Source organism: Psittacula echo (assembly GCF_963264785.1).
Source record: "Psittacula echo genome assembly, chromosome: 8".
Taxonomy (NCBI): domain Eukaryota; kingdom Metazoa; phylum Chordata; class Aves; order Psittaciformes; family Psittacidae; genus Psittacula; species Psittacula echo.
Genome location: NC_137744.1, coordinates 798,993 through 934,035, shown reverse-complemented (window position 1 = coordinate 934,035; position 135,043 = coordinate 798,993). Strand labels below are relative to the sequence as shown.

General features: G+C 52.9%; 10 protein-coding genes across 32 annotated transcripts in view; 8 read left to right on the top strand and 2 right to left on the bottom strand.

The window, feature by feature from the left end:
• Positions 1 to 15,019, bottom strand: part of AIFM1 (apoptosis inducing factor mitochondria associated 1) — a 17,793-nt gene extending 2,774 nt beyond the window's left edge. The window contains exons 1-14 of one of the 6 annotated variants that reach the window (XM_080625037.1): positions 14,619 to 15,019; positions 12,949 to 13,091; positions 9,884 to 9,977; positions 8,909 to 8,938; positions 7,714 to 7,826; positions 7,458 to 7,588; positions 6,685 to 6,787; positions 5,889 to 5,973; positions 5,257 to 5,333; positions 3,969 to 4,077; positions 3,200 to 3,307; positions 2,076 to 2,164; positions 1,855 to 1,995; positions 1,174 to 1,316 (exon numbers count right to left, since the gene is read on the bottom strand). In XM_080625037.1, coding sequence (XP_080481163.1) covers positions 1,174 to 1,316; positions 1,855 to 1,995; positions 2,076 to 2,164; positions 3,200 to 3,307; positions 3,969 to 4,077; positions 5,257 to 5,333; positions 5,889 to 5,973; positions 6,685 to 6,787; positions 7,458 to 7,588; positions 7,714 to 7,826; positions 8,909 to 8,938; positions 9,884 to 9,977; positions 12,949 to 13,091; positions 14,619 to 14,988 — 1,736 coding nt within the window. In that variant the 5' untranslated portion in view covers positions 14,989 to 15,019. Of the gene's footprint in view, positions 1 to 1,173; positions 1,317 to 1,854; positions 1,996 to 2,075; positions 2,165 to 3,199; positions 3,308 to 3,968; positions 4,078 to 5,256; positions 5,334 to 5,888; positions 5,974 to 6,684; positions 6,788 to 7,457; positions 7,589 to 7,713; positions 7,827 to 8,908; positions 8,939 to 9,883; positions 9,978 to 11,958; positions 12,087 to 12,948; positions 13,092 to 14,618 lie in introns of all 6 variants that reach the window. The other 5 variants (XM_080625038.1, XM_080625039.1, XM_080625040.1 and 2 more) reach the window with 5 other exon arrangements.
• A 710-nt stretch (positions 15,020 to 15,729) lies between these two features.
• Positions 15,730 to 18,196, top strand: MARS2 (methionyl-tRNA synthetase 2, mitochondrial). Its single transcript, XM_080625044.1, has 2 exons — positions 15,730 to 15,782; positions 16,867 to 18,196. Exon 2 carries the CDS (start codon positions 16,894 to 16,896, stop codon positions 18,043 to 18,045), a length of 1,152 nt encoding a protein of 383 aa, XP_080481170.1. The 5' UTR covers positions 15,730 to 15,782; positions 16,867 to 16,893; the 3' UTR covers positions 18,046 to 18,196.
• Positions 18,197 to 18,446: 250 nt separating this feature from the next.
• Positions 18,447 to 21,154, top strand: RAB33A (RAB33A, member RAS oncogene family). The gene is made up of 2 exons (XM_080624674.1): positions 18,447 to 18,834; positions 20,622 to 21,154. Exons 1-2 carry the CDS (start codon positions 18,613 to 18,615, stop codon positions 21,075 to 21,077), a joined length of 678 nt encoding a protein of 225 aa, XP_080480800.1. The 5' UTR covers positions 18,447 to 18,612; the 3' UTR covers positions 21,078 to 21,154.
• A 172-nt stretch (positions 21,155 to 21,326) lies between these two features.
• Positions 21,327 to 25,024, top strand: RBMX2 (RNA binding motif protein X-linked 2). The gene is made up of 6 exons (XM_080624569.1): positions 21,327 to 21,366; positions 21,459 to 21,574; positions 21,685 to 21,736; positions 21,806 to 21,935; positions 22,244 to 22,424; positions 23,317 to 25,024. Exons 1-6 carry the CDS (start codon positions 21,362 to 21,364, stop codon positions 23,739 to 23,741), a joined length of 909 nt encoding a protein of 302 aa, XP_080480695.1. The 5' UTR covers positions 21,327 to 21,361; the 3' UTR covers positions 23,742 to 25,024.
• Positions 25,025 to 25,628: 604 nt separating this feature from the next.
• SLC25A14 (solute carrier family 25 member 14) lies at positions 25,629 to 34,587 on the top strand. 2 transcript variants are annotated; one of them, XM_080625083.1, is made up of 9 exons: positions 25,629 to 25,729; positions 25,812 to 25,959; positions 26,477 to 26,571; positions 29,478 to 29,563; positions 29,803 to 29,898; positions 31,390 to 31,514; positions 32,564 to 32,699; positions 33,071 to 33,151; positions 33,852 to 34,587. In XM_080625083.1, exons 1-9 carry the CDS (start codon positions 25,666 to 25,668, stop codon positions 33,891 to 33,893), a joined length of 873 nt encoding a protein of 290 aa, XP_080481209.1. In that variant the 5' UTR covers positions 25,629 to 25,665; the 3' UTR covers positions 33,894 to 34,587. The 2 variants fall into 2 exon arrangements, with proteins under 2 accessions (XP_080481209.1, XP_080481210.1); XM_080625084.1 differs by having other exon boundaries at positions 29,803 to 29,968; positions 31,358 to 31,514.
• Positions 34,588 to 37,806: 3,219 nt separating this feature from the next.
• Positions 37,807 to 38,842, top strand: GPR119 (G protein-coupled receptor 119; the record flags this gene model as incomplete). The annotated part of the gene is made up of 1 exon (XM_080624873.1): positions 37,807 to 38,842. Exon 1 carries the CDS (start codon positions 37,859 to 37,861, stop codon positions 38,840 to 38,842), a length of 984 nt encoding a protein of 327 aa, XP_080480999.1. The 5' UTR covers positions 37,807 to 37,858.
• A 2,389-nt stretch (positions 38,843 to 41,231) lies between these two features.
• On the top strand, positions 41,232 to 65,906 carry ENOX2 (ecto-NOX disulfide-thiol exchanger 2). Of its 7 annotated transcripts, none has more exons than XR_013957519.1 (15): positions 41,232 to 41,353; positions 48,431 to 48,574; positions 49,179 to 49,310; positions 50,242 to 50,397; positions 51,831 to 52,037; positions 53,451 to 53,684; positions 54,499 to 54,711; positions 56,262 to 56,368; positions 58,662 to 58,776; positions 59,805 to 59,986; positions 60,810 to 60,917; positions 61,753 to 61,809; positions 63,001 to 63,128; positions 63,878 to 63,963; positions 65,771 to 65,824. XR_013957519.1 is itself a non-coding variant. In XM_080624649.1 (15 exons), the coding sequence occupies exons 1-15, from the start codon at positions 41,296 to 41,298 to the stop codon at positions 65,900 to 65,902; spliced, it is 2,037 nt and encodes a 678-aa protein (XP_080480775.1). In that variant the 5' UTR covers positions 41,232 to 41,295; the 3' UTR covers positions 65,903 to 65,906. The 7 variants fall into 7 exon arrangements, 5 of the variants coding, with proteins under 5 accessions (XP_080480775.1, XP_080480774.1, XP_080480776.1 ...); XM_080624649.1 differs by having other exon boundaries at positions 49,182 to 49,310; positions 63,020 to 63,128; positions 65,771 to 65,906; XM_080624648.1 differs by having other exon boundaries at positions 63,020 to 63,128; positions 65,771 to 65,906.
• Positions 65,907 to 69,820: 3,914 nt separating this feature from the next.
• Positions 69,821 to 124,583, top strand: LOC308224565 (H(+)/Cl(-) exchange transporter 5). Of its 11 annotated transcripts, XM_080624637.1 has the most exons (19): positions 69,821 to 69,910; positions 71,305 to 71,460; positions 73,774 to 73,836; positions 74,904 to 75,148; positions 75,742 to 75,937; positions 76,411 to 76,466; positions 76,919 to 77,069; positions 100,442 to 100,591; positions 108,632 to 108,783; positions 110,717 to 110,816; positions 112,694 to 112,878; positions 113,425 to 113,547; positions 114,010 to 114,216; positions 115,113 to 115,193; positions 118,401 to 118,943; positions 119,515 to 119,701; positions 120,756 to 121,154; positions 122,970 to 123,186; positions 124,222 to 124,583. In XM_080624637.1, exons 2-19 carry the CDS (start codon positions 71,346 to 71,348, stop codon positions 124,310 to 124,312), a joined length of 3,261 nt encoding a protein of 1,086 aa, XP_080480763.1. In that variant the 5' UTR covers positions 69,821 to 69,910; positions 71,305 to 71,345; the 3' UTR covers positions 124,313 to 124,583. The 11 variants fall into 11 exon arrangements, with proteins under 11 accessions (XP_080480763.1, XP_080480768.1, XP_080480766.1 ...); XM_080624642.1 differs by lacking the exons at positions 69,821 to 69,910; positions 74,904 to 75,148 and having other exon boundaries at positions 71,442 to 71,460; XM_080624640.1 differs by lacking the exons at positions 69,821 to 69,910; positions 71,305 to 71,460; positions 73,774 to 73,836; positions 115,113 to 115,193 and having other exon boundaries at positions 74,891 to 75,148.
• ARHGAP36 (Rho GTPase activating protein 36) lies at positions 78,086 to 81,168 on the top strand. The gene is made up of 4 exons (XM_080624654.1): positions 78,086 to 78,363; positions 78,905 to 79,075; positions 79,929 to 80,026; positions 81,019 to 81,168. Exons 1-4 carry the CDS (start codon positions 78,217 to 78,219, stop codon positions 81,155 to 81,157), a joined length of 555 nt encoding a protein of 184 aa, XP_080480780.1. The 5' UTR covers positions 78,086 to 78,216; the 3' UTR covers positions 81,158 to 81,168.
• Positions 124,584 to 133,386: 8,803 nt separating the features above from the next.
• LOC308224850 (tumor necrosis factor ligand superfamily member 10-like) overlaps positions 133,387 to 135,043 on the bottom strand; it is a gene marked incomplete at its 3' end in the record, with an annotated part of 4,709 nt that continues 3,052 nt past the window's right edge. The window contains exons 2-5 of the mRNA XM_080625151.1: positions 134,861 to 135,007; positions 134,553 to 134,589; positions 134,084 to 134,191; positions 133,387 to 133,829 (exon numbers count right to left, since the gene is read on the bottom strand). Coding sequence (XP_080481277.1) covers positions 133,387 to 133,829; positions 134,084 to 134,191; positions 134,553 to 134,589; positions 134,861 to 135,007 — 735 coding nt within the window. The remainder of the gene's footprint in view (positions 133,830 to 134,083; positions 134,192 to 134,552; positions 134,590 to 134,860; positions 135,008 to 135,043) is intronic.

Genomic DNA, 135,043 nt, shown 5'->3' with positions numbered 1-135,043 from the left:
TTGCAGGAGTCAAAGCAGCTCTGGTTTGGGGCCCAGTAAGTACACTTACTGTGTAAGTGTCAAAAGTGTTCCCAACTATGCTGAGGAAATAGATGCATTACACAGAACAACAGGGGTCTCTTCCACGTGCATCATGAACTTCCTGGCCAGAGTCCTCCAGCACAGATTGGGCTTACAGAAAGGAATCCCAGTAATGAGCCAGCTACCTGGCTCCCAGCAGTGAGTCACAGCTCAAAAAGGATCCTGAACATCCTGAACAAATGTACAAGGAGCTCCTGCCACATGCCACGTTTTGAGCCCAGGAGCAGGAAGCATCACTTGGTAAGGGCTGGCAAGCCCCCAGGGTAACCCCTGCCAACAGAACACACTAGTGCAACTCACGATCCCCCATCACCTGCATCTGTGTCATGGGCAAGAGTGTCCTGAAGAAAACCACCCAGCTGAAACAGATGCTTCTGTGGCTGTGGTTAAAAGAGAAGTGGGAAACTCCTCCAGAGTCCCTGCAGGACTCTGGAACCAAGTGTTCAGGTAAATGGTGGCAAGTCATAAATAACTACTTTTGAGGGGATTTCTCCAAGTAAAGTAAAACTTTTCCCCATATTTAAACTCCTGCTAACCTTACATTTCTGATCTTCAGCTTTGGGATTCTTTTTGTGTGCGGTTTTGTGTCTGTTTGTTTTAAAAAGAATGCGTGTTCCAAAACATACAGCAGAACAGCCTATTTTCTCCATACCTCTGGAAAACAATAAACACACAAACGCTCCTGGATGCAGCTGCGCATCGCTACTAAAGCATCAGTTCAGGTAATCAGCAGAGGTGCAAAACAGCCAACATCAACAGACTGTGCTGAGGAACTTGAGATCATTGTAACAGAAAAGCTGCTACTAAGTTCAACCTGCAAATCAGCCTGCTCTGCAGGAGGAGGCTGCTCTTTATGGCTGCTGGGAGAAATGGGGATCTGCAGGAAGGAAAACCATTCTGGAGAGGTCAGGGCAGAGCAGCAAATGTTCAATCCCTTCCCACTCCCTCTGCTTCTGGGAACAATCAGCTGTACAAGCTATTTGCTGAAGTAGCTTCGCTGCATTCAAGAAGCAGAAACCTTTACAAGGTGTATCTTGTCACAACTCCTCAATGTGACCAAATATGAAATACCAAAAGAAGAAATCACATTACCAGAACATGGACTGATGCCAATAGGGCTTTGCAGCTCCTGTCATGTTTTCTCCAGCCAGTCTTCCACTCACAACAGCGTGATCATGGTGCTCTACACGTCTCCTACCTAGTTTGATATCATAGAAGCAGGCAGCATCCCCTGCCTTAAAAAGAATCATTCAATGAGGGCTGAACATTGACATTGAAAGCTTAAACTAATCACAACCAAAAATGGCACTGGGAAGAGAACAAAGTGGAAATATGAACCAAAAGTCTCTAACAAATCCCAACCACCACTGCTGCTGTATCCCACTCCCCAAGCCACACAAGTCCTGGTTTTTCAGCATTTTTCATCAGTCTTTCAAAAAATAAAGACTTTATGAGGTACATTTTTCCAGAAGAACTGAAGTCTTAACTCCCACCCCCTTACACAGTAGAATAACCCATGCTACCTTTAGGTTACCCCAACTCCTCTTACACAGCATAACTTAGAACACTCACACAGTTGTTCCCACAGCACAAAGCATGCTGTGGTGCACAAACAGCCTCTGTGGCTGCTGGCAGGGTCTGTGGTATAAGTGGTCTCAATACTTGTGATTTTTTGCCCCAGTCACCTAACCTGGGTACACCAACCCCCGTAACTCTGTGTGTTCCAACCGCATCAGCAGGACCAGCAGACAAATCTCCTCTGCATGTACTCACCACCCAGATATTGGAGCGTGCCTGCAGCTCCGCATTCACCCTGAACCCCCCGAAGTCAGAGTCCACCTCCAGCCCAGCTGACTTGGCCAGCTCCACATTAGGCTCCAGCCCTACTGCAGCCACAATGTGATCTGTCTCCACCTGTTTGGGGATTCGTAATTAGAATCTCAATTCTCTCAGTGCTCCTGCAAACTTGGCCCTCTCCCTGCTTTCAAATTTACCTTTCGTCCATCTTTCAGTTTAATCACCAGCCGCTTCCCAGAGACAGAGACAGACTTGACCACAGCATTAGGCATGACATTAACACCCTCTGGAAGCAAACACAGGGAATGTGACTGCTCACTCAGGGGGAGACTGGTTTCAGCTGAAGGAGGGTCCTTGGTGCAAACACAGGCAGAACAGGGGCTGGGCTAGGCACCAAGAGAGGCCACCTTATCCCTGTGGCCTGTGCCACTACAGTTTGGAGCAAAGCATGATGAGAAAGAAAGCCAGCTGAAAAGTTTGAAAGAGCTACTTAAATGGCAATCAAAAGTACATATCTCATACGATGACAAGGTAACAGCCAAAAGAACTCCCCAAGACAGCCTTTCAGGCACTAAGGACATTCAATTACCTATTGCTCTGCCACAGGCCAGACCAAGGGGTCTGACAAGGCAGCTTCCACAAACAAAGTAACTCAGACCTGTGGGTTACCGGGGCCTGCAATCCACAGCCCAGCTACATCCCTTCCCCTTGATCTCCACTCCACGTACCAACGCACAGGAATATTTTCTGCATCTCATAGAGCAAATGGGGAAAAGGTATCCCAGATCTCAGTGGCGTTCTGAGCTAACACCAGAGCAGCTGGCCTTAACAAAGCTGTATGCATGGGGCTACACAATCCTGCTCTCAAAGTGATTCTAAGATGACTGCACTAGGCTGTATGAAGTGAAACGATTCGAGGCTAAAGCAACTCAGAAGAGAACAAGGCAGTTATGGTAAGACAACTTTGGTTCCAGATCATAGAAGCTGTTAAAGTAACTCACAAGTTTGTAGTAGGGATCATTCTGTGCAGGAACAGCCAGAGGGAAAACCTCACCAGCATCAGCACACATATGTGCTTGGTGTTCCCAGAGGGACATCTAAGAGGCCAGAGATTCATGGCAGCTCTGCATTACCCAAGCTGCCTGAACTGCAGCTTGTTACGTTCTGCACCTGAGCCACCTCAGAGACCTGGTCTTCCTGAGGCTGCACCAGCAGACAAGCAGAAAGCTGTATCTCAGAGGGAACAGCTAAACAACACCCACTGGCCTAAACACCACAGCTCTGCCACTCTCTGAGGAGGAACCCTGAAGTACAGCTTCACCTCTTCTGACTTTCTCTGTGGTCCAGTTGCTCAGGTATTCTGGCAGGACTTTGCCCATGTTGCCGTTCTCTGGAAACAGCTGAATCACCTCCAGGCCTCTGCTTCGTGCTGAAAGGAATGCAAACAGCTTTACAACCTATGGCTAAAGAACAGCAGTACAGACTTCAGGACTTGACTTGACTTTATGCAAAGAGCTTGACAGAAGTTTCTGAAACGGGGAGTTCTGGCTCCCAGATTTCCCACAGTAGTCACAAAGTGACTGACCACTGTTTCTCATACACCGCAAACTCCACAGTAACAGGCAGAGGACTTCTAAGCCAAATGCATATTGTGCTGGAGAAAACTTCCCTTATCGGAAAACTGCCATAAAGACACTACTCAAAGCTGCACATGCTTGACAGTGAGAATCCAGTTGCTTGCAGCCTCTCTGAAATGCCAGTTTTAAGGTGGCTTTTAGCATTGAGAGAACAAATATAACTTTTTACAGGGTGGAATGACTTTGGAGCATGTGCAGAGCTTATAGGGAGCCCTTTGTGGCCGGAGGCTGCTTGACAGCTAATGGGAGAGAAAACGGAAAACTAGGTCAGGCCATATAGCCAACACCACACATGTGCAACAGGGTTGTTTCAAGCAGACCACGAGTCTGTGGAAAAAATCAGCAGTTGGAGAATGAAGAATGAGTTTATAACATTAGGCTGCTTACATGCAGTGTCTGTCACTTCTGTCAAGGTGCAAGCTGAAGCCACACTGCCCACAGCAGCACACTTACCTCTTCTTCCCAGCGCACAGGCCAGCTCACTGCCAAGAAAGCCACCACCAACGATTGTGATGGACTTGACCTCTCTTGAAATCTTTTCCAGCTTTTTGTAGTCCTCAATCTGAAAGAAGACATTTCAAATATCCTCAAACAGGAATGGCAGCAGAAGATATTTTTCTCCAATTTCTCTTTCTGCAATAAGAGCAACTCACTCCCCAAATTAGAAACGGAGATGTGCTTCTCCTTCATCTTCTTTGTCTACTGCACGTAAAAAAAACCTTTCTGGCTTCCTAATGTTTGTGCTACCTTTTCCCTGTCCAGGTAATCTCAGATTCCTGCATTTTCCCCTAACTTCCAACAGCAATTACAATTAAATTTCTAGATGCAAATGTACTACAGCACAAACAGTACTACAAGGATGCTACAGCTCACATCATACGTCTTTCCCTTCCCACGCTGAGCAGATCAGACCCTAAGGTAAGTCCAGCAAAGAGCAGAAAGCTCCCAGATGGCTTCTTATTCCCAATTCATTCCCTTAACTAGACCAAGGAGAAGGCTGCATACCTGTCCCCAGTACCATGTTTTCAAGAAAAGCAGAGTTTGTCAGCAAAAAGCAACTCTACAACAAAAACCAGGAGACTACTGACTAAATTCCATGTCTTTTATTCACTTTGTCCCAGGGCATGGGATGAAGGTGAAGAAATACCACAAAGCAGGCAGGGATATTGGTTTATCAGCTCATTGGAAAACCATCTAACTCAGTTCAAGAGCTAAGACAGATGCTCAGCTTCACACTCAGCTCAACTGCAAAGCGTGAGAGCAGCCTCTGTCATGTTTCAGGCCAAAGGCCAACCTCTTGCCTCCGTGCTGCAGAATCGTGGCATGCACTTATTCCCGAGGGGTGGCAGGCTGAGCACTGAGCCAGCTTCCCGTGTCTCCCCACAGTCCTGAAGGCACTTGCTGCTCACAGGCCAGACTGCCCTGCAGAGCGTACATTGCTCGTGGTTTCAAAAGGCCTGCAAGGTGCAAAGTCATACAGGAGGGGAACTAAAAACAAAAAACCAAAACCCAGCCACCAGACAAAAAAAGCAACCACATCATTGCAGCTCTCAGGCCTGAGGCAAGCAGAGGAGTGCTCAGGTATAGACTCTACCCATTTACCTGCCTTGGGAAAAGAAATAAATAGCAAACAGACTCCTGGTTACCAGCGCAGGGAAGCAGCGGCCAAGGACCCTGAGCAGGAGCATCCATGGCTCTGTTGTTTCAACCCCACCCCAGGACAGCAGCTGCTGGACATTACCTTTCGGAACAGCGTCAGCCTTTGCTGTACATCTTTTCCTGCTCTTTCAATGGCAGGAAGGTTCCTTGGGGAACCACCTGAGGACAAGGAGAAAGAGACTAATGACACCATGGCCATGTCCTTGGCTATCCAGACAATGCAGAGCTATCTTTAATCATGACAGTGCTTTCCAAACTGCTACAACATGCTCTGTTCCCTGTTGCCATCTCGGTTTTTAACATGAAAGACCTTCTGTGTGAGCAGTAGGTGACTCAGTAGTCACCCACAGAAAAAGATGGGATGCTGTACACCTTGCTCTGCTGACTGGAGACAGCCAGTGCCACTTGAATCACACAAGACCATAGGCAGGACTTGAAGCTGGCCTGTACAGGGGTTCCTTTACGGAGCCACTATGGAAGTCACCTTTTCCTCCTTCCCTGCTGCTTTCCACAGGGCAAAGCTTTGAACATCCCGGAGAAACTGGCTTTTGTGAGGCAGGTGAAAAGCATGGCTGTCTGTAAGACTGTCCTTCACATGACTGCTCTGCCAAATGTTTGACATACTGCAGAAATTTCCTTGTCAGATAAATGCCACTGAACTAAAAAGCCTGGCACAAGGCAAAGAACAAAAAGTGAAAAACCCCAACAACTTACCAGTAGCAATTAGACATTTGTCATAGGATATCTGGGTACCATCACTGAGTTTCACTGTGTTGCCTCTAACATCCATATGTACAACCTGCAAAATTAAACACCCGTGTACTGTAGGGAGTTAAACTGCACAGACTATTGATTAGAAAAGCAAACTTGGAAGTTACATTCTCACACCTTTAGGTTTAGGGCAGGGGGGAGGAGGGAAGGGAGAAGACCAGAAGTAGGAATTCTTTGACAGCCATCATAGATCAAGCTGATCTTCCCAGGCTCTAAGAAATGGACTTGGACACCTGAGGTAACAGTAACAGGACTCACTGAAGCCTTATTTTAGCAAGATATAAAAACCTGAGGGCACAAATATATTAGAAGCCTCACCATAAACTCTTCCACCTTCCTACTGCTTTTGTACAATGTCCTTGCCCACATTATAACCCAGTGCTCTGATCACTCTGCTCTCCTTACCTCACCCCTGACTGATATACAGCCTAGCTCACATTTTGTTACACCCTGCTCTAGACTCTACATGTTGTCCCATGCTCAAACCTTAGACTTATCCTTCCCTCTTCCTCATCTTCCCTCAGCCCATTATTCCTCCTCACAGCTTATCCTGCTTTCAAACCATGTCCTTAAGATTAACACAGTCCCTGCTTCATCACGTACACTTCCCCCAAACTTGTACGCTTTCTCCTCCTCAGCCAACCCTCCACACCACCACCTACACTTGTTTAGCTTCAAGCAGAGGTTCTGCTTGGGAAGAGCTGCATGATGCTGGAACAGCAGCTCGTGCTGTACCCACCTTCTTGCCACAGAGAACTGCTACTCCACCATTTTCTACATAAGGCAGGTCACGGACGGGCACATAGAATGATGGCGGCTGGAAATAGATACTGAAACAAGCTCTGTTATCAAATGGGTTCCACTTTGTGATACCAGCAATTACCAATAATACCAACACACCTCTGAGCATCTGTAACAAGCACCAGAATTCTTTTTTATCTACTTTTAAGAATTAGGGTCTTCACATTGTTGAAGTTCAAGGGTTTCATCAGGAAGGCTTTATCACAAAAATCAAATGCAATCCAGGGTCCCTGGAGCTCTGCTCTGAACTGTGAGCCTATACCCTCACTTTATTAACTTATTTCACAGGATTTCTGCCATGGGTGGTGTGTGTCTCAGGGAATCTCAGCAAGATTCAAGAAGTGCTAAGTTCTGAGCTAACTCTCATGTGCAGCAGCACTGGCTGCACCTTTCAGTCTGCTCCCGACTTGTCTGTAATACCTCAGCATCACTGGGAAGCCACATGGCATCTCAAGGGCTCTCCAAGGTAGTCAGCCAGCTACTCCAGTGCAAAATAACACACACGCTCTACACACAGGATGCAGTGCCCTGTCTCCTCTTTGATCAGCCTAGTGACAATGTAGAGAGCAGACAAACACAGAAATCTATCCAGTGATTTGTCCACACAGCATTCTGGGGCCTGTCATGGCTCTCTCACAAAACCAGCTTGATCATTGTCAGCTTTTCCTTAAGCACTTTCCCTCGTCCTTGCTACCCATCAGTGACACATACCTCCTCTCCTTGCCATTCCACTGTCTGAATCGTAGAGTCTCTGTCACATTTGGATCATCTGAAAACCACAGTTCTTTGGAGAGAGGAGGGCGCATATAGGGCAGGGCAGGATCTTCAGACACAATCAGCACCTTTAATTGGCCATTAAACACAGCAGTTGTACAGATGCCAGGCAAATAGCAAAACACACGACAGAAGCTCTGAAGCAAGCACAGTATTCAGTCATCCACACAAGTCTGCTCTGGGCATCTCTTACCCGGGCACCAGGGTCACGAGCCCGAATGGATCTGGCAGCAGCAAAAGCAGCAGTTCCTCCACCAATCAGCAGGAAAGGAACGTGAGATGGGACCTCAGGCTGAGCCCCAGGAGCTGCAGGTGACAAATTGGACACCTTACTGCAAGTTCAGCAGGGAAAACGGCCCAGCCCAGCCCTAAAGAACAGTATGCCACCAGATGCCTCTCCCATACAGCCTTCCTTTGGCAAATTGTCCCCCAATACCTCCCACTCCAAATACTTCCCAAGAACCATGCTGCTGCTTCAAAGCTGGCTCCCTGCACAAATCAAAATGTCAGCTTTCAACAAACTACCTTTTCTAAGCCAGATCTGCACAGCTCAGCGGCAGTCACGGAGTTTTGGAACAGGCTTGTAGCACAGCTTTCATCGTATGGCTTTAGCTCCTCTCTTACAGATCTACGTTTCTCTGGTTTAGGATGTTGAGAACAAGAATGATCTATGTAACAGCTTGAAACACCACTATTTGGAGAGCCTGTTAACAGGTTTGAAGCCTCACTGCGAACCTGTACTACTTGTTCAGCAGATTCTCGGAGAGCTTCCTGTTATGAATGGATCAGTTTAAGAATGCTGCTTACGTGTGCAGAGCTAGGAGAAGTGGTAGCAAAGTCAAAGACCCACAAAGTCTTCATGAATTTCCAGCATTCAATACACAATTTCAGAAGCTTCATGTAAGATCAGGACATTCTCTGTACAGTAGATCCAGGACAGCAAAAACATGCTTGGCCTCTATTCTGGCCAAACAACGTGCTAGACAGCCAACAGTACATGGTGCCTTGTTGAGCTAGCAAGAGGGACAAAGCTCAAAAATGAGTCAAAATACCAGGAGAGGAGACATGGCCTGGGTGTAATTCAAACCAGAAAACAATTTTTGAAGTTCTTTGGAAAACAGGAGCTGAAAAGTCTCTGATTGAGCTGCATGTCTTCCTTAACCACAAACCAACTGTGAGCAAGAACAAAACTCTGCACTGGCCATTCAGGGAACAGTTTGTAAGAAAGGAAAGTTCCCTAAAACACCATGTGAATTCTGAAAGGAGACCAGGTTTTAAGTTCCTACCGAGATGCATTTCCTTCCACACGCAGGTCCTGTCTCTAAGCAACACTCAGTTAAACCGTAAGCAGGAATAAAAGTTAGTTAAATATTACCATCAAGACTCACCTGCTCTGCCCTGAGCAGCAGCATCTGTATCTGAAAGACAAGACAGCAGCTGAATTCAGCAAAGCACAGGGACACTGCAGGGAAGAAGCTGCAGGTCAGGGCTGACCCAAGGAGGCCAGAGGATTCACCAGCTCTCCACTACAAAGGGACAGAGCCTCCACAAACATAGACCTACCAAGACCTCTGCTTCAGCATTTAGGCTCTCTGTGTCTGCCTCCCAGCCTCAATCCTAATAAACATGTTCCACTCTTCAAACCAAAGCAATCAGTTTTCTGTCCTGTCTGCAGGATATTCTTTGTGTGGGTTTCCTAGTAAAGTGATATACCACGCTCTCTGCTCTATGGCCTAAAGCCACTGTTATTACTAAATATACAATCCTCTGGCTCAATGGTTCAGACAGATCTCATAAATTAAGAGAGAACCTCCATGAGCAACCTGTGCTCCACATAGAACCTGCAAAGCATCAAGAGCCTCACTAACTGCCCCAATTCCTCCCTCTACATGCGGCCCAAGCAGGCTGCTTCTCACATGCCCAGCCCACTTTACATGTAACAGGAATGTAACACAGCACAGAAGACTTTGTGCTAGCAGACCACATTATCCCTGTGGAATCACAATGTCTTTGCCAGGCTGTGTAAGTGTAGAAGCCAAAAGCAAGGATAACTCTTTCCTCCTTTTATCACAGAAGGCACAAACAGCAGGAAGCAGCCCTGAGAGACAACCTACTTTAACCTCATGATTAACTGTACAGCAAAGCCTTTTTCTGGGCCATGGAAAGCTAGCACCATCTTCTATGCTGGGAAAACATGGGAATCACAAACAGCAGTGTACACTGAGAATGACAATGCTGTGAAGGCATGCAGCTTACATTAATCTGTGTTTTCAGAAGGGATCTGTTCCATTTGTTTTAGAGGTCTCAAGTTAGCAGCTTATGACAAACGGACCCAAACCCAGAACCATCAGGCTCATACCCACCAGGAGGAGACGATTCCTTTTCCCGAGACCGAGTAGTTATCGTTGTCACCCGGCTGGTGAATCGCTCTTTGTTTTCTTGCAAAGTTTTATATACCTGGAGACAGACAAGGAGATATTTACCTTATGCACCTTACAGCAACAAAGCACCATGCTGCTTCTGCCCCGCCCCCCCCGGCCCCCAACAGGCTTTTGTCCATCCTGCCTGGTCAGAAAAGGCATCCACTTTCTATTAAAGCATACGGACCAAAATATACCTCACTGAAAGGAGTGCCCATAAAGGTATGTGTGTACAGCTGCAAGAGGAATGTGCTCAGCAGATAATTTGTTCTACATATGGTGTGATGAATCTCAATTGTATGGTTGTTTTCCATAAGCACTCGACCTTGCTGCAGACCTGTTTCAAAAGGGACCAGATACCACAATGGCAGTGCAGTCAAACCAACTCCAAGGCTATTTGCAAGCCAGGCCATGGCACAACAGGAAGACAAATTCAAGGCAAAAAGCAGCCCCCAGCTTCAAAAGCCTGGAGCAGATGGGCAAAACAAGCAAACAACCTCACTGGCTTTCTTTAGGCCAGATGTTACAGCAGTAACATCACCGGAGTTGGCAGTGCCCTTCAGACACAGAGCGTGGCTGCTCTAGGCAACAGCCTCTGGCTGGAAATGCTTCCCAGGTCTGCTGACCTGCTGCCTGTGTGTCTGCTGAACCAGGACACAGTGTGAGCATCACCTGCATGCCTGGGGACACAGTTTAGTGGCACAGTCAAGGAAGGAATGTCCTTTTTTTGCTGACTTCCAAAAAACACTGCTAATCTAGAAGAGCAAAGGACAATGAGACTGCTGGAAGCAGGTCAAAGCATATTTGCCCCCAGAGTTAACAATTTAGAAGGAAGCAAACAATTTTAAGGCAAATATTGCTAATAATGCATAAGTGCAGGATGTTAATTTTCATTTTACAGCGTTCATAAAAGAGAAAAATACCTTATCAAGACAGTCTGAAACACAACCACCTATCCACTTACTGTATTCTGAACTGTGACAGAACATCAAAACTGGAACATTTCCAGCAGCAATAAAAGCCTCCTAAATGTGAAGGCACGACTGGTAATGCTGCAGCTTATGCCATTGACTTAGTGCTTGCTAAGCCAGGGTCCTGACATCCAAACTGCATTTGAGCAAAAGTTAATTCTTTCGGGGAACTGAAATCTTTGACTCCCTAGACATTTTGCATCTTACCGATCTCCACAATTAAGTGTTCTATACCACGCCAAAGAGTCTCAAACAGGGTGAGGAATCTAATGCCAGGCACAAAAAAGATCACAGGCAGACAAAAGCATATCCAGGGAATGGAAACATGGTCAAAAACATCAGAAAACAGGAAGTCGGTGTTGGCAGAATCAAGATATTTTAAAGCCTTTTTCTTAAGCAGATAAAATTCAATGTTAACAAAACTACCTCTGCCTCTGCAAGCAGAACCATGAAGTTCTAAGCAAGGTGAAGGGCAGCACACAACAAATGAAGTCTGATCCCTTTGAAAAACCTGACTATTGTACCTATGCAAAATGTCACATCAGGTCTTCAGGATACCCATTTCCAAAGAGACAATGCCAAGCTCCTTCTAGCCAGAAACACAGCTGTGTGCTATAACAGAGCAATAGTTCCATGCTCTGCTCTGAAGACATCACCCAGTTGGATAAGTTTTGCTTCCTTTCCTCCAGCATGCTCATATTTAAGTGATTGTTTCCTTTTTTGTAGGCCAACGTTACTGGTATCAGTATAGATGTGTTAATTTGTGCCTTTCTGATGGTTACAAATCAAAGGCAGCAGGTTTGGGGTTCAGATTTATTCGATAGGGAAAAGTTAATTCTAAGGCAATTTCTCCTACTAAGAACTACAATTTTGACTATCAAGTTTGCAAACTTAAGTTACTTGACAATGTCCCTTGAAATTAAGTATCTGAGGCCACGGAGCACACAGTAAAAGGCTAAGTTGGAATGACACACAGAAAGGTGCCCTCCCTCCCTCCCTCCCTCCACCCTCTCATCCCATTAAACCACATTTATTTCAGTGTCTTACATAAGCTCCTGTCCCAGTGACTGTTCCTCCTACAATTAAGTATAACAAAAGGTTGCTGCCAGCTTTGCCAGGAACACCTGAAGACATCAGTGATCTAGAAGGGCATCTTAGATGATGACATTGCAAAACTGTAGGCAAAGACAGGCAACAAGAGAGAAGAGAGGGAAAGAGCTGAGTATTAAGGACTCTTGATTAAACAGAACTTGGGAAGAGCAGAATGTGGTTTGTAATTTCAGTTACCTCGTTTGTCAAACAGGGCAGCAAGGCACAGCAAGGAAGACTGAAAAGGAACAGGAAAAGACCTTTCCTGCATGCAGTGCAGTGCTGTGAATTGTTTTATTTCCCAGAAGCCTTTTGCATGTGAAGATTTTCATTAGAAGAAATGAGGACTCGGGACTTTTACCAAATATGATCCTCTATGAGAAGGAATTTTGAAACAAAGATTTGAATGACATGAACTTTTGGACCATCCACCCCTTGGTAAGGCTGCTAGGCTTCAGCTGCCTGGGAATGTGATTTACTCTCCAAGTAAAGTTTTACCCTTCTGAATCTTTTAATCAGGACACAAGTGTGTGGCCACCAATCTGCGGTTGATTTGGTGCACTTTCACAAACTAAACACTGATGTTCTGAATTGAAATTTCGCAAAGAATGGTTTACTTTGATATTAAAAACATCTACCATCCAACTCTCCCTGAACTACATGCTATGAGCACATACAACAGGGAGAGCTTTGGTTTGTCATAGTATGTAAAAAAAAAAAAAAGTGCCTTCATAGCAAAGAAACCTAAAAGGTAACTGAAATTACAGTTAAAAACCAATTCTCATCAGAAGTTAATCTCCAGCCAGCTTAGTTGGCTCTCCTTGATGTTTTCTGAAGGAAGATATAGCTGCAGAGATAAAAAGCTAAGTGAAGGTATCTGAAATAAAGCAAATGCTTGACAGGAGAGATGTATGGCAGCTTCTTTCCATGAACTACCTTTCTACTTACATAGGCACCCGCTCCTAATGTTGACAAGCCCACAATAAGGGCAAAACCCGAACTAGTGGCGCTGCCCTCAGGTGCGCTGGAGCCAGCCCCACGTGTGCTCCGCTGCCGCTCCACCGGAGCGCTCCAGCGCTGCAGCAACTTGCCTGAGGAAAACAGTTCATTAGAGAAAACCACAAACAGACCATCAATACAAGAGCATGGGTTGAAACTGAGAGACCAAGTCATTTCTGAAGCCAAAGCAAACAAGCTGCTGCTTTAAAAAGTCCAGCACCACATCTGCGTGACTGCACTCAGTTATTCCCTGCCACAACAAATGGCTCCAGGCAGCCGTGGATGCCAAAACCACCTGCAAGATCAAAGAGTCACTGAGCAAATTAATAGCAGGAACATCTACTAGGAAGCTAGAAGGAGTATATCCAGCTGAAGGAGCCTTCAGGCTACGCATTAGTGGGAGAAGACATCAGAGATACGCAGGTACTGCACATTTGCTGCTCTCACACGCTCCTCCAGGCCCCAGATTCAAGATGCACTTAGAGTCATACAGAACCATAGAACAGTTCGGGTTGGAAAGGGCCTTAAGACCATCCAGTTCCAACCACCTGACATAGGCAGGGGCACCTCATACTAGATCATGCCACCCAAGCCCTGTCCAACCTGGCCTTGAACACTGCCAGGGATGGGGCAGCCACAGCTTCTCTGGGCACCCTGTGCCAGCGCCTCAACACCCTCACAGGGAAGAGCTCCTGCCTTGTATCTCACCTGAACTTCCCGTTTAAGTTTGCTCCACCACATGCGAGCAGAGACGAACATAACCTCACCAGAACAAGCCGTAGCCACAGTTATCCCAGCAAAAAAATCCCTTTGCCAGCACAGCTCATTCCCCTGAGATGAACCTCCAGCAGAGAGGGGCTTCTGCTGAGAAAAGGGCCTTCCAAACAAAAAGAAGGAGCAAGGCTTGAGCGTCCAGGTGAAGGCAGCCACCAGCACTCACGACACAGCATGTGCCTGCACAGCTCTGACTTTGGATTTCACTGTAACTCAAGTCACAGATTCGCCTGTCCCAATGAAATCTTTAAGACGAGCCATCACGGGGGTTGCTGGGAGCACCGTGCTGCAGAGCAGCTGAAGCTGGCCTAAGTGGCCGGGCTCTTCTGCAGAACGTGCTGCTGCCTCATGCAGAAAACAACTTTCTCCTGCTCCTGCTCTGCCGCCAGCTCCTCGCCCAAACGCACAGTAACCCTGTAACCCCGCAGCGAAACCACAGGCGCTCGAACAGCTCCACCGGGCTCAGGGTTCCCCTTCCCGCTCCTGGTGCACCGCAACGCACCAGCCGCTGCCGCAACCGAAGCGGAGCGAGGCCCCGCCGCTAACGGCGCTGCTGAGAAACCCGCTCCACATCAGCGGTGCCGGGTGTCCTCTGCCCGGGTAACAAGCGCCGAGTCCCCTGGGCAAGCTGCGGCCCTGGAAACAGCGGTTCTACCGCGTGCGGTCCCCGGGCAGAGCGGGAGGGAGCTCTGTGCCGAATGGGCCGCGCCGCCGCGGGAAGGGGAGCCCCGAGCCGCGTGGAGGCGGAAGCCAGCGGCAGGGCCTCCCGCCTGCGCCGCTCACAGAACCCCGCCGAAGGCCGCGCCCCGGGCAGGGTCCCCCAAGCCCGCCCGGTCCCGGCTCACCTGCGGCGGCGCGGCCCCGTGGCGCAGGACTGAGGGACCGCAGGGCTCGCGCCAGCCCGCCCGCGCCGCAGCGGAACATATCTCCAGTGGCCTCGCACCGCCCCACCGCGCGCGTGCGCCACCGCCCACTCGCTATTGGCGGCAGCCGCCGCGCCTCCGCCGGCCCTTCCGCGTGGTCCCTCTGCGCCGCCGTCTCGCTGGTAGCGCCGCCATGCTGCGCTCGGGCTGCTGCTGCCTCCCGCGGCCGCCCCGCCGCGCCGCCTGCACCGGGCCCAGTCGCCGCCTCCTGCTCTCCACACCCATCTTCTACGCTAACGGGCCGCCGCACATCGGGCACCTCTACTCCGCATTGCTCGCCGACGCACTGCATCGACACCGCGGCCTCCGCGGCGCCGGCCCGGGCCGCTTCTCCACGGGTGAGTGTGCGCCCGCCGGGCGCCGCGGCTGCCCCGCGCCCTCTGCCCATGCCCGGCGCTGACCCGCCTCCCACGGGGCTGTTCCCGTTCCCCGTGTCCCGAGGCCCATTGATTCCGCTCCCGCTCTGCAGCACCCTGCTCTCTGCCGTTGCAGGGACCGACGAGCACGGACTGAAAATCCAGCAGGCTGCGGCCGCCGCAGGAACGTCACCCCCGGAGCTCTGCGAGCGCGTCTCGGGCCTTTTCCGCCAGGCCTTGGCCCAGGCCGGCGTCTCCTTCACTGACTTCACCCGCACCAGCCAGCCCCGGCACCAGCGAGCTGTGCAGCGCTTCTGGGAAGCCCTCCGGGACGGCGGCGCCCTCTACAAAGGGTCCTACGAGGGTTGGTACTGCACCCCCGAGGAGTGCTTCCTGCCCGAGAGCCAGCTGGCCGAGAGCAGGGACGCGGAGGGGCGCCCCTGCAAGGTGTCGCTGGAGAGTGGCCACCAGGTACCGGCGCTGTCCCGCTCCCACGGACACAGCGCTCGGTGCTTTGCTGTGGCCAAATCTGGGGGTGTTTAATGCTTCCTGCGGCCTTTTGTGCTTCACGTCAGCCGAGGCTTGCCCGTATCTCACGGAATGTCTCCTTTGTGTCTGTAGTGGTGTGTGGTGAGCAGGAGAGCACTGCCAAAGCCCCACATTTCAGCCATGGGAAGGATTCAGCTGGGGCTGGCTCTGCGGTCTGCTGGCCTGGAAACGGGGCTTGAAGGTGGTGATGGGAGAAGTTTGCTGTGCGGAAGGGTGAAGGTGTTTGTAACCGAGGTCTTCATTGGGTGGGGGGAGTTTCACACCTGTTTTGTGAGGCGATTCCATTTGGCTTCTGGACACCTTCTATCAGTGTTGTTATGTGGGTTTCAGCCCTCTATAAACCATTGTAACACTACAGGCGTGTGCTCTGGCCTGATGATTGCACAGTGATGCAGCCAGGAGTGCGGTGCCTGACCTAGAGTCTCTGCCACTGCATTTTCTGGGGTGTCAGGACTTACGTGGTTTAATCCAGCAGTTGCGGATAATTGCGTTTCAGAGGTAGGCAGAGGTTATTCTCCTGTGATATTTGTACGAGGCTGGGGCACAGGAGTATTGGTTCACACAGAAAGGGGTGTGTAGCACCTAATGTAGTTAGGAAAGGGATAAGTTTTCAGCCCAAGAAATCATTCTTTAGATCTAAAGTAGAGTCAGCAGGCTTCCGAGGCAAACTGAGGACAATTACCTGCCTTAGCTGCCTGGCAAACTGTCCAAGAGAAACAGTGTGGATGGGGGAGAGAAGGTCTTGCAAGGTGGTGTGAGAGGAGTGCTGTCAGTGCTGTAACACGGTGACAGGCTAAGGAAGGTGGCAGCTGAGATGCACAAATGCTTAAACTGGAGGAAAGGAGGAAAGTAGCACCCAGGAGAAAGGCAAAGCATGTGCCAGGGGTGTTCCTGAGCAGTAATTAACAATGTTGTATTGCCTTCTCATGATTTTTATTGCATAACTATGCTTGTAATTCTTGCCTGATGAAGGCAGAATACCTTCCTGGCAGGCAGGAAGGTATTCAGGTATTCCTTCCCTGGGGGCACGAGCACCTTCAAAAGTTGCTGTTGAGCCATCCCAAGTGCCTGAGGCCTCAGTGGGTGTCTGTGGAGAGCAGGTTCCTGCTGGTCATAGAAAGCTGCCGGGGGTTCACGTGTATTGGGGAGCACACCCGAAGGCAGAGGGAACGTGGGACAGCCGCTTGCTGAGAACGCTGCCTGCAAATTGGGAAGCTGTTTGCAGCACATTTCCACTGTCATTCTTTCTGCTCCTGCCTTCCCAGGTGCACTGGACCAAAGAGGAGAATTACATGTTCAGGCTGTCAGCGTTCCGGGATCCTCTGTGGAAGTGGCTCCGGGAAAACCCACACGCCATCTGCCCTGACCCTTTCTACCAGCGTGCACTGCGCTGGCTGGAAGAGGACTTGCCAGACCTGTCGGTCTCTCGGGAGAGCAGCCGGCTGCAGTGGGGAATCCCTGTCCCTGGTGACCCAACACAAACTATTTACGTGTGGGTAGATGCCCTGGTGAACTACCTGAGCGTGGTGGGCTACCCCGCAGCACACAGGGAGTGGTGGCCAGCTGCGCACCACGTTGTGGGCAAGGACATTCTCAAGTTCCACGCTGTTTACTGGCCAGCTCTGCTGATGGCAGTGGGGCTGCAGCCCCCTGAGCAGATCCTTGTGCACTCCCACTGGACTGTCCATGGGCAGAAGATGTCCAAAAGCCTGGGCAATGTGGTTGACCCCTTCTCCTGTATGGAACAGTACACTGTGGATGGGTTTCGGTACTTCCTGCTAAGGCAGGGTGTGCCTGAGCGGGACTGTGACTACTACCATGAGAAGGTACTTAAGGTGGTGAATTCAGAACTGGCAGATGCACTTGGGGGGCTTCTGAATCGGTCCACAGCCCTCAGCATTAACCCCAGCAACACCTACCCTTGTTTCTCGGAGTCTTGTTTTCCAAAGGTCTCAGATTCCAGGGCAACAACAGGCACGGGCAGAGCTTCTGCTGAAGACTACGAGCTCCTGGCATCCGTGGCTTCTCTGCCTGTGCAGGTGGCTGGTTACTTTGATGGTTTCCAGATCTACAAGGCTTTAGAATGTATCACCCTGTGTGTAAGGCAGACTAACAGTTTCTTCCAGAGGCACAGGCCATGGAAACTTGACCGGAAAGACCCTGCGGAGCAGCTCTGGCTTGACACCATCATCCACGTCACTCTGGAATGCCTGCGCATCTTTGGGACCCTGCTGCAGCCTGTGATCCCACACACTGCGGACAAGCTGCTGTCCAGACTGGCTGTCGAGCCACAAGAGAGAGCTCTCTCCAGTTTGACGTTTCTACCTCGCTACAGTGGGAAGCCATGTCCCTTTGAGGGGAGGCAGCTTGGACCTGATACCGGCATCTTATTTCACAGACTAGAGAAGTCAAGGGAGCATCAGAGAGAAACCAAGAAGCCGTAGTCCCTGGCACAGAGCTCCTACAAATAAAAGCCTCCGGGAATTCCGGAGAATGTTGTCTGTCTTAAAATCACATTCCTCCCATCTCTTGCAGGGGTATGAAGTGGATGAGGGGAAACCAGGACGGTGCAGGGCTGTGCTGCGCTGCCCTAGCGAGCGGCTCAGGCCTCTGCCCGCCACGGGAGGGCGAGTGGTAGGTAGTGTAAGCAGCTCAGGGGTAGCGGAGGACCGCCCGGGAGCGAACACCGACCCGACCCCGGGCCTGGCGGGGTTGTGGTGTGCCAGATATGGCATGGGGGGTGGGGTCCTGCCGTATACGGTGCAAGGGGGCAGGACAGCGGTATGCCGTACATGGTGTGGGGCGGGGCCGTGCTGTGGTGTATCCGGTGCGTGGGGCGGGGCCTTGCCGGTGCCGTAGCTGGTGCGTGGGGTCGCGCCGTGCCGTGCCGTAGCCGTTGCGTGGGGCGGGGCAGCGCAGCGCTGTGCTGTGCCGGTGCGTGGGGCCGAGCTGTGCCGCAGCCGGTGCGTGAGGCGGCGCGGCCCCATGAGACGGTGAAGCGGGGGCACGGGATGGCGGCGGGGGTCGGCGGGCGGCCGCCGGGCCCCAACTCCTCGCTGGAGCCGTACGTGCAGACCCGCATCTTCAAGATCATTGTGATCGGAGACTCGAACGTGGGCAAGACGTGCCTGACCTTCCGGTTCTGCGGGGGCACCTTCCCCGGGCAGACCGAGGCCACCATCGGTGTGGACTTCCGCGAGAAGACAGTGGAGATCGAGGGGGAGCGCATCAAGGTGGGCACGGCAGCGCCAGCCGGTCCCTACCCCATCCCCTGCCCCATCACTTGCCCCATCCCCTGTCCTGGTCCCTGCCCCAGGTTCTGAACTCCTCCCGGGGGCTTTTCCAGCCCCAGCCCAGGTCGAGGGAGTGGAGCAGGGATGGTTTCTCCTCTCCGTGCTGCAGAGATGCTTTCTGAGCCCATTTTTGTTGCCTTGTCACTGCCTGTGGGGTTTGCTTGAGCTGGCAGCCCAAGATGATGGCTCAGGGTGCACCGCGGCCGTCTTGCCCTCCGACCCCAGAGTGCCCTGAGAGCTCTTGTGCCACGGGAGAGGTGGAGCCGAGGATGAGCTGTGCAGAAACCAGCGTGGTTTCAGGAGCAGATGGCTGTGGGCTGCCAGGCCAGGAGCATGCAGGAGCTGGGTGCAGCGGGCTCCGCAGCTGCGGTATTAATGCTGAAGGCGGCTCTTGGCAAGCACAGGGAGGGTGTCATCTCAGCAGCATTAGAATAGGCTGAATTCATAGAATCCCAGCCTGGTTTGATTGGCAGGGACCTTAAAGCTCATCCAGCTCCAGCCACAGGCAGGGACACCTTCCACTAGAGCAGCTTGCTCCAAGCCCCATCCAACCTGGAAGTGCATCCTTCACCTGCTGGTGATACTTTGTGTAGTTCAGCCACTCACTGCCTTCATTGCTAGGGCATGCTGCTGGCTCACATCCAACCTGGTGTCCATCAGGACCCCCAAGTCCTGTCCTGCAAATCCACTTCCAAGCTGGGTGCTCCCCAGCATGTCCTGGTGCCCGGTGTTGTTCTTCCCCAGGACAGGACTTGGCACTTCTCTGTTGAACTTCATGAGGGTGCTGTTAGTGCATTTCTCCAGGCTGTTGAGGTCCCTCGAGACAGCAGCATGACCATCTCTCAGCCACGCAGAGCTCCATACCCTCCTGCTGGTCTCACACAACAGGTGGTCCCCCATCCTCGTCTTTGTCCAACTCCTCTGTACAGACCTCTGTGTAATTGTTGGGGTTCTCTTTAATGGCATAGGATTAGGTGGAAGAATGTCCTGATCTGGCACAAGAATGTTTGTGAGGTGAGAAGTACTTTGTGCAATTTTTCTGTGGTGGGAATGGTGGCCAAGTGTATCGGGAAAAGGATGAGAAGCAGGGTGCAGTGCTTCCTCAATCACAGAATCCCAGACTGGTTTGGGCTGGGAGGGACTTAAAGCTCATCCAGTTCCAACCCCCTGGCAACGGGCAGGGACACCTCCCACTAGAGCAGCTTGCTCCAAGCCCCTGAGTCCAACCTGGCCTTGAACACTGCCAGGGATGGGGCAGCCACAGCTTCTCTGGGCACCCTGTGCCAGCACCTCAGCACCCTCACAGGGAAGAGCTTCTGCCTCAGAGCTCATCTCAGTCTCTCCTCTGGCAGGTTAAAGCCATTCCCCTTGGCCTGTCCCTACAGGCCTTTGTAAATGCAAGTGCTGAGGGATCTCTCTCTTACTAGATGAGCTGTGGTTGCTTGGTGGAATTACGTAAGCATGTTCCCTGTTACATGCAGCCTTGGGCACTGTCAGTGTAGGACAAAAGCTTGTGTAACTCATCCACTGATCCTGGTTCATGTAGTAAGACACTGCCTCTCCCTGCAAGGCTCATTGCCTGCGCTTCCTCAGGCTGAGGTGCTGTGGTTGGAAGGGCAGGTGGGAAGAAATCCCACATCTTCCTGCAGGGAGCTTGGCGAGCAGCCTGCCTCAGGGTGACACGCAGCGCTCCCGCAGCCTTCCTTCTCCTCTGCTTTGCTTCCCAGGTGCAAGTGTGGGACACAGCTGGCCAGGAGAGGTTTCGGAAGAGCATGGTGGAGCACTACTACCGCAACGTCCATGCTGTCGTCTTTGTTTATGATGTCACGAAGATGTCATCCTTCACCAACCTCAAGATGTGGATTGAGGAGTGCAATGGGCATGCGGTGTCCCCCACTGTCCCTAGGGTGCTCGTTGGCAACAAGTGTGACTTGAAAGACCTGATCCAAGTGCCATCCAGCATGGCCCTCAAGTTTGCCGACGCTCACAATATGCTTTTGTTTGAGACCTCGGCCAAGGACCCTAAGGAGAGCCAAAACGTGGATGCGATCTTCATGTGCCTGGCCTGCCGGCTGAAGGCGCAGCGCTCGCCGCCCTGCCGGGACCTGGAGGGCTGGTCGGGCCAGGCCCGCAGGCTGGAGCCAGTGCACACCACCAGCAGTAAAACCTCCTGCCCGTGCTGAGCGGGACCGGCGGCACGGCCCCCGTCCCGGCCCCGTTCATCCCAATAAAGTCTCTGCGGCTCCAGACAGCTCTGGGTTTTGCTTTGCGCGGCTCGGCTCGGCTGCGCTCGGCTCGGCTGCGCTCGGCTCGGCTGCGCTCGGCTCGGCTGCGCTCGGCTCGGCTGCGCTCGGCTCGGCTGCGCTCGGCTCGGCTGCGCTCGGCTCGGCTGCGCTCGGCTCGGCTGCGCTCGGCTCGGCTGCGCTCGGCTCGGCTGCGCGCATGCGCAGTGTGTGGCGCTGCCGCCATGAAGTAGGTGTACGGGGCGCGGGGGGGGGGGGGGGAACGTTGCGTGGCTGGGTCTCTGTTCCTGTGTTGGAGCTGAATGTGCTCCCCTCCTTCAGCCCCCTGACGAAGGTGAAGCTGATCAACGAGCTAAACGCGCGGGAGGCGGAGCTGGGCGTGCAGGAGGCCGTCTCGTGGCACGCGGAGTACAAGGACAGCGCCTGGATCTTCATCGGTACGGCCGGGGAGGGCCGGGGCTGGGGGGGTCAGGGCCAGGGCCTACGCGGTGCCAGTGCTCGTGCCCGTGCCCCTGCCCCGTTCCTCCCTGCCTCTCTCTCCCCGCAGGCGGGCTGCACTACTTGCTGACAGAGGGCGATGTCATCTGCGTGTTCTCGCAGTAAGTGTCGCAGCCCCCACGCCCGCCGCGCCCCTGCCGCTGCCTCTTGTGCTCAGAAGTGTGTTGCAGGTACGGGGAGGTCGTCAACATCAACCTGGTGAGGGACAAGAAGACGGGAAAGTCCAAAGGCTTCTGCTTTCTGTGCTATGAGGACCAGAGGAGCACCATCCTCGCTGTTGATAACTTCAATGGGATCAAGGTGAGAGAGCAGCCTGGGAGGCAGGTGTGTCTGTCTGTCACCCTCATGTGGCTCCTGTAATGCTGCCTCACATCAGCCGAGAGCCCTGGCCACCCACAGCGTGTGGGGAGCTGGGCTGTTGATACAGGGGGCTTGATATAAGAAATGCTAGTGCCTGGAAAATACAGAGTTAAAGTACTTTTTAGCTTAACTTAAGTTGTAGAAAGAAAACAATGTTATAAGTCTGTGGAATTTAGGGGCCCCACTAAACATGAGTTAATGTGGGGAGCTGGGCTGTGCACTTGCTAACAGCAGGACTCCCCTCATAGATCAAAGGAAGGACAATTCGAGTGGATCATGTGGCCAACTATCGGCCTCCCCAGGACTCTGATGACTTGGATGATGTTACAAAAACCCTCCATGCAAAGGGTTGTGGAGTTAAAACGCCACCTTATACATCATCTGATTCCCTGTCAGAAGATGATGATGTGCCTGTAAAAAAGCCAAAAGGTGAGGTGTGTTTCTGCAGTCCTGACCCCCGTTGGGAGCCTCTGCACAGAGCCCTTGGCCTTGAGAGGGCCCTTTCCTCAGGGAAGCACCGAGGGTGGGTGGACTCTTGAAAAGAGCGGGACGGGGGGTAGCTGTGCTTTGGAAGCATGGAGAGGGAAGGCTTAAGAAGAGCAACACTTAACACCTGAATGCTGCTGCTGTGTGACTGGGGTGCTGCAGGTCTATGGGATGGCCATTGTGGCTTGTGTGAAACCGAATTGAACAGAACATAAAGCAGCAGATCTAGAGAAGCTTTTGTGGCTGAAAGCTGAAGTCAAAGAAGGCAGGGGGAATGTGGACTGGGTGGACTTTAAAGATTCTTTCTAGCCCCGTATACACCTGAAAATACAGCACAAGGTAAACCCAGCTGAGCACCTGAATACCTCCTGTTCTCAGGGGCTGCAGCAGGATTTGTTGTGAGATGTAGAGTACATACACAGTGACTTGAACGAATGTAAAGGACCAGCCCATGCAGCTGCAGTGATGGATTTTTAGTGGCTGTTGGGTTTTTATTTGATCCATGCAGCAAAGATCTTGGAAAAGTTACCCTAGCTGGGCAAGTGGGGTGCCAGAAGCAGGGGCTTGTAGTAGGAGCTGCATAATGTGGCCTGCTAATGACTGTTGGGTAGCATGCACCTGAGATTACAGCAAGAACACGACCTGGTGAGCACTAAAGAAGGAATTGGGATGGCTCAGGCTGGAGGAGGGAAGCATCAAGGTTGGAAGTGGAATGGGATTACTAAGGGGGATGCAGGCTGCGTAGCTTGAAGGGGGAGAACTTAAATGGGAGGGAGCTGGAGAGTCAGGCTGGTACTTCTGGGACTGTCCATCCCAGACACAAACTGTATTGCAGAGAGGAGCAGAGAGGAGCGGCTGCAGGTGAGCTCCCAGCCTGGGAAGAGAGCGGTATCCGTGGATGAGGCGCATCCCAGGATCAAGATTAAGAAGGAGAAAGAGGACCCGGCCTACGAGCGCTACGCCAGCGGGAGCCAGCAGCCCGGGAGGGGCTCCGAGAGGAAGCCTGCAAGCAGGACACAGCGGGAAGAGGAGGAGCGGAGGCACCAGAGGCCCCTGGAGAGGAGAGAGGAGAGGAGCTGCCAGGAGCAGCGGGGCCAAGGCGGGTTGCGGGAAGGCAGGCGGGAGGAGGCTGGCAGGAGGGGTGACATCCATGGCAGCCGCCGGGGAGAGTGTCCCGAGGGTGGCCGGGCCCGGGAGCACAGCCCCCGTGAGCCCTGGCACCGGGAGCGTGGCTCCACCAGGGGCTCCAGCCGCTGCTGACACCCCAGAACCTGCCTGGAGCCTCCCCAGGGACCTCCAGCTGCTTCCCCTTGGGTCCCTGTTCCCTGCTGGGCCAGGGCTGTCCTCACCACTGTGGTGTGGACCAGGACATTCCTTAGCTGCTGTCCTTGGCCCTTCCTGCAGCCAGGGATTCTCATCAGAATGCTGCACTGCATTGTGGAGGTGGTCACTGGGAGCAGCAGGATCCTCCCGTTCCCAAACTACCTGGGTCCGTAGGGATGTACCCCTTGTGCGCTGTTGGGAGAGACTGGCTGATACCTTGTTGGTTCATATTGTTATAAAAATTCAGGCTTAGCCACGACTGATTCCAAATGTTTTATTCAGATTGTTTAAGGGTAAGAGGCAATAAGCAAGCAGCACTGGGTGCGCAGGGGAGCCTCCGCTCCACCAAAGACGCACACCTCAGTGTCGTTTCCTGCTACATTTATCCTCTAAAGTTACACGCCTATACATATTCATGATCCCCGCTTTGTATTATAATGAGCCAAAAGGTCCTTTGCGCATGCGCAGTGCCTCCCCGTGGTCATGGGTGAGGGTCTCAAGATGAAGTAAATGAGTCTTCCTCTTGTGAGTAGGGGTCTTCAAGATGAAGTAAACGAGTCTTCCTCTTAAACTTTTCACCTTTGGCACAGTTGGACGCCCCAGTGGTTACACAATTAGCTGAAACCAGCCATATCTATAATTCTGTTAACTAGCAAAGATTTAGAACAGGGTGACCTTTCTGCAAAATTTATTGCAGGATGGGCAGGCAAGGAGTATCTCAAGCTAGCAGATGTTTGGGAGGCTCTGTCTTTGAACTAACAGATAAGTAGAAGGATGGTGTGCAATGTTACACTTTAGAAGGCTAGTGTGAAACAATTAACTCGTGTTTAGTGGGGCCCCTAAATTTCACAGACTTATAACATAGTTTTCTTTCTACAACTTAAGTTAAGGAAAAAGTACTTCAACTCTATATTTCCCAGGCACTAGCATTTCTTATATCAAGCCCCCTCTATCAGTTTGACACTTACACAAAACTTAAATTCATTCACTCAATATCAACATTACAAAACCTATAGCCATATAATACACAAACTTTACTTGATCAGCAAATTAAACATTTAAGTTTATTACAATATGCTGGGACTGGGTCCAGCATTGCCCAGCACCATGCCTGGATCCTGTGCTGTGTCCCCAGGGCTGCACTGTTGCAGTGGGATTGTTTACTGTTGGTTTGCATTTTGGTTTAAATGACTTCTATTAAAATGTTACCTGTTAACTCAGCAGTCACCTTGGGAGCAGCGTTTGTCTCCTGGTGTCATGGGTGGGAGATGTTGACATGGTGTGCAGTGATGGGGGGATGTTCATAAAATCACAATGTGGTTTGGATTAAAGGGACCTTAAAGCTCCAGTTCCAAGGCCCTGCCACAGGCAGGGAAACCTTCCACTAGAGCAGCTTGCTCCAAGCCCCTGTGTCCAACCTGGCCTTGAACACTGCCAGGGATGGGGCAGCCACAGCTTCTCTGGGCACCCTGTGCCAGCGCCTCAGCACCCTCACAGGGAAGAGCTTCTGCCTAAGAGCTCATCTCAGTCTCCCCTCTGGCAGGTTCAAGCCATTCCCCTTGGCCTGTCCCTACAGGCCCTTGTCCCAAGCCCCTCTCCAGGTTTCCTGGAGCCCCTTTAGGCACCGGAGCTGCTCTCAGGTCTCCCCTTAAGGAGCCTTCTCCAGACTGAACTAGCCCAGCTCTCTCAACCTGGCTTCGGAGCGGGGGGGATTGTACCCGCAATTCGTTGGTACCAGAAATAACCGCTCCGACCGCATGGCTCCGCTCCGGGGGAGCGGGGCGGATGAAGCTTAGCGCCGCCTGCGCTTCCGGATCCGATGGTCCCGGGCTCCGCCCGCGCCGCCGCGTTCCGCCATGCCATGTCCGCGCTGAGCTGGAAGCCCTTCGTGTACGGCGGGCTCGCCTCTATCGTGGCCGAGTTCGGTGAGGTGGCGGTGGGGGCCGGGCCGGGGAGGGCCGGGCCGGGCGGGCAGGCCGCGGCCGCTGACAGGCGCTGTCCCCGCAGGCACGTTCCCTGTGGACCTCACCAAGACGCGCCTGCAGGTGCAGGGCCAGAGCGCCGATGCTCGGTTCCGCGAGGTCCGGTACCGCGGCATGTTCCACGCCCTCTTCCGCATCTGCCGGGAGGAGGGCGGCCGCGCTCTCTACTCGGGGTAAGCACCGGCGGACAGGACCCACCGGACCGGGAACTCCTCACCCGCCCGGGGAGCGGCCTTCCGGACCCGGGAATCGCGCCCGGTCCGGGTCCATCCCGGCCCAGCCCTGCGCCTGTTCTGCCTCTCCAGCTCCGGGACCCCGGCCTGCCCCACCTGCCCCATCCCACTTCGGGAATCCCCTTTCGTCCCGGTTTAGGGTCCCTCTGCCCGTCCCGGGCCAGTCAGCGGTGCTGCTGTGCATCCTGGAGACTCCCGGTCTTCCCGAGATACAGAGCAGGGAATTGTATGCCAAGGCTCCCGTGGGTGCTGGGCTCTCGTGCTGTAGGATGTGGGGGGATGCATCTGAGATGCTTCCAGGTCAGCCGGAGTTATCCTGTGTTCCCTGTGCTGCTGGGGGAGGGGGGCTGTGTCTGGCCTAGGCTGTGCCCCTTGGTGGTGATGGGCAGTGCTCCAGTCTGGGCCCGCAAGGAGAACCAGCCCATGGCAGGGCTCACTGTGTTGTCTGTCCCCCCAGGATCGCCCCTGCCCTGCTAAGACAGGCATCCTACGGCACCATAAAGATCGGCATCTACCAGAGCTTGAAGCGGCTCTTTGTGGATCGCATGGAAGGTTGGTGTGGGTGAGCGTGGCACCTCCGGCCTCGCCAAGGTGCCCTGCGAGGTCTTGTACTCTCTGGGCAGTCCAGTTTTCCTCATTCCTTTCTCTGTCCTTCCCAGCTATGATTCCCACAGCAACAGGGTTGTTGCTACTGTGTTGTTACTCTGTGCTGTGATTCTGTTTGTGGGGTAGTAGCCAGGATGGGCTTCCACACAGGTGGGAATCTGGGCATGCTTGGTGCAGCCCGCAGCCCCAGCCAGGACCCCACCCGCCGCCTCCCTCCAGCCAGCTCTTTCCTTTTGCCAGGCTGTATTTCTGCTTTGCAGAGCCAAACCCAAAGGTATTGTGGCCCCAGGCTTATCTCTTTTAGAATTAGTCTCGGGGAAGGCATCCAGCCATCTGTACATCAGGTTGTTACGTGGGTTGACAGCTCCAGCAGCGTGTCCCTCCGATTTTCCTGCTGGAGCCTTTGAGCTCATGTTCCTGAAAGCGGCACATCCAGATAGAAGTTGTACTGTCTGGCTCTGTAGCCGTGGCTCCAGCTGGGATACAAGCAGTGCTCCTGACCTGTGCACCTCTGGGAATGGGTCCTTGGCTCCCACCAAGAGCAGAGTGGCAAGAGCCTGGTACATGTTCACTGAAGGAGCACCACGATGTGCATGTGCAGTTTTAATCCCTGGTGTGACACAGGTGAATCCTGTCATAGAATCATAGAATAGTTAGGGTTGGAAAGGACCTTAAGATCGTCCAGTTCCAACCCCCCTGCCATGGGCAGGGACACCCCACACTAAACCATGCCACCCAAGGCCTCATCCAGCCTGGCCTTGAACACCGCCAGGGATGGAGCATTCACAACCTCCCTGGGCAACCCATTCCAGTGCCTCACCACCCTCACAGTAAAGAATTTCTTCCTTAGATCCAATCTAAACTTCCCCTCTTTAAGTTTGAACCCGTTACCCCTTGTCCTGTCACTACAGTCCCTGATGAAGAGTCCCGCCCCAGCATCCTTGTAGGCCCCCTTCAGATACTGGAAGCTGCTCTGAGGTCTCCACGCAGCCTTCTCTTCTCCAGGCTGAACAGCCCCAAATTTCTCAGCCTACCTCCATACAGGAGGTGCTCCAGTCCCCTGATCATCCTCGTGGCCTCCTCTGGACTTGTTCCAACAGTTCCATGTCCTTTTTATGTCGAGGACACCAGAACTGCACACAATGCTCCAAGTGAGGTCTCACAAGAGCAGAGCAGAGGGGCAGGATCACCTCCTTCGACCTGCTGGTCACGCTCCTCTTGATGCAGCCCAGGATACGGTTGCTTTCTGGGCTGCGAGCGCACACTGCAGCCGGCTCATGTTCATTTTCTCATCGACCAACACCCCCAAGTCCTTCTCCTTGGGCTGCTCTGAATCTCTTCTCTGCCCAACCTGTAGCTGTGCCTGGGATTGCTGCGACCCAGGTGTAGGACCTTGCACTTGGCATGGTTAAACTCCATAAGGTTGGCATCAGCCCACCTCACAAGCATGTCGAGGTCCCTCTGGATGGCATCCCTTGCCTCCGGCGTATCAACCGAACCACACAGCTTGGTGTCATCGGCAAACTTGCTGAGGGCGCACTCAATCCCACTTTGTCAGCGACAAAGATGTTGAGCAAGACCGATCCCAACACCCATCCCTGAGGGACACCACTCGTTACTGGTCTCCAGCCGGACATTGAGCCATTGACCACAACTCTTTGCGTGCGGCCATCCAGCCAGTTCTTTATCCACCGAGTGGTCCACCCATCAAATTGATGTCTCTCCAATTTAGAGACAAGGATGTCGTGTGGGACAGTGTTGAATGCTTTGCACAAGTCCAGGTAGATGACATCAACTGCTCTACCCCTGTCCCTCAGTTCTGTAGCCCCATCATAGAAGGCCACCAAATTGGTCAGGCAGGATTTCCCCTTAGTGAAGCCATGCTGGCTGTCACCAAGCACCTTGTTGTTTTTCATGTGCCTTAGCATGCCTTCCAGGAGGATCTGCTCCAAGAGTTTGCCAGGCACAGAGGTGAGACTGACTGGTCTGTAATTTCCCTGTCACACCATTCCAGCCCAGGAAGGGGTGGCTGGGCTGGTCAGCAGCACAGTGAGGACCAGGGGCACGTGGGAGCCTCTTTCCAGGGCTGCTCTGCTCTCCAGTGCTGCCTCCCCTGTGCATGGTGCTGTGCCTGTGCAGCACCACGTGCCTCCTCGCTGCCTGTGGCAGCAGCTCCACCTGTGAGTACCCTTCTCTGAATGTCTGTCTCCCTGCAGGCCTGGGGCAGACAGTGGCCTGGTCTTCTCTGAGAAGTGCAGTGGTCAGTACCAGCAAAGGGTTGTGGCTTTTCTCAACATAACCAACACCCTAATACTGGGCCTGGAAGTCTTGGATTATTCCCCCTGGAACTAATCACATCTAACTCTCTGCCTGGGCACCTGCTCTCGGTTCTTTTGGGGCGGCTGCATAGTCTGAGCGTGGCCAACAAGGGCTCCAGGTCAAACCAATTGGCATCAGGTTGCCTTGAGAAGCATTGGGCTGCCCCTCTCTGTCTCCCTCTGCCTTGGCTTAAATCCATCATGATGCCATCGCTGGACACTGAAATCTCAGATAATTGTCCAAAATGTCCATGTCCCTCAGACTGTTCCTTGTCTGATGAGCTGGATCCACCAGTAAGACCCGCTTCTCTCTGAGCGTGTTGCTGAGTGTTCCAGCTGCTCTTTCCAGCTCTGCCAGGCGTGGGGACAGATCTACTGTGAGGTGGTGGCACTGGCCAGCCTCTGCTCGTGCACCTTCACCATGTGATTTGTAAGCTGAGCTCCTCTGCTGTTCCCAGTTTCTTGCTTGCTCAATGCAATCCATGCACCTTCCCTTCAGCTCTTTAGGATCTGACTTTCTTTTCTTGGTTGCAGATGAAACGTTGCTGATCAATGTCATCTGTGGGGTGGTTTCAGGGGTGATCTCCTCTGCGCTTGCCAACCCGACAGATGTGCTAAAGGTAGGAGCGTGTCTGGAGAGAGCACCCTCCGGTGCAGGGAGGTGCTGTCTGCTGCCAGCAGCTCTGCTCATCTGGGGCCTTACTGATGGAGGCAGAAGCAATAAACAGACTTAAGAATGGTGATGGTGTGGAGGCTGTTGCTGTCCCTGTGCCCTGCAGGGAAGGGACATGTGGAGAGTGGTGTCTGCTCCTAACTGTTCTTTCCATCACTGAGCTGGTGTATCTCATGTCTCTTTCAGATCCGAATGCAGGCTCAAGGCAGTTTATTCCAGGGGGGCATGATTGGCAGCTTCATTGACATCTACCAGCAGGAGGGTACCCGAGGCCTCTGGAGGGTGAGCGCTGGCTGTGGAGCCCCCTCCGCTAGTAGCAGAACTAGCGGCTTCCTCAGCTCACTACTCTCAGGTGCAGCTGTCGAGGAGAACTATGAACCAAGGGGAGTAGCAGAGTTACAAGCAGAAGCACAGCTGTGGTGGGGATGGGGACTGTGCCACAGCAGCCTCAGTGCTGGACCAGGCAGACCTGGTTTCTGGGGCTGAAATCTGTGAAGATTCAGGTACAGGCAGCAGTCGAATTTCTCCCTCTTAGGATCCGTGAAGTCCTTTACAGAAGGTACCTGTGTGGGAAGGGGGGGAGGAATCAGTCAACTGCCAGTGTTGATTCAATATTTACTTTGAGATTATTTCTCCTCTCTAGACACCGACACTGGAGAGGGGAAGAGAGACTAGAAAAGATATGAGACACTTGGTGTTGCTGATGTGTGCTGCAGACAGGACACCTTGCAGGGACAGATCAGTCTTGAGGTGGATTCCAGTGATCAAGCTAGTCATGCTGCTCTCTGGTGTGGGACAACCACTGTCTCCTCTCTCCAGTCTCCCCTCACGCTGAGGCAGAGATGTTTGTGCTCACCAGCTCTGGCATTACCATGTGGGGAGTTTTGAGCTGGCTGTGCCAGGCCTGGGTTAGGCAGGAGCCCAGGAGGAGACTGTCAGGTGCTGCATTAGCACAGCAGGAGCCAGACACCTGAGAAATACTTTTAGTTCTTGCAGCAGCTTTGGGGTTGTGTAGTGAGAAAGCTGCCTGTCCCGATGGCTCATACACAGCTCAGCCACATGGGAGGGTTTCTGCAGTCCCAGTGACCAGGAGCATTCTCATGGGTCTCTGGATTACTTGGATGGCATTAGTCCCTGTGAAATGGCCCAACTCCACACTGGTGCCATGTTCTCCGTGTTCTGAAAGTTCATAAGCATTTGCACATCTCATTCCTGGTGAGGGGTTGCTGGGCTGCCTCTCAGATAGAAGGTGGCTGGTTCCTCTTGCATAAGCTCGTAGTTGTTGCAGTAATTGTCTTGCCAGTTCCAGATCAATGTCCTGCTGGCAGCAACTCTTCATACGTGAAAATCTCCTAAGTCAGAAGCTTTCACAAAGCTGTTCTGTAGCAAGGAGAAGCTGGAGCCCCACCTGCCTTCTTAAAGAGCTACTCCTCTTGGGGTGCAGAATGTTTCATGTTGTTGAAATGGGTGGGTGCTGTTCGGTGGGAAAAGATGAGTGGATTTTAGCCCGATTCCTGCATGCTGGTGGCTGGGAGGAGGGTACCAGCGAGTAGTTCATCTGGCTGGAGTAACGCTGCCAGGGGCAAGGAGTCCCCCTGAGCTCTGGCGTAAAGCTGGGAGACGGCGAGCTTGACCTCAGAGCTCCAGCTGTGAGGCAGGGCAGGGAGATATGGAGCAGATTGTCAGCAAAAGGCCCCTGAGAGGAAGGAGGGGGATTTGTTAGAGTAGCTGCAGCCCCCAGCTCTGTCTGTGACTGGTGCTTGTGCTCTGCAGGGTGTTGTCCCAACAGCTCAGAGAGCTGCCATTGTGGTCGGTGTGGAGCTGCCAGTCTACGACATCACCAAGAAGCACTTAATCCTGTCGGGCCTGATGGGTGACACCATCTTTGCCCACTTCGTGTGAGTATTTCCTGCTTCACTCTCCAGGCTTGGCAGGGGTGTGGGAAGCAGAGGAGCAAGGTGGGATTAGGGCTGAGACCTGTTCCCAGAGCCGGTGCTCTGAGCCACGGAGAACACGCTTAGTGCTTCAGAGGGATTGGCTGTGTTGACTGGAGCAGCTCAGTGAGTACCAGCAGGTATTCCCAGGGAGACCTCCCTGGAGAAGGAGCCAGGCAGGAATCGTGGAATGTCAGGGTGATGTCAGCTCACTGATGTCAGCCACAAACGCTGTTGCTCCATGTGTGTGCCCTGGTATGAGCAAGGCAGGAGTTGCAGATGTGTGACTGTGTGTAGCATTCCCCTGGAACAACTGCTTTAGTCTGAGGTCCTCGCCTGAACCAGGGCTATCAGCTTGCAACGAGGTAAAGAGAGACTTGCAAAGCTGATGAGGCCCTGAGCTTGAGCCAGGTTTGCCGTCAGCCTGCTCTGATCAGGGGGTGGGTTAGAGACCTCCCAGAGGCTTTTTTCCACCTACATTTTCCTGTTCTTCTCACAGACGCTTTAGTTGAGGTGCTGCAGTGCTCCTGTCGGGTTTGCCTCCTGTGGGCTGAAGGTAATGAGCACTGCACCATATGTGGAGGGAGGGGATTTGCAGCTGCATGCTCCCTCTTGCTGCTGCCTTTGGCCTTCCTCCCTCCTTCCTCACCCTGAAGAAGTGTTTGCTGTGGTGAGCAGGATGTGTGCTTCTGAGAGGCTGCCTTCTGGTCTGTGTTGCCTTGATGGCACCCGGAGGCACTTGCTGGGCTGCAGTCTGCCCTCTGGAGACCAGCAATGGGCTCTGGCAAGGGTCTACATAAGACAAAGCTGAGCCTTTCCCTTCCCCTGGAGTGTCTCTGCGCTCCTGAGGTTCTCTCCCTGCTTCCTGGGTGCGAACAGGTAGTGCAACTAATGTCTATTGCAAAGTGCCTGTCAGAAAATGCAGTGAAAGGTGTTCTCTTGTGCTGCTATCCTGCGTGAGCCGGAGCAGTGTGCTCAGAGCTGTTCCTATCTCTGTTCTGCTGTGTGTACAGTTCCAGTTTCACCTGTGGGCTGGCTGGCGCCATCGCCTCCAACCCTGTGGACGTGGTGCGGACACGGATGATGAACCAGCGGGCGATCGTGGGCAACATGGAGCTCTATAAGGGCACCCTGGATGGGCTGGTGAAGGTACGGAGGTGCACGAGGTGGGCAGATCCTGTCCTCAGGAGCCTGGGCAGCTCCCAGTGCCACACATGCTGGTGGGAGCAGTTAGATTCGGCAGGGACAGGACATGCTCAGCAGTGAGCGCTTTGGACAAACCAGGCCCAGAGTCACCTCCCGGAGGTCACTTGAGCCTCCTCCCAACCTCCTGGGACAGAACTCTGTCAGTGGTGCGGTTTGGTTAGGTTCATATGCTGACACAACAGCATCCCCACTGTTGTCTGCTTACTGCAGCATTTGTAATGGTCCATTGTATGTATGCCACGTGGCATTAGGGAGATGGGCAGAGCATGGATCTGGTGTGTCTTGTAACTCATCTGTCTCTTTTCTCCTCCTAGACATGGAAGAGCGAGGGCTTCTTTGCACTCTATAAAGGTTTCTGGCCCAACTGGCTTCGGCTTGGTCCCTGGAACATCATTGTATCCTTCAGAATGCTGCTGGGAGGTTGTAGTATGGACAGGGAAGGGAGAACTGAGCTGTCAAGGGGAATGTAGAGTGAACACCCGAATGGGGCACTTTATTGTCTTCCCTGTAGCAGCCCGGAGTGGCCTCCCTGTCCCCTTTGACAGACATAGCTGTGATGTGGCTGCTGCTGGTTCAAGTGCCAGAGTGGTGTGACTGTGGATGCTGTGGGCAGTGCAGGGACTTGGGGGCAGCAGCACAGTGGTTCCTTCTGAACTGGGTGCTCATGAGTGTGCGGCTCAAGACTCCCTCTGCCTGAGCTCCTGAAGATGCTGTGGCTGCTGGATCAGCTTCCGTTCATGAGAAAAGCTTGGGAATGTTCTGCTGCTCCCAGACGGGTGCTGCCCTGCTGCAGAACCAGCATGAGCTCCTCTTGCCCTCTGAAATTGTGTGTGTCATTTAAAGAAGCCTGGGGTTAGAGCCTTCTCCCTTTCTCCGTGATCTGGGCAAGCCTGGCCCAGTTTGCTTCTGGGGCGGTTTTCTCTCTCCCGATAGCTCCTATTCCTCAGCTTTCTCCCACCTTTGCAGATGAGTTCATGGTGTCTGGAAGAGGCCTCCCCACGCTGTGCTGATGCTCTGCCATCAGCCTGGTCATGCCAGGAGGCTCTGGGGCTGCTGCCTTGTGCATCTGCCTGAATTCCTTGACATTCCCTTCAGTTTTTTATCACGTACGAGCAGCTGAAGCGGCTTCCATTCTGACAGCTGGCTTCACCCCCCGAGTCCTCTCCACTACATGCAGCAGAACTTCGCTGCAGCCTTCCTTCATCTCACCATCCCGTGTCTTGCTGTGTTGGTAATTGTGGGTCTGGGCCCTTCCCTCCCCAAGCGCACGGTCCCTGGAGCATGCTCTGGCTGAGGAGTACCTGAGAGGCTGGAGGCAGGTGCTGTGTGAGTCTTCGTGTCAGGGCAAGTGTTAAGGGTGTCTGAGCGGGCTTGAGCGGTATCTTCTGTGAAGATCTGGGTGCTCCCATGGCCTTTGGGTGCTGCCGTGGGGGGCGGTTTGGCTCGTGTGTGCTGCTCGGCCGTGGCGGAGGCTGGGCCGGGCGGGTACTGGCGTGTGTCCTACCTGGAACCTCATTAAATTATTTATTGACTGGTGGCTGAGCCTGTGTTTGGGTGGGTTTGCTGCAGGGACCCAGAGCACCTGCTCCAGCTGCCCCGGGAGGGAGCAGCAGCTATTCCTAATGTTCAGCACTCTCCATGGATCTTTCTTCTCCAAATTGATGTATGTAAAAGCAGTCTTGGGGGTTCATTACAATAGAGATGTTTTCTGAACCAAAGTAATCGTTAGCGATGAAACCAAGTTGCAAAACCTCAGTCTCTTACTGCTTATCTTGGGTTTGCTTTTATCATTTTTAAATCAGGTTAAATGTGATTTCAAGCTGAATTCAGACATCCCACTACTTTAAGATGGTGGCTCTAATGTTGCTAGTGATGAGCAGAACATCAAGCAAGATATTTTGGTCTCTTATTTAATGTGTATAGTTGTGAAAGCCAACAGCTCTTGTGGTCCTACTCCCTGTCCTTGGTGTGGGGTGGCTTCAGGTTGGATGAAGGTCCATGGTGAGTTTCCTCCATGCAAACTGCACAAGGGACGTTCAGACAAAGCCATCCTGGACAATGAGAACTGTGCTGTGAAGGTGTCGCTGCCTTGTGTCAGCACGTGCATGAGGCAGGGTACTCCAGGAAGCTCCTGGCCTTGAGTCATGCCCTGAACAGAGGTGGTACCCCAGGGCTATGGCTCAGCAGGCTGTGAGGACTCTCCTCATGGTTAAACTGCACTTGCAAGCTGTCAGAAATGGGGAGCAGTGGATTCGGAGTGGACAAGATCCATATGCCTCGCTCATGGAGAGGGTTTCTAAACCTGACAAAGTAAATCAATACTGATGTGATGGATGAATATGAGTCTACTTAGAGTTAAACTGCAGTTCATGACATTCTTTGGGTGTTCTTTTGTGTTTGTGTACCTTCAGTCCTGGGGCCATTTCTTCTGTGCATCCTTCCCATGGAATGTCGCTGTTGATTGTTGGACCGAACCCCCAACAGCTCTTTGGCATGTGCAGTTTCTGTCCTGGTCATGTTTTTCAGGCATTGCTGAGGGGCTCCTTGTAGCAGGCTCAAGTGTGTCCCCACGGCCACTTTGCTGTTTGCATTTCTCAACTGCAAGGTGCTGGTGAGAGGCACTTCCTTCCCCTCTTCTTCCTCACATTGGATCAGCTCCTCAGGATGGCTTTGGAGATTTCCTTCTGCCTTGCCTGAGTGGTCCCAGCCCCTGGAGATAGCCTTTATCAGAGCTGTGATTGCGCTGGCTGTCATAAATGCTGCCCCATGTCCCTCTGCCTCACTCTGTCAATAGTAACAGAGGTAAACGTGTGGTGGTGATCCCTGTGGCTGTGGGCACACCTCAGCCCTTTGCCAGGTGCTCCCGGAAGGTGGTCAGAGAGCCCTTCATCCCCAAAGCATCCCACCTTGGCTGCCAGCAGGGAGGGAAAGCTGAGTCCCCCCAAGAATTGTTCATTGGTAGCTCAGTGTGCTGCTGAGTGGTTTGAAAACCAACATCCCAGCCTCTACATGGCTGGTAACCTCTGCTCTGAGGGGCAGAGCTGTTGAAGTCTGGCATTTTCTAAGGAGGTTCTTTGCTTCAGGACGTTGTAGTCACAGAATTTCAAACTCTGGGGTTTGGGCTGGAGCTCATCCAGTTCCAACCCCTGCCACAGGCAGGGACCCCTTCCACCAGAGCAGCTTGCTCCAAGCCCCTGTGTCCAGCCTGGCCTTGAACACTGCCAGGGATGGGGCAGCCACAGCTTCTCTGGGCACCCTGTGCCAGCGCCTCAGCACCCTCACAGGGAAGAGCTTCTGCCTCAGAGCTCATCTCAGTCTCCCCTCTGGCAGGTTCAAGCCATTCCCCTTGTCCTGTCCCTACAGGCTCTTGTCCAAAACCCCTCTCCAGGTTTCCTGTAGCCCCTTTAGGCACTGGAGCTGCTCTAAGGTCTCCCCTTCAGGAGCCTTCTCTTCTCCAGGCTGACCCAGCCCAGCTCTCTCAGCCTGGCTCCAGAGCAGAGCTGCTCCAGCCCTCGCAGCATCTCTGTGACTTCCTCTGGACTCATCCCTGATGTCTCCCTGGGCAAATACAAGAGGAGGTTTAGGGGTGTGAGGCCACCAAAGCCCTTCCCGTGCCCACCTGAAGAGCAGACCCAGGGTGTTCCCTGCTCTGCAGCTCCATCCACAGCGGTCACAGTTCATGTTTCTGCAGCATCTCCCCATTGCAGTGCCAGGTCCTACCCTGTGCCTTGATCCCAGCCTCTCCCCAGCCTCTGGTTACTGTTTGACAGAGGAAGGTTTGAACCTGCCCGTTTCCTGGCAGCTCTAAATTTTTCCGGCTCATGAGACAGGAGAAGTGACTTCTTGCACTTGGTTTAAAGGGATGGAGCAGTCGCAGTCCTGACCTGTGTGGGTCACCCACCCTGTGGGAATGTGAGGGACGTGCACTGGGTTCCTAGGACTCTGATACCAAGGACACAGAACCTTTATTTCCGTTAATCTCTTTGTTACAAGTTTGTTGTAAGGTAAATACACTTGTAATTAGTAAAGTGAGTGTGTGAGGTGTCCCTGCCCATGCAGGGGGTTAGAATTAGATGATCTTTAAAGTCCCTCCCAACCCAAACCATGAAACAGAATATATAATTTTATTTTTGTACTGTTAGTAGCAAGTCTGTGTATTCCATTCCAAAGTATTGTATTATTATGGTGCTCTCGGGGTGAGGTCGATGATGAGTGAAGTCTCTCTTTGGAGATTATCTGTGTCCCGGAGCCTGGAGTCACCCCGAGCATCCCCAGAGTCTGAAGGATGATATGGAGAAGTTCACATGCTTGGAGAGAGGGGAACTTGGTTTGGGTGGGAAGCCAGTTACTTTTACATGGATTCATAAGTGGGCAGAGGACACCAGCTCCTGACTTCTGCTTGTTAGGAGGCCCCTTTGAAGGTTATGGCAGGTTCCTGCTCTGCAGGTTATGGCAAGTTCTTTGTTGTGGGCTTACCAAAGGCACTGTAGTGTCCCAGCTGCACCTGCTGAGGACATGCCATGTTCCCAGGTTCATGAACAACTTTACCTGTGCTTTAGCTGACATCTCTTGTCAGTTCTTTTCCCTTCTACAACCACATCACCTTTACAGTTGCTGTGCCAAGGGATCAGTGGTGTTCCCTTGGACCCTGCAGGAAGAGGCTGCCCTGGCTCTGGCAGGGACCCCACGAGCTGTGTGACCCACATGGACCAGTGAGGCTGGGTGCTGGGACATCCCTCTGCTTGTTTGCTGATGCCAGCACCATCTCTGCTCAGGTCCTTGGTGCTTGGCGGGGGGACAGGCACCCCCCCCCTTGCCATCGTGGCAGCTTCCTGCCCAGGCGCTCACAGCTCACCTCCTGCTCCAGGGTTGTCTGGAAACGTGGCTGGAGGGAGGGACCTCTGTGGGCACAGCAGGTGCTGGGAGTGCTCCAGTCCCTTCCGCAGGCAGTGGCTCAGCAGAGCTCTGCTCCAGCCCAGAGACGCCACTGGCTGCTGCAGCACTGCCGGAGCAAGGAGCTACTCTCGGAAGCCCGCAGTGAGGGATGCCCTAGAACTGTGTTGGGGACGAACCGTCCTGGGGCTGTGCCCGTGGGGAGAGCCATGGCTGGCTCAGCCCTTGGAGCTGTCCTCGCTGTGCTGTCCTCGCTCATCATCACTGCCAATGTGCTGATGGTCATTGCTCTCCTCTGCCTCATCCAGAAGAGCGGCTCCAAGGGGCTCTATTTTGTCCTCAATCTCGCCATTGCGGATGCCATGGTTGGCTTCACGGTCACAGGGCTGGTCATGGATGAGTTTTCCCAGCCGTTTTATCCTCCTCAGCTCTTCTGCGTCCTGAGAATGTCTTTTGTGACCTCCTTTTCTGCTGCCTCTATCCTGTCCCTGACCCTGATCGCGTGTGATAGGCACCTGGCTATCAGGAAGCCTTTCCACTACTTCCAGCTGATGACAGGCCTGCGGGTTGGGGTGCACTTGGCGGGGCTCTGGCTGGTGGCTGCCATCATCGGCTTCCTCCCAGTCCTCACCCCGGGCTTTCAGAAGGTCACCCATCATGAGAAGTGCTCCATCTTCGGGATCTTCCACCCCACCTACATGCTCACCGTCTTCTGCGTCAGCTTCTTCCCAGCGCTCTTCCTCTTTATTTATCTCTACTGCGACATGCTGAAAATCGCCTCTATACATGTGCAGCACATCCAGGAGGTGGAGCAGGCAGGGCTGGCGGGCGCTGCCTGCCCCCCGGCCCGCACCACCAGCGACATGAAGGCCATGCGCACTGTGGCCGTGCTCATTGGGTGCTTCACGCTGTCCTGGCTGCCGTTCTTCGTTGCCAGCATCGTGCAGACTGTCTGTTCCGAGTGCTTCCCCACCAGGATCATCGAGAACTACCTCTGGCTGCTGGGGCTGTGCAACTCCCTCCTCAACCCACTGCTCTACTGTTTCTGGCAGAGGGATGTGCGGCTGCAGCTCTCCCAGCTGGCTGCGGGTGTGAAGAGGAGGATCCTCCTTCACTCGGGTGATGGCCGCCGCTTCTCCAGCAGAGGCACCAAGTCTGTCCCCACCGTGTCCTGCCTGCAGCTCCAGCACTAACATGGTAAGGAGCAGCTGTCACCAGCTTTCCAGCTCACCTCCTGCATCGTGACCATGAACTTGGAGCCTGCTGGCTCTGGAGGAGGTCATGGACCAGGGTGGGACCAATCTGGATGCTAATTCCACATCGGCATAGCCAAATTCCAGCGTTCCACAGCACGGCCTGGTCGGCACCAGCCCCAGGCACCCCGCATGTTAGGTTTTGCCTGGAGAGCTCAGCAAGAGCAGCCTGGTGTCTCCCAGGTCCAAGCCCTCAGCGCTCATTCTGCAAGCCAACATCCTTTGCTCCTTGCTGCCCAGACCTGGCTCCTCCTGCCCTGCCCTCTGCCTGCAGCACCAGCTCTCTGGCAGCAGTCTAGGAGGTGTGTTCGTGGCCTTGAGTCTGTCCTGAACCACAAGCACTGCCAGTCGCTGCCCATCCTAAACCAGACTCGGGATCCTACAGCTGCAGCCTGGGCCATTCCCCAGCCCTGTTCCCTGCAGCGGTGAGGGATGTGAGTCTGGGCTCTGCCGTGGCACTGGGACCCCGAGGAGGCTCCTGCTGTTCCCCAGCAGCAGCGGTATCCATATGGAAGCTGTCAGGGTGAGCAGGGCAGCACAGATGCGGGGCAGCATGGGCTGTGCCATCGCTGTTTGGCCTGTGCTCTTAAGGGAGTTAATGAGTAACTGGCTGAAGGAGCAGGAGGAACAGCTGCCTCCAAACCTGGGAAGCCCCAGGCAGGAGCAGTGTTCTGTCCCACCAGGGCTGTGGGCTGGATTTGGGACTGCAAGGGTCCCTATGCACTGGCTCATCCCATGGGAGTGTTTCCACGTGCCCTGCCATGCTGCAGTGCTGGCCAGCCTGTTGGCCCTGCCAGAGACTATAACCAGATTTCATTGATTCTTATTAAATCATGCCTGTTTAATCCATACAGCATGAAAATTTCCAGCAGAAGAGGTTTCTTAGCTCAGAACGTTCCCTGATCTGAAATGAGGGTGCTGTACTCACAAGAGCAGTTTTTCCACCTCTGCCATCTGCCCCATTCATGGGCATGACTGTTCAAGGCTATATCCAGTCCTCATCCAGAAGCTGCCTTGGTCCCGAGGCCTCCCCACCCTAGCATGAGCAGCAAAAATAAAAGTGCCATTAAAAAAAAAACAAATACAAGGTGATCTGTGGCATTCACCTTGCACGGGAAAGGCCTGAGACTGGCCACCACTCGGCTAATGTTGTTCCTAAGCTGTGCAACATTGAATAAGCCCAAGGGAAGGTGTCTGTGGAGCAGTCCTGGTGCTGCGGGTGGGCTGGTGTCTCGTAGGTGGATCCAGCCTCAATCAGGGCTGGGACCGCCCTATCATCTGCCTGCAGGGTGTTTGCTGCCTGTTCTCATGGAGCCTGAGCTCTGCCGGCTGTAGCTTTGCAAAGCCGCCCACCCACCTTCACCGGTACCGCAGGAGCCGTCCCCGCAGCGGCCGGCCGTGGGTGTCCTGTGGGAATGAACACAGTTTACACGTGGTCTCTTGCTGCTTCCCCAGGTCGCCCGCTGCTGCTTCTGCGGCTCTGTGCTGCCCACAAGCGCGGAGCAGGGCCAGAAAAGCTCCTGTGCCCGGGCATGGAACCAGGCACGACGGCAGAGCCGGAGCTGCACGACCACGGCTGCTGCACCCGCAGCGGGGATCCCGCTCCGCAGCGCCCTCAGTGCCAGAAATAGGGGGCAGTGGCTGGGGGGAAGGAGCCGCTGCTGCTGGGCTCTGGTGCTGGCGGGGACACGGCACGGCGGAGGCAGAGCATCCTCTGCGGCAGAGGGAGCTGATCTGTGCCTCCTCTCTCCCAGCCTTGTGCTGGACGGGGCGCTCCACTCCTGGAGACACCTCCAGATCACGCCGGGAGCAAAAGGACCATTGGACAAGGGCTTGCAGGGGCAGGACAAAGGCAATGGCTTTAACCTGCCAGAGGGGAGACTTGAGATGAGCTCTTAGGCAGAAGCTCTTCCCTGTGAGGGTGCTGAGGCGCTGGCACAGGGTGCCCAGAGAAGCTGTGGCTGCCCCATCCCTGGCAGTGTTCAAGGCCAGGTTGGACACAGGGGCTTGGAGCAAGCTGCTCTAGTGGAAGGGGTCCCTGCCCGTGGCAGGGGGTTGGGACTGGATGGGATTCAAGGCCTCTTCAACCTAACCAAACCCCAGTCTGGGATTCTGTGGGAGCGGGTGGGTGCATCGGGATAACGGGGCAGGAGGGATGGGTCGGTCCTGCCCCAGGAGAGGGACAGAGCTGCTCCCACCGCTGTGCTCCAGCCCAATAAACCGCGCTGCTGCCGCCTGCTCTCAGTTTCTGTTAACGGGAGTCTCCCCGCCTAGCAGCCGCACAGGCGCAGTCCGCCACTGTCCCGGCGTGCTCTGCGCGCAGCGCCCCGGCTCTGAGCGGCGTCACAGCCAATAGGCTGCTGCGGCGGGGGCGCGCGGAGAGGCCGGTGCGGATGTTCGCGGAGGGCGGACGAGGAGGCCCTGGGTGCGGGTCGGGAGCGGGACCCGGCGGTGAGTGTGGGGCCGGGACCCGACCCCGGGCGGTGAGTGCGGGGCTAGGACTGGGTGAGCCGGGCTGGGAGGTCTCGGTGTCCGGGCGCCAGGGCTCAGCCCCGCCTCGGGAGACCTCCAGGAGGAGCGGCCGCCTGGGCCTGTTCCGCCCGCGGCTCGGTGCTGCTCGCCGGGGAAGGCGGTAGCGTGGGCCTCGAGCGCTCGGGCCTGCTGTGCGCTCCGCTTCCGTGGGTGCTGTTGTCCCTCAGGCCGAGCCCGGCTCGCTGGGCCGAACCTGCGCCGCGCCATGTCCGGAGGCGGCCGACGGTTGGCTTCCGGCCGGTGCAGGCGGCTCGGTGGGGCTCCCGCCGGATCTTGCCATTACTGGGGTCCCGAGAGCGCAGGGGACCGCTGCTGGTGGTGACACCTCGAGAGCTCCTGTGTCGCTCGGCTGGCTGAGGGGCTGCTCCGAGGGGTTTAGTTGGGGTGGCAGAGACTCTAGGCTGCCTTTTGTTGGTTATCAAACCGCCACCGGGTGGTAGGTTTGAGGGGTCGACGAAGTGAGGTGTGCTTAAAGAAGTGATTGCTGAGCTGATGGACTGCCACACGGGGCACTTCTAGTCCTGCCGGAGGGTTGGGTTGCAAAGAAGGGGGGGAAAGTGGGAGTAGCTTCTTACCAGCTGGGTGTAGCTGTCACGGTGTTAATGGTTGGGTGTAGCTGGCTGGGTTCTCAGAGCAGTGGCAGGCTCGGCCATGCCCAGCTCAGCTTGTGCTGGATCCACTCACGACAGCCAGACTGTACGTAGGAAGCACTGTCAGGTTCCGGCACGCTCATACCGGTAACCACAGCTACCGATGGGCTATAGCTCTCCCACAGCCCTGCTCCATAAATATCCTTTGCCTACCATCCATATGTATGTACATGCATGCGTTTATTTGCTTCCTTAAGCATTACCCTCAGGCTTCTTTATGTGTTTCTTACTGTCTCAATTATTTTGCCCTTATTTTGGCTGTGTGTGCAAAGTCCAGCTGTTAACACCAATGTAGTTTCACATCTTGCTGCATAGAAGCGCTTTTGTTTTCAGTGCCAGATGTGTTAGTCCTTGGATGGGTTACCCGTTAATCCACACATTTTCTAGCTCCCCTGTACTTCACTTGCACAGCTACAATAATCATTGGACAGTTTTTCCAGCCTGCAGAACGTGGCAGTGGAGTGGTGAGACAATGGTAAATGCTGAGGGAGCCTGGGCAGGAGTTTGTCTAGCAGACTTGCATCCTTCTCACTCCAGCCTGTTGCATCATTCCCACTCTGGAAGCTGACTGGTTGGCTTTTATCTCTCGGTGTTTTGTGGATGGATTTGATAACGTCTCATTAAGAAGCCCTCTGTCTGAAGCTGTTGAAAGCTCTGCCTGAGCTGCCGCAGGGTCAGGTTTCTTCGTTTAAGGTCATGTTTTTGGTACGGGTGACTCGAGCCCCTAGAAGGGGTGAAGTTCTATCTCCGGGTAATTTCAGAGATAAGGTGTTGCTGGAGAGGCATTCTGTTTGCCTTCCGAAGATGGTGTGAGATTTCTGCCCTAATCCTCAACTTTTCTGCTGACATTCCTCCAGTGTCATGCTGCATCCTGCTGCTCTGATCCCATCCAGGTCCTCGTGCTAGAGCTGCCCCTCTGAGGCTTCTGGCTACGCAGCAGCACTCACCCCCTGGTCCAGGACTTTTCCAATGATCCTGATTGCTGCCTCTGCTGGAGTTCTCTTTGGGACTTCCCTCTTTTTTCCTCTCCTTTTCATTTCTCCTATCCCCCTGCTGTAGGTGTGTGCAGTTAGTCCTGCCTGCTGCCTCGCTTTGCCTGACACATTTTTGCTCCTCACCTTTCAAAATGTATTTCTGGAAAGGTGAGCTTTTGAGCATTTGTTAGGAAGTGGTGGGTGTTGGCGTGGAATGTGCTGGGAGTAGAGCTAGCAGGACGGGGAGGATCGGACTGCAGAGCTGTCCCGGACCAGGCACGTGGGATGAAGGATGAGCTGCTCGCTCCCCAGAAATCCCAGTGCTACCACAAAGGATTTCCTAGATGCTGTGTCGAGAGGGAAGGTGATTTGACAGAGCATTCAAAAACTCTCCATGGTGCCATGGTGTGAGGGCTGTGCATATGCACCTATATGTGTGCAGCAGGCATAGCATGCATATGTGCATATGCATACTGGTAAAGAATGTTTCCCTTTGTTTTGGGTTACAACAGGAAGTAAAGGGCACAGCTCAGCGATTTGGTAACTCTGTGATTTTGCTGCTGTGGCTATGTATTTGGTTTTAGGGCTCAAGAAGAAAGGAACTCTGTGTCTAAGTGCATTGCTGGACCAATTAACTTGTCCGACGTTAATATTTCTTGAGTTCAAGCTTCCCGATCCAAGGGGGATGAGCAGTGTGCCTCTTGCCACTGGGGATTACCAGAACATTGCCCTGTGCAGCGCAGCTAATCTCAGGCATGCAAACAGGGTTTATTTAACTGCATGCTGGCACTTGAAGGCACTGCTGTGTGAAACCCCTTCCACGGTGAGACAGACACGCAGCACTCTTCCACCTGCTTTCCACCTCCCCCCCCGCCCAGCCCAGAGTGCGTTACTGATGATCAGCCCTGGAGACTGATGGTGACACATGGAGCTGCCATGTGCCAGCTCCAGTCTCAACCTGTGCTCTTGGCGCCCAGGGGAGTGCAGGGTCAGTTCATCTCTCATTAGGACCTGAGCTCCCCTCTGCGTTTGGAGGCTTGTGTGGGAGCTCAATATTGGGCTCCATCCTTTCCACAGATAAGCAAGCTGGAAGCAGCAGAACTGACTGAAATCCTGGAATATGACCAGCATCTTGCCATGTTTCTTGTGCAGTTCACAGGTGAAGTTGTGCTTTGTGTGCTTGTCCTGACAGTGTGCTGCCCTTAGTGTCTAGTCAGTGTTGGTAGCACACAGAAGTGTATGGAGTGGACAGAAGTAACTTTCGGAAGTTTGCTGGCCTCCCCAGTGTGCCTAGCCAGCTTTGGGATCAAACTGATGATTACAGAGCTCTAGCCATGGCACTTAAGCTGAGACTACAGTAGGAAAGAGCGCACAAGTCCAGCAGCGGGTTTTGAACCTGGGAAGGCAGATGTTTGGTGTCAAAATGTAACTTCAGAGCCTTGGCATCTCCTTTCCCTTCCTTGTTTTCTTTCCTCTGTATTTTCTGATTGCTGCAGATGTTGTGTGCTTTGGTTTCTTCTAATGTGCATTTCTGTAGCACTTACAAGTGCTGTGTCATCAGGTGGCAGATTTTATTCTGGGATCCGCTTTTTTCTGTGCAGACAAGGGACCTCTCTTCAGGCTGAGTAACACTTATGTTGTATATTTACCAGTGTTGGCAAAGGTAAATCCGTATTTATAGTAAAGCTTGTGTCAGCCCATTTCTGAAGTTCCTCGTGATGGTGGGTAAGAGCAGTTTGATGGGTGCAGTCTGCACTGGCTTTTTAAGTGTACCATTAAAATGCTTTTGGGTATGTGACAGTGTCAGAGTACCTGTTACTAAGCTTTTTCTTTGAGTTGCAGGGCAGAGGTTTGTATATCTGGCTCTTACTAGCTGAAGGTCAGGAAAGCCACTGGAGCATGAGCGGCAGCCGTGGGAGGTTGCTGTCAGCATGTGGTGTCTTCAGGGTGAGGTGCTCTGCATCCTACATAGCAGCACGAGGCTTATGCTCCTGTTCGCTTCAACATTAGTAAACCCAGGAGGGAAGATTTGCGAAGGTCCTGTGGGATTCCCCCATCCCTGTGGGGAGCTGTTGTCCTGTACGACCACGGGCGCCCTGCTCGGTCAGCTTATTGTCAGCTCCCGGTGAAGGGTTGACCTGTTAACCAGTTAGCCGGTGCTTGCCACTTCATGTTGACCATTTCTGATGTCGCTGTCACTGGTCATAAAGACAAATGGCCAAGCTCTGTTAGCAGGAACTAGTAGTTGGAAAAGTCCTGCCCAGGGTCTGGCACAGGACCTGGTGAGGGTAGATACTTCCTTTGATTTATGCCTGGAACATTTTGATCTTTCCTGTCTCTCTCAAGGCCCTTTCTAAACGTGTGCTGTGAAAGCTGGAGCTGTATATAGCAGCAGCCCAGCCCAGGATCGATGTCCACCGGGGCCAGGCAGGGCTAGGTGGTGGCAGTGCTCTTTAGGACAGTAGGAAGATGCTGCCTTTCCTCCCATCAGAAACAACTCGGCATCTGCTTCCAGAGGTGAAGACCACCTACAGCAATGTGCTGCTGCCATGTGAGAGGACTCGCTGACAGTCATCTTGTGCTCATCTTTAAGCAGCCTTACTTGTTCCTCCTGATCTGTTTTGCTAGGGAGGAATCTTCCAGTACAAACAGATTTTATCTCTTTTTAAATTGATTTTAAAATTTTTCAGTCGCTGCATTATGGCAGCACCTGATCTTGGGCTCCTCAAAATTCACTCTTCAGAAAATCTCTAGAGATACACACTGAGTGTGCTTGGACATGCCAGTGCTCCTGCCATGTATTGCTCTAGAAGTGCTGACACTGATCACACACTGAAACCACTAATTTTTCTCCTCCTCTCTGCTTACCTTCCACATAGCACTTCACTGCAAACAGAAATCTGCTGCTTTCTGCCTTTCCTGGCCAGCTCTGCAGAGCCTCAGTAAACCTCGGTAAAACCTTGAGGCTTGCTCCTGTGCTGGTCCCTTCCTTCCTGTGCTGACAAGCCCAGCACAGCCAAGGATGCTTTGCTAAGGTCAGCATGAAGGGAAAGTGCTTGTGCTGGTGCCTCAGAGTCACACTGGCTGATTCTGTTAGCTTTTATCCTGCTCTGTGCCCAGGAGAGATGCTTTTCTGCAGCTTCAGCTTTGTTCTGTGCATGTTCTTTGTATCCAGCAGGATGTGGTTGGAGCTGCAGCTGAACAACAGTTTGCTGAAATGGTAGAAGAGGCAGTTGGGTCTGAAGGTGGCTGCTATCATGGCATGTACCAATTGTAGGGTAGAAAACCTGACTCAGTGACTAGCAGCAGCTCCTGGCTTTCTTTGCTCACCCAGCCTGGAGCAAAACAAGGCAAAGTGGCTGTGGAAGTCGATCTTGGGCTCCTAGAAGTCCTCATTGGTCTCATGCTGGACTTCACCTGACTTTCCCCAAAGCCCATTCCACAAAACTTGTACTTATGTTACTGTCACCTTTAGGCAGTTCCTATGATGTTAATCCCCCACCTGGGGGAGGAATGACCATCTGCATCAGTACATGCTGGGACAAGCTCCTGGAAAACAGCTTTGTGGAAAAGGTCTTAAGTGACTTGGCCTGTTCTGGGTCTCCTCTCGTTGATCTGCATGCTGGAAGCAGGACACACATCACTGGGCTGTAGCAAGCTGCACTGACATATGGTGATTAACACCAGGCAGCTCCGTGTGTGTCACCTACAACCGGAGCAGGGTGTCTGTCCATTTCAGCCTGGTAGCACGACTGCCCGGCTGTATCCCTGCACAGCTGCATCGTTCCCCACACCCAAGCACAGGAAAACACACTTCCAAGCTTCATGTTGCCTGTCCCATCAGCTGGATAACAACAGAGGTAAATCTTACAGCAGCTCCTTTTCAGTTGTCCTGTTCCTGTGCTGTGGCCTGTCTATTTTTAACCTGCAGCACTGGAGATTTGTTCCCCTGGTCCTCATGACCTCGGTGACATTCTGCCTTTGGGGTGTTGCAGAAGCAGCATTGTGGGCATCTTCCAGAGCCGAGCATGACTATTGTTGTTGCCAGCAGAATGTAACTTCTTTTTTGGCGGCAGCTTGCGTTCTCCCCTTTCAGTGGCCGAGAGAGGAGGCCCTTCAGGCTCCCTGTGTCCACTCCCTTGTCTATTTACAGCCGTACAAGTTCTTGGAAGTTGAATCCACTGGAATAGAAATCCCAATGCTGCAGTGTCTGGAGGAAGGTTTGGGACAAATACCGCGGGCCGTCAGTGCAATGAGATGTTGCCTTTGGTCCTCTGTAGTTCTGCTGTTCCTCCCAGAACACAGGCACACATTAGCAGAGATGTAGCTGGGTTATCGCTTCATAGAGGATTTGGTTGGTGTTTTTTCCGTTGACTGTTCAGAGGGAATTTGCAGACAAAAAGATAAATCCAACTGGATATTTTATTGTCCCTTCAGTCTCGCATCCCTGTGAGTGCCGAGCATGGCAGCAGGTGGAATAATGAACACAGTGCTCAGTTAAGGGCAGTAAGTTTAGTGCAGAATTGACCTGCAGTGGATGAAATTCCTTGAATTAAGAAATATACTGGAAGCTACAGAATGATTTTTCTTCATTCCTCTTTGGTTCAAGTCTACATGATTGGCTTTTCTTACTCTATACAGTAGTTGGTTGTTTAAGGATGCATTTGCCTTTGCTCTGTTTCGTTATACCCCTTGGAGATCCTCAGTTTTGCTCAGTTTTGTGAATTGTTCATCAAAGCCTCTTGAGCCCCATGTGATTGAGTGGGAGAAGACCTAAAGTTGTGATGGATGCAGTGGGCAGGTTTTGCTCTGGTTTTGTTGGGCCTTACAGTTGGGCTTCTATACTACCAGTTTTATTTCCCCTTAGAAATGCTCTCCTGTGGGAGAGAGCTGCATGCCAGACTCCTTGAATAAAAACCGTAATAGCATCTTATGTCTTTGAAGATCATCCAAGATGTGCCTTGGGTTTTGCTAGTAAATAATTCCAAGTGACTTCCTAACTGGTGACAAATGAGGTGGAAATTTTAAGTAACTATTAAAAACGTATTCCTGGAAGAACTAGAAAAATCATCTGGCCTCTGAGTTTCCAGACCTGACATCCTGCACAGTGCAGGGGAGATGCACCCCAGGTTTATGCTGTAAACAGTTTGACTTGTGTAGGTGCTGGGATTAATGGTTGTGAGCAATGTTTTAAAGTGGTGTCAGTGTGACATTAGATGAGGTGTAGTTTGGGACAGTAAACAGGAGGTGCAGCTGCCCCTGGGACCTGCAGGGCTGCTTGTGCCCGGGACTGGCACTTCTCTCCTTACTGTGATCCCGAGGCATCGCAAACCCATGTAAAAAATGTGTCTGAGTGTACTTTTCTCTTTCAGGCTTAAACCCTCTGTCCTTTGATGCTGCCAGCGGCAGCAAGGCTCTGCAGCTCGGCAGCGCTGTGCCACCACTGGGGTTGGAAAGCTCATCTGAGAATGGAAGTGATCCGGGCAAGAAGAGGAAGAGAGCAAATGTTCCTGCGGGTGAGCAGGGGAGTGGGCATGGGGAGGTGGCCATGGAAGCTGAAATTGAGCAGCCACACATCTGTGTAATGTCTGTGGCTCCACCTGGGTTGCCAGATCACTCTGCCAGATTCTAAGCAGGTAGCACTGGTGCTGCTGCTGTTTCTGCTTCATCTCCGCTTCCAGCACTGAGAAGAAACACCTTCAGATGGCAGTGGGAGTGCTCTGTGCTGGAACAGACTGCCCTCGCTGACAAATCCAGTGCAGTTATGACAGTTTGTGCTGAATATTTGTCCTTTGGTCAGAAATCTCTTGTGAGGAATCAAAGCACACCCCTTGCCTTTAATCAGTGTTCCTTTAAAGCACCTTAGAGCTATTGATTCTAATGGATAAACTGTAATTCAGATGCACTTGGCAGTGTTTTCACAGACACTGCCTCTGAACAATGTCCTCTGCTCGAGAGGGACAGCGCTGGTTTTAGTTTATTCTTTCATTTAGCTCTTTCCTATGTATCAGGTTCAAATCTGGTTTTGGATGCTGCTACTGCAGCGCCCGGCTGGGCAGCACATGCCCTGCAGAGGAGTTAAGAATGCACTAAGCTCTTAATCACTTTCCCTGCTCTCAGCAGATGGTGGCAGAAATCTAAACCTCGACATTCCGATGGGATTGCCAATGTCAGACCCGACCGCCTGGGCCACTGCCATGAACAACCTGGGGATGGCTCCACTGGGGATGACAGGACAGCCCCTGCTGCCAGGTACGAGGCTCACCTGGGCTGTGCCCGCCTCTCCTTTCAGACATGGCTTTGGGAAGAGCCTATTTCAGTTATTAGGTAAATTCCTACCATGGACTATCCCCATGAATAGGCAGCAAGCAGCTCTTGCTGAGATCTCCCCTGACTGCACCAGCAGGCCCTCCTGGTAGTGGCTGTCCTTACAGCTCAGCTCCTGACGTTCTCAGACTCATGAGCCATCTCCACAAGACATCCAGGTGCACTGCTTCCGCTGTGGCTGCCCACAGGTATTGCTTCCCCAGGGTTCGCAACTGCTGAACAAATAAAATACCCTCCTCCGACAGCTCTGTTTAGTTTTATATGGCATTGGAGGCAAATGTAAGAGCAAAATCAAGGTAAAATGCTATTTAGGTGTAGTCAGAGGGCTGACTGAAGCCTAGAAACAAGTCAAGTAGGTTAAGGAAATCAATGAGGTGTTTCCTTAAATGCTTCTGTGTATTTTACCCAGAATTACTGCACCTTCTTACCTGCTGGAGCTGGTACACTTCTCTGGCTTGCCAGGTGATGCCTTAACTCCATGTCACAAGTTCTCCACGTTGCTAAACCACTTAATGAAACTGAGCTGGGTTAAGTTTTACACTGTTTCTGGATTTCTTTATGTGGATAAACCTTACTGGGGAAGGTTTTGGCAGTAGGAGATGGTGTCTGTGGAGTGGAAAAGGAAGTAGTTTATTTGAACAGAGAAAATTTATTTGGCTGAGGCAATCAACAAGGAAATTGTGCTAAAAAATTGTTTTAAGGGCACAAATCTAAAGTTCTTATGTTTTGATGCTCTCTCTGGGTTGTTTATTCAGTTCATTTTCACTGGGGAGACTTCTCCAATTGCTGTCTGAGGAAACAGTGGCTGCACGAGTCCAAACCATGACCTGACTCCCTTATTCTCTCCCTCATTTAGACTTTGATCCTGCTCTTGGGATGATGACTGGAATCCCTCCCATCAACCCGATGATGCCAGGCTTGGGGATAGTGCCACCTCCCATCCCTCCAGACATGCCTGCTGTGAAGGAAATAATTCACTGCAAAGGCTGCACTCTCTTCCCACCTAACCCACGTAATTGTCTGTTTTGTCCTGTTTCTGTCTGTCTATATAGGAATATGTGTATATATGTTACAAAGCGTGTGTGAGAGAACAGCTGTGACACTGCTTGGACATAGCTGCTCAGGGTGAGTGGCTGTGACTAGGTGCTGGCAGGCAGCTGATGGAGCAATGGGAAAAGCCTGTTCTTGTCCCACCCCAGAAAGCAGTAACAATAAATTCTCAAGTATAGAGGAGGCAGAGGTTCCAAACCATGGAAGGCAGGTGTAGGACAGGCTTCTCCCTGCAGGACTTGCACAGCCCAGCTATGCCTCTGCAGGAGTCTGTGGGGCTGTGCCAGCTCAGGACAGGCTTGACACATTACCAATAGAAACCAAGGACTTGACAGTTTTTTCAGCAGCAGTGCTCTCCATGGGAACTAAGATATTTTCCTTACACAGAGAAGCTGTGAGAGGGGTTTGTAGCTGTGTGTCTGTGTCTAGTTCCTGAGCAGGTGCCAGCAGATGGCACCCGAGCCCGATGGGCTCCCAGCACTGGGGATCTGGGCTCCTGGGCCCAGTAATTTAAATAAAGCTCCGTCAGTGCCCAGCCTGATGACTTACCTCTTTGTTCGCCATCCCCAGACGCAAACCTGTCTCGCTGTCCCGGAAACAGTTGACAAGCTAGTTCATATGCTGAGCTGGGGTGGGGGGGTCTTCCTGCACTTGCCAGGTGGGCACCTGAGCATAGAAATGGGTTTGGTGCTGGAAAACCACTTCTCCAAGTCTCTGCAGTCTTGTGCAGTGTCTTATGTGTGCTGCAGCAATGCAGGTGAATTAGTAAGTGTGCTTGGCAGGCTGCTTCTGGCAAACTCGACCTGACTGTCAGCCTGCTTTTATGTTCTGTGGTTCATTTTAACCGTAAAAATAAAAACCGCCAACATTAATTCCTGCTGCACCTCTTGGCTGTACTCATTTCCTTCATCTCTTCCTTTCATAATATCTTTTTAGTCTCAATTTGGTTCATGACCTTCCCTTAACGTTAATACTTTTGTCCTTTAGGATCCTCTGTCTACATTTTCTATGTATTCTTTCTGTTAGAACAGTCCTTTAAGCTGTACTTTCATAGCACCTCCCATGATGAAGTTTTGAGGTCCTGGTGCTGCTTGTGTTCTATGACTGGAGCTCAGGGAGCCTTTGCTTGTGCCAGGGAGAGTGTTTGGAGAGCTGCAATCTCCTGAGCTCTTTGGAAGCATGCTGGTAAAGGTACTTATTGTCAGGAAGCACCTCAGCAGTACTATAGATCTGCTTGCTAAGGTTGTGTGCAGTGGAGCTGGGTGTGTGTTTGAAGGAAGCCAGGAAGGTGTGGTTGTGTCTCAGCCATACCTGTGGAGATGGCCATGGGAAAGGCATGTGTGCTGACAACCCCACAACTAACCTGCTCTGCTTTCTGTCTCTTGCTGTCCTCAGATCTTCCCCCTCCAGCAACAAGGGAGAGGCCCCCGGGGTGTAAGACTGTGTTTGTTGGAGGGCTTCCAGAGAACAGCACCGAGCAGATCATCATGGAAGTGTTTGAGCAGTGCGGGGAAGTCATTGCCATTCGGAAGAGCAAGAAGAACTTCTGCCACATCCGTTTTGCTGAGGAATTCATGGTGGACAAGGCTCTTTATCTCTCTGGTAGGTGCATTTCTGTCCTGGATGGCAGGTTACAGTTCTGGGACAGCAATGTAGTGACCTCTTTCTCATGACAGGCTGTGTTGCAGTTGCAAGGTTTGTCTTATGTGTCAGTTCACCTCTTTTCTGCTGCTCTTGTGTTTCTGCTTAAACACATGAAAGGAGCTGCTAATAGGAAAGCTGGCAATACTTTTTTACCTTGGGCACTGCAAACCCTTGCAAAATACTGGGGGGTACAGTCTGAGGCCATCCCCATCTTTCCTGGATAAATGTCCAGCTAATGCTAAGACAGTATTATTTTCCCTGAAACACATGGGCTCCTTTTGCCAGGATTTTTTTTTTCATGAAGGCAGAGGCCTCGTGGTTGGTGTTCACAGACTGTGGCAGCAGATTTTTGCCTTTCCAGCCAAGCCTGCATCTGCTTTGTTGGTCGCATCAGCCCTGGGCAGCCCATGCTCCCCACCTGACCCTTCACCATGCTAGAAAAATACACCAATACTTTGTTCCCATGCTGAAATCCCTTCCAAGTGGATTATTTCAGTGTATTAACAAACCCAGGTTCTGTCTCCAAAGCCACACTTTCCAGAGAGATGAGATTGTCAAGATAAGGCAGGGGAATGCTCTTCGCTGCTTAAAATAGTAGAAACTTCCCTGTAGCCTGTTTAAGCTGGCTGTAAGTGTTAAGTCTCATTCCAGAGACTGTTGAATCGAGTTAGACTTGCAGTGCCCTGTTAGTAAGAGCTGTGTGTCTGCGGTTACGGCTTCTATGTAGCTAATACAGCCTCTTTAGCCTCTGCTTATAGTTCCTCCTGCTGAAAGCCATGGTCATGTGCACAGTCATCAGTGTCCTCCACACGCAAGTGTTGTTTTTGGGTTTGTTTTTTTTCCAAAGTCTCTCAGGAGCTCAGATTTTCTTCCATAGATCCCATGTGTCCTTTTCTTAACCATAGAGCAAAGTCTTCTGGCATGTCTGATGTGAAACTCCAGAACAGGAGTCCTGCAAACCATGCTGGCCCTCTTTGCTGTGTCTCACCTCTCAGTCTCCCCTTCCCACCTCCAACTTCAGGAGTTTGTGAAAGTGTGGAAGAATCCAAGGCAGTTCTGCCTTCCCCATGTGAAGATCTGGATTAGTCCTGAGAGGTCTAGTCTTAGCCTAAAAGCTTACCTGCCATTAAGCAGTTGCTGTTCAAGCCCAAGTACCTGCTAGTGTGGAGAGGAGTGTGCCCATGTAAGGTGTTGCACGGGCAGATAGTAGCAAATCCCAAAGTTTCCTTTTCCAGCATCGCTCCCTGTGCACTAAACTCTTCAGGAAACTCCTGTGGTGAGGGGCTTTCTAGGAATGGGAGATGGGCGCTGGTGGGTGGTTGGAGCCTAAGTCACTGATCCTACGTGAGCCCTTGTTGTCACCACTGCCAGGCTATCGCATCAGGCTGGGCTCCAGCACAGACAAGAAGGACACTGGGCGCCTGCACGTGGACTTTGCTCAGGCCCGGGACGACCTATATGAGTGGGAGTGCAAGCAGCGGATGCTGGCACGCGAGGAGCGGCATCGCAGGCGACTGGAAGAGGAGCGCTTCCGCCCGCCCTCCCCACCGCCCGTTGTGCATTACTCTGACCATGAGTGCAGCATTGTTGCCGAGAAACTGAAAGGTGAGTGAGTGGTTCTGTGGCCGTGGCCACCGCTTTGTGCAGGTGCTGAGATAGGTTTGTGTTCTCCAGTGGCTGTCTTGCTGAACTGAAATGAGCACAGGCAGACGGAGCCCTCGGCGCTCCTCGCCATCTCTGTTTCAGAATTGTCTTTCTTTCAAAACAACCCTTACTTGAGTACAGCAGTTTCTTCCAAGCCACTTTTGTTCATGTTACAAGGACTAATGTAAGTCCTAAGACCTTCTTTGAAGCCTAAGAGCCTTGTGTGGCCTGGTTATTTTTGAGCTGAAGGTATTTTTTTCATGAAAGAGTACATCTGAGTAGACACATGAAATTTTCCAGTAGGTTTCTAGCAGTTGGTCCTCCTCTTGTTTCACCTCAACAAATGGTTTGCTCCATCAGCTTGATCTTAGCCTTGCCTTCCTTTGTATAGTGTTATATAATCATAAAATCACAGACTGGTTTGGGTGAGAAGGGACTTTAAAGTTCCTCCAGCTCCAACCGCCTGCCACGTGCAGAGACACCTTCTGCTAGAGCAGGTTGCTCCAAGCCCCATCCAGCCTGACCTTGAACACTGCCAGGGATGGGACAGCCACAGCTTCTCTGGGCACCCTGTGCCAGCACCTCAGCACCCTCACAGGGAAGAACTTCTGCCTAATGTCTAATCTAAATCTACTGCTGTGCTCTCAAGAATTATGGTTACCCACATGGAGTAAGCTGACCTTTGAAAAAGCAGTTCAGCAGTGCTGGCGAAAGTATCTGAAAGCTGCCTAGGTGCCCCTGTCCCATGGTGTAAAAGTGTCCCTCCTTGCTGCAGATGACACAAAGTTCTTGGAAGCCATCCAGACCTTGCTGACCTGGATAGAGCGTGGCGAAGTGAACAGGAGGACTGCCAACAACTTCTACTCCATGATCCAGTCGGCCAACAGCCACATTCGCAGGCTGGTGAATGAGAAAGCAGCTCATGAGAAAGAGATGGAAGAAGCTAAAGAGAAATTCAAACTTGCTCTCTCAGGGATTCTGGTGCAGTGTGAGTAGTGTTTCCACACTGACTCTTGGTTGTCTGTTGTTGTAGAGAAGATGCTTAATCTCTAGAGTCTGGAGAGGCCGCACTAAAAGGGGCTCCAGAAGAGAAGCAGCATCACTCTGTGCAGCTACAGTTAATTTATCAGCATGTATCAGTTACTTGGCAAAACTCTCTTGTGATTCTTTTTGTTGGAGTAAAGGTCCACATGTGGGGGGAGGAGAGAATGAATTCTTTATTTTTTTCCTCTTCTAATTATAGTCTGTTAGTAGTTCTGTCATCTTTGCAACTTCACTTCAGTGCACAGACAAGGTAAGTCCCTGGTAATCTGGTGCCTCAGCGAAGTGTGCAGGATTTATTCACCAAAGGTAGGATGCAGCAGTGTTCCCAAAACCCTGTTCTCAGGTGCAACTGAAAGCCTATGGCAGAACAGCATTTCCAACCTGAGTCTTCCAAATCCCAGTACTTACTAAACCGTGAAGAGGCATGGCTATATTTAGTTCCAGGATGGGATTTATAACAGTTCCTCAAACCATTCATTGCCTCTCATGCATCCTTTCCTTAATAAATCTGAATAGTTTTTTCACTCTTTACCTTCCAGAGCACCTTCTTCACATTGTGCCAAGTCTCCTTGAGCCCCTGGGCTAGGTTGTGAGCAATCTTAACTTCTACTCAGTAACTCTGAGTGTTACTTGTTTGACACTTGATTTATTTGAAAACTCTTGAATCCTGTTCATGGTAAGAAACATGGACACACAGTCCAGAGGGAGGCACAGTAAGCACTGCAGAGTAAGTAGCAGTAGACAGCAGCATGCCACTGTGAGCTGTAAAGCACACCCTGATAGCTCAGCCACTCTTAGCTTTAGCTAAGCAGCAAAAAACTGATTTTTGTGTTGTAAGAATTACACCTGCTACAACATCACAAGCATAAAAATATATAAATTGGGTAGATTTGGATGTGCTCTCTGCTGTTGGGTGAGCTGTCATCCAAGGAGAGGCACTTTGGATTGCCAAAACCTGCTGCACATTTTCTAGAGAAATAGAAGGAATAAACCTTGGGAGCAAAGAAGGTTGGTGGCTGGTGCCAGAATCCCTTTTCCATAGTGGGCACAGGTGGGATGTGGTGCTCAGGCTGTGGTGCTGCTCTGTGGGGCTGCGCCTGCTGGGCAGGAGACCACCTAACACCCCAGCTTTCATAGTCATATTAATCCTCCTGTTGTAGAGAGCCAGTGCTGCCCAGGAGCACTGTTACACTCGCAGGCAGTGCTGAGCAGTGTTTTCCAGTGCACTGAGCTCCTGCCTGCTTTCCACTGATAGCAGCCTCTTTTCCCAGTAGATCCTTACTCTGAGTGTTTGACACTGGCCTGGTGAAGTCCACACTTTTCTTTCCAGGCCCAGAGTCCCTTCCCTGAGCATAGCTTCAGCACAGTACAGTGTTATAAGAAAAGGTTAGCCAAACCACCTGCCTGATTCCACTTTTTTACTCCTTTACTCCTCTTGTTCGCCCTCTCTGGATGATATTCTGGCCTGATTTGACTGCTGATTTGATACTACAGTCGAGCAGATAGTGGCCGTGTACCATTCTGCCTCCAAACAAAAGGCTTGGGACCATTTCACGAAAGCTCAGCGTAAGAACATCAGCGTGTGGTGCAAACAAGCAGAGGTTGGTAATCTTTTCTTGTGTTAGATCCTCCAGCACAGTCTCTTTCTTGTCAGAAACATTGTGCAAACTTAACGTTGATGTTAAGTTTGCACAGTGTTTGCGTGGATAGCACCACGTTCATTCACACTGTAAGATGGGAATTGCTCAGTCGACTCTTGGGTTACAGGTAATAAATTTTCTCTTGGTATTTATGTTATTGGTAGCAATACATTGACATCTGTATGTACAATCATTCATTAGTAATTATTGATCTGTTTGCTGCTGGTTTTAATGTTAAAGCAAGAGGGATTTCTAGAGAGATGTAAACAGAAAACAAGAGAAACCCCACAAACCCTGAGCATCATCAGATCTGTTATATCACATTTTTATTGACAGACAAGAGAGGTGGAAATAATTGCAGCTGGACAGGGAGGAAAACTTGAGGGAGGGTGTTCCTGTGTTTGTGCATTTATCCCATGCAGTGACACTGCTAGTGGAAGGATTTAAAGGTGGTGACCTTTCATCCCTCAGCCTGTATGGATACCTGCACTTGGCCTGGTTGAAGAACCTCATGAGGTTCACATGGCCCCAGTCCTCTAGCCTGGCCAGGTCCCTCTGGCTGGCATGCCTTCCCTCCTTTGCTTCTATGTTTTTTTCCCCAGGTATTGAGGTCCCTGTTCCAAACCAGCAAAACAAGTCCAAAGCCAGAAGTTGTCTTTCACCTGTAAGATTATTTCACATCAGTGACATCAGTGACTGTTTTCCTGGGAAGTTTCCAGCTGCAGTCTCCCTGTGAGACTGCCCTTCTGGGACTTCCTTTCCAAATCCCACTGAGTCAAGACCTTTTGCAGTAGCTAAAGGAGGAGTAAACATTGTGTTTTATACCTGATAAGTCAGGTATTATTCAGTCAGATTATGCCTCTGAGCCCTATTGTGCTCCTGGTCTTTCCTGCTGAGATTGGTTACTATGACTGGGGTGGGAGCACGCTCTCCATTTGGAGCTGTCTTTTGTTCCAAGGTAAGTTCTCCCGATGGGAAGAGGCTGTGAGACTGCTGGTGAGGCCTCTTCCAGGAGTACTTGCTGCTGGGCTCAGCCTGCTGGCCTCCCCCAGCTTAGGGTCTTCTCTTAAAGCAAGGTGGACCCGCAAGATGCGTCTCCTTGGTTCATCTTCTGGCATAATGCATTCCAGTGGGTCACCACATCAGAGGCAAGCCTGGCTCAGGGTGTGGGCATGTGCTGGGGAGGTGTTAGGCAAGGCCAGGGAATTATTTCTGTTGGTGATGACTGCAGGTGCTTTTCTCAGGCAGTGCTGGCAAAGTCCTGTAGCTGCAGGCAGTGTGGTAAGAAGCTGTGGAAGCTTGGACCTGGTGAGCCACCAGTATTCCCTTGCTTAGGAAGGGCCTTGCTCAAGTGAGGGTTGATTATTGATGATTGGTTGGTTACTGACGATTAAACATTGTGGGGTTAACTAAAAAGGTTTTCTTGATAATTAAACGATGATCAAATGATAGTTAATTGATGATTGAAAGATAATTAAATGGCAGTCAAATAGTGATTAAGCAATAATTGAATGGTAATTAAAGAGTGGTTGGACAGTGGTCAAGCACTAACTACACTTCAATAACTAAGCTATAGCTCTGTGTGTATATATATTATATAAAAAGATATTGCTAACACATAATACACTTCTGGGTGTAATGTAAAATGTCACTTAACCTTGTTACAGATATCAGATGCTGGGTTAAGGATCTCTCATCCTTGAGAGGTAACCCTGAGAGGTGTCTGAGCTGAAGGGAGATCGGTGTTGTGCAGGAGAGCTCACTGGGCTGGGGGGCTGCAGATAGTTGCAGGGCCAAGTGATGGACCTCTGGTCAAACCCCCTGGTGTGTGTGCAGCTATAGTGGTTTTAGTTTGGTGTAGCCACAGCTCAGGCTGTGCTGTTAGCTCCTGAGAATAATAGGATCAGGGAATGGTTTGTGTTGGAGGGTTGAGTGAGTGCAGAACAGGCGTGTGGGCATCAGGCACAGCAGATGTTGGGAGAGGGTTCACTGAGAAACTGCCCTGTGGGCAAGGCTAGCTGCCTGCCTGGGCACGGAGGAAGGGAGATGGAGAGTCAGTGATACTGGTAGCAGTGACTGGCTCATGTGAGATGTTATCCTTGATCTAATAGTCCATGCCGATTTCTTTTAATCATTTCCTCTTTTTTGCATTGTGGAGTTGCATTTTGCAGACTTAGATTATCAGCAACTTTTTGTCCAACCAGCTTCTTCCCTGTAATCTGTACTTAAACCCCCTCTGCTCTCTGAATCCTAGGAAATCCGTAATATTCATAATGATGAGCTAATGGGTATTCGAAGAGAGGAGGAAATGGAAATGTCTGATGAAGAAATAGAAGATCCATCAGAGATGAAAGAAACAGAAGAATCGGGTAAAATCACTTTTTAAAGCTCATAAACTAAATTCTTGTCTCTTCAGTGGTTTCTTTCAGGAGCCCCTTTCTGAGTATTTTGTACCCCACAGTTGTCACAGGCAGAGCAAAATCAACTGCAGTTGCTTGGAGTCATTTTCCCTCTGTGACTTGCTCTGTAGGCAGCACTTGTCGTTCCCCTCTGTGATCTGTCAGCTTTTCACATCCATAAAGAGCAGAAGCTCACCCTGGAAACTGCCTTCTTTTGTCCAGATCCATTTTAGGAAGTTAATTAATTTCCCCCTTGGTTTTCTGATGAGGAAAACCAGTTTTTATCTATTGAGTTTTGCCTGCTGTCCTTTTGAGATGTGCAGCTGGGCAGAGTGGTGTCCAACACACATTCTCTGCCTGGGAGAATGAGTGAGAACAGTAAGATCAAACCCACCCTCTTCCCATGCAGCATCTTCCCTGTCTCCTGAGTACAGTGTGTGAGTCCCAAGCAAAGGTACCTCCATGTGCTCTGGTCCAAGTCCCAGAGGTCAGTAGCAAGGCTATGGGATGTCAGGCTTTGCCCTTAATGTCATGGGTGTGTTTTGGTACCTGCTGAAGATGTCTTTGTAGCCATAATGTTCTATAATCCCATTCCTGAGTTTATCAAGCCCTCTGAGGACACCAGACTGATGCAGGTGTTTGATACCTTGACTTGATGGAGACATTCTTTTAACTGAAGATGCCAGTGGAGCATGTCCCAGGGTCTTTCAGCTTTAGTGGTTAGGAAACCCGTGTCCAGCATGGTTATTTCACCCCAATATGTTCTTTGGCTGCTGTTTTTCTTCTAACTTCAATACTGCATCACTGCTGAGAGGTACTGTTTGTCCTGAGGAGCTTCTTTTGTAAAGAGATACCACAAACAGTGGCTGGGAGAAATTCATTTTGGTACTTGGGGCTTGTAGCTGGGTAGTTGGAGCTACAGGGGTGCTGGGGCAGAGCACCCAAGGACTTCCTACCCCCACTTCTTTGACCTCTGATCCCACCTGCCTGTTGTCCAGTGCTGGTGTCGCAGGTAGAAGCCCTGAAAGAAGAGAATGACAGCTTGCGCTGGCAGCTGGATGCCTACCGCAATGAGGTGGAGCTGCTGAAGCAGGAGCAGGGCAAAGCCAGCAGGGATGAGGACACCACCAAGGAGCAGCAGATGAAACTTCTGCAGCAAGCTCTGCAGGGGATGCAGAAGGTGGGCCCAGACTCTTCTATAGCTGTGACCTTGCTCCAAAGACAGAGGGGCTGTGATGTGGACCAGAAACACAAACAAAAGGCATTTTGGTTTCCAGTGAGATCAAAACTGGCAAACGGGGAGCAACTTTGTTGTACCCAGTGTTGCTAAAAAACCCCAACAACCAAACACTGAGAACAGTGATTGTGTATGAACTCATAAGTCACATGGAGACAATCATGGATTGTGGATTCCGTGTGTTCTCTTTGCTTGACCACCACCTGAGTTCTGGGGAGCTGAGTCTGTGCTTACCCATTCTGTCACTGTATGAGGTCCTAGTTACCAGCATAGTAATGTGGTTCCCATCTCCTTATCTAATAGCTGGTTTCAAGTATTTCCTTAAACTGCCAGACACCTCTGTATTCATGTTTGGCCAGAGACCTAGGAAGGGTCTGAGGTGTCTTTTGTGTGTCACTTGTTTCTTTGCTGCTCTTTCCCATGTGCTGACTGTGGCCTGGCCATAGCATGACCCAGGCTGGGAGAGCTTTAACATGGGTCAGGGCACAGTCCAGTGCACAACACATGCTGTAGTTCAGGGACAGTGAGAGTTTGATGGAATTACTGCCGCATGTTCACAAAGTTGTGCTTTTTTGGATGCTAATAAGCAAAGATGTTTCTAAAGTATGTTGTAGAAAAGGTTTCTTCTAGGTGTATACTTAACTTGTTAGTTGTTCTGAGTATGATCTGCCTGGTCTTCATGGAAAAGCCCTTATTCATTTTATATTCTTTAAATAGCAGGAGGTGAAGGCAAGTTAAGAGCCAAGTTTATCTTTTTCTTTTCCAGCACCTTTTGAAAATACAAGATGAATACAAGAAGAGAGAAGCTGAGTTAGAAAAAGTGAGAGAAGACAAACTAAAAATAGAGACATTATTGGAAAACCTGAAGGAGCAGGTAGGAGCCATCCCTGTGCTCCTTTCTCTGTAGGAAATGCAGTTCTGGGATTCCATGGTCCATCATGAGTGCAGTGAGGGGCTTCTGGCCTTCAGCACTCTCGTAGAAGATGACTGGCCCAGGCCTAGGAGCTGAAAAAATGTCCTGCTGCTTTGGAGGATGTATGTCAGTAGCATTGCTTTACATTTACACCAGTAACATTCATGCTCTGGTGCATGAAGCTATCAGCAGTCATGAGCATACATGAGGAACTGTATGAATAAAAGATCAACTTCCATTTTATAATACACAGTGATATTGCAGCTGGAATGTGCTTTTCTGCAACCTGAGCTTTAAAAGATCAGAAGAAAAGGTCTCAGTTATCAAACATTGATTTTTAGATGTGTTTTAGGGACATGGTTTGATCTGAGCTCTATCAAACACTATTGAATTGATTTTTTTTATTTTTGTGAGCTTTACAATATTCTTATGCTTGCTTATTCTTAACATAAATACACACTATTTCTTCTCAGGTATGATCCCCTCTGTCTTTTGATTGTGGACCTATACACGCATCTAAACTGCCGTGATCCTCTACAACATGGGCACAATTATGCAAGATAGACAAGAAGCATTATGTAGCACTTCTTACCGAGGACCACAGAGCCAAATGCTAGGTCTTGCCTCAGATTTTCAGATTTTAGCCCCTCCTTTTTGTGCCATGGGTTAGGGAATATAAATGTCTTTCTAGTAATTAAACTGGCTTTGTATCCCAGAGATCTTCAGTGCAGGAGCTTCAGTGTCTGATACCAAAGACTATCATCAGTAATCATTTCTTTTCTTTACCTCTGTATAGCAAAGCATCGCAGATGAAGAGGACAAGGAGAGAGATGCAATTGATTGTCAAGGGAATGTAAGTCTGAGAGTTTCTTTTCTGGTACTTGGGTCAGAATACCTTACTGAGGAAGTCGTGACACCTCATTGTGAAATGAGCAATGTTCTGAAGTTTGGTTTGTTGTGAAGTGTGTGTTGTACATACAGACTGTGTTTAGGTACAAGTTGAAATAGTTGAGTTACTCAATGCTGGCAGCTTCCGGCTGAAAGCGCAGCAGGTAGTTGCAGCACTGTGGTTTAGAAATGGAGTTCAGTGTGCAAGATAATTGCACTGTTATTTCAACTAGCCTGCAAGAACACCTTTTGGATCTCTAAGTGAGAGCAGGTATTGTGTTTCCAGTGTGACACGCTGCAGCCCCTGTGCCAGCCTGAAGCCAGCTCCATTTCCACAGCACAGACCTTCTCTTTCTCTTGTAGAAGCAGATTACAGCCTGCTCAGGCCAGGGGTGCACAGCTTCAGTCCTGTGCAGCTGAGAATTGCACTGGCATAAGAACCGAAGCAAACTCAAGGGGCTGTTTAATTCTGCCTTTGTTAATGGCCCAAGGTCAGTGTTTTGCTAGTGACTGGAGGCTGTTTCCAATTATAGCTGTCTGTAGCTCTCAGACCACTGGAATTCCGCATCAAACTTAGGAATAAAAGGGAGTCCTGCTTCTTTTATTCCCTTAGGAATGAAAGGGTGTTTGCCAGGGCTTTGCAATGCTGCCAGACTGTGTTTGTTTGGGGGATAATAAATGATGTGAAATTCTCTTTCAGCTCAGTACCACAAACTGGAGTCCAGGACAGTCTGATCCTGAACCCTTGGCAGCCACTGGGCACTTGATATCAATCATACTGCCTCAGTTCAGGCATCTGAAAAATAAACATGTGCTCTGCCTTGGTCACTGCAGGGCTTGCTTTCTAGCCTGTTTTTCTTTTACTGTTTAAAATAGGGCCCTTCTAGAGCAGACACTACCAGCAAACAGGGCTGATAGTGTGTGTTGTGGCATCTTGCTTAACTTCATGGGCTTTTACTCTTGCTTAGCTTGATTCAGGCAGTTCAGACAGAGCAGCATGACCATAGCTGTGCTGTGCTGGAAGCATTTGGCAAAATAAGCAGTCCATACAGCACTGTGGTGAATACAGTGACTCAAACAGGGGAACAAGAACACAGGCTCTGTTGTGACTGACCAGGCTGCTGGTTAATGTGTAAGTGCCTGCTGAGTGGAACAGGCCCTGGGGTTCCTTACAGGAGAGCAGCGCGTCCAGGGTTTGTGTGTGCAGCCAGGAGAAGGACTGTCCAGTGGAGAAGATGTTGTGCAGTAGCCCTGTGAAATCTGAGCGAGAAGTCCTGTTGGTTGGTAAGTTCTGTTGGTGATGATGCTGGAGACCTGAACGGGATGGGACTTACTTCAAGGTGGCCTTGCAGCTCCATCTGGCCACCCCTTGTTTCTGTGGTTATGCCAGGGGAGATGGAAGCCCTGGAAGCAAAGAAAGCCTCGAGCTTTGGTGGGTCAGGATTTCACCTTGTGCATTCCTCCCATGGCAATTCTGTGCTGTGCACCTTTCAGTCAAACCCACACAGGTGTCAATTATGTAGTCACTGCTTGTGTGGAGTGACAGCTCAGATCAACACGGAGTGGAGTGCAGGTTGCTCTTCTGAGAGGTGTCACCAAAGGCAGTAGCTTACAGAGGAGGGTCTGTCTCACCACCTCCACAGGGAAGAACTTCTTCCTAAGGTCTCATCTCAATCTCCCCTCTGGCAGGTTAAAGACATTCCACCTTGTCCTATCCCTACAGGCTCTTGTCCAAAGCCCCTCTCCAGGTTTTCTGTAGCCCTTTTAGGCACTGGAGTTGTTCTAAGGCCTCCCCTTAAGGAGCCTTCTCTTCTCCAGGCTGACCCAGCCCAGCTCTCTCAGCCTGGCTCCAGAGCAGAGCTGCTCCAGCCCTCGCAGCATCTCCGTGGCCTCCTCTGGACTCGCTCAACAGCTCCACGTCCCTGTGGTGGTGTTGCCCCAGAGCTGGGTCCGCACTGCAGGAGGGGTCTCCCTAGAGCAGGCAGAGGGAGAGGATGCCATGAGAATGACATTTGTGGTGTTCCTTTCCCCAGGAATAATTTCAACGTTTCTTCACGTGCACCCGTTTGGAGCGAGCATTGAGTACATCTGCTCCTACCTGCAGCGCCTGGACAGCAAGGTGGGTGTCCTGACACTTCCAGCTCCCCAGCCAGCCTGGGCAGTGTGTTCAGGCCTTGTGGCTGGGAAAGAGCTTTACTCCCTGGGAACGCTGCAGGGTTAGTGAGAACTGGTGTCTGTTAATGGCCGTGACTTGTTACCAGAGGACAGGGGAGGGGGTGAACTTAGAACCCCGGAAGGGTTTGGGTTGGGAAGGACTTCTGAAGATCTAGTCCACTATTTGCTGTCAGCAGGGACCCCTTCCACTGGAGCAGATTGCTCAAAGCATCCCAGCTTCTGGTTTAGCCCTCATGCAGCTTAGTGTTAACCTCAGTGCGGAGCTGAAGATGATGTTCTCACTGCAGATGTCCCTGCTCAGAGGAAAGCCCGTTGATGGTAGCTGCATTTTGCAGCAGTGAACTCCATCTTTAAAATTTCTATCCAAAATGTCTTTCTGTTTATTCTGTGTAAGTTTGCTGCCTTTGTTCCCTTAGCCTTATGACCTCTAAGGAAAAGAGCGAACAACCCAGCTTTGCGTACTGTTTATTATAACATCTGCCATGCCACTGTTTGTGTATATCCTCTCTAAACTGAGCAGTCATACTGGTTTTGTGTCTGAGCAATGTTTTTCCCTGTTTCTGCTCCTGTAGCCCTTCACTGGGCCTTGGCTGGCTGTTTTGGTGCTGTCAGTGCAGTTGTTTTTAGGAAGGTGCTGTGCAAGGGCCTCACACTACAGAAGTGGAAGCACTGAACTGAGTCCCTGTTCATGGGGCTCTGGGCTAAGTGGAGAGATCAGCTCCTGGGTGCAGGAGTTGAGAAGGGCCATAACAAGCTCATGGATTTTCCCTAGCACAACACAAAGCTGCTGTTCCCTGCAGTATTTCTGTGCATCACTGGCTTCAGGCTCCTTTTCATAGTAAACAGGGAGGGACTGGGCAAAGACTTCTGAATGCTCGAGGAAATTGCACCTTGTTCCTTTAAAATACTGTTCTTCAGTTGTCTTCCTTAAAGTTCCCAGCATGGGTATCACCTCTTGTGCTTGGAATGTCTTCAGCTGCTTTGTTTCTAGCTTGCTGTCTGATTTCCCTGTCCTGGGGAAGCTGGCCTGTGCTTCCCGGCTCCCTCCAGCCCTTCAGAGACATAGTTCATAATTCATCTTCTCCTTCTAGTTCAGAAGTTGTCTGAGGCAAAGAGCTGCTCTTGGTTTAACTTGGGGCTGCTAAAGAAATGCCATCAAACCCTTCATCTGACTTGTGGCACTTCCTCTTGGGAACCTACTGCTTAGAAAAGGCCCACGGGAGATTTCTGCAATGAGCTTAGCAGAAGAGGCCTGTGAAAGGCACATCCTTGACCCTCTGCAGTGGCCTCGGCCTGGTTCACTGCTGACCCTTGGCCACATACACTGGCCTGCTGGCTGCTCAGGTCTCTTTGTTCAGAATATGCAATTCCCATGTCCCTGGTTTCTGTACCCAGTCACTGAGAGCTCTGTTCTCGAAGTAGTGATAAAAGTGCTCACTCTTCAGTTACTTAAATACTTGGGAGTTTTTAGTCCTTTAGCTTGCGTTTCACAGTGGAGAGAATTAGGATAGTCCTTTTACCCTTATTTCTAGTGTGTGTTACATCTGCAGCCATCTCACCCTGAAGTGTGACCATAGCACAGCTGTCACACTTACCCCCATTTGATTATCTACATGAGGATTTGGACAGGATGTCTAGGAAAAGCCTGTTGCAATTAATGTTTGAGCTTGAATGTCACCACCAGTCATTGCAGGGCTTCCAAAACCAAAATCATCTTCATTCTTAGTGCCATTTTCCTTCTGATTTCACAGATCTGCACTGCAGAAGTGGAGGTTCTCATGACTCGACTCCAGAACACATTCAGGCAGGAGCTGAGTGGGGTTGGTGCCAGCCTGGAGAAAAGGTGGAAGTTTTGTGGCTTTGATGGCTTGAAAATGACTTGAGCTTTGACTTAGTGCTGCAACCAACAGTGGGAGACGTGCGCCTAGGGATGCCTCTGACCTCTGTTCATGCCGACTCCTGCATGCCGTGGGCTCGGGTGCTGGGAAGTGGAAGTGAAGCTCTAAGTCTAGAGCAGCACTGGAAGAACCTTCAAGTTCTGTAGCCTCTTTGATCAGTTATTTGTTCACAGGCAAGTGCTGTTCAATATATTTGGTGAAAGAAGCTCATGTCTGATGTTCCGAAACACAACGTGGTGACTGTTCTGTTTTGCCAATGTTGTATGTGTTCTGTGTACCCAAGTTTCTCATCCTCTACCTTCTTTTTACTGCTAGGAACAGCTGTAGACTGTCCTGAAGCAACAGCAAAGAGGCATTTTCTGGTTTCTAGAACCACCAAAGGAGATAAAAAAGAAAAAGGCATTTTTTTAGACATTTCTATGATTAAAACCTGAGATATGTTTAAACAGATTTAGGTGGCTCCAAGTTCTCTAAACCAAACAACTGCTTCTTTTTCACACCATTTTCCGTGCTGATGATTTAAGGGATATGCTGAGGAGGAGGCAACATCAGCAGGAGCCGGGTGTGATTCTGGCTGTGCCACTGGTGGTCTGTGCATTACAGAGCCAGTCTGTAAATACGGACCCTGCTAGCACCCATCCCTCAAACACTGGCATGCTGCCCCAGGGTCACCTCCAGCCAGCCTGGATTTATCCCTTTCCCCCTTCAGATCTCTGAGCCCTGGTAACTCCTGCATGAAGAGCCTTTTCCCCTTAGAGACAGCAGGTCTGCTGCTGGTTTGACTGACCCATAACCAAAAGATCCCAGACTCTGCTGGTGCCACCAGGCTTGGAGCTAGGTATTGATACACTGACCCTTCCCATTTCTCCCCTCGTTGTTTGCTGACAGAGGAGAATATTGCTTGTGTTCCTGATCCCTTTAACCAGTTGTCCGAAGGCCCTGAAGTCTTTCTTGGTTGCCCTTGGGCTTCTTGCTGAACTTCATCCCTGCCTACCTGACAAGTCAATAGTGGATTAAGTGAAGGCTGTGCCAAGGTGGGAGGCTTCCTCTTCACGTCTTTAGCCCAGACCCCAGGGAGGCAGCAGAGCTCCCTGAGAAGTGGGTCAGCTATGCATGGTGGGCCTTCTGCTCCCCTCAGAAGTCTTCCATGATCGTGACCCATCTTTTCTCCTTATGGAAGCAGTTTTGACAGGACATAGGCTGACTTAACCTCGGTGACTCCTCCAACCATGTCCTCATTATTGTTGGTTCCACATGCAGAGCCTCGTGCCTGTTGTAGGTGGAACTTGATGGGGTGGTCATGGAGGAGACCTGCCTGCTGTGCTGTGCTGGAACCTGTCACCACTGCCCCCATCCCTTCAGGTGTCAGAGGACAGGGCAGTCTGTGTTCAGCACAGACCTCCCCTGAGGAATATCAGGGAAGGAACTTGAGAAAATAGGGCTGTTAGAGCCAGTGGGCAGAGCACACAGGAGCTGGGGCTTGTCCTTGACACTGCAGCCAAAGGGCATCAGCTGGATGAGCACAGTGGCTGGATTTACCCTGCAGTGTGGAAGCAATGCAGTAGAAGGGCTCATTGGGTTCCAGTCCTCCAGCATGTTGGATGCAGGGAGGAGGTGGGATTTGGGCAGGCCACCTTGGCCAGCAAGAGCTGTCCTGTGGGAGCTGGTTCTGCCATTTCATGTGGACCAGGCAGTTGTTTGGTGGGGAAGCAGGAGCTGGGACCTGTGGAGTGATGGCTCCATGCTGTAAGAGCAAGTGAGGCTGAATGAGGCCTGGGTCCTGCTGCTTCCTGTCTCCAGGCTTTCTCCACCCAGGCCCATGGGAGGGACTGGGGTTTCCCTGACATCTCATGTGCTCTTGGCCACCAGGAGAAGTCTGTGCTGCAGATGGGCACCCTGAATGGTGAGGAGGCAAATGGGATGCTGCTGCAGGTACCAAACCTCCTCTATCTCCAGAGAGAGCTCTGGGATAGCAGCAGCCACCTCCTGGAGCTGGAGCTGCAGGTGACGGCCCTGGGCAGTGCTCCGGGTGCAGGCAATAGGAATGGGTGAAGGGAACCCATTCTGTTGTCCCTGCTCTGGCACCCAAGGCTTGCTCTATGGGAAGCAGGTGAAAGCCCATCTAAAGCAACATGCTCAATGGTTATGTCACTGCGGGGAACTTGTATTTTTGAGAAATAAATGTTTTTACAGGCAAATCTTGGTCCTGCTGCTTTCTTTTTCTCACCCAGCTTGCGTTGCTGGCCATGGGGAGGGCAGTGCTCCATCCTTATTTTTCTGTCAGCATGGAGCTCTGCTGTCCTTCTAGTAAATTCCAAAAGGATTCATAAATGTCAGGCCAGCAAACAGCTGCAGAATGCTCCCTGCTTCCTCTCCAGCCTCTTCTACTCAACAGGCGGCGAACTGGAGGTCCATGACCCCCCCTCTTCCTTCCGAGCAGATGGAGTTTGCTGCTGGTGGCAGTATTTGGGTGGACACCTTGTGCAGCACAGCCACACCAGCTCATATTTGGTGACAAGGATGGGTACACAGGGAAAATGAGAGCTCGGGAGCAGCCTGTGAAGGGGTTCCCATGCCCGTATTGAGGGAAGCAGGTTGCTGTACATGCAAGGCTCTCTGGGGTCTGTAGCCCACATGTGCAGCACATGTAGCTGTGAGCTTGTCAGTGCTGGAGCTTTGCAGGGCCCTGTGGTCCTTGGAGCTGTGGTGGATGTGGATGGTGGTGTCTGCCCGGCCCTGGCTGCCTGCCTGCCTGCAGTAGGGGCCTGGTCACTGTGACAGCTGTGAAGGAGCAGCCAAGGTGGAAACCATCCATTGGCCCTCTTTGGCCAATTTCCCTTCCAGGTCTTATCTGCCGGAGCAGCAGATGCTTCCTGGGTGCCCTGGTTACTGACAGGGAAGAGTGGGGAAGACATGGGATGGAGGAGATGGATCGAGCAACCCTCAATCACTGCCAAGGCGCAGACACTGTCAGGCGTGGGAAGTGCTGGTCCTTCCCTCTGCCCCTGCACTCCCTCTCTCCACACTGCTTCGGGTTTGCTCTGTTTTGGCAGGAACCCACATTCTCATCACCCCTCTCCTCCCCTTGGCTCAGCTGCAGCGGCTCCTCCCAGCTCCTCTTCTCCTGCCAGCACCAGGAACATTCCCCTGCACGCTGTGGGACTGCTGCTTGAAAACCCATCGCTGGGAGCAGTGAAGGAGCCCAGGGTGCTGCTGCTCCTGCACAAAAGGTAAACCTCATCCCTCCACTCCATCCTACTGCTGCTGAAAATTGGGAGCAACTGCAGCTCCTTGGGAATGGAAGGGGCTGCTGAGCTGAGCTTTTCCCATGAGATTTCCTTAAATAAGCCCTAGTCCTAAAAATAAGCGGGAAAAGTCATTGCAGAGAGGAAGTGCCATGTTAGCACTGCCAATGCCATGTTAGCACTGCTAATGCCATGTTAACACTCACAGTGGGAGGCATGTGTTCCTGTTCTCGAGTTAGTGGATTCCTCCAGCAGCCCCCACTGAAGGGGATTTGCTGTACTCTGGTTCTGCTCCTTGCTGGAGCTCCAGTGCCTGGCCAGGCTGGAGCGAGTTCTGCCAACCCAGGTTCCATGGGGCATCACCCACCTCGGGACAGGGGCAGCCACAGAGCTGCCATCCAGGCTGGTGGTGGTCACACTTGTGGCAAGCAGTAAGGGCAGGTTTTTGGGGTTAACAGTTGAAGTGTGAGTTCATCAGACAGCAGGAGATAGTGGCACGTTATAGGGCTATTCTCAGAGTGTTTATGCTTGTGTAGTGGCAGATAAGCAGCAGCTTATCTGCCCTGCCTTTGCCTTCCTGCTTTCTGTCTGTTCTGCTCCCTCTCCTAATCGGGTTTTCTCCTCCTTGCCATGGGGCAGCCGCATCCTCCCTGACTCCGCATCCTCCCTGACCCCACTCTGACCATCACATCTCAGGCTGGGCTGTGCCTGTGGATCCGCCCAAGCTGTGAGGGTCACTTGCAGCAAGGTAATTCCCTTCCGTGTATCTGTCCCGGGGTTTGTCTGTCCAACTGCATCATCTGCTGGTGGCCGAGCTGCTCCCTTCCTGCCGTGAGGCTGCTGCTCGGCACTGCTGCTGCTCTCCCTCATTCTCTGTGTGGCAGGAACAGGAGCTATTGCAGGCAAGTGGAGATGTTCTTCTCTGTCACAGCCAGTGTTTTACCTGTGCCCCGGCTCTCCCAAGGCAGCTCTTGTCCCAGCATCTTTGCTTGCAAAGCTTGGCTGGACCAGTTAGTTAAAGACTGACCTCTTCCATGTAGCCCTGTTGCAACAGTAGATAAAATCCATTCCTAAAGGGCTGCTTCTTCCACAGGTTTCTGTCTGTCTGCAGGGTTAAAGTTAGGGAAAGCTGTGCCTGGCGCCCAAGGCTGCTGGCTTGAGCTTGCCCTTGGAGGGGGAAGGCTGAGGGATGGCCAAAGCAACCTGGGAAACCTAAAGGACAGCCCCTGGTGCTGTTTAATGATGAAAAAGCCCCTTTTTTAAGCAGGACACAAATACCTTCGTGGGCTGTGCCTCACCTGAAATGTAACTGGGTATCATGAATCCCAACCCTTTGGTAATGCAGCCTCTGAACTCCAGACTCTGGGTCAAGTCTGGTGCTTTGTCTGCTGCCTGTTGTAGCTGCCGTGAAAGCAGGATCACACCAGTTCTAACGGGGTGAGTAACCCCAAGTCCAGTGTGTGAGGCAGTCGTGGGCACCCACAGACCCAGTATTAATCGTGTCATGGTCATGGGCTCCCGCTGGGTGATTTCCAGGTATTTATTTTTGCCTTGAAGCCGTCCCTGGGAAGGCTGCTTCTGAAGCCTCTGCTCTGACCGCATCTTCCTGTGCCCGTGCTGTAACTGCAGCCCCTGCTTCTCTTCACTGCTGCTCTTTGCCCTTTGGGCCGTGGCAGGTTCGCGGGTGCTCAGGCTGGTGCAGGGCTGGGGCAGCACCCAGCCTGTGCTGGGGGTGCAGGCGCTGGGGCGGCGCTGCTCTAAGGATATCGTCTACAGGAGATGAGGCTCAGTGCCAAGTGTTAAACTAAGAAACAAACGGATGTAAAGTGAGGGGAAAGGCAGAGAGAAGCTTGTGGGGAAAAGGGAATGAGTGTGACTTGGGCAGATGTGAGCTGCTTTTTAGGCTTTAGTAGTTTTCTATGACTTAAAACAAATCCTGAGAATCAGAGGAAACCCGTACACTCACCTCTGCAGAGTGGGAGCATCCACACACCCAAAAGCCATCAGCAGCTGAGGACTGTCTCTGTGTCCCCTGCATGAGCAGACCTTACGGCACTCCCAGCAGCTCCTCCTGTCCTGCTCCAGCTCCTCCAGGCTCTGCCCTGTCCTCCTCACTCTTCTGTCTTTATCTGTGCTTTTCAGAGACCTTCATCCCTGCTCTGCTGCCAGGGCAAAGCACGGATATGCAGCCTGTGCCCCTGCACAGCCTTTCAGAGCTGGAGAGAGCCAGTCTGCAAGAGATTGCCCTGTACCAGCTGCAGGAAAAGCTGCTCCTGGGAGATCTGAGCCTGGCTAAAGGTAGGGAATGGGTGAGGATGGCTACTGCTGAGGGAGGGGAACTCAGCCATTCGTGCTGCTCGTCCCCATTCCCGCTCTTCCTAACAAGAGATGTTGTTTATGGAAAGGCTTTTGTGACACATTTTGGTCCATTTTATGTTTTGTTTCCTGCTTTGGTTTGAGCCTTAAAGACCTCATCAGCCTTTTGAGGAGGGTTTGTGTGTCCATAGGAGTGTGAGAATGTGCCCTTGCCTGTTGTCTGCCTCTGATCCCCTAATCCGAACCAGATGCGGAATGCCTTGGCAAGGTCTTCCACTGGGACTGTCTTAATGCCATTGAGATGGGATAAGCTTTGCTTCTTGGATTGATGTCCAGCACAAAGTTCTGATGCTGGAATGGGGTTTATGCAAGGCTAAAGACGTGCTACTGAAATTAATGGGCAGATAAATATAGAAGCTCCAGAGGGACTGAGCTCCTCTGAACTGGCCTACGTAGACACAGAGGCACGGTCTGGGTTCCTGTAGCTGCCATCTACACATTAACCAGGCAAGGACAGTGAGGGGGGGAATAACTGATTCCTTCCCAGATTCACTCCTTACTCACGAGTGAACAGAACACCTTGAAACGCCTCCTCTGCCCCAGGCTGTGTTTTGCTATCCCAGTAGGGCAGGAGATACTCCCCTCTCATTCCCAGAGCTCCCAGTTGCTCCAGGGCTGCAGCACCAGTGACCACTCTGCCTTTGAGTCTCTGGGGACTCAGACCACAAACATCCTGCTCATTTTGAGCTGTGAGATCCCATTCTCAGTGGTAGCCTGCAGCAGCAGCTTCTCCAGTGCAAAACCCCCAACATTCCCTTCCTTGCTGTTAAGTGTGCTGCATTTTGTCCAGTGGGCTCCTCTTCCTGTGGGATAAGTGCAGGGACTGCAGAGTCCTCACCTCATCCTTGTGTGTGTTTTGCACATCGCTCTTGTGCTCAACCGGTTCCTGAAGGAAGCGGTTGCTGTCAGGGAATTGCTGCTTCCCTTTCTCCATCTTCACAGCCTTTAGGTTTCTACCTGCTCATTGTTCTCCTTGGCTGGGAGTCAGCGTGAGAGGCTGAGGATTAGGTGTGGAACTATTGTACCTGCAGCATCAGTTTCCTATCCCAGCATTATAAAGGGAAGTTCATAATGTTTGGAAGCACCTGAATTAGGGCTGCATGGTCTCCATTTGGCTCCATCCATCTGTGTATGCTTGCCCCCAACATCTGCCCACACAGAATTCCTGCTGCCTTTCACAAACAGCGATTACACAGATGATACTTTCCTTAGGGAAAAGGTGTTAAGCACCTCTTGTAATGCTTGTGTCTCCAGGCAGCTCGAGGATGAGCATCACAGTGTGTGCCCCCCACCATGAGCCAGACTCTGGGCAACCTTCACTTAGCTCCGGGTTGCTCTTCATCTTCCTGCTGTGTCTGGTCATTTGAATGAAACAACACAAATGGTGCTGCAGAATGCCTGATGTAGTGACATGCACGTGCTGCTTATACCAACTGCTATAGCTTGCCTTTAAATCTTCCACCATAACCCAAACAACTACACAGGCTGTTTCTAGAAGAGAATTCCACAGGAATAATGAGCACAAGCCAGAATAGGGCGATGTGTCCTGGAAAGATTTAAGGGAGGCTGTGAATGAGTTTTCAGTTCACTGCTGCTGGCTGCTGCCCCTGGATGTGCAACATGGGAATGCTGAAGAGCAGCACTTGCCTCCCCAGGGCCAGATGGGTTTCTGGTGGGATGTCTTGTCTAACTGTCCTTGTGCTCTGTCAGACATTCCCAAAAGCTTTTCTGTGGCTGGATTCATTTTTCCAGTGTGGAGACCAAGCCTCGGAGGATGAATTAGGGCATCCTCTAGGGTCATTAGGTAGTTGTTAGAACATCATCATCAATACCGAGTTGTGTACAAGGTGCATACAGAATTGAAAGGTGGCCAGAACAGGTTTAAGCTGCAGCCTTTGGGCAGCTGAAGTTTTCCTGCTGCTCTTCCACATGTGAGAACCCATCTGGGCCCCTCGCCACAGGCTCCTGGCACATCCTTTCACTCAGGGAGGATGGTGCCAGCCTCTGGGGCTGTGTCCTGCAGGCAGCTGAAACAGCATCCTCTGGGCCATGGCAAGAGAGTGCTTCAGGCATCCTCTGAGCCGTGGCCACAGCAGCCCCACACCATCCGTCCACCATGGGAGGTGCCTGTGACCATGCTCTGGGGCGAGGGGATGGAAGGCCAATGGCTGTAAGGGGAGATGGTACTAAACCAGCCTAATGATGCAGAACCTTTGCTTTCTTTTCTCCTTGTAGTCGGACCTAAAGGCAGCAAATCCATCCGCCAGAAACTGGAGAGCTTCTCAAAGGAGAAGAAGGGTGAGCAGCCCCCCTCTGCCCCATGCCTCGTCCCTGCTCACAAGTGGAATTGGTGATTTTTGATGGGAGATGCCCAGATTCAGCAAGGAGCTATGTCCCATGTTGGCTGTTCTCCAGAGGGGGTGTAATGATACGTGTAGAAGCATGACAGCATCTGGAAGGGATGTGTGTGCATGAGCTGTAAAGCTGTACAGACATCACTATTTCTATCTGCTCATTTTACCCCTGGACTTGCTGCTTCAGGGTCTGTTTTACTGCGGATGTTAGCCAGAAACCTGGGGAGAACTGAAGTAACCAGCCAGTTGGGAAACATGGGCTGGGTTGGGTTGAAGGGGCGTTAAAGCTCTTCCAGTTCCACCCCTGCCGTGGGCAGGGGGACCTTCCACTAAAGCAGCTTGCTTCTGAGCAATTCACTGATTTTCCTCACACCGGCACAAAGTCCTCTGGAAAAGTCATTTGGGGACAATGCCATCATCAGCGAGACAGTTCTGGGACAGCTGTAGCCAAGGTTCTTACACTGGAACTGTAGGTTATAACCTGGTGAGAATCTTCTGCATCAAATAGTTCTAGTGATTTATGAAGCTCCCACCTCACAGACACTATGAGGCTGTAACCAGCTGAAGGAAGGAAAGCTCAGAAAAACTGGGCACTGGTTGCAGCAAGCCCGTGGACGGAGGCCAGTTCTCCTGGGTCACCTTCCTCTTCCTCCGTGTCTCCCTCTCTGTGCCCTTCTGCTTGGCTCCTGCCTGCCCTGCACCTCGCGTCCCCCCACATCGTGCCCTGGGGATATTCTTCCTGGGCACTTCTGGGGAGCTTGAGGAGGAGCAGGGAGCAGGAAGGGACAAGGGCACTGTTTCAGGGCTCTCGTCCTGGATTCAAGCTACAGATCTTGTTGTGTATGGAACTGGTTTTACTCGCTGTCCTCTCCACTCTCCCTCCTTCACATCATCCTGGTGTTCACTCTGTCGGTCCATTCTTCTACCCAGGCACACACAGCCCTGGTGCTGGGCTCCCACTCTTCTTTCCTGCTGGTGACACTTCTCCATTGCTCCCATGTTCTGCCCTAGACTGCTCCCCTCAGACCTTCGGGATCCCACTCTCCCAGGTCATCGCCAATGACCGAGCGCACCGGCAGCTGCAGGAGGCGGTGAGGAGCAGCCGCCGGCTCTGCCTGGAGGTGGAGGCTACTGTGAGGACATTCCAGGCCCAGAGGCACCAAAGGATGGGCAGGAGCCTGGTGCCCTGTGGGGCCCTCCCTGAGGAACCACTTCCCCCCACTCTGCCCAGCAGCGAGTCCTGGCGCCAGCGGAGGGTACGCTGTGAACTGGGCGGTGATGGTGCTGGGCCAGAGGTGCTGAGCTCCACGGCCAGTGTGGGTTAGGGCCTGGTCTTAATGGCTGTGGTGCTGCATGCTGGTCTTGTCTGCCTTCGGGGACAGGGGGTGCCCAGCTCCCCCCAGAGGTGGGCTGTGAGGGGGGAGACACATTCAGTGGCTCTTAAGGAGCCAATGTCACCAGAAGGACACGGCCAGCCAGCCAAAACCTTCTCCAAAGGGAGATAGGGATAGGAGGAGACCCAAAGCCCCTCTCCAGGTTTCCTGCACTGGAGCTGCTCTGAGGTTTCCCCTTAAGGAGCCTTCTCTTCTCCAGGCTCAACCAGCCCAGCTCTCTCAGCCTGTCCCCATACAGGTTTCCTCTCTCATGTCTGCATGTGGTGTAGGGTCTGCTGCAGTAGCAAGGCTGTGTTCAGAACCACCTTGCACTAGGAGCAGTGCACATGAAGCAATGTTCTCTTGACACCCCAGAGAGGCTCTGCAGACCCCTGTGTCTGTTTGGAGGTGATGCCTCCCTTTCCCACAAACTTCCAAAGTTGCAGAGTGATGGAACCACCTCTGCTCCATCACAGGGCGCGATGTCCGTGGACTCCATCACTGACCTGAGTGACAACACCTCCAGGCTGCTGGAGGCTCTGCAGTTGTCACACCCGCATGAGCTGGGTCCATGGAGGAGCCTGGGCAAGAAGAAGATGTTGAGCCTCAACCCCATCACCTGGCAGGTCCCACGGATTGTGGACAGATGCTGCAAACACATTGAGATGCATGGTAAGTACTCAGGTCCCACAGTGGGTTGGTAAAACCCATCCTGCGTGGTGGGCTGGGGATTCCTGCCCTGGCCATTCCCCAGAATGGGAGGGGGAAGCTGATTCCTGGGGCAGGGAATGCTCCCAAAATCTGTGAAGAGTCCTTTGAGCTAGGTGTAGCCTCTGGGCTGAAAACGTGTATCAGTGACACATCTCCTGGTGTTAAGGCCTGGTGTGCTCTGGCCTTAACTCCCCCTGCAAATCTAGTAGCTCACAGTGACTAGAGATGAGGCCTCCTCCCTGACCCATGGACAACCCCAGAAAATCTTATGGCTCCAAACCCCTTCTTCTTACCCCCTCTGCTGGGAGTGGGATGGATGCAACCCCTCATGGACAGTGCAGGAGAACCACATCATGATGCTGAGGTGCTCCCAGGACTGCTCAGGGTAGCAAGGGGCAGTGGGGATGCAGAGCACTCACTTCTCTTTCTCCCAGGTCTCCACACTGTGGGCATTTTCCGAGTCGGGAGCTCCAAGAAAAGAGTTCAGCAGGTAAAGAGACATTTACTGCATCCTCCATGGCTGTGCAGCATCCAAGGGATGGATGCTTGTGTGAGTGGGGAATGAATCCCAGAATCCCAGAATGAGGGAGGCAGCTTGAAGCTCCTCCAGTTCCAACTTCAGTTCCACGGGCAGGGACACCTTCCACCAGAGCAGCTTGCTCCAAGCCCCTGTGTCCAACCTGGCCTTGAACACTGCCAGGGATGGGGCAGCCACAGCTTCTCTGGGCACCCTGTGCCAGCGCCTCAGCACCCTCACAGGGAAGAGCTTCTGCCTCAGAGCTCATCTCAGTCTCCCCTCTGGCAGGTTAAAGCCATTCCCCTTGGCCTGTCCCTGCAGGCCCTTGTCACTGCAGTAGCTCTGAACAGGGACAGATCCTGACAGCGTGGCTCACATAGAGGAAGAACTGACTTCGCTTTATTCTCATTTCTCCCATTTTTAAGCTGAGGGAGGAGTTTGACCGAGGACTGGACGTGTTCCTGGATGAGCATCAAAGTGTTCACGATGTGGCTGCTCTGCTCAAAGAGTTTCTTCGGGACATGCCAGATCCCCTGATTCCCAGAGAGCTCTACTCAGCCTTCCTCAGCACAGCCTGTGAGTACCCGCAGTGCAGAGCCTCTGCCTGGCCCACCCTCCACTGCTGCGTTTGTAAGGGGAAAAAAGGGAATTTTCTTCCTGAGCAATTCCCTGGCCCACTACCAGCTCCCAGCACAACTCAGTTTGTATTGCTGAAAGGTGTCTTGACAAATCCTTGCCCTCCAGATTCTGGGTGACTGGGTTTCTGGGCAGTCTCCACAGTTTCCAGAATTGTTCTTCCTTGGTCTCCTTCACCACCTCTTTGTTCTCCTTTTGCCATCCTTCTCTGCTCAGGTTTGATTCTCCAAATCCTTGAATCCCTGCTTCCACATCAGAAGTGAGCAGATACACACTGGTGGGCTTGTCACCAGGCTGTGCCATGTCAGGGGGCAAGACAGGGCACATGATGGTGGGAACATGAGTGTGCAGGGCGGTAGTGGAAGGTACAAAGCAATCTTCTGCCCTCAAGCTCAGGGTTCTGAGCACAGAGCTCACCTGCACTGTGAAGCAGGAGAGCCAACCGACCTTATCCTTGCTGAAATCACCCCAGAGCAAAGGCATGGAACTGCACATGTGTCTGCTGGTTGTGGGCACACAGTGTGGAGCTTCTTCAGGGTAAATATGACATGAGACTGGGACATGTCTCAGCATGGAGTATCCTTAGGGAGGTCAGGAAAATGGGGATGAAAAGCAGGACAGTACTGCATCCTGGCTGGAAGTGGCTGCAGTGCAAAGGAATGGCTTTCCTTTGGTGTGTTTTATTTGGAGTCCTAGACATGGAATTTGCATTATAGGACCTGAGCCTGATCTCTTGTTAGGGTTTTCTGGCCTGTAGAGGGTTTCTGTTCCATCTCCTTGCCCAATTTCTGTTTGGCTCCCACATCCTTCCTTACCCCCCTTTACCAAACCCGTTTGGGAGCTGTTGGATTAGTGATGTGCTGCTGGCTCGGGCATGCGCGGATGCTGCACTCTGTGCTTTGGGGTTGTTTGTTGATAACTGGGTTACACGCATCCCTCTGCTCTGGGACAGGCAGTGACTGCGGGGCTGTGCAATACCAACCGCAGCCCTTGCGGCGGGACCCAGCCCTGCCCGGGTGGGACGCAGGCCGCGGCACTCGCCTGTCCCCGCAGCGCGGTACTGACGGGCTCCGCTCTCTGCGCAGCCATGGCGGGCACGGCCCAGCTGGGGGCGCTGCAGCTGCTGCTGTTCCTGCTGCCGCCGGGCCACAGCGACACGCTGCTGCGGCTGCTGCGCTTCCTGGCCGAGGTGGCGCGGCACGCGCAGGGCTCCCGCCGCCCCGACGGACGCGAGGTGAGGCTGCGCGGGGGGCGCGGCGCGGGACGGGGGGGGGGCGGGCCCCGGGCAGGACCGGGTCGTTCGGGGCCGGGCTGGGGACGCGGCTGCTCTGGGCTCTGCCCCCGCGGGCCGCACGAGCGCCGTTCCTGCGAACTGATTCGGGTTTCCCGCTCCCTGGGGGTTTCAGATTGTGTGTGGAGATTGTTTCTCTGCCAATTCGAGCTCTAAGTCTGTGACTCAGAGGCGCTGGTTTTGTCCCATAGATGATAATAAGATGATATACGAATCTTGGGTATTGCCTTTTGGTGGGGGTTGTGGAAGTGAGGGAGATGAGAATGGAGACTCTGATGCAAGGAGGGGATGTGCGTGTGCTCCAGCACACAAAACCTTCATGCTGGCCCTGCCACTAGCTTAGGGAGGACCAAAATTGGACCCGTATTAACACCCTAGCCTCACCCAGCAGCTCATGTGCCTGACCAGGGGGGTGAGGCTATCCTGGGACATCTCCTGCTGGTGCACCTATAATGTGTGATTTCGTTTCATGGTTGCCTGCCAGATTCCTGGGAATAAAATGACAGTTTCAAACTTGGCCACAATCTTTGGTCCCAACATCCTGCAGAAAGAGAGGCTTGGAGAGAAAGATGCTGCTGCTGTGAACTATGAGGACAGTGCTGCCATCATACTGGTGCTCCAGAGACTGATTGAGCACCACCAGACCCTGTTCATGGTACGTGTGGCTTCCTCAGGGCAGCTTCTCTAGACCTGTCCTTCCCCTCTGAACAATTCTAATAGCAGCAGAAGGAAGGATAGATTCACTGCCCTGCTCCAGTTGGCTTGTGAAAATGGGATTCATTCCTCATGGCAGCTGTAAATATTCATTTGTGATGGGTTGTTACTGCATTGTAAAGGCAGAGCTGAGTCGTGCCATGAACAGATCACCTCCTCTCTGTCACTTTCCACCCCAGTGACATCTGACCAAGCTCATTTGGGGCAGGGAACAACTGGGAAACAGCAAGTGCAGCAGCAGCTCCTCTGAACTGATACCCTCCCCCCCCCCCCAAGTCCCAGTGAGGGGGGAAAATAAGAGGAAGAAATGGGAGAGCGAGGAAGAGGGAAGCTGTCCCCATGGGGTGCAGTGCAGGTGGGCACCAGGTGGTCCTGTAGCTGAAGTGGCTGCTGTCCTTGAGGACAGCCCCATGGGGGCTATGCAGCTCTCTGGAACCCCCAGCAGAGCTGCCTGGGTTAGCAGGAGCATACACTGAGCATTCCTCCTGGCCCTGGTTTTAGGAAAGGACCTGGGAAATTCCCAAGAAGTACCAGAAATGTCCACTCCCTGCAAGTCTATGGGAACGTGACACTCCAGCTCCCAGAAAAGCCTTGTAGCAACGATCAGGTCTGCAGGGAGCCAAAGGAGCAGGACTGGTGTGGGGAAAGCAGGGCCGAGGCCTGCTCAGGCCTGGGTGGTGTGTGGGAAGTCACCCCAGCACGGGGTGTCTGTGATCAGAATGGACCTGGCATCCCCTCGCTGCCCTCACTGCAGAGGAGGAGGTGCCACGAGCGTGTCTGTGTGTCCCGGCCAGGTGTCCCCGGAAATGCAGCAACACGTCCTCAGGAGGCTCTTTCAGACAGACCCCGACATCATCAAGTACCTGCTGCGCCGGAGGCCCTGTGCTGCGCTGTGAGTCCCTGCCCAGCTGCAGGGGCACAAGCCCTGCCTGTGCTGGCACCCATCACTGAGACAGAACCACAGAACCACAGCCTGGCTTGGGCTGGAGGGGCCTTAGATCTCCTCCAGCTCCAGCTGCTGCCACGGGCAGGGACCCCTTCCACTAGAGCAGGTTGCTTCAAGCCCCTGTGTCCAACCTGGCCTTGAACTCTGCCAGGGATGGGGCAGCTGCAGCTTCTCTGGGCACCCTGTGCCAGCGCCTCAGCACCTTCCCATCCCAGCTTTCCCGTCCCTTGGAGCTGCTGCTTCTCCTTTTTTCCTGCCCAGTCTGTCCTATGTTCCCTCCTTCACCCAAACCTACTCTGCACCAGCGCTCCCCCACTGCACACATCTTCGTGGGCCTCTGCTGCTCCAGTGTCTCAGGACCATGCACTGATGCTTGCTTCATTATCGGCTCCATCAACAGCCTTCTCCAGGTTTTCCTCACCCTTGGTGCTATCTGCACTTCTGTACACTTTCTGCCTGTCTTGTGAGCGTGGGTCTGTGTGTAACTGCCAGCTAGGTCTGTACCTCTGCTCTTTGGCTGTGAGATAGGAAAGTCCCAGAGAGGCTCAGTGTTTGAGCTCATGCCCTTCCCTGTGAGTAAAGAAGGTGAAGTAAAAGGGTCTCATGTCCCATGATCTGAGTCCATGATCATGGCATGTAACAGAGGTGTTTTGCTCCCGTATGGCGTGAAGCAGGGCAGCTTAGCAGTCTTGAGTCTCCTTGTAGAGCTGGTGACTCCTTCAGCTGACATGGGTTGTCCTGTACAAAGTGGTTTCCCAGAGCACAGACCTTAAGAGTTGTAAGGTTACCTTATGCTCCTGCTGCTTGTCTGTCCTCACATCCCTTTTGGGACTGTCCAAAGAGATGGCAAATCTTTGGGGTCACTGCTAGAGGCTGTGTGGGTGTGAAGCTGGCAATGGAAGCAGTCTGCAAATAGCGCGTCTCTTTTCACTTTTTAGGAGCAGAGAGAGTGAGGATTCAAGAGAGGAGCACGCTCCATCCCTGCTGCCAGGGTGGACTCGCACCCTGGAGAACAGCTCGGTCTCATCGGAGCTGTACAGCAACATCTCATTCCTAAACCTGGACTTTGGCATCTAGCAGTGCTGGGCCAGCCCCTCTGCACTGCGGACAGGACAGGGCAGCTGGGCAATCCTTCCGCACGAGCCACGTCCTCTGTGTGTGACAGGAGCATGAATGCCTGCGGGAGCCCCTTTGCCACCAGCGGACAATCCAATGGCGTGCAGGCTGGAGAGCAGCAGGCTGGTGTCTGACAGACTGGGGGATGCGACCTGGAGGTCCAAAACTGATCCCATCTCGTGTAGTTCCAGGCACTGGTCAGGCTGGTGGCTTACAGAGATGGGGGAGCAATAGCCTGGGGCTGAGCTCCCTGTGCAAACAGGGAGGATACTGGCCTGACACTGAGTGGATGGGAAACGTTAGCAGGGCAGTGAGGATGGAGAATGCAGCTGGGGGTTTGGGATATCACCATGTGCTGTTGTGTGGAGAGAAAGCTCTCCTGGAGCTGGAAGCATGCCCATGGAGCTACAGGAACAGCACCCCTGGTGCAAAGACACCCCAGCCTGCTCTGTTCAGAATGAATCACAGCTTTCTTCTTTGTTTAACCCCTGTTTAAAATTGCTAATGTTACAGATAATGAAACACTGTATCAACCCCAAAATGCATGGCTGGTGTAGCAGGAGAGCACAGTATACTCTGAGGACTATAAACTTCAATTTTGCTTGAATTCATATTCGGTAGGTTAGACCTTCTGATGTATTTTACACATTATGGTGTCATTTCATGATCTTTGGCTGAGAAATGGCTGGTTTGGTTTGTTCCTGCTTCTCAGGCATTGGAATTCATGGCTGGTTACGTGCAAATGTACATTTGTAGCTGATCTGGCAGAATCACAAAGTCATGGAATGGTTTGGGTTAGAAAGTGTCATGTTCACAGTTGAGATCTTGCCTCCAAAGAAATGCAGTTGAAGAGAGGGCAGGCAGGTGGGATGATGATGAGGGTTGTGGTGGGAGGAGGATCAGTGCCTGGAGAAGCCTCGTGGTTTTGGCCACATTTGTAACATCAAGAAGGTTGGTGGTGGATGCAAGAGAATTCCTGTGCCACTCTCCTGAGAGGAGGAGGATGAGTCCCACCACAGCCTCAGCAGCATCTGCTGATGGGTGGTGCCTCTCTTGGGGTTCAGCAGGAGCACTGCTCAGGGATGAGTTGTTTGAAAAGGTCCCTTCCCTGTGGATGAGTACAGTTGGGCAGGTGGAGAAGCAGTTCCTGGAGAACAGCAGAGGAGCATGTGCTGAAAGATAACTGCTGAGAGCCTCGCCAGCAGTGATAAGCTCTGGAGCTGAGTGGTGCTGTTGAGTCTGCAGGAGCGGATAAACTCAGGGCACCATGAGCCTGCTGAAGGTTTTGAGGTCACGAGCACACTTGAGCACCAGCTGTGTAACAGCACCATGTCCACACTGCTCTGTGCAGACATACTACAGGATTACACCACCTGCAAGAGCTGCACCTCTGGAGACCATCCACATTCCTCCCAGGCAGCCTCTGGCGTGTCACGGTGACTGCTCCTCGGCCCACTGCCAGCGGTGGTTGTGCTGTTCCCATGTGGTGCACTGACACTTATCTCCTGGCAGTCCTGACAGCCTGAGGCCATTACCAGTCATGTGCTGAGGAGGATGAGGTGTTCCCTCAGTGGTGGATCTCTCTGAGCTGTTACCAAGGTCCACCAAGAATTTGGAAGCCAAGAAAAAAGCAGGTGATGTGGGCAGCCTTCCCTGCGTGGGATGGAGAAAATCAGGCTCAGGGTGCACCTTATCCCCATGTTCCAGTATTTAGAGGGTGGCAGAGACTCCCTTTTTCATGGAATCGCATGGAGAAGATTGAGGGGTGATGAGCAAAAGAGGGCTTGTGGGGAAGCACGCGGTCATTCTTCATTTACTACAGGGAATACAACAATCCCTGTGGGGTCTTTGTACACATCACAAGGCTCAGAAGCTGCTCTGGCTACCAATGGGGATATTGCTGCGAACTCCACTTGAGGGCAGCCCAGCATTGAGAAGTGAGGGCAGAACCCAGGAATGGCTTCCTGAGAAGGACACAGGCTTTTTTCTCCCTCAGAAGCACCCTGGGCTGTCATTGCTGGGTGTGCATCAGTATTTCATACAATCCCAGCCTGGTTTGGGTTGAAGGGACCTTAAAGATCACCCAGTCCCAGCCCCGTGCCACGGGCAGGGACGCCTTCCACTAGAGCATCTTGCTCCAAGCCCTGTCCTACCTGGCCTTGAACACGTGGTGTGTTCTGTGGAGCTTGGTTAAAGGAGAGCAAAGACAAGTGGGAAACATCCTACAGGACTTCACATCCTGGTGGCTGGTGATGCAGGGAAGGAAAAGGGCATCTGGCAGGAATCGTAAAGGTCTCAAGAACATTTCCAGCTGAGGGAGAAGCCAGCCCGGCCCAGGATCCCACCATGCAGGGGACCAGCAGCACCAAGGAGGGAGCTGGGGTGGGATGGAGGCAAGGAATGGATGGAGGCAGGGCTGGGATGGAGGGATGCTGCCGGCAGCTGCCCGCCTCGGGAGGACCCCCGTGGCTGGGTTTAGGCTGCCCAGCTCCTCAGGACCAAGGTCCTCAGGCCCCGTGTGACACCCGGGACCCTCGGAGGTGGGGACGAGGTGAGTTTTGCGGGGGGGGGGGGTAGGATGTCATCCCTGGTCCTGCCGTGGGAGGACAGGGGAGACGCCGCACCCGGACCCACGGCGGGAGGGGATAGGCGGGAGCGCTTCGGTGCGGAGGGGAGGGGGCTCCGGGACGCTCCGCCCAGCGCCCGGGGCGGCCCCGGGGCTAAAACAGCCGCGACCGGCGGAACCCTCGCTGCCGCCGCCCGGACCGAAGCGCACCCGACAGTGAGTGCTGCGCCCTCGTCCCGTTCCTCCCCCTCGCCACATCCCTCCGCTCCCGGAGGGCTCTGCACCGGGACCCTCCCGCCGGGACACTCCCGGGGGCGGATGGAGCGCGGGGCTACGGCTGCGGCTTCTGGCCGTGTCCTGTTCCCCGCCATGTGCTACCGGGGCCCCCACCGGGTCTTTCCCGCAGACCCGCAGGATCCCGCCGGTGCCGGGGCAGCCGAGCTCAGCATCCCAGGGGCGCCGTGTGCTGATGCTGCCTCAGACAGATTTCTCGTCCCCAGCTATGGCCGACGAGCTCTGTGACCTGCTGCGGGAGTTTGATGAGGTGATGGAGGACTTCGATAGGGGCCCCACGCGTCAGTATGAGCAGCATCTGGAGGAACTGAAGAGGAAAGCAGGGACCAGGGTGTACGACAGCGGCATCGATGAGCTGGAGAGTGAGTCAGGGCTGGGCAATGAGGAGTCCTGGTGGGGATGGCGTCCCTCGGGATGGAGCAGCTTTAGGAGCTCTGGGGCAAACCTCCATGGCAAACTACTGAGCTTCTTGCTGGTCCTGCCTCTGAGTTGCTCACCCGGCCCATCGTGGGCATGGGTTGCTGACCCAGGGGCTGCCAACATCTGCTGCATTGGCTGCTGCAGGATGGCACAAGGGTTGAGATAACTCGGAGCTCAGAGGGAGCTGCTTCATTATAATAACCCTGAGGAGTCCCTGTGGTTGTGCTCAGGCAACCTCTGGTGCTGTTGGACCTGGCAGAGCAGCTCAGTTCCCTTTTCCCAAGTATTCCTCATAGCAGGGGAAAAGCAAATGGGCCAAGAGTGAGGGTGGACCAGGGTCCTGTGCCATGTGCATGATCAGTCCCTGCCCCGGCAGTTTTATTATAAGGTGCCTGTGGCTATGGCTGGTGACTGATGCTTCACAACTGCAGGTACCAGCACGTCCCCAGGAAGCAGCCTCAACTCCAGCGAGGAGGACCTTAACACCCCGGCCAGTGCTTACCCCTCCAAAGGTGAGGCTGAGCAAGCTGTCCGAAGGGCTGTTTGCTGGGGGTTCCACCTTACATTTGTCTCAGCTCCACAGCCATGGGCTGGCCCCAGGAGGGGTGCTGGTGGAGCCCTACTGGATATGCTTTGGGGCAGGAAATGCTATGTCTGCAGGCAGAGTTAGTCCTGGGGTTTTCCTGCCCATGCTGCCTTTAATAGCATTCTCAGCTCTGATGTGTGTGTGCACACAGGAGCATCCTGTCGCAGAATGGGTGATGCTGGAGCTACCCGGGGGTGTGTGGCTGGGATTAGTACTGAACTGTGCAGTTCAGGTCCCTGTTGCGGATGCAGCTCTCAAATCCCCTCCCACTGCTCTCAGGCAGCTCTTGGCTGGCACAGGCACAGCAGGCAGCAGCAGCAGTTGTGGTTAGAAGCAAGGGGTAGGGATCTTTCCTCTCTCATGTTGGGGAATGGGAAAGACCTGACTGTTTCTCTCCACCAGCGAAGCTTGGTGACACGCAGGAGCTGGAGGAGTTCATTGCAGACCTGGATAAAGTGCTGGAAGGTACAAACACAGCTCTGGTCCTGCTGTTCCCTCATCCAGCACGGCTGGACACTGGGATGGGGCTTCTTCATCACCTCCAGCTTGGCATAGCCTGGCCCAGCACTGCTGCCAGCGGGGCTCCAGCTGCAGGGTTAGAGCCTGGGTCTGGCTGCAGGTGGGATCCTTCTGTCCTTTCTTTTGTCTGGGGCTCACCTATATGTCCCCCTGTTCCTCTCCAAGCACTTTCAGCTGGGGCAGGAATTCCACTGCAGAAAGGTGCCAAACAGCACAATCTGCAGAGCTGTTGGCACCTTCAGAAGGTATGCAGACCTTGTGGCTCTGCCCTGCCTGCAGCATCTCTGTGACTGCTGCATGGAGGGTTCTCTTTGCTATGGGGGACAGTGAGCAGATGGAAAAGTATGTTTTCTCCTTGTGGCATTCCCCAGCCTGCAAAAAGTCAGCTCTGTGGAAATATCCCATCTGGAGGGAGGAAAGGGAGGATTTGGACTCGATAAGTACCACTTGACATGTGCCTGTGGAAGCGAAACTTGGGCATGTGCAGAGAGCAGGAACTGCTCCTGAGGGTGTCTGTGGTGGCAGAGGGGGAATCCCAGCCCATGGCCAGGCGCTGGGGCAGGTGGTGATGCTGCGCTGGCGTCTCCAGCAGCTCTACCCAGGCAGCTCTGCCCTGCCATGGGGATCTGGTCCCTGGTAGCTTCCTCACTGGGGAAGCTGAGGCAGAAGCCGTGCTCCCTCCTCAGAGGGGTCCCCGGGTGACAGCCCAAGCAGGGAACTGGATTTAAAGCAAATGAAGCATTTCCCTCTAGACAGGCCCCACGAGTCGCAGTTCCCAGAATCTGTTCCCTTCCCCAGTCCCCAAGATAAGGTGGTGGCGGGTGGGAGGTGTTGCTGCTGCTGGCACTGAGCCCTCCTGGGAGAACAGGAGCCCCCCAGCAGGTCTCTGCTCTAATCCTGCTGCTGGTGCTGCCGGGAGGGGGTGCAGAGCACCAGCAGCCTCCTGCCCTCAGCAGTCATCTCACCAATGTTCTTCTTCCCCCTTCACTGTCCTGCAGAGATGTGAGATGTGGTTTTGGTGGTGACTTTGGAGATGAGAACCTGCAGCAGACGAGCTCCGTGTATTCCTGATACACCCTCTGCTTCTGCGCCCCCACTGCTCCGCCGCCTGCAGGGTGACACCCTGTGCCAGCCACCACAGACTGCCCCAGCTATGGGGACCCTGCTCTGCTCCCACAGGACTCTGCCAGTGCCCAGACGAGGAGAGCTCTTGGTGGAGGATCACAGAGGATCCCTGACTGTGTGTTGGGAGGGACCTTAAAGCTCACCCAGCTCCAACCCCCTGCCACGGGCAGGGACACCTCCCACTAGAGCAGCTTGCTCCAAGCCCGTGTCCAACCTGGCCTTGAACACTGCCAGGGATGGGGCAGCCACAGCTTCTCTGGGCACCCTGTGCCAGCACCTCAGCACCCTCACAGGGAAGAGCTTCTGCCTCAGAGCTCATCTCAGTCTCCCCTCTGGCAGGTTCAAGCCATTCCCCTTGGCCTGTCCCTACAGGCCCAAAGCCCCTCTCCAGGTTTCCTGTAGCCCCTTTAGGCACTGGAGCTGCTCTAAGGTCTCCCCTTCAGGAGCCTTCTCTTCTCCAGGCCGACCCAGCCCAGCTCTCTCAGCCTGGCTCCAGAGCAGAGCTGCTCCAGCCTTCGCAGCACCTCTGTGGCCTCCTCTGGACCTGCTCAGCGGCTCCACATCCCCCTCTTACTGTTCCCCCAAAGCTGGATGCAGCACTGCAGGCTTTGCCCATCTCTTGCTACTTGGGGGGTCAGTGGGGTCTGTGTCACTGTTGAAGCCAGAGGAGAACCCTGGCTGGTTTTGAGGAATATGAGCATGCAATGCATCAGCAAGAATTTGGTATCCCCTCCTGGGTCAGGGAAGCCTGTTCCCATGGCAGATGTGTCACAGGCAGGGACAACCACTGCTGGCCGTTTTCTTTGCACGAGTAGCCTCAAGCCTAGCCCCTGCCCGTGCCCTGGCTGCTGCTGTAAATAGTGTAAAAAGGCTGTGGCTGTACAGGGTATGTGTTTGTATGAAGGGTTTGGAAGTGTTTGCTTGTCTGTCTGTGTGTCCAGTCTTTTCCTGTGGGTAAACCGGAGCCTGTGCTTCCCTGGAGCAGCTCCATGAGCTCTCAAAGAGCTTGGCTACTCCAGTGGGGATGGATCCAGCCAGCTCAGACCCTGATGGGCAGCAGGAGAGGAGAGGAGTCTTGTACTGGAGGCTCATCAGGAGCTGTAAGGTTGACAGCCTTGGCAGCCCCTCAGGTGTCCCATCACATGCCTTTGGCTCCTGGACTATATGGAGGTGCAAGAGGAGGACAGAGTCCATCCCTTTTACGTCCGTGTGCTAGGGCAGATGAGACACTGCCTGCTCCTCTTGCTCTGCTGGCCCTGGGAGACCTGTGCTTGTGGTGCTGCGGGACCTGCTCTGCTCCTGTTGATGCTCAAAAGCCACCTACTTTACCCTAAAGATGCATTACAGGGAGTATTTCTTGGTTCATCTACAGAAACAAGAGGCAAACAGGGCTTCCTCATGCAGAGCCGGGTTGTGGGTTTGTTCCCAGAGTGCTGGGAAAGGCTGTGGTGAGTGATGCTGCTCCAAGTGTCCCAGTTCCTGATGGATGTGCCCTGGTGATGCTTCCCCTGGTTACTGCCCCTCGCAGCAGCCCCAGGAGCAAGTCCCCAGGGGATGGGGGTTTGCAGCCCCCTTGCCTGGCTGGGTCCTGGGTGCCCCTGCAGGTGAGTGGCTCTGCGGCAGGTAGGAGGTGCTGAGAATGCCCAGGCATGAGATGGATCCAGCGGGAGCTGAGGGGGGGTAGTTCTGAGGGATGCTCTGTCCATCCCTGGGTTGCCCCCTCCAAAAGCTTCCTTGTGAGCACCGAGAGGACTGGGAGGAGCTCAGAGAGGAGGAACGTGGGGGCTCTGCTCATCCCTTCCTTCCCTGTGATGTCTGTGGAGCGGGGCCACTTATCACTCTGTTGCAATCCTCTGAGCAGGAAATGAGATGGGTTTAGTGTCTTCCCTCACCCCTTGGCTCCTGGCGTGCTGATCAGGAGGATATTGGTCACGACATCTGCCAGCCTGGGGCCTAGTGCTGCATCAGGGATCTGCTGAGCACGCACTGATCCTGCACAGTCAGGAGGTGGGAGCGAGGGCAGGAGCCAGGTGCAGGGCAGGTCACGCTTGGGGACACTTTCCACTGTCTCTCTTCCCACGCTGCATAATCTGATCTGCCGCCCAGATGGAAACCCAGGTCCTGTTGAGCAGCCAGAAGATGGGGGTGAGAGCAGGACGATGGGACTAGGGGAGGTGGGGATACTCCAAGATCTGCCCATGATGCTCAGATGTGCCATGGGGGCTGGCACACCCCACCCCAGGGAGACTCAGCCCACACCATGGGGGTGAGGGCAGCAGGAGCCGCAGGGACAGTCCCTGCCATGTACATGGATGGTGGCAGCCACCCTGATGTCGCTGGGACGTATTTCCCCTCTGAGTCACTGGCACAGGCGTTTTGCCCTTGCGCTCTGCTCTGACGCGTGTTTTATTCTGCCATGGTCCTATTCTGTCTCAGGGCATCACAAAAGCCTCACCAGCACTGCGGGGAGGGGGTTTTTAACAGGCCAGCCCCCGCCCACCCCTCAGTGCTGCCTCCACTGAGTCATGGTGATGCTCAGTGCTGGGCTGGGGAACCACACGTTGTCTCTTTCCGTAGCCCTAGTGCAGGAACGTGGCTGAGAGCTGCAGTATCAACACGACAGAGCCCCAGACCTGCTGTGGCTGATACACTCCTGCAGCAGAACAGCACCCGGTGCCGCTCAGAGGGGTTGTTTGTTGTGAGGGTTGCCAGGAGAAGGGTTTGGGCTTCACCTGGGTTTCCTCACCGTGGGCAGGCTGGGTGGGTGCTGCTGAGCTGACTGTGTTTTGCAGGATCCTTTCCAGCGCTCGTGGTACCTCCTGCACCCCGTGGTAGAGCTGCCAGCAGCTCTTTGGGTCAGTGCTGGGAGCATGGTTGGGCTGGCACCGGGCACCCCATAGTGCTGGTGCTACGTGTGGGTGACATGGGATCTGACACCAGCACTGTCTGGCACCAACAGCAGCAGCAATGGTGGTGCTCAGCCTAGCCCCACTGGGATGGACTTGTGCTCATGGCTGCACAGAGCACTTCGGGCACTCAGATGGGGGCTGCAGCATTCACCAGCCCGGTGGTACAGTTATCCAAGGGCTGTTGTGCAGCCCAGGAGGACCACTGCATCCCAACCACAGTAATGGGGTGACTGGAACCCTGCGAGCAGGGAGAGCTGAGGCTGCTGGAGGTGCTCAGTGGTGAGGGGTTGAGTGGCCCCTGCAGGCACGTGCAGTGGAGGGGCTGCAAAACTAATCACGACAAGCAAGCACGTCTGCAGCACGTCAGTTCCTTCCCTGAGCCCCTCTTCCAGCAGCAGCTTGGAGGAGGCTGGACCAGGGCCAAGGAGCAGCAGGGTCAGAATGGACTTTGTGTGGAGCTCTACAAAGAGTCTTGAGGGTGATTTGGACCTGCCAGGGTGGGAACCCACCCTCTGGAGGTACTGGGATCTGGAGGACCTGGGAATGGTCAGTCTCTGAGCTGTGCTCCGGGGGAATACTGGAGCATCAGGTGCAAGTTGCTGGTCCGGGCTGGCTGGGGAGCAGGCTGGGATGCAGCCTCAATACTACCATGGTCAGTGGAGAAGGAACAAAGCCCTTGCTGGGCTGGAGCAAGGACACAGTGCCTGCACAGGGCCACCAGCAGAGCTGCCACCACCCCAAGCCATGCGTTCACCACGCTGCGGTCTGCAGCCTGCCGGGACCTCTGCTCCCAAGCAGCAGAGCAGCGCTCGCGAGGCACGGAAGTGGCTTAACCAGAGCACAGCAGCCTCTTGGGCCTCCTGCCTGCACCTTATCTTCTAGCCCAGCTGCAAACACAGCTGCCCGGGGCCGTGCTGGTGCTTTGCTTTGCAGAGTAGGCACAGCAGTGGCTCCCATCACCCTTATCACATGGTCTCCAGGAAGGCCCTTCCTCCAGGCTGGGGACATTCAGCTCCAGCCAAAATGCCAGGGTGCCGAGGAGACCTCCTGCTGTCCTGGGACCCAAATGACCAGGCTGGGGCATGGAGATGGCTTGTAACCACATAGGGGTGGCAACCAGGCACCTCCCTCCCTTACTGCATGGAGGGCAGCCGGAAACCTCTCTGACAGCCCCCACACAGGGATCACCTGTGGGCAGACGTTGCCTCTGCCTCCCCACGTTTGCAGGCCCTCCCACAGACAGCTCCAGTGCCTAAAAGGTTACAAGAAACCTGGAGAGGGGCTTTGGACAAGGGCCTGTAGGGACAGGCCAAGGCTTTAACCTGCCAGAGGGGAGATTGAGATGAGCTCTTAGGCTGAAGCTCTTCCCTGTGAGGGAAAAGCTCCTCCAGGTCCTTGCTGAGACTCCACTCAGGTGGAGATGGAGCTGAATGCCTGTGATCAGGGGGCTTGTGTTTCCTTTCCCTGGCTGCTCCCTGCTTCAGGCTCCTCCATAGCGAGCTGGGCTCTGACTTCATTCCCCAGGTATCCAAAAAGACAATACCGGTGGTGGCAGCCAGCGCAGCATCCTGTCCCCTCACCCCAGTCACTTCCTGGGATTGTTCTGCTCTGCTCGACAGCAGCTGGGACAGGAGCCAGGACAAGAGCCTGCTGCTTGGCTGTCCCCTGGGACCAGGAATACTCAAGCCTCATGTGCCTCCCATTCGGTGGTATTTCACTCAGCAGCAGAGCATGGCTGGGGCACGGGATGCTGGCAGGGAAAGGTTATCCTGTCTCTCCTGGCTTTCTCCTGCCATCTTGCCCTCTGTTTTGTCAGGAGCTGCCCTCCTGCGGTCTCCACCAATGGTGGTACTGGGCAGCACCGGACTGTGCAGCAGGAGCCCCATCTCCATCCCAGCCAAAAGCCTTTGATGGCCCAGGCCAAAGCGAGCTTGGGGAGAAGCGAGGAGCAGAGTGGAGCAGGGCTGGTCTCCCGGCTGCCTGAGCTGGCATTAACCTCAATATGCAACTAATTCATCTAATACCAGGAGGGTCTAGGCCTGGGGCACCCGTCCTCTGCAGGAATGCCAGGGGCTTAGCCTGCAAATAACCCTCCTTGATGTAATCAGCCCCGATTTGCGGCACCTAGAAGCTACCAGGGCATTCATGCGATGATCTTTGGACCTGAAATACCTTTCTGCTTTGGGCAGCATGACACCAGCTGCCTGCTCCCTTCTTCCCTGTGTCCCATGAATCCCGATCTCCTGCCTGTGCTACCACTGCAGGGCATGACTAGGTCTTAAAGCTCAACTCTTTTCCCATTTTGTTGGGATATTTGTTCGTATGGAGTGTGTCCCTTGCTTCGTGTGGCTCCCCCTGCATGCTGGCTGTCAGTGCTCGGGAGGACAATGCTGGGGAGATACCACTGGTAGCCACTGGGTGCAAATATCAGGTGGATGAAGCATCAGCATCCTCCCTGCAGCCAGTGTGGTCTGGAGCATCCAGTCTTTCCCGGTGAGCCTCTGCAGGATCAGCACGGACAAAGATCTGGGTCCTTCTGCTCCCTCTGGGTCAGCACATGGGGTCAGCAGCAGCTCCATCCCTGCTTGGTCACAGTGTGGAGCTGGAAAAGGGCAGCGGGCTCATCTCAAAACAGTGCCAATGGCAGACCAGGGACTGCAGAGGAGGAGGTGGGATGATGAATGCTCCCCTTCCCCCGGCCACACGTTTCCAGCTTTGGCTATTTCAGGGCTTCCTGTTTCCCTGAAGCAAGTGGCTTCCCAGCAGCTGGGGACACGCAGGCAGCCCTGGGGCTGTCCTGCCCTCACGTGATGGCCCTGGCGCTCACATGCAGCCTTCATAGGTTTTTTTTTCTTTGGATGAAGATCCTGGACAAGTGGTGTAGAAACAATGGGCAGGAAATCAGGGATAGGGGCTGTGCTCCTGCTCATTGCAGCTGTGCCCAGGGAGTGTCTGCAAGAACCTCCAGGTACAGGTTTCTCCTCTTGAAGCTCCCCATGGAGCAGCCCAGCCCTGACAGCAATGCTGCTCGCTGTTGGGATGAGCAGCACAGCGGTGGGAAAGAGCAGAGCCCTCTCCAGCACTCTCTTCGCAGCACATAGCCCTGCTCCTCCCTCCCACATGCCACGGCTTTACAGAAAGTCTGGCTTCTGCTGAGGGTTCCAAGTCTGGACCTCCCCTTCCAGGTTGTTTCTGTTCTTCCAGGCCCTTTGCATGGGACACCAATGAGAAAATAATTGTTGATTTCCAGGAGGAAATAAATCAGTTTATTCAGTGGAAAAATGGTGGGGCTCTTGCAGGAGCTGGATGTGGGAAGTGCTAAGGGCAAGGCAGGACCTTCTGAGTCTGGAGACCAGAGGAGCTGGTGCTCAGTTCTTAGCATACCCTGTGGAACCCCAGCCAAGCTGCAATCACAGGTCATGTGAAGCCGGGGTTCCCCTCATTTGGACTTGTGGCAGGACCTTCCTCTGCTAAACGATGTTCTCCTGCATGGTGTAATGCTGGAGCTGTCTTCTAGGGTCGTTGTTACAGTTAAATGAACGTGCCTCTTCCCACATCCTGAAAGTGGGAGCCATCTGGTGGGAGCCAGAGGGGAAACTGAGGCATCATGGCTCTGCTTCCTCCCCAGCTCACACAGCCAGCCCTGCCGTGACAGTCACCATCTGGTGGAACAACAGAGGGTGCCAGGGCACTGAATGCAGCCTTTTGCCAGAGAGTTGTAGGGCCACATTCCTGAGAACCCCAGCCCGGTTTGGGTTGGGAGGCAGCTTAAAGCTCCTCCAGTTCCAACTCCAGTTCCACGGGCAGGGACACCTTCCACCAGAGCAGCTTGCTCCAAGCCCCTGTGTCCAACCTGGCCTTGAACACTGCCAGGGATGGGGCAGCCACAGCTTCTCTGGGCACCCTGTGCCAGCGCCTCAGCACCCTCACAGGGAAGAGCTTCTGCCTAAGAGCTCATCTCAGTCTCCCCTCTGGCAGGTTAAAGCCATTCCCCTTGGCCTGTCCCTACAGGCCCTTGTCCCAAGCCCCTCTCCAGGTTTCCTGCAGCCCCTTTAGGCACTGGAGCTGCTCTAAGGTCTCCCCTTCAGGAGCCTTCTCTTCTCCAGGCTGCCCCAGCCCAGCTCTCTCAGCCTGGCTCCAGAGCAGAGCTGCTCCAGCCCTCGCAGCATCTCCGTGGCCTCCTCTGGGCTCACTGCAACAGCTCCACGTCCCTCTGGTGCTGTTCCCCAGAGCGGGGCACATCTGTGCACATCTGCACTCCCCGGAGCGCTCATCGCCCCAACCGGCGCGGCTCCAGCCCGCCCCGCTGCTGCCCTCTAGTGCTGCCATAGAGTGGCTCAGTAATGGGCTGTCAGTGTTGGGGAGACCAGAGATGGGGGTGTCAGTGGCTGGGGACCCGCGGTGCGGGAGCACCGGTGGAGCGGTGCGGTGGGGCAGGGGTGAGGGGAGGGGGGGCTACCAGTATCCCGCACCCTGCACAGCGGGAACGTACCCCTTTAAGGCCCCGCGCCCACACTCAAGATGGCGCCGGCAGAGCGTGCCCGGCCTTTTCAGCAGCTCAGCGAGCCTGCGCAGAAGGCCCTCTCGGATTGGATGAACGGGGCCGGGAGGGGTGCGGCTTCCCCTTTGCCCCGCCCCCCAGGGGTGGGTGGATCTCGACGCGCGCAGGTGCGTGTGGGCTGTGCTGGGCCCGGGCCGGGGCTCGGCCGCGGCGGCGGAGCGGGCCCGCGGGGCTGAGGTGAGATGAGGCCGGGCCGGGATGCGAGACCCGCCCGGGGGGGGGAGGCGCTGAGGGGGCTCGGGCTGTGGCCATGGACACGGGGCTCGCTAGGCCCCGTCCGGCGCTCCGCGGAGGGCTTTGGGCCGGAGCCTGTCGAGCCGACCCCCCCCCCACCAACCTGGGTGTCCCCCTGGTCCAACCGTTCTTCCCCTCCCAGCAGCAGCGGAGTGAAGGCAGGAGCTGCCGAGCCGCGGGACAAGTTACTGGAGCCTCTTGTCTGGTGGTCGGGGGTCCTCTAGGCCCGGGGGAACACTTCCTGCTGGGGCTGGGGTCCGGGATCCGGGTGCGGCGGGCCCGCGGGACATGGGGGGTACAAGGGGGTCAAGGGGATATGGGGGAGTACAAGGCGGTACGGGGAGTACAGGGACACAGTACCTCCTTCTCCCTCCACCCACCTCGGCTGGAGCACAATTGCACAGTGCTGGGCCTCATTCGGTTCCTTTGGATGCTTGAGGCACGTTCCCATCCTAAGGAGCCGCTGGGAATAGATGAGGCAAGAAATAGGGTAGCCAGAGCTTGAGCATTCTTTCACACAATGTTCCCCGTGTTCAGTGTGTTCTCAGTGTCCGGTGTGTTTCCAGTGTCTGGTGTGTTCCCAGTGTCCAGTGTATTGCCAACATGTGCCTGTTGTGTGCAGAGTTTGTCTAAGTTTTAAGGCCTTTGTTAATCTTAAGGGTAATAACCCTTTTTTTTTTTTTTTTGCAGCTGGAATAAAAGGAATGATTTAGGTTCTCACACTTGTGCAGGGCAGGTGTCTGTAACAGGCACCCTTCAGTGTTCATGTGATGGGGGGCCTGTCCTGGGTTCCTGGTGGCCATAGAGGGGCTGACTGTGGGGCTCGGGAGCAGGTCGTGGGGCTTTGGGGGTGGTTGTGGGGCTGGGGCAGCGTTGGGGCAGAACTGGAAGCACTGGGACGCGTGCCTGGCAGACACTCCTGTGCCTCTGACCGCCTTTGTTCCCAGAAGAGCTGGAGAACAGGGTTGTTTTTGTTTGTCAATGCTGTTAGAATGACGGCTGTGCTAAATAGGGAATTGTTTGTGATTCTTTGGGGCACAGAAGCTGAACCATCACTGAGCTGGAGCCTCAGAAGCTGGCTGAGCTGTTCCTCTCCGGGACATCCCCTACCCTCTGCTTGGAGATGGGGATGGCCTGTGGTATATGGCCTTGGCTGCACCAAAATGCCTGTTGAGATTGGATTTGGTTTTGGTTTGCCCAAGGATTTGTGGCGTTGTCACTATCAGGTGTTCTCCAGAAGCTGGAGAACTCTGGGAGCAGCACCCAACCCGAAGAGGTTTATAATGGAACTGTCTTGAACCTGCACCTACAAACCCCCCGTGCACTGCATGCGCTTGAAACCACAACAGCAAATTCGCTTTACTCTTCCTGCGGACTCATAGCTCCTGACTTCAGCTACTAGAGAGAAGTTAGAAAATCACTGTGGGCCCTAGAATTCCAAAGCTCTGCCCCCTGAAATTCCTCACCTTGAGCAGGTTTGCAGGGGTAGAGTTCCTCCCCATCATGCCACAAGTGGTTTGGGTGTTCTGGGGTACCTGGAGTTGCACCAGCAGCTGGTGCCGCGGGCTGAGTGTGCAGCTGGGTTAGACATTCCTGTCATCTGGTCTTGGACTCATCCGACGGGTTTAGCCATGAGTTTGGATTCAGGTCCGAGTGCCCAAGTGCGGAGCTGCTGGTGTGGGTTGGGATAGTTATGTGCACCTTGCATCATGCTGTAATTATTCTCTCTGGAATAACAACAACCTCTTGGTTATGCAGCACAGCTTCATGTGCAGTTGTGTCTGGAGGACTGGGAGCACCAGGTTTGGAAGATTTGTTCCACATGAGTCCCTTGGGTGTGGAAGCCCACCCATCTCCTTGATGCAGCAGATGAGGGCTCCTGGGGAGCCTGATGTGTGAGACCCACCAGGGTAACCCTGGGCACCTGCTTGGCAGGAGAAGCTCCCGCACTGGGTGCTTTGGACTCCTGCGGTGCTGTGCACCCATCACTGTCACACTGCCGGTGTTTGTCTAGTGCTTTTGGCTCAAGGCCAAGGCTTGGATGCTGTGAAGGGGTGTGAAAACACTGTAACTTGTATTTTGGGACTCATTGTGGTGACACTGATGCTATTTCACAGAATCATGGAATGATTTGCATTGAAGGGACCTTAAGGCTCATCCAGTTCCAATCCCTGCCACGGGCAGGGACACCTTCCACTAGAGCAGCTTGCTCCAAGCCTCTGTGTCCAACCTGGCCTTGAACACTGCTAGGGATGGGGCAGCCACAGCTTCTCTGGGCACCCTGTGCCAGTGTCCCACCACCCTCAAACAACAGCAGAACCCCAACCAAGCCCTAAACCAGTCCAAGTGTCCGTGCTTGGCTCATTTTGGTGGATTTCCCTGCCTAATGCAAACAGCTTGCCCTGTCTTTGTATTTGCTCCAGTGGCCACTGAGGACAAGGTTCTGTGTGGGGCTGTGGGGTGAACATGAGATGGGGACAGCTTCTCCAGGTCTCTGCTTCTGGGGTGGGGAGTCCCAGAGCCCCCCTCAGCCCCCCCAGGGAGCTGTCATCTATGGGGAGAGAAGGGGAATAAGAGAAGTGGAAGGATGCTCTGGGATGAAATGTTGTCTGCTCTTCAGAAGAGAAAGAGGTTGGTGAACAGTGGAAGTGAACATGTGTAAGGCTCTAGGGAGACCTTAGAGCAGCTCCAGTGCCTAAAGGGGCTATAAGAAACTTGGAGAGAGACTTTGGAGAAGGACCTGAAGGGACAGGACAAGGGGGAATGGCTTTAACCTGCCAGAAGGGAGATTGGGATCATTTTGGCCATGTGATTGTGCACGAGGCTTCTCATTCAGCTGGTGGTTGTGGTCATCTCTGTGGCCCCCCTTTGCCTGCTGTTGGATCTGGGAACGGTGGGGAGGGAAGTGCCTGCCCCTGTGAAGAGATGCCGGGGGGCTGGGGAGGTACAGGAGCCCTGAACTATCAAAGCTCAGCTTAGATTTGCTTATCTTGGAGGGTGGTGGTGGGGGAGTCTTCTGATGTGGGCTTTGGTTGCCTTGTGCAATAGCCGCTAGGTGGTAGCTTGCTCCTCCTGCATGGCTTGGGGAGGCGGCTGCTCCCAGCACCCTGCTAAGTCGTGTTTTGGTGCTGGTGAGCTGCAGCCAAGAATCCCATCCGACAGCAGGGAACCCCCTGCAGTGCTGCATCCAGCTCTGGAGCAGCAACACCAGAGCGACATGGGGCTGCTGGAGCGAGCTTTAAAGGTCCCTTCAACCCAAACCAGTCTGTAATTCTGCGATGTTGAAGCATGAAATGAGGAGAAGCCTTGCAGTTTCTGGTACTGTCTGAGGTGCACTCCAGGCTGGAGTAGCACCCGCCGGGACTGGATTTGCTCTGGAGGGTGGCACTGGGTGCTCCAGCTTCCTGGGTGCCAGCGCTGTCCTCTGAGTCACTTCCAGGCATTCAGGGGCTGACCCCGTGCTGGGTTCTGCTTCGCTGCTTCCCTTTGCTCAGCTGTGGTGGGAAGAGTCAGGACAGGCTGAAGGAGCCAGAGGAGGTGAAGGGGAGCTGCTGGAGGAGGGGAAGGATGGCTTCTGGCTCACACCAGCGCTGGGTGCACTGGGAGCCTCCTGGTACGTACACGTGGTGGGAAGGGAGCAGCCACTGCCCGATGAAGTATTGCAGTAAATGAACAGCGTAGATAAGCTTGAAAACAGTCTGGTTTTCTTGTTGGTGCACAGGGCTCATCCTGGAAAGGTGTTTCTCACCCATAGAGGGAGTGTTCTTGTAAGAAAAAGGGATTTAAACCTGCATCTCCAGCTTTAGGACTCGGAGAGTAGTGAGCACTGAATGAGCACCTTGTGTCCTTGTGCTGCACATGTGCTGGGTGTTACTGGGCTGGAAGGTGGTAGTTGCTTGTTGGCTTGGGTTTGGTTATTAAAACTGAATGAGAACAAATGTGGGGATGGGTTGGGGGAGCAGCAGGTGACCTTGCTTCAGTCTCTGCCTCTGAGATGGGGATTCTGGCTGCTGGTGCAGGCAGCATTGTGCTTTCTGTTGTCTGTGGGGCTGTTGGTTCATGCCTTATGTGGTTACAAACATATTTTAAACCTTCCCTTCCACAGATACACATAAACACACACAGAGTTTTATTGGAAGATACCTACAAACCCATGCTGTGCTGCAAACAAGCCCTGTGACACACCAGCACTGAGGTTCATTAGTTCTCTGCCTGCTGGGTTGGAAGCTCGTGTCCCTGCAAGTAGCTCAACACATTCCTCGGTGGTGTATTCTGCACCAGTTTCATGAGTAAAGAGGGCTCAAAAGTGTATTGCCAGCATGTTCCGCAGAGCAGGGCTCAGTGAGGAGACTGCTGCATCTCTTTGGACACTGCCAGGGCTGAGTTTGTGTGGGGTGATGGCTTCTTTCCTTGTAATAGGAAGTGCTTTCTGCAGAGTGTGTTGTTCATGCTGTGCATGGCTGGCTTCTTCCCTTCCTGAAATAAGGCTGAGCTGCACATTTGGTTCCTCTCTAGTTCTCTTGAAATAATATGTGTGCTTGTGAGAGCAAACTGTCTCATTGAGGTGAAAAGGTTCTCACCCGCAGGATGCAAGAGCTGGTTTGGAAGCCGAGACCTGACTTTTTTCTCCAGTTTAGTTCACTGCTGTGTTGTCAGAGCTTGTGCTGATGTAGTTTCCCTCCCTCCTGGAGAAGGGGAGTCTTATGGAATGGGCAGCTCCTGGCAATGGCTGGATCCAGCAGCTGGTCCAGGGGCTTAATTCAAGTTGTTTATGAAGCTAATGGCACATTTCCAGGTTCCTCTTGCAGCTTTGTGTGCGAGTGGTTAAGGACCATCCTTCGCTTGGGTTGTTCTCATGATTTGCCTCCATCTCGGAGAAGGACACACAGGGGAGTGTGGCACCTCAGGAGTGCGGCACAGCTGCAACTCTGCTGTGAGGGTCCTCCCTTGGTGCTGGGCTCTGCACTGATCTCCAGCAGCAGATACTGTTCTGTGCCATGGGAGTGGAAATGGTCGAAACCAGTGAACAAAGTGTCATTGAAACCTGTTGAGAGCAGTTGTGGAGATGATTTAAAAATACCTCAGCAGATGTCACTGGCCTTGTCTACCACAGAATCATAGAACCACAGAATCATAGAACCACAGAATCCCAGCCTGGTTTGGGTTGAAGGGACCTTAAAGCTCATCCAGTTCCAGCCCCCTGCCATGGGCACGGACATCTTCCACTAGAGCAGGTTGCTCCAAGCCCCATCCAGCCTGACCTTGAACACTGCCAGGGATGGGGCAGCCACAGCTTCTCTGGGCACCCTCACAAGGAAGAGCTTCTGCCTAAGAGCTCATCTCAGTCTCCCCTCTGGCAGGTTAAAGCCATTCCCCCTTGTCCTGTCCCTATGGGTCCTTGTCTAAAGCCCCTCTACAGGCACTGGAGCTGCTCTAAGGTCTCCCCTTAAGGAGCCTTCTCTTCTCCAGGCTGAACCAGCCCAGCTCTCTCAGCCTGGCTCCACAGGACCTGGCTCACTTTTTACTTGCTGTTAGAGATTCTGAATTGCTCTCTCTGGCAGCGATCAGCAGATAGAAATTGATTCACAGGCTTTAAAAATACAAAGGAGATACAAAGGACAAAAAGGAAATAGCTCATTTAGATCAGGAACTTAGAAATATAATTAGTTTTCTATAGAGAAAAACATTACATGAGGCATTTGAGCTGTTCTTGTGTCAGATCATGATTGGATCATAGATCATATTTGGCTCACCAGAGCTCAGCCCGTGGTGATGGGTGACACAGAGCAGTGCACTGGTGCCATGGGCAGCTCAGGCATGGGCTGGCTGTAGATTTTGGGATGGTTGCTCAGAGTTTATGGGTCTCAGAGCATGAAGTAAGCCTGTCTCATGGCTGAGCAGTTGCTGGTTCCAGCCTAACTTCAGGTGGTGTCACTGCAGTTCTTGACAAAGCATCAAATGGGTGTCAGCCCAGTCGGCTCAGAAAATGGGTCTTCATGCTTATGCTCTAACAGACTTCCCTTTGCCTCAGGGTTGGAAGCTCTGGCCATGGATCAGAAGGGCTATCGACGGGAGAGTTTCCAGAGCAGCACTAGTGATGAAGATATGCTGGAAATAGCAGGAGCATCTCTGGACTTCTCCATGGCAGAGGACGACCCACCTCTAGACAGGGAGATTGGAGGTAACACCCACACATCCCTCTTCTTTCTGCTTTTCGTAAGGGCTTTTGGTGGGGTTTGATGTTAGTATTTTCTGCATGGGCCCCCTGGCTCTGCCTGGGCTGGGTCGTGGGTTTCACAGCACCACTGTGAATGGTTCTCAGGATTCTGCTCTATGTTGCATCCCTGAGCAGACTCGTGCAGAGCAGCTGAATGCATGCTCAGTGTCAGGTTTGGCTCCCAGCATCGCTTCATGGTGGAGGCTGGTGGGACGTGTCTGCTCTAAGCAAAGGAGAAAATCTCCTTAAGGTAAATGGCCATTGCAAGAAGCATGTGAGCGACTTTGTTGTGATGGGAAGGCACTGCTTGTGCGTCTCCAGCAGCCAAGCTGTTGTCCTCAGAAAGGTTCTGAGAACTTTCCCCAGTAAGCTCTCAGAAAGGAACATTGCTCCCTTAGCCATTTGTGGGGTGTATTTGCTACCCAGTACAGCATGTCCTGTCGCACTGCTTTGCTTTTAGGGCTTCTGGCTCATCCTTTCTGGAGCTTCCAAAGTAGCTGCTCTAGGGAAGAGCTGCCCCTGCCACAAAGGAGGTGTCATGGGTGTGGTGGGCAGGATGACAGCGCAGGGTGGTTCTTAGGGGTGTGTGGTACAGAGGCTTCCCTTCCCTCCTGCTTTACCTGTAATCTTAAAGGTTGTCTATTGTGAAGAGAATTTTGAGCTGTGTCAGCACGAAGGGGTTTGGTGCTGAGCTTGCGCACAGCCAGAAACACTCGCCTTCCCTGCCACCACACATCAGTTTAGTGAGGGTGTGTTGCATCTCCTCCAACTTGAGGCTGAGGCTATGAAATGAGCAGGGAAGAGATGAATCTGCTGGGTTTGCTGAGCTTTGGCACTAGACAAGCACAATCTGCCTGACTTTTGTCTTCTGTGAGTTATTTTAAGTTAGTTTAAAAGCAAAACCACTTAATTTGGGCAGCAGAGAGCAGTCCTCCATGACCTCCCATACACCTTCTCGTCCTCTCCTTCCCCAGCCTGTTTACTACAGGGCAAATGAAAAAGAAGTCCTTCTGTTTGGCTTCTGAGCCATGTGGTCTGCCCCTAGGTAGTGCAAGCGAAGGCAGATTGCCTTGAATGGCACCTCTCAGTAGCTGAAACAGCCAGCAATTCTGCTGCAGGGGGTGCTGGAAGGAGGGTGGGATTCTCTCTGCTTGGCTCAGTCCCTCTTGCTGCTGTAAGGCTCACATGGGGGAAGGATCAATGTGGCTTTCAGCAGTTGCAGTAACTGAATGGTAAGCATTAGCAAGAGCCTCTGTGTGTGCACAAAGGGGACAAGTGCAAGGTGGACACACTGAGTGCGGTGTTCCCTGGGCTCCATCTAACTTGACAGAGGGTAGCTGGTGTGTGGTGTCAGCTGCGGTGCAGGTACTGGGCAGGGTGCTCGCTCTAGCTTGGCCTTGGGAATCCGCCTGGTTTGTGTTGGGTGGGACCTCAAAGCTCATCCAGTTCCAACCCCCATGGGTTGAACACCTTCCGCTAGAGCAGGTTGCTCCAAGCCCTGGTCTAGAACAGGTCATGTTTGGGGTCCACTTCAGAACCCCTCACACAGAGCTTGGAATAACGACTTGTGACTGAATTTACTTCTGAGGATCTATGACTTATGAGTACGTGCAGAATTGGGTACATGAAATAATCACGTTACGGTGTTGGCAGCGGAATAGTAAATTCCTGTTGTCTGACCTGCTGGAGATCTGCTTTACTGTAGCCATTGGGGTCCCAGTTCTATGAAGCTGAATGTGTGCTCATGTTCAGTCTTTAGAGAGAAGGCGCTGAATTCTTTAACTTCTTGTAAGGAAATGGAACTTAGAGGCAGCACTGGGTAACTGGAGCTGAGTTTACTTTGCTGCTGCCTTGAAGCAGCACTTGGTTGTTTCGCTCCTTGTTTAAATGTTTTTTTCTCATCTCCAGTGAGGGTGTTTGAAGGCCTGTGGCTACTTCTATGGAAGAAGCAAGGGTTCCCCCCGGCATGTGTGGTTTGGAGTGCTGGAGGTAGCAGCACTTTGGGGGCTGCCCTGAGCTTGGTGGCAGAGAGGAGCAGTTCCTCTGCAGGAGGCTCTGACTGTTGGCAAGATGCTCAAGTCCACAGTAGGGTTGACATGAAATAAAAGAGGAAAATGAAAAGTGGAAAGAGCTGCTCACCCAGATACCAGTTTCACTTCACTCTGAAAACTTCCCCTGTGACTTCAGGAGCTGTTTGCTGGTAAGTGTTTGGGCTCCAGGTGTGCAGCATGAAGATGTGGTGGCACAGGCCCAACTGGAGCTGGAGAGGAGGGAACAGAAGTTCTCCCATGGTGGGGTTGACTGTAGACCCCTGTCTGGGACCTGCTGGTGTGTCAGATGGGTGTGAGTGAGGGACATGTTTTGGAATCAGAACTCAGAATCCCAGCCTGGTTTGGGTTGGAAGGGACCTTAAAACTCATCCAGTTCCAACCCCCTGCCACAGGCAGGGACACCTTCCACTAGAGCAGGTTGCTCCAGCCTGGCCTTACCACCTTCTCCAAGACTCATGCCCTCCTGCAAGAGTGATGACATCCAAGGTTTCAAAAACAGCCACAACTGGAGCTTATGTATCTTGTCAAGCAACCAGAGGAGGAAGCATCTCCTGCTGCTTGGTAGGTTTGTAAATCCAAAGTCCATTTGGCAGCCAGTGCTCCTCTGTGTTTCCTTATGAGCCCTTGACTGATGAGTGACACCACTCTCGCACTGGGTCACGTCCCCCATGGGAACCACCAGCCTTGCATGCTGCCCACAGCACAGGATGCTTGTGCTGAAAACCATCTTCACATAGGATCTTTGTGCCTAGCTGGTATATGCTTCCCAAAGACCGGAGCTCGTCAAGAGCTTCAGCTGAAATGCAGATACTCTGAGTAACTCAGGCTTGATTTAGACTGGGCTATGGTGGCTTTTAATACCTGCCACTGTGCTGTCTGGCTATGGAGAACCCCTGTGAGTAGCACATGATCCCACTCTTACCTGCTCTGGTTTGGACTTAAGCATTTTGTCAATAGAAGGTAACAAATAAGGCTTTCCTGGATTATTTATTTTATTTCCACACTGTTAAGTTGTACCTGGGAATCAAGCCTGGCTTTTTAATAAAAGCCCCTGCTGCTTTTCTGGTTTTCCTCTAGTCCAGATTGTGGCATTACACCAGGCAACGAGTGCCATTACACAAGGCAGTAAGCAATGTTTACACCAGGCTGTGGCATTACACCAGACCACAGGTGAGTCTTGGCAGTGCTGTCTTAGGGTTGCTGTCAAAGCGCAGCTGTTAACCCTGACCAAAGGGATGAGGAGGTGGCACACTTGGTGAGGATTCAGTCCTGCCTCCCAGGCATTGTTTCATCTTACTGACATCACGTGCCTGCTGTGCCACGGTGACGGGACCACCACCACACGTGATGTTCAAGGTGCATTTCTCCAGCAGTAAATCTTTTCTGCTGGTTGGTTGAAGGAGTTTAAAAAGAAAAAGCTCTTTCCTTGTTGACTGTTCCAGGTATTGAGCAATGACTTGCAGAGCATGATCTGCTGACACTTCAGTTTCCAAGTCAGACATGCTGACTTGAGCCCGACACTGTGTACACTTGTCTCTACCCCTGCCCTGCAGGACTTGCTTCATGGACACTGAATTTCTTTGCTCTCTCGGAGTCCCATTGCAGTCTTCCAAAGGCAGCCGAGGAGATGCTGGACACCAGCCCAAGCTCCCATCAGAGCAGGCACCACTTGTCCAGACCCCTTTGAACACATTGAATAGTCAGTACAAGCAGAAGTGAATGGAGTTCTACTGTTGCCTTCCTCCTGCTTCAAAACCAGGAATTTATGCCTTGAGCATCCTGTGTCTTTAGCCAGTTGCTTCTCTATGAGAAAACTTTCCCTGTTGCTCCCCAAAAGCTTCATTTGCTTAAGAGCTGCTAAAGGAAATCGTGTCCACAGCTCCATGGGTACCCATATACAGGATCAGGTACATTCTGTCTGTAGCCCTGTTTTTTTTATTTTATTGTATTTTTTAAGAAAGACAAGATTTACAAGGCCTGGTTCCTTTAGCAAAGTCTGTTGGAGCTGAGGAGGTGTAGTACCTGGGCATTGTGGTAGCCTCTGCTGAGCTTTAGATCACAGAGACCAGAGGGAGGATGTTGTTCCCCCTTTTCAGAAGAAGGCTTAAATGTTTCATGGCTGGAAAGTCTACTTTTTTGCTGTGGGATTTAAGGTTTTTTCTCTTTAAGATCTAAGGGCAAGAACTGAGAATTTTAATAGCAACAAGTAACACCCCAAAGTGCAGCAGGGCTCATGAAGCTTGGTTTTCCCATGGAGTTTTGAGTTTATCCACCAGTTCTCTGGACACACTTGCTCTGTGCCCCGGGAAGCAGAGGCAAGTGTTGGAGCTTGATGCAATGTTCAAAGAATCACAGAATCCCCGCCTGGTTTCGGTTGGAAAGGACCTTAAAGGTCCTCCAGCTCCAACCCTCTTCCACCAGAGCAGCTTGCTCCAAGCCTCGTCCAACCTGGCCTTGAACACTGCCAGGGATGGAGCAGCCACAGCTTCTCTGGGCACCCTGTGCCAGTGCCTCAGCACCCTCACAGGGAAGAGCTTCTGCCTAAGAGCTCATCTCAGTCTGCCCTCTAGCAGGTTAAAGCCATTTTCCTTGTCCTGTCCTTGCAGGCCCTTGTCCAAAGCCCCTCTCGAGGTTTCTTGCAGCCCCATCAGGCGCTGGAGCTGCTCTAAAGTCTCCCCTTAAGGAGCCTTCTCTTCTCCAGGCTGACCCAGCCCAGCTCTCTCAGCCTGGCTCCAGAGCAGAGCTGCATCACCTCTCTCCTCCATGCCATCTGGCTGCTGCTCTCCAAAGGTCTCCGAAGGCCAGGATTTGCTGGCCAGGGTATTTCATTGCTCTGCTGTCCCTTGGGCAGGTGAGACTGATTCACCCGCACATCAGAAGTGCTACTGGACCACCTCTGATTCCTGTGCTGGGGGTATTTCCCCAGCTTTTTTTCTTCTCCCGCCTTCCTCCTTGACCTCTGGCCAGAGACCCAGGGCTGGCAGCAGCCTTTGGCTGGGCATCAGTGCAGACCAAAGTCAAGGTTTGCAGGGTGTAGTGTTTCAGGCTCGCCAGACAATGGGTGAATGACAAGCTATCACTAGTGAATTGCAGCCAGAAGAAGTTAATCACCACCTCCTTTGAGCTCTTACCTCCATGGAATAGCAAGATAAGGAGTGCTCCTTGGGCCCTGGAGGGTTTGGAGAAAGCTATTGCCTGTGTGAGGTGGTGGAAGAAGGATTCAGTACCTGCCTGCCCACTGAGCAGAGAGCATTGCTGCCAGCTCATAGCAAGCAAAGGAGCAGCTCGATGGGCAAAGAAAGGGTTTTTCAGTGGCTCTGTGACTGTGTAGATTCCATTGTCAGGAATCTACAGACAGTCAAGGTGAAGTTTGGCTTGCTCCAGACCTTTGCAGATGTGTGAGTGTGCATCAGGGCATGTCCCAGGCTGATGCAGCAGCAGCATCTGGGGCTGATGTGTGTACTGGGTGTCACTCTGCAGACAGGCTGCAGGTGAGGTGGTGAAGGGGCAGGTTGGCCAGATCGTTGGGTTGGGATGTTGAGGTGAAGGGAATCTGGAGGTCTGGGTGCATGGCTTTAACCTGCCTGACTTCTAGTGCTTGTGAAAGCAAATGGTGGTAGCAACGACTTAATCATAGAATCCCATGGCAGGAGGTTGGAAGCTCATCCAGCTCCCAACCCCCCGCCACGGGCATGGCCACCTTCCTCTAGAGCAGCTTGCTCCAAACCCCTGTGTCCGACCTGGCCTTGAACGCTGCCAGGGATGGGGCAGCCACAGCTTCTCTGGGCACCCTGTGCCAGCGCCTCAGCACCCTCACAGGGAAGAGCTTCTGCCTGAGAGCTCATCTCAGTCTCCTCTCTATGCCAGGTTAAAGCCATTCCCCCCTGTCCCAATGCCATGGTGCAGTCAGCTTGGGCTGTGTGCAGTCTGTCCAGCACAGCCAACAGGCTGGGTTTGGTCCCAGGTATATATTGCCCCAGGTAAAACATCCCCAGTGCTGCGTGAGCAGCTCCACTCACAGCTCCGGAGTGCAGCCTTTCACTGAGCTTACCAGGAATCGCCGTCTGGATGCGAGAGCTGCCCGGTACCTGCCGGCGAGGGGAGGATCTGGCTGTGCCGCCTCAATCCTGCCCTTCAGCAAGGTGCAGGGCTGGCCCATGTGACGGCCGGTGTGACGCCAGGCCCGGCGTGTGGGGAGGGCCCCGCACCACTGCCGGCTGCTCTGTGCAGCAGGGTGCTGCCGGTGCTGCCGTGAGACACAGGAGCTCCCGCGGCCCTTGCCCCATGGGACAGCAGCCGCGCTCCCAGCGGCGCTGCCGCGGGAGCAGCGGCTGAGCCACGGTGAGGAGGCTGCAGGCATGGAGGAGGAGGGACGTGAGCCAAGGGGGAGCGTGTCCGTGTGTGGGCAGCCGGAGCCGCCGGTGCCTCCGGAGCTGCTCCGCGGCTCGCTGGGTGAAGGGGTGGTGGCGAGTCATGAAGGGCGAGCAGCTGGGGGGGGCTCTGGGGTTTCTGCTGTGTAATGGGTAATGGTGGGTGATTTGCTGCCAGTCTCCCTTTTGCCTGCAAACCGTTTCCTTTCCCAGGCCTGCTTGAGCAGGGGTGCAGGCTCCTCACCGAGCTGACCTCTTGCCATGCAGGACAGCTCCTAAAGCCCATCATGGGCTTGCTGGATTGAAATGGCAGATGCTGTGACTTTAACAAGCACTGCCTGGTTTTTCCCTGAGCCAGGCAAACTCTCTGAAGTGGAGCATTAACCCATTTTAGGGAGAAGAGGTGATCAAAATACTGACAAATCTGTGCTGAGGGAATGAACTGTACTCCTCTAACAGGGTTGTGCTTAACGTGCTGTCTCTAGGCACTAAATGACTCAGAGCTCTGTACCTTAGGAGCTCAGGAGAGCTGTATGTTCATCTTGATTACGTTTTGGCAAGGCTTTCCGAGGCTCATTTTCTCCCCTTTTTCCAAGGACGTTATAGTAGGATCCTTGATTTGCAACAAGCTGAGGCAGGAAATATAATCTTGATAAATATTTATGGCTGTCGGCCATGTTACAGTTGAGTGTTGCTCCTGGAAAAAGTAAAAGGATGTTTCCTCATGATGTGCTGTCAAAGGGGCACCTTATCCTCTGCTGTGAATGTGCTGTGTGTGGCTGGAGACCTCAGGGGTCTGGGGACCACAGCCTGGGCTGAATGGAGTCGTTACCAAACGGTGCGTAGTCCTCAGCTTGCAAGTCAGGCCCAGCCATCCCTTCTGCACATGGCCTTGTCCTGAGAGCCCTCAGCTGTGGTTGTGTTATGGATGGGATTGTGCAGATGGTACCTGTGGGACTTCCAGTGCTGTGGATTGGGGTGGTGGGTGACCTGCAGTGCTGTGCACAGAGTCCGTGCCCTTAGGCTCTGATCCATGTTGCTCTGTGGCAGCTCTGAGCAGGGAGCACGTTCCCAGGACAGCTGAAAGTTGCTGGTCTGGGCAGTTATTCCAGAACACTGAGCAAGGAATGACCCTGATCTCATCTTGCAGAAAATACTGCTCAAGGGAGTTAGGGAGGTTTAACACTGCTTTATAGAGGCTGGTTTTTAGGACAGCTCTATCTTTTTATCTTTAGATAAACTCCTGGCTGGGCTGCTTGGCTTTGGGAAGTGAGGGTTGGGGAGGTGATCATTCATCTTGCCCTGCTCAGGGTAGACTCAGTGTTGTCTTCTGCATTGCTGAGCTTGGCAGAAACTTGTCACCCACACTGAGCAAAGCCTCAGAGACCCCCCCACCAGAGGCATTTATTGCGCATATAACTTACTCATTATTTGTAAGTGAATCATAGAATCCCTGTCTGGTTTGGGTTGGAGGGGACCTTAAATCTGTGGGTTTTCCCCTAAGTCAGTGTTTTGGTGATGTTGTTTTCCTTAAAAAGGAGAAAATTAAGAAATGCTCAGTTTTCCCTCTTCTTCCCCACCAGGGTTTTCCTCATATAATGGAGGAGGGATGAATGGTACAAGCACAATGATGGATTTCCTGGAGGAACCTCTTCCTGGTGTGGGCACCTATGAAGATTTTAACACTATAGACTGGGTGCGAGAGAAGTCCAGGGATCGGGACAGACACAGAGAGGTAAAATCTCTTCCTACTCCTTGTGGCACTGACGGCAGGATAATGAAACCTGCTGGAGCTGATCTGGGTTCTGACTGTGGCCTAGGAAGGCACTTAGGAGAAAGACCTGGGATTGCCCTTTGGATGGGCATGGAGATCCTTTCCACAGGAGCTTTAGTCTTGGGACCAGGGACATGGCATGTTGCAGTTTATCAGTTGCTACTTCTGGAGGCTTGGATTTATGGAAAAGCTGTGGTGGATTTCTAATACACATCTTAAATGCCTTAATGGCACGTTTCCTTAGGCCACAGTGGACTTGTTTGAGACTGGACCATGGCAAAGCCTGCAGAGCTTTGCTCTCAGAGAGTGTCACTCCCTGAGAGCGACACTCAGGGAAACTGTCTGGTTATTTGCAGTATTCTGGAAGAATCACATTGGTCTTCCCTGGTTTACAGTGGAAGGATCTGAACACCGTGATCCTGTTTACTGATCAAAAAGCAGGTCACTCTTCTGCTCACACCATTGCACTGTGAATGATGCTCTTCCTGTTGGGTTTGTTTGTGCTGCATGTTTGAGAAGATGAAGTGCATTCTTTCAGACTTTCAGTCTTTCAGGCTAAGTGCAGTTCTTCCCAGGACTTCACCACTCTCTGCAATTCAAGGGATCTGCTTAGAAAGCAGGGAATGCTTGACATAAAGCACCGGTGTCCCCACTGTGCTCCTGATCCCCCATGCCCTTGCTGTCAGACCTCGTGGGGAGTGGTGACTGAGCTCAGCTGGTCTAGTTGCTTTTCAAAATATTCTTTCATGATTCTTCTTTTCCCCTGAGCCTCACAAACCAACCTGTGTCCTAGTGACAGTGCACAAACTGGGCACCGTCCCTGCTCACTGGGAGTACACACAATACAGTGTAATGCCCAAACTTGAGCGAGTGCAGATCCAATTTAGACACTCCAATGCTCCCACTGCCTCCTGCCCAAAAACCTCTTCCCACCTATGGATGAAGAGTACAAAGCCAAAAGACCTCTCACACACATGCGCATGTGCACGCATGCATGTGTGATGCCCATGATAGAACAGGATGACCTATTTCCTATCTGCAGAGGTGCCTGAACAACAAGACTGCTTCTGTCTTCACCAAAAGAAGTTGAAATCAGGTCAAGGCAGAAGTTTCTGCTGGTCAAAGAGGTGTAACATTGGCTTAATGAAATATAAAGGAAATAGCTTTGGCACCCACCCCGCCAAGCCTCCATTCAGTAGCAGTTCCAGTCATCAGCAGCATGGCATTTGAAAGACAAAAATCCAGAGAATTCAGGCAGAAAGGATTCGAAAGGATTCTTACTTTCTTTATTCCCCACTTAGTGAGTGTTAGTTGGCTGCATCAATGTGCCTTTTTATCTGGGAATATAGTGGTGTCCTGGAATGCTTCCCCTGGGAGAGGCAGAGGGCTGATGGATGCACAGTAGCAGTTCTGTCACCCTTTTGTCCGTCTGTCAAGAGCAGTGAGACTGACAGGCTTCAGCCAGCCCTGCTGGGTGCAGGCAGACTGGGGAGCTCACCCTCCCGGGGCACCGTGGACAGGTCCAAGTTCCACTTCCCAGTGCCACCATTCCTCTGTGTTGGCATTAAACCTACCACTCGCCTTGTGCCTGGCTGAGCAGCACTTGGCAGAGCCTCCTCTGCTCAGGGCAACTCTTGTTTGTGTTACAGATACCAAGGCTGTAGCTGGAGACTGTGAAGTGCTGATGGCAGCTTCTGTGTGCTCTCATGGTACCAGTATCAATCTCAGCGGGTAACAGTATCCATGAGGCACAAAGTTTCTTCAGTGTCCAGATTGGCCTGTGGCATAGAATGACACACTGTGGTCTGTGAATCACCATGTAGCTTTAGAGCATTTACACCAAAGTGCGTCCATATCTTAGTGGATTGTTGTTTCTTTTTGGAACTTTTCCTAGATCACCAGTAGAAGCAAAGAGTCCACATGGGCGCTGATACACAGCGTGAGTGATGCCTTCTCTGGCTGGCTGTTGATGCTCCTCATTGGGCTGTTGGCAGGTAAGAGCAAGCTTCAGTTTAAAGTTAAGTCCTGGTTCTGAACTGCAGCATCGATTCCTCCCACAAACCCCAGCAGGTCGCTGGAGCAGGAGACCTCATCCCTGGAGCATGGGCTGTGCGAGGGGCTCACTGATACTGATCCCTCTACCACAGCTTTGCTATTTGCGGAGAATTACTTTAAATGCTTTGATTTATGGAGAATTAGAATCATAGAACCATAGAATGGTTTAGGTTGGAAGGGACCTTAAAGTCTATTCAGCTCCAACCCCTGCCACGGGCAGAGACACCTTCCACTAGAGCAGGTTGCTTCAAGCCTCGTCCAACCTGGCCTTGAACACTGCCAGGGATGGGGCAGCCACAGCTTCTCTGGGCACCCTGTGCCAGCGCCTCAGCACCCTCACAGGGAAGAGCTTCTGCCTAAGAGCTCATCTCAGTCTCCCCTCTGGCAGGTTAAAGCCATTCCCCTTGGCCTGTTCCTACAGGCCCTTGTCCCAAGCCCCTCTCCAGGTTTCCTGCAGCCCCTTCAGGCACTGGAGCTGCTCTAAGGTCTCCCCTTAAGGAGCCTTCTCTTCTCCAGGCTGTACAAGCCCAACTGTCTCCATAGCAGAGGTGCTCCAGCTGTCTGATCATGCTCTGGACTCCCTTGAGAAGGTCCACATCCCTCTTGTGTAATCCATCAAAGCAGAGCTCATAAAAATGCTGGGTGTCACACTAGGGGGGGTCTTTGAAGGCTCTTCACTGGACCTGGAGAGGGTAATGCTAAGAGTGCTAGGAAGATTTTCTTCTTTCCCCCTCCCCTCCCACTCCACTTGGATATAAAGTGAGAGGGGTCTCTGCAGTCAGTCTTCTTTCAGAGCTTGACTGGCCGAGACTTGCTGAACAGCTTCAGCATAACCTTTGCCCCCTGTGCTTCAGGAGCACCTCAGCTGGAGACAGGCCTTCCTGAGAGAGAGCAGCCTGGCTCCCGGCCCCAGGAGTAAATGAAAGCTTCTGTTAATGTTTAGAGCAGAAGCCGGTGTCCCATTAACTAGAATATCTGTTGAATGTTTATTGTCACCTCTGGAGCTTGTGCCAGGACTTGTTCATTGTGGACCAGAGGTCTCTGCTTCTGGCCTCAGTGCTGAGCTGGTGTTACAGCTGAGAGCAGAGCCGATGGCAGCACTTACCTGTGGGGATTGTAGGAGTTGTTCTTAACATAAGAACAAGAAATTGCCCAGCTTTTACTTGGCACACTTACAGCTTTCCGCTGGTTTTAATTTTATTTAAATTGGCTAGAAATGTTTTCTCCCAATTCAGAGCTATTCCTGTCACAGCTTTAGTATTGTTAGAGTACTTTGGAGGCTGATGACACATACTCCAGAGGTGCCCCATGTCCCTCTCAGCCCACTCATTGTGCTGTATTTACCAAGTGCTTTTTCAGTGCCATTGGGCAGAAGTAATTTCTGGTGATCACAGAATCCCAGCCTGTTTTGGATTGAAGGGGCCCAAACTCATCCAGTTCCAACCCCCTGCCACGGGCAGGGACACCTTCCACTAGAGCAGGTTGCTTCAAGCCCCTGTGTCCAACCTGGCCTTGAACACTGCCAGGGATGGGGCAGCCACAGCTTCTCTGGATGCAGTTTGTGGTGTTTCAGCCTTTGAAATATTGTTGGGGATGTTTTGCTTCCTGACCTGCTCGTTTCAGTGTCTATTGATCCTTTAGCCAATCTCCACATTGAGCTCTCTATAGAATACAAGGTGATTGGAGGCAGAAATACCAGTGCTGCTCTGTGTGTTGGGATGCGAGTCAAAATGTAGCAGGGCAGACTGAAACCTTCAGATGTGAGTCTCAGCAGGGGGATTATTACACTTCTTTTTCCTTTCTTCCTTCAAACCAGGTTCCTTGGCGGGGCTGATTGACATCTCTGCCCACTGGATGACAGATCTGAAGGAAGGAGTGTGTTTAGCAGGGTTCTGGTTTAACCATGAGCACTGCTGCTGGAAATCCAACACAACCTTTACAGACAGAGACAAGTGTCCTGAGTGGAAGAGCTGGTCCCAGCTCATCCTGGGCCATGGAGAGGTGATGTGTGTCTACAGCTGGTTTTATAGAGTCCCAGACTGGGTTGGGTTGGAAGGGACCTTACAACTCATCCAGTTCCAACCCGCTGCCACAGGCAAGGACACCTTCCACTAGAGCAGGTTGCTCCAAGCCTCATACAGCCTGGCTTTGAACTTTAAATGTCCCTTCAATCTAAATTATTCATGATTCTATGACTGGGTTCATTTGTTTCAAAGAAATGCAAGGTGAGCTCAGGTCTTGCGTTTCTGGCAGCTCTATCCAGGGAACCACCTGCCTGACTGGGACAGACCTTACCCTGGTGCCAAGCTACTTGTGCACCTTGTTTGCTGTTTTAAATAATGGTCTTTGGGTGTAGGATTGGTTCATATCCTGATAACCCAGGAGCATAACTTGTCCTTGGAACCTCACACTTGCTGTAGTTCTCTTTGTTTTGGGCTGATAACTTTATGTGGTGTTACCTGCTTTTTCTGTACTTGTTTCAATGAAGAGGCTTGACGTGATCTCAGCTGAAATGATCTCATTTGGGTTCCTTTCTCTGCATTCCAGGGGGCTTTTGCATATATTCTCAACTATTTCATGTACGTTGTCTGGGCCTTGCTGTTCTCCCTCCTTGCTGTGCTACTTGTGAAGGGCTTTGCTCCTTATGCCTGTGGCTCAGGGATCCCAGAGGTGAGTGAGAATGAGGAGGGAGTTTTTAAGTGGACTGAGGAACCACCATCAAAAGATTCCACATCCCTGCTGTGGAATAATCATTTCTTGCACTTTAGAAATGATAATAATATGGTTTTTTTCCCCAAACTATTCCTGAAACATGCCTAGTACTTAGATCTTTATGCAGTCCCTTTAAAAACTCAAATGTGTCAGCATTTGCTGTGAGAGACATGAACAAAAGCACACTGTGTAAAGGCTACAAAACCCACATTTTTCTTCAGCAGGGTCAGTAGCCCTGAAGGAAGGACTCAAGTGGCTGTTTCAGCCCTTGCATGATGGGGTATTTTTGCTGACTATGCTATTTTTGATAGCTGGGGGGACTGGGAAAGCTGTGAGCAGGATTAGGAGCACCCAGTAAAACAGGAGCTCTGCCTAGGGCTTGACTGAATGCCTGTAGAGCTTTGTGTGCTTGACTTCCAGATCAAAACTATCTTAAGTGGTTTCATCATTAGAGGCTACCTGGGCAAGTGGACGCTGATCATCAAAACCATCACCTTAGTGCTGGCTGTGTCCTCTGGGCTGAGCCTGGGCAAGGAGGGGCCCCTGGTGCACGTCGCCTGTTGCTGTGGGAACATCTTGTGTCATCTCTTCACCAAGTACAGGAAGAACGAAGCCAAGCGCAGAGAGGTACAGGGGGACGCCTCTGGTGTGGAGAGACTGCTGGGGCTGGAGCTTAGCCTCAGGTGTAAATTGTTCTCTTTTGGCATGTTCTTGGTGTGCCTCAGTGCGACACTTCCTTGGAGCAAAAGCCATCGTGGTTAGAAAGGGACAGCACAGCAGTGCAGGTTGTCATCTCGTTTGTGATGGGAGCATTCGCTGCACTAACCTCCACCTCTGCAACACTTGTTGGTTGGCCATGCAGCTCCAGAAACTGTTTTGGGACTGTTTGAGAGACTTGGACTTGGCTGTAGGAATAGAATGAAGGGCTTTGCTTTCAGGGACGCAGTGATGGGCATGGTGGAAGAACTATGCTAACATCTGATGTGAAGCTTAGGAGTGTTTCCTCACAGTGCTCCACATGAGTCAGTGGAGAACAGTTCACGTGGGACATGCAGTATCACATTTGCCAGTTTACCTTCTGCTAAGCCAAACAATGGAATGCACCCAGTGGACTGGTTTTGGGTGGCCCCCAGCTCCTCTAGTTACACTGTATGAGAAATGCTCTGAATGTGAGACAGCAAACATGGGAGAAGTCAGTGTTCTGAGGTGGAATTGCTGCCATGCTGCTTACTGGGGCTTTATCTAAGGTAAAAGCGTGAAACCAACTGAAGCAGGAAAAGGTACTTGCCATGATGCCACTTTTACTGATTTGGGTGAGAGTGTTGAAATGCCGACACCAGTGAGTGTGTAGCTCCCTGCAGCTCTTCTCCCTGAGGAACTGGCTCACTCCACCATTGCCCTGCTGTCTGTAAAACAGACCAGACATGGCTGACTGAGCACTTGCTGGAGATGAAAACTGCAAAGTTAAAGACAGACACAAAGGTTGGGGGTCTTTGAAAATGCCTCTTTGGTTTCTCCCATAGGTTTTATCAGCAGCTGCAGCTGCTGGAGTGTCGGTAGCATTTGGTGCCCCGATTGGAGGAGTGCTGTTCAGCCTGGAAGAGGTAACAGCAGCATTTTCTGGTGGCCCTTGGTGAGCTGTTTGATTGCAAGGACTGATCCTGCTGGGTTAAAAATCCCACCCATAACGGCTGGGGTGTAGGAGAGCCTCCTGAGTACCAATCGGTGGTGTGTTTACAAGGCCAAACAATCTAAAAGCTTATTGGGGTTTCAGGTAATTCTTGGGAATACTGGAGAACTTATGTTGGATAATGTCTATCCGAAGCTTTGCTCTAAACCTGTTGTTTTCCGTGGTCTGTCTGTGCCGAGCACCACTGCCTGCTCACAGCCCCAGCCTCCCTCATGTTTGCCATGTGCCCACCCTCTCCTGACAGCTCTGTCCCAGAGTACCTTGGGAGTAAACTTACCTGGCTCATTGAACCCCTTTTCTTCCCAAGGAGCTTCCAGTCCTTGTCATTCAGATCCATATGTGAAATGTATCACTGCTGCTTGCTTCAGGGCTTAGAGGAGGAGTGGGATGGTTTTGCTCAGCTGAGCACAGTTGTGATGGCAGCTATGGCAAGCACTGTTGTTTAGCACATCTGGACCTTGCAGAGCATGCAGGACAAAAAGTTCTCTGATTCAGCTCACAGCTGATTTGTAACAGCTTTTATTATCTGAGTAAGTTACTTCCACTTCAGGGACAGAAGGGTTGGAAGGGACCTTAAAGCTCCTCCAGTTCCAAACCCCTGCCATGGGCAGAGACACCTTAGAATCATAGAATCATAGAATAGTTAGGGTTGGAAAGGACCTTAAGATCATCCAGTTCCAACCGCCTTGCCATGGGCAGGGACACCTCACACTAAACCATGCCACCCAAGGCCTCATCCAACCTGACCTTGAACACCACCAAGGATGGAGCATTCACAACCTCCCTGGGCAACCCATTCCAGTGCCTCACCACCCTCACAGTAAAGAATTTCTTCCTTAGATCCAATCTAAACTTCCCCTGTTTCAGTTCGAACCCGTTACCCCTTGTCCTGTCACTACAGTCCCTGATGAACAGTCCATCCCCAGCATCCTTGTAGGCTCCCTTCAGATACTGGAAGGCTGCTATGAGGTCTTCACGCAGCCTTCTCTTCTCTAGGCTGAACAGCCCCAACTTTCTCAGCCTATCTCCATACAGGAGGTGCTCCAGTCCCCTGATCATCCTCGTATCCTCCTCTGGACTTGTTCCAACAGTTCCATGTCCTTTTTATGTCGAGGACACCAGAACTGCACACAATGCTCCAAATGAGGTCTCACGAGAGCAGAGTAGAGGGGCAGGATCACCTCCTTCGACCTGCTGGTCATGCTCCTTTTGATGCAGCCCAGGATACGGTTGCTTTCTGGGCTGTGAGCGCCCACTGCAGCCGGCTCATGTTCATTTTCTCATCGACCAACACCCCCAAGTCCTTCTCCTTGGGCTGCTCTGAATCTCTTCTCTGCCCAACCTGTAGCTGTGCCTGGGATTGCTGCGACCCAGGTGTAGGACCTTGCACTTGGCATGGTTAAACTTCATCAGGTTGGCATCAGCCCACCTCACAAGCGTGTCGAGGTCCCTCTGGATGGCATCCCTTGCCTCCGGCGTATCAACCAAACCACACAGCTTGGTGTCATCGGCAAACTTGCTGAGGGCGCACTCAATCCCACTTTGTCAGCGACAAAGATGTTGAACAAGACCGCTCCCAACGCCCATCCCTGAGGGACACCACTCGTTACCGGTCTCCAGCCGGACATTGAGCCATTGACCACAACTCTTTGCGTGCGGCTGTCCAGCCAGTTCTTTATCCACCAAGTGGTCCACCCATCAAATTGGTGTCTCTCCAATTTAGAGACAAGGATGTTGTGTGGGCCAGTGTTGAACGCTTTGCACAAGTTCAGGTAGATGACATCAACTGCTCTGCCCCTGTCCATCAGTTTCGTAGCCCCATCATAGAATGTCACCAAATTGGTCAGGCAGGATTTCCCCTTAGTGAAGCCATGCTGGCTGTCACCAAGCACCTTGTTGTTTTTCATGTGCCTTAGCATGCCTTCCAGGAGAATCTGCTCCAAGAGTTTGCCAGGCACAGAGGTGAGACTGACTGCTCTGTAATTCCCTGAGTCATCCATTTTCCCTTCTTAAAAATGGGGGTTATATTGCCCTTCTTCCAGTCATCGGGAACTTCACCTGACTGCCATGATTTTTCAAATATGATGGCCAGTGGCTTCGCAACTTCATTTCCCAGCTCCTTCAGGACCCACGGATGGATTTTGTCAGGTCCCATGGACTTGTGTACGTTTAGGTGTTTAGGATGGTCTCGAACCAGGTTCTCTCCTACAGTGGGCCTAGGGTCTTCATTCTCACAGTGCCTGCATTCGCCTCCCAAGACTTGGGTGGTGCAGTCAGAGATTTTGCCAGTGAAGACTGAGGCAAAGAAGTCATTAAGAACCTCAGCCTTCTCCAAATTCAGGGTAGCCAGTTCTCCCGATATCTTCCGGACGGGGCCTACGTTGTCCCTAGTCTGTCTTTTACTCGCTACATACCTATAGAATCCCTTCCTGTTATCCTTCACATCCCTAGCCAAGTTCAATTCTAACTGGGCCTTAGCTTGGTCCCTAGCTTCCCGGACAACATCCCTGTATTCCCTTAGCTTGGTCGCTGCTTCCATCTTCTATAAGCCTCTTTTTTCCTTTGAATTTTCCTGAGCAGCTCCTTATCCATCCAAGGAGGTCTCCTGGCCCTCCTGCTTCTAGTTGGGATGCAACACTCCTGAGCTTGTAGCAGGTGATCCTTGAATAAAAACCAAGAGTCTTGGGCCCCCCTGCCCTCTAGGGCTGTATCCCATGGAACCTTACTGAGCAGGTTGCTTGCAGCAACCTGGCTTGAACACTGCCAGGGATGGGGCAGCAACAGCTTCTCTGGGTACCCTGTGCCAGTGCCTCAGCACTCTCACAGGAAAGAACTTCTTCCCAAGAGCTCATCTCAGTCTCCCCTCTGGCAGGTTAAAGCCATTCCCCTTGTCTTGTCCCTACAGACCCTTGTCAGAAGTCATAGAGGGCAGTTGTTGCACTGGAAGTGAGCAGGCCGAAATCACGCCTGGGGTGCTTGGCTGGAGAGAAGGGGCTGTATACAGCACACATTGATCTTGGTCCTTGCTTCTACTTCATGCAGTTGTGATTTTGTTACTGGGCAGTGGTCGGTGGAGCGGCAGGTGTTGAAGTGACTGACTCTGCCTTGTTTCTCCTCTTAGGTCAGTTACTACTTTCCTCTCAAGACACTGTGGCGCTCCTTCTTCGCTGCTCTGGTCGCGGCATTCACTCTGCGCTCCATCAACCCCTTTGGGAACAGCCGCCTGGTTCTCTTCTACGTGGAGTTTCACATGCCATGGCATCTTCTGGAGCTTGTGCCCTTCATCCTTCTGGGCATATTTGGTGGGCTTTGGGGAGCTTTCTTCATTCGCAGCAACATTGCCTGGTGCAGGCGGCGCAAGACAACCAAGCTCGGCAAATACCCAGTGCTGGAGGTGTTTGTAGTGACGGCCATCACGGCCGTGCTGGCCTTCCCCAATGAGTACACCAGGATGAGCACCAGTGAGCTGATCTCCGAGCTCTTTAATGACTGTGGGATTCTGGACTCGTCCAAGCTTTGTGAGTACGTGAATGATTTCAACAGCACCAAAGGGGATGACCTGCCAGACCGAGCTGCTGGCCCAGGAGTTTACACTGCCATGTGGCAGCTGGCTTTGGCCCTTATAATGAAGGTCTTCATCACCATCTTCACCTTTGGCATGAAGGTAAGAATTGCCTGTAAATGAGCTCACATTCTGCTGCAGAAACCCCAGGTCTTAGTTTTATTTGCTCAATAAACACATTTTCCTCTCCAGGCTCTGTTAAGAAGGGGGCAAAGTGATAGACTGTAATTATTCTGTTGCTTGTAACTGAGGGCAGTAGAAACCCTTTAGCTTGAGTGGGTGTGAGGTGCAGATGTAGTTGTCACTGAACTGGTGTCTCAAGGCTTCATGTCCCCTTTTCCAGATGCAGAATGCTGCTAAATTGTCCAACCTTAAGCCTTTCTAATATATATGCAATAGCTGATGGCAATGCAATTGATGTCTTTATTTGTAAAGGCTTGCTTATAGCTGTTCCTTGCTCAGATAGTTTTGATCTTGCTTGGTGGCAGCCTCCTGAGCTATGGGTGTAGGGCCAAGGTCTGAGCTTTCCTGCAGTGGGGTTCAGCAGGTGGAGCAACTTCAGTGTAACCTCTAACCGAGCCCTGTTTTGAACTTCTGTCACTGGAACAACTGGTTTTGAACATTCTTTTGCAATGTGTGGGGAGCAAGGCCTTGACTGATGGTGTTTCTGCAGGTGCCCTCAGGTCTCTTCATCCCCAGCATGGCAGTGGGCGCCATCGCAGGCAGGCTGCTTGGCGTGGCCATGGAGCAGCTGGCCTACTACCACCATGACTGGGCCATCTTCAGTGGCTGGTGCAGCCAAGGAGCTGACTGCATCACTCCGGGCCTCTACGCAATGGTTGGGGCCGCAGCATGTCTGGGTGAGCAAGGAGTCCATGAAGTCCAAGCAGTGCTTTGGGCTTGGTTGGCCGTGTGGAAACATGCAGGGGTGAAATGCTGCTGTTCTCACAGTCTGTAGAAGCTGGCTTCATCTCCAGAACAGGAACCCTTGTTGTAGAATGCATGATGTTGTAGAGGCACTGGAACAGGCTGCCCAAGGAAGTTGTGAATGCCCCATCCCTGGCAGTGTTCAAGGCCTTCTCTTGCCAGCATCAACATATCATTGGACATGGCAGGTTTCAGTGGGGAGCTCCTGACCATGCAGCAGAACAAGGGAGGCTGCCTAGCGACCTCAGGTTTTCCTGAGGGCTTTTAATTCATTTTTCTTCCCGTTCTGGCCTTAACTCTTGTGGTGCAACTCTTCTTTCAAGCCCTCTGGGGTTTGGTAACACTTCTTCCTCTTGGCTGGATGTGAGAATTTGAGTGCACGTGGCTGAACTTCACTTTCACTGTATTTCCCAATCCTCTCCTCCGCGGAATAACGTGCTTAACTCTTAAGAGATTTAAGGACTCTTAAGAGTATCAGAAGAAACTCTCATGTCAGGAATAGTAAAAGCATGCCACCAAACCCCATCTTTGGCCTTTTTAAAGGGGAAGCACCTTGTTTACATGTAATTGATGAAAAATAAATACAGTTCCTCTTCATTAGCTCTTCCTACCAATGCACAGCACTAAAGGGTATGTGTCCCTTTAGGAGATGGTATTGGCACAAAACTGCACGGCCAGGCTGTTTTTCAGCTAGCTAAGTCACCTGAGAGAAGGTTAGTCAGTCATCTTTTAAGGTTCCTTCTGAGTTGAAGGGAAACCAGATAGCAAACCCTTGTGAGCCAGCCCATGGCACCATATTCTGGATGGCATGGGTGGTTTCAGGAGTGTGTTCTGCTCGTGTTTGGTGTCCCCTGCGATGCTGAATGTGGTGCAGGAGTCCAGCAGTACAAGACGTTCTCTAGAAGTGTTGGCAGATGCAGCTCTCCTGCCTGGAACCCCCCAGAACTGCCTGCTCATGTCCTCTGTCATCTCCTGTTGTGTTTGCAGGTGGTGTGACCCGAATGACGGTGTCGCTGGTGGTCATTATGTTTGAGCTCACTGGTGGACTGGAATACATTGTTCCACTGATGGCAGCAGCCATGACCAGCAAGTGGGTGGCTGATGCCATTGGGCGGGAAGGCATTTACGATGCCCACATCCGCCTCAACGGGTACCCTTTCCTGGAAGCCAAGGAGGAGTTCTCACACAAGACGCTCGCGATGGACGTAATGAGGCCACGGAGGAATGATCCTCCTCTGACTGTCATCACTCAGGACAGCATGACCGTGGAGGACGTGGAGAGCATCATCAATGAAACCACGTATAGTGGCTATCCGGTGGTGGTGTCCCGTGAGTCCCAGAGGCTCGTTGGGTTTGTCCTCAGAAGAGACCTCATCATTTCAATCGGTAAGAGGAAAGATACTGTGCAGATGAATGATGAATGATGCCATCAGAGGCCTTAAAGGGCACCAGCTGTAATTTACTTGAGGAGTTTAGGCACCCAGTAGCGGTGGTGTTTGCATCTCCAAGCAGCATGAGGTCTGCATGCAGTGAGTGTGAGGGACAGGATGACTTCTTGGTGCAATCAGTGTGGCTCTGTTGAATTCATGAACCTAAGGGCATGAAGCAGGCGACTTGCCAGCAGGAACTAAGCCTTTCTGACTGTGGATGACTGGACTGTGGAAAGCTTTCTTAGCTGTTAATGTTTATTTCATTAAGAAAAAGTCTGGTTGGTCCAGGCACTGAATATTGGGTCACTTCTGAGGTGGTGCTGTCCAACCTATAAATACCTCCCTTCACCACTAGTCAGCCTGGTCTTTCACTTGTTTCACTTGGTGATTGAGGTGAGGAGTGCGTGGTGTTGGCAGAGCTTGGTAAATGCTGTCCTGGCATCACTCAGATGCATGTTGAGCTCCTTTGGAAACAACTCTGCCATGTTACAGTTTAGGGCACATTTAGGCCCCTCTTGATCTCAAGTTTCTTAGAAACCTTCAAGTGCTGTTTCCCAGCATGAGACCTGAGTGGAAATTCTGGTCATGTTGTCTCTCATTGGCCTGGGTGAAGCCACGTGGCTTCTGGTGATGCAGCAGGAGAAATCTGTGTTCTAGGGTTGAGTGCTATACAGGCATCTAGCACTCCTGCACCGGAGTGGAGGTTGGGCATCGAGGTGCCAAGCCCCGTGCTGTAGTGCCAGTTGAATTCCTGTGGTGCGTGTGCAGCTCTGAGCAGCCATGCTGAGCCTGGGTGAGCTCGTCACCTCCTACACCAGCACCTAGCAGAGTTCACGTGAGTCCCATGGTGAGCTGGAGGGGAGGATGGATCCAGTCAAAGCCACATATCCCTCTGTGCTCAGGATGCCGGAGCAAGGAGCAGGATGGTGCTTACCTTAAAGCTCATCCAGTTCCAACCCCTGCCATGGACAGGGACACCTTCCACTAGAGCAGCTTGCTCCAAGCCCCATCCAACCTGGCCTTGAACACTGCCAGGGATGAGGCAGCCACAGCTTCTCTGGGCACCCTGTGCCAGCGCCTCAGCACCCTTCTGCCTGAGAGCTCATCTCAATCTCCCCTCTTTTATCACGCACATTGCCTTCCTTCTGAGAGGCTGCTCTGTGCAATGGCCATGAATTCTTGCATTTGTGTTATTCTGAATCTCCAGGGATTTATTAAGAGTAATCCTCCCCCCAGAGATAAGCACTGTTGTGTGCCACAGGAGGGGATTTCACCCAGCTCTGGTGCTGGGGCTGCCAGGCCAGCATCTTCCCAGGGAGCCTTGGAATATAAATACCAGATTGAAGCCTGGACTGCCTATGCAGCCCGAGAGTAATGCACTATGTAAATACCTGAGTGGGGGCAAGCACTGAACCCGGTTTTATTCCTGACCCTATTCATGGGCACGGAGCCTGTGCCAGTATGTTTAAGTGCTTAAAAGTACTTGTGAAGTTGCTCTGCATAGGACCCAAATCAGTGAGTGATAAAGTACAAAGCATTTTATCTTCCTCCTCTTAAAACTGGGAGGTTAAAGATCTCCAGAACTTGCCTTTACATGGCCAGAGCAAAACACAAGAAACATGTTGCACCCTCCTTGAGTCCCTGGTTGCCTGGAGAAGCAGCTCAGGTGAAGGGAAGGAATAGACTTTTAAGGCAGACATGAAAGGGTATGCCTCTTTTGTTTGGAAAAGAAAGGGAGGGATAATACTTAATCAAATGTTCCTTCTTCCAGAAAATGCCCGGAAAAAGCAGGATGGGATTGTGAGCACTTCAGTTATTTATTTCACTGACCACTCTCCCCCACTGCCTCCAAGCTCCCCCTCCATGCTGAAACTGAGGAGCATCCTGGACCTCAGTCCCTTCACAGTGACAGACCAAACGCCCATGGAAATCGTGGTGGATATATTCCGCAAGCTGGGATTGCGCCAGTGCCTGGTGACTCATAATGGGTAAGCATGCTGCGGGCCTGGCCCTGGGCTCGGGGATTGCTTCCTCTCCTTCAGTGAGCAGAGGGCTCTGAGCATCAGGGGGAGCAGCTCTGGAACAAAGCACTTGTGAGAACACTGAGCCTTCAGCTGAAGGAGTAACATAAAGCCTGTAAGGTGAGGACACAGCTCCATGCAGTGATGGATCTGTCAAACTGATGGAGAGGGCTCACAGCCTCCTCTCAGATCTGCCCATAGGTATCATGCAACTACTGGAATTCACTTTGATGCTGCTCAGAAACAGTGTTTTCTGAGAGGGAAGGAGTGAAGGCAGAGGCGGAAACGGAGGGATCTGCTGTTTCCTGAAGCATGGCACTGGCAGGGATCCTCTCCGGGCTCCCTGCTGGGGGGTACTTGGACCTGCAGATGTTCTGCCTAATTCCCTCCCTCCTGGCATGCACCTTTCTGAAAGCACAGCTGCTGAGATCACTAGGACTTAAAATCATAGGATCAGACTGATATCAGTGCTGGAAGAGACCTTAAAGCTCATCCAGTTCCAATCCCCTGCCATGGGCAGGGGCACCTTCCTCTAGACCAGGCTGCTCCAAACCCCATCCAACCTGGCCTTGAACACTGCCAGGGATGGGGCAGCCACAGCTTCTCTGGGCACCCTGTGCCAGCGCCTCAGCACCCTCACAGGGAACAGCTTCACCTGAGATCTCATCTCAATCTCCCCTCTGGCAGGTTAAAGCCATTCCCCTTATCTGGTCCCTGCAGGCCCTTGTCCAAAGCCCCTCCCCAGGTTTCTTGCAGCACTAAACATTCAGGTTAATCTTTTCAGCAGAGGTGGGTGTTAGTAATGATTAATATTTGTCTTTTGGTCAGAACCTCCTAAGTGTAAATCAGGCAAGTTTCTGCTGGGGCTTGTGAGCACCCTACATTGTGCAGTGTCCCACAAAGGTACTTCAGCTCCTGCAAGGCATTAAAGTGTGAAGCCTGTGAGAGGCAGGATATTTTCTGTGCATGCTGGTGCACTGAAACTGTGATTCCCTTTTTCAGGAAGCTCCTTGGGATCATCACTAAGAAGGACGTTCTGAAGCACATTGCACAACTGGCCAACCAGGACCCAGATTCAATACTCTTCAACTAAAGGCAGACCAGGAGGTATTGTGTGTTCAACACAAAAGGACCTTTAGAGACCATCCTGGATACACTTCCCTATTTTTATTGAAACGATGGAACTGTTTTCCAAGTTTTCTTCCATGGAGCTGAAGAAGATACATTTTTTTCTACCAGATACCAATTGCACTACATAATCTGTGGAACAGAATCTTCTTTTTAGAAGAAAAAAGACTTTAATTACGTTGCTTTTGTTGCATTGGAAAGATTCCATGAAGGAGTAAAAGCAAAATGCTATGGAATTCGATCTTTTACTTTATTTGGACTCTTAGCACTAACATGGGGAGGAAAAGACAAGTTCTGTTCCTTCAGAAGCTTTGTAGGAGGAGGATTTTGCACACGGCACTCAGGTGATGGCAAAAGGATGTGGTTGTAACTCAGGGGTGGTGGATTCCCAGTTAGCCACTTGGGAACAATAGGAACAGTCAAAACTGGGGGGGAGGGAACCATTGGCTGGCTGAGGGTGTTCTGCTGAGCGAGGGTAAGAGTCCCACAAGCCCAAACCCCCGAGAGCAGATCTCCTGGGCTTGGGTCTGATTGGGATGAAGCTTCTTTCGATGAATCTGTGAATGTATTCAGTGCCTCTGCTGCTGCCTTGCCAGGAGAGTCCTGAGGAGGAGGCAGGAGGTAACAGTTGTGTTCTCACCGTGATCCTGCGCTTAGATAAATGCCTGAGGATTCCTTCTTTACTTTCCTTTTACTTTTAGAATGGGAAAGGCCAAGTCCTATGTTATTGCCCTTTGCACTTCCCAGTGTTCTGATCATGTTTGATACCACACAGTGACCTCTCCCATAGTCAGCAGGGGTTTGGCGCTGGAGACTTTCTCCTGGGACCCCTGTGCCCAGGATGTTTACATGGACACTTTTGCTGTTCCCTGCTCCTCCAGGTCCCAGCTCCAGGATTGGGAGTGCTGCCACTTCACATACGTGCACCGCTCGGGGTCTCTCCTTTTGCCAACAGCTATGCAATAAACCCTTCCTGAGCAATAAACCCCTCAGCCTTGTTCCACCTCTATGTCCTTCAAGTCCCTGTCCCAAAGCCTACCAAATTATTTTCCTGTTAATAAAATTGTGACCATTTACTGGAATTCTGAAGGTATGTGAATGGTTTTGGAGGTGGATGATGTTCATCATGGCTTCAGTCTCTAGCAGGTGGTGGTCTATGGCTGAGGCTCTGCAGAGCTTCCTCTCGCCCCGGTTCACCACTGTGGCTGCAGAGGGGAGCCAGCCGGTGAGTGATGGCCCAGAGTTAGGGAGTGGGGGCTCTGACTCTGCTTGCTGATGGACAAATCTCTGATGGGTGGTCCATGCGAGGCTGCTGCTGCCCATGGTAAACCCATTCCATGTGGGAGCAGGGCTCCTGGAGAGAGTTGTTTGGAAGTTTGCTCTTAAACTCTCTGAAATACAAGCAAATTCCTTCTCTCTATCTACATGGAGCTGAAACCAGATCATTTTCCAGCAGCGAGTACCTGCTGCCACTGCTTTAGCTGGCTCTGAGGTCCTAAATTCTTGTTTACCTTAAAGCTGAATCAAAACAAGAAGTTACCAATGGATCAGGTCTCTTCTGCCTAGAAAATAAATGCCTTGACTTTGTCTGTGAGGTTCTGTACAGCAGGAGCTGGTGCTGAGTTGAGACCAAGACTGTGGTGTGCTGGTAAGTCACTCACAACTTGAAATGCTCCTGTTCTGCCTCCAGCAGGAGAAACTTTGCCTTTAAATGCCTTTCTTTGTCCTGTTTGGAGAGGGTTGTTCCCCTTCCCCCAGTTCCTGGGGATTCCCTCCAGGAAATTCCTGTCCCGTGCATGCAGGGGTGTGTGCAGGGGTGCATGCAGGATCCTCATGCAAGCTTCTCTTCCCTGTGGCACACTTGGAATACCAGACAAATAGAACTTGGTTTTTCTGCCTCTCTTACAATACGCAGGAGGCTCCCACTTGAAAACATGGTCCCTGCTTCAGTTAGATCCACACCACATGTGAGCCCATCCCTCTCCTTGCCGGAAGATTGCTGCAGCCTGGGGTGAGGGTAAGGACAAGAGGTGCAAAAAGGGAAAGCTGTGAGTGGGCTGGAGCCTCCCGGCCGGCTGGTGGATTATCCCAGATGCTCTAGGGAAGCGGGAGGGCAGGGAACAGGCTGTCGGAAGGGCATCAGAGCAGCTCTGCCATCTGGGAACCCTGGGAATGGGAGCTCAGGGCAGGAAGCAGCTGCCAGCAGGCAAGCTCCTAGCTCCACTGTGCCAGAGACCTTTCTTTGCTTCTGGCTTGCACAGATCTCTTCACTCCTGCTTCTCTTTCACGTGGTAATTTCCCTGTGGATGGACAGCTGGAGGTCTGGTGTGTAGTGGCAAGGTGGAAATAGGAGCTTGGAGCTGCTTGTCTGTATGTGAAAGCCTGCTGACCCCAGTGACATAAACGGTGTTTGTGTGAGGGAGAGGCTTGGTTCAGCTCCAGACCTGGTTGGGTCTAAGCTGTAATTTTCTGTTCAGGGACACTTGGAACAAAATCATCCTCATCATGACCATGTTACCCATAGCAGTGCTGCCAGTGCCTGGAATGTGGGGTTCCTGCAGGGCTCTGCACTGAGACTAGTGCTCCCCCAGGGAGCCGGGGGGTACAGATCCTCCTGGCTGGTTGAGCTCTGCCTTGCGGCACTCCTTTAATTTCTACGAAAACAAGTTCAGCTCTTTCCTGCAAAATTCTGTGCAGGGAGAGCCCATACTCACGGCTGTAACCAATGGAGAAGTGGTTGGGAAGGGTTTTCCCCATTCAGCTCTTGCTTTCCTATTGCATTATCTTCGGAGCGACTCCAGGAGGAGCCCTGGGTTTCCTTCAGCAAAGGGCTGGTGATACAACCCAGCGCTGGAGCCCATCCATGTGTTTGATAGATGCCACCAAACATGAGGTGGTCTGAGCTAAGCAAGAACTGCTGCTTGCAGGGCTGCGCTCAGCACCAGACAGAAGACTGAGGTTGAGGCTCTTCCAAATCCCTTTTCAGCTGCAGTAAAGCCTTCAGGGTTTTATACCCCATTCCAGGGGTGATGTTCCATGCGAGGAAGTGGCTGTGGGGCCTGCCAGAAAGGTCTTAAAACATGATATTGATAATTGTTGTATTGTTTATGTGATTATAGCCTATTCATATGTGACTGGGACCCTCCTGGGGAGGGCTCTGGTTGTCACACTTCCAAAGGGCAGGATGTGAGCTGGGGTGGTTGACTTAGTGCTTTCCCAGCCTGGTATTGGGGTGTGAGGAGCAGGATGAATATGCACTATGGAGCTATGGGGCCAGTGGGCTCTGGCCTCCTCTGCCTGTCCCCGGACGAGCTCCCAGCCACTGAGCCTTAATGAAACACAGTGATTAATGGAGCCTGATGCTGTCCTTTTCCACCCTGCCAGACTAAGGCAGCAGATGCATAGAGCCACAGAATGGTTTGGGTTGGAGGGACCTTAAACCTTATCCCAGCTCCAAGCCCTGCCACAGGCAGGGACACCTTGCACTAGAGCAGCTTGCTCCAAGCCCCTGTGTCCAACCTGGCCTTGAACACTGCCAGGGATGGGGCAGCCACAGCTTCTCTGGGCACCCTGTGCCAGTGCCTCAGCACCCTCACAGGGAAGAGCTTCTGCCTAAGAGCTCATCTCAGTCTCCCCTCTGGCAGGTTCAAGCCATTTCCTTCACATATGGGGGTGTCCATGAGGGGTGGGTTGCTGTGTGGACCAGGAGCAGGTTCCACAGTGCTGTCGGGATGCCCCAGGCAGTAGGTAAGTGGAATTACTTTTTCCTGGTATCTCCAGTTTGTTGCACTGTGGGAAATCAAGGGGAAAACTATATATGCTTCATAAGCCTGGATGGAGCTCGCTCAGTTCTTCCCTTGTCCAGCTTGCTGGTCCCAAGGGCAGAACCCAGGAGCTGTCAGTGCTGGCTGGGGATCCAGGGACCGTGCCAGTGAGAGCTGGTGACATGTCTGTGGGGGGAAAGGAGGAAGGGCCAAGCTGCTGGCATCAGCTTCCTGCTCCAGGAGCCCTGAGGGGCTCTGAGCAGCAAAAGGTGATTCACTGGAGGGGAAAGAAACCACCTTCAAGGCAGTGTTTTTCCTGAGGGGCCTCAGTGAGACCTTGGCACCAGTCCCTGTGATGCTGCAGCCTGTGGGAAGGCTCTGTGAGCAGTATGGGTTCAGGGAAGGGCATGGGTGGAACGGGATGGCTGAGCTGGCCTCCTGCCTGTGGCTGCACTGGGGTTCCTGCTCCCTCCTGCTGTGGGAGCATTGTTATCCTCTTGGTTTAAGGAGCATCCCGCCTCCCACAGCTGCTTGAATCTCTCCTGCTGAAGGAAAGGGGTTTTCTGCTTTGTTTTCTCCTTCTCAGGTTCAGTTCACTTGGAGGATGTCCCAAGCAGAGGGGCAGAGCCCTGGGCTGGGTTTCTTTGTGCTCTGTATTTACAATGTCCCAAGAAGTGATTTCCTGGGGTGTTGACATGTTTTCCATGTGGACTTCCTCCTTCCCACTGTGAATGTGTTCTGGGCTTGGGACTTGAAAGTGAAACGAGATGTTGTTTGGAGGGGAATGGAAGGCTTGGATGTAGTGATGAACTGGTTAACATCAACAGGAGGGGGGAGACGAGATCTGAGCTGCAGACTTTGCTGTGAGACAAAGGGCAGCGCAGTCACTGCTGGGAACGCCCTTGGCATTGGTCTGTGCCGAATTGAAAGCAGAACCTCGGGGCAGGGAAGATAAGACAGTTCTTTGGCAGCGACTACAAGGAAGCTGCATGGGTCTGGATCGAATTAACATAATGAAGCCATGAGGAATAAGATCAATGTGAAAATATTGCTGCAGCATTCCCCTCACCCCTTGGTATTTTAAAGCAGGAGGAAAGGGCAGGGAGGTTTCTGTGCTGTCACCAGGCAGGGAGATGAGCAGTTTTTGCTTCCAGGTGACTTCTCCTTTGCTTCCATGTGGTTTTAAGCTTGGCACGGTAAAAGCAAACTGCTTTCATGCTATGGGAGTAGCTTTGTAAGCAGACACCCCTATATGTGAAGGGAATGGCTTTAACCTGCCAGAGGGGAGACTGAGATGAGCTCTTAGGCAGAAGCTCTTCCCTGTGAGGGTGCTAAGGCGCTGGCACAGGGTGCCCAGAGAAGCTGTGGCTGCCCCATCCCTGGCAGTGTTCAAGGCCAGGTTGGACACAGGGGCTTGGAGCAAGCTGCTCTAGTGCAAGGTGTCCCTGCCCGTGGCAGGGGTTGGAACTGGAGGAGCTTTAAGGTCCCTTCAACACAAACTGCTCTGTGGTTCTATGGTTATACACACAGAGGCTTTTTGGTGTAAATTCCCCACCAGTGAGCAGTTCGAGGTCCTGGCCTTGTGGTGTCTGTGTGCTTTGGGAAGCCCCTGCTTGCTCATGCCATGGCGGGCAGGCGTGTTCTGCGTTGAGTGCTGCTGCCACAGGCTCCTACAGTGGGACTTGGCCAGTGGGTCCTGGGCCATTGACAACGACCAACATCTATGGCATCTTGTACAAGTGGGGAAACTGAGGCACGGACATTTCATGAGTAACCAGGTCTTCTGGTGAGTAGCTGGAGTAGAGCCTGCCCGTGCCTGAAAGAAAACCTTTGTGTGACACTGCATCAGCAAGCTCTTGGCTTGGAGAAGGGCACAAGCCAGGTTGTTCTCCTGGTTACTGCTCAGTTCTAAGGATGCTGCACATGTGGCCATTGGGTTGGTGGTGTCCATTCTTCAAGACTTTGCATTAAGGTCAGGCTTAGAGAAGCCAGGACCCGCTGTGGTACAAGCAAAGGCTGAGGCAGCCTCACCAGGCGCTGGAGCATCAGTGCAGTGGGAATGAAGCCAGAGGCGCCGGATGGGATGTGCCTGTCTGCACGGGCTGTGGCCCCAACAGCTCTTGCTGCTGTTTGTTAAGCTTCAAACCAGTTTGTGAAATTGAAACTTGTCTTCCAGTTCAGCACACGTCAAATGTGCGCTAAATTCCTGGGCTTGTTCTGCTCTTCCCAGCTTCTTGTTTGGTTTCCTCCTTGTTAAACTTGGGAAGTGTTGGGGGGCTCTCCCAGCAGAGATGAGGAACCCAGGCCCCTGTGACTCTCCTGGAGCAGGCTGTGCCTCTAGAACTCCCTTTGCCTGGGCTGTGCAGCTGGAGAGCCCCTGGCCAGGTGCTGGGTTTGCCCTGGTGAGCTTTTGCCTTTCCCTTCTGTTCATGCCCTCGGGGCTCTGCAGGAGCCTTCTCAAGGTGCTCGCAGGCCAGGTCCAGCCCACGGCGCTGGGGCTGGGGCGGGGTCTGCAGCCCGCTCCCCGCTGCTGGGAAGAGCCTGGAGCGGCAGAGCCGGAAAAGCTGCGGAGCTGGGACCTCGGGAGCACGCTCGAGGCTGGGGCCCGGCTGCACCCCCCAGCAGCGTTTCCCCCCGTCCCCGCCATCTGCCCCTGCCGGTGCCACGCGGCGCTCACTGCACTTGGCCCGGCTGCTGCTGAGCCTGGAGCTCGTGGAGCTCCGTCCTCCCCAGGAGCATCCGCCCACGGCGTCCTCTCCCTTTCCGGGAAAGCGGGGCTGGCACCGAGCCCGGCAGCTCGGGCTCCAGCAGCGCTGCTGCACCTGCACCACCGCCAGCTCCACCGGGACGGGGCTGCTGCAGCTCCAGGCCGAAGAACGACTCAGAACCTCCTGCTCTGTTCCCTGCAGCCCCAGGTGTGGCAGCTGAACCCTGAGCTGCCAAAGGGATCCGGATGCGGGAGCTGGGATGAGCTCAGTGCTCCACGGAGAGGTTTCAGGCTGGGAAGCCCAATTCCTGTTGTGGGTCACCAAGGTGGTTGAGAAAGCAGGAGGAGAAATGAGAGGTGGAAGAGGAAGGGAGCATTTGAGAAGTGGTTTTGGAAGGGTTTGCAGGCCTGCCTGGAGCAGGGAGCAGCCCTGCCCCCCCTTTTGCAAAGGGCAGGCTGGTGCTCCTGGGGCTCTCTGACTGGGAGGCTTGGGATGAGCTGTGAAAGCTGCCTATGGGCTTGGGGCTGGTCCAGCAGCTTGTGTGCAGGGTCACAGGGCCAAGTCCCTAGGGGAGCTTTTTTGTACTGGCCTCACTGGAGCAGGAGGCAGAGCCTGGTGAGCAGCAATGGGCAGGGTCTGCAGATGTTGGGGGGATGTGAGAGCTGGCACCGGTTCCCAGCCCCAGCCAAAGATGCGAAGAGCTGGGACTCAGGGCTGGAAAGCTGTGGGATGGATAGAGGGAGCGAGGAGCAGTGTCTGGCAAGGGTGAGATGGGGAACAGCCCACTTTGGAAGCCCTGGGTTTGGCCATGCCTTGGGCTGGGCTTGGCAACCCCAAAATGTTGAGAGGAGCAGCACCAGGATACCCCAGGATGAGGTGTAGTCCTGGAGAGTTGACGGGACAAGGCGAGGACAAGGAGCGGGGCCAGGCTGAGGGAGAGGGGCTGGTGGAGCTGCCCCTGGTCCCAGGGGAGGTAAAGGTACCAGGCTTGGAAGTGGGAGCAGTTGGAAGTGGGAGTGTGTCTCCCTAGGAATGCCCCAGGCATCCACCATGAGAGTCAAAAGCGGAGCCCTTGGAATTGCTCCATATGCAAGATGAGGCAGGACCCTGTTATTGCCTGGAGCCCTCAAGTGGGCTCCATCTGCAGTGCCTGGGCCAGAGTTCCTGAGAACCACACGACACCATTCCTTGGGGCTACCACAACTCCCAGCAGCTCTGGCTTCACCCAGGCTGCTCTGCTGCCACTGACACAGGTGGGAAGCAGTGGGAGGCTGTGGGATGCTACACGAGCCTGGGGAAGCTGCCTCTTACAGCCCACAGCTGGGCTGGGGCAGGAGTCAGGAAAGGGAGCAGATAAAGCTGGGCTGCAGCGAGGGGCTGTCCAGGTCCCAGGGGGGCTGCCGGGTGCCAGCCAAGCGTGGGAACCAGCCCAGGCCTCCCATCGGGTGCTTTGCATCAGCAGCTCAGAGCCCAGGGCTGGTACCTGCAGTGCCCCTGCTAAGAGGTGAGGACCAGCACTGGAGTAGAGGCTTTATTGAAGCAGCACTGGGAGTCCCCGCAGCTGTGCTGCCATGGGAGGTGTTTGCATCCTGCGTGGAGCCCGTGCTGCCGCCCTGTCCATCCGCTCCACCACTCCTCACACAATACAGAGTATACAGGGAGTTACAGAAAGGGCTGTGTTCACCCCAGCATCTGTGGGAGCTTGACCACGCTCTGCCCTGCTTGAGCCCACCTCCTGCATCTGACACAGACTTCAGCACCGAGGGTCTGCCCTCATTCCTCCCTAGTCCTGTGCTGCTCTGGCCCGGCTCACCCATGAGTTCAAACCCTGCGGGTTAACCACTGCCAGGGAGGACCAAGAACCACAAGGAGGGAGGGAGCTGCTTGGTCAGGAGTGAAGGGGAGGTGTGATGGCAGGTTCCTGGGCTGGAGGGGGGCCTGCAGCCACGTGCAGTTGTTTGGGCTGGTGACTGCTCCAGCTTCATGGTCCTGCTCTTCCACCTCCCCTGACACCGGCTGCTGGCATCGCTCCATGTTTCTGACGATATCAAACTAAACTCCTTCACACCTCTCCAGAAGCTGATGCTGGACCTGCCCTGTCCCTGGGTTCCAGCCCTGCGCTCACCACGGGCTCCTGTCCCTGAGCACCTGCAGCCTGGCAGCACATCTGGGGCTGCGCCTGCCAGATGTGCAGAGACTCACAGAGGCTCATCCTGCCACGGGGACACTTTGTCTTGTGGTTGCAGATGTTCCCCTGGTGCCTCTCCTGCAGCAGGTTTGGTGCTGCCTGGCTGTTTGCTCGGATGGAAGCCAGGGAGGAGATGTCCCACCTTGTCCATGTCTCCTGGCTCATGGTCTTCCTCCCAGCTGAATGGCACCAAGCACAGCAGGTCCCTGTGGGCAGCCCCCCCTGTGCTCTCTGCTAGCTCCTCCCTTGGGACAACCACTCAGGGAAGGGTGCTGCACCAGGCCCCCTCCTCCCTGGCTGTTCAGTTGCTGCTTCCTCAGGGCCTTGCAGGACCATGGCTGGGCAGGAGCAGTGGGAAGGAGGGAGGAGAAGGCGGCTGTCACAGGTCAAGCCGGAAAGCCCCAAAGTAACTGGCTGCTGCGTCGTTGTAGTCGATGGCCAAGGAGGAGACGGAGACAAAGAGCTCATCCCCGGCCTTCAGCTCAAAGAGCCCTCCTTGGTAGAGCGCGTGGAGCCCATAGTCCGCCTCGGGTGCCCAGCACTTAGTGCCCACCCCTTTGAGCAGGAGGATGGGCTGGCTGTAGGATGTCTTCCAGTTGATGCACTGCACCAGCTGCGCGATGGAGCCCCGGGTGCCAGCCACGTCGTTGGGGTAGCGGAAGTAGATCTGGGAGTACACGTAGTACTTGCCAGCCTGGTTGACCCGCAGGCGGCCGTCCTGGTATGTGATGTTCTGCAGGTGGGAGTGGATAGTGCTGTCCTCCCAGCGTGCGATAGCATGGCGGCATGACTGGGAGAGGTTCCCGAAGCGCCGGGAGCTCCCTGGGGAGAAGGAAGAGTCACCAAGGGCAGCAAGATGCTCTGGGGAGCACCCATTGGGGTCAGGAGGAAGGGAGGGGGTGGCTCTAACTCTCTCCCACAGTCATCCAGCTTGGAGGGGTGGAGAAGGGAGGCTTGGGCCTAACAGGAGACACCTCCCACATCCTCCCGTCCTCGTCCCCTGCCCCTTGGGTGAGATCTTTCCCCTGTTCCCATCTCAGAACCTGCTGGTGCCCAGTGGGGGTTCTCCAGCTCACCTTCCTGGGCCAGGCTCTGCGGGCGCAGGGTGAGATGTGCCGAGGGTTTGCCGCTGGTTTTGGGAGGAATCTGCCCCTCTGAGGTGTTGAAGTAGCTCCTTTGGGCCTCTGCGAGTAAACGGACACAGGCCGTAGAGGACAGGGAGCGTGGGGACACCCAGCCCCATGCCAACAGAGCAGGTCCTTCCTGAGCAAGCAGGGAAATGCCCCACTGATCCGTCAAGGAGGAAGGTTATTTTGGGGTGGAAATGTCTAGTCAATCATTCTGTGCTGCCCCAGGTTCCCTGGGCTCTGGACAGAGGTATGTGGCTGTCCCTCCACCCCATTCCCCACAACGTGTGTCCTTGATCCTCCCACTGGGACCGTCCCCACTCTCAAAGCACTGTGGCCGGCAACCCAGCCCCAGCAAGGAGGTTGTCGATGCTTTGCCCCATCTGCTCCCCCTGGTGCTGGGCCTGGAGGGACTCACCCTTCACCGCGCTCCTGCGGATCACATTCTCTGTCACCTGGACCAACAGAGACGAGAAACAGACCCACGGTTAAAGCTGAGATGGGTGCTCCCCATGATCCAGAACCCCTTCTCACTTCCAAGCCTCCACGACTTTGTCTTTCCTGCTGTCTCTGGGCTCCACCAGCTCCTCACTGGTGTCCATCTCAACTCCACCACCTCCCCTGCAACCATCCTTGCCAGCACCTTCTGCCACCCCTCTGGTGAGGAAACTGAGGCATTGGCTCCCACCCTTCCCTGGTTCCCAAAGCTGGCAGGCCCGGACTCACAGTGGCCACATAGGCCTTGATGGTGTTGGCCAGCTTGAGGCAGGACTGGTTGCTGATGAGCTCCTCCAGGCTGGAGCCCTCCTGCTGCTGGTTGATGACCTGCAGGCACCGCAGCTCCTCCACGTTGCCTGGCGCCTGGGCTTTGAGCTGGAACAGAAACACCCTGACATCCTCACATCAACC

Bases quoted from the DNA above. Each gene is read 5' to 3' on its own strand.
- RBMX2 (XM_080624569.1), top strand. The intron at 21,737-21,805 runs GTAAGTGTCGCA...AGTGTGTTGCAG, and splicing joins GTCATCTGCGTGTTCTCGCA to GTACGGGGAGGTCGTCAACA. The intron at 21,936-22,243 runs GTGAGAGAGCAG...CTCCCCTCATAG, and splicing joins ATAACTTCAATGGGATCAAG to ATCAAAGGAAGGACAATTCG.
- ENOX2 (XM_080624648.1), top strand. From the start codon at position 41,296: ATGTTCGCGGAGGGCGGACGAGGAGGCCCTGGGTGCGGGTCGGGAGCG. The intron at 54,712-56,261 runs GTGAGTAGTGTT...TTGATACTACAG, and splicing joins CTCAGGGATTCTGGTGCAGT to TCGAGCAGATAGTGGCCGTG. The intron at 61,810-63,019 runs GTAAGTCTGAGA...GGTTCCTTACAG, and splicing joins CAATTGATTGTCAAGGGAAT to GAGAGCAGCGCGTCCAGGGT.
- RAB33A (XM_080624674.1), top strand. From the start codon at position 18,613: ATGGCGGCGGGGGTCGGCGGGCGGCCGCCGGGCCCCAACTCCTCGCTG. The intron at 18,835-20,621 runs GTGGGCACGGCA...TTTGCTTCCCAG, and splicing joins TCGAGGGGGAGCGCATCAAG to GTGCAAGTGTGGGACACAGC.
- MARS2 (XM_080625044.1), top strand. From the start codon at position 16,894: ATGTTCAGGCTGTCAGCGTTCCGGGATCCTCTGTGGAAGTGGCTCCGG.
- LOC308224565 (XM_080624637.1), top strand. From the start codon at position 71,346: ATGCAGCCTGTGCCCCTGCACAGCCTTTCAGAGCTGGAGAGAGCCAGT. The intron at 71,461-73,773 runs GTAGGGAATGGG...TTCTCCTTGTAG, and splicing joins AGATCTGAGCCTGGCTAAAG to TCGGACCTAAAGGCAGCAAA. The intron at 75,938-76,410 runs GTAAGTACTCAG...TCTTTCTCCCAG, and splicing joins CAAACACATTGAGATGCATG to GTCTCCACACTGTGGGCATT.
- SLC25A14 (XM_080625084.1), top strand. From the start codon at position 25,666: ATGTCCGCGCTGAGCTGGAAGCCCTTCGTGTACGGCGGGCTCGCCTCT. The intron at 25,730-25,811 runs GTGAGGTGGCGG...CTGTCCCCGCAG, and splicing joins CTCTATCGTGGCCGAGTTCG to GCACGTTCCCTGTGGACCTC. The intron at 32,700-33,070 runs GTACGGAGGTGC...TTCTCCTCCTAG, and splicing joins CCCTGGATGGGCTGGTGAAG to ACATGGAAGAGCGAGGGCTT.
- ARHGAP36 (XM_080624654.1), top strand. From the start codon at position 78,217: ATGGCGGGCACGGCCCAGCTGGGGGCGCTGCAGCTGCTGCTGTTCCTG. The intron at 78,364-78,904 runs GTGAGGCTGCGC...GTTGCCTGCCAG, and splicing joins GCCGCCCCGACGGACGCGAG to ATTCCTGGGAATAAAATGAC. The intron at 80,027-81,018 runs GTGAGTCCCTGC...TTCACTTTTTAG, and splicing joins CGGAGGCCCTGTGCTGCGCT to GAGCAGAGAGAGTGAGGATT.